Source organism: Carassius auratus, chromosome 44, assembly GCF_003368295.1.
Source record: "Carassius auratus strain Wakin chromosome 44, ASM336829v1, whole genome shotgun sequence".
In the NCBI taxonomy this organism is placed as follows: Eukaryota; Metazoa; Chordata; class Actinopteri; order Cypriniformes; family Cyprinidae; genus Carassius; species Carassius auratus.
Genome location: NC_039286.1, coordinates 9,056,320 through 9,180,046, shown reverse-complemented (window position 1 = coordinate 9,180,046; position 123,727 = coordinate 9,056,320). Strand labels below are relative to the sequence as shown.

The window sequence follows — 123,727 nt, the reverse complement described above, 5'->3', positions numbered from 1 at the left end:
CATATTCAGTCTTTACAAACACATAACTAACTCTAACCTGTCTATCTATGATTGCTGATATGGGCATTTATTTGATGGGAACAAATACATTTTCAGTCTTTTCCTCATAAAACTATCAGATGGCTTCTGATGACTTGAAATATTGTCCGGACCTACTTCCATGGTTTATATATTTCTATAATTAGCCTGTATTGCATACCAAAGAGGTATGCTTCCACTAAAGAAAAATGGCTTAATTGAATAACTCATACTGCAGGGCTATTCAGTTCATTTTGGAGTTGCTTAAACTGGATTGTGGGACTTTGAAGTGCTGCTATTCTGTTTAGTGCATTTGCCTGAGAAGTTTATAATTATTCCTTTATACAGAGCACAGCAATAAATATCATGTTCGTTTATTGCATCTATGAAATGCAACTCTTATTTATAAATATTACTTGTTCAGATAAACTATAAGCCATGATACAGCCTGCTTGCTGACTCTTTGAAACGGTCATTATTGGATATAAAGCTCAATCTGCTTTGAGCTTGTATCAGTTTCAGATCTGTTTGGTTATTAGCTCAGAAAACTATAGACCACACCTCCTGGATACCGAACATCCAATATGGTAAGAATAGCACTGATTTTTTGATGGTAGTGTTGCTGTTTGGTTTACTGGGGAGTTTGTAGTATTTATTGTGATGAATGATTTGTGAAGGATCATATGACTGGAAGACTGGAATAATAATGCATATATTCTGTATATAATATTATCATGCCACACCTTTGTCCAATATTGTGTATTATTCATATGCTGTATATATATATATTAATATTATTAATATATATATAATTAATATCTATATCTTAATTTAGATTTTGATTGAAGAGTTCTTTAAAAATATTAAGAACAACAAACTTTTAAAGTGGTATAACAGTATAATAACTAATATAAGAAACAAGTATAACTGATAATTTAGTTGAAATCTCATTCTTGTGAGTGTGTGTCTGTGTGTGTGTGTTTGTTTGTGCCAGAATCTCTGTTTATTTCTGCAAAGAAAAAATGAAGGTCATTTGGCGATTCCACATCTTGTCTAGAGCTAATGTAACAATCCATCTGTGCCGCATGCTAAATGTTCCGGTAAACACAATTATTCCACGCCTGAGAAAAACAAGGCTCAGTCTGGGCGCTCACACTGACGTCACTGGCTACAAAAAGCCCTCCAGTATCTGCATGGCTGCAAATTACAGGCTGCAGCAACCAACACTCAAGCTGGCAGGGTCTGAAGCCTCCTAAATGAAGCTCTTTTGTGGCAGGGCTTGGCATGACGGATGAGGGCAAGATTCCTCTTTCCCTTTGTGCTGCAGAAGTGCGAGCCAGGAATGAAACCTTTTGCAAGGCGTCCAGCACAGAGGTGCACAGAAGCATGCTATGTTAGTGCACGACAGTCATGCTGGAGTCTCAATATATGTCACAGCAGGCATCTCAAACGATCCGTATCTGATGTCAGCTCCCTTTGAAGTCGTCTTTAAAATATGAACGATTTTCTTTAATGAGACGTGTCCTATGTAGACTGTGCCGCTGTTTCATTTTGTGTGAAGACTGGGAATGATTTTCTGTTAATCTTCTGTGTAGTGCTTTTTTCACAATGTATTCTTTCAAATAAACCAAACTTGAAATGACTATCAAAACAGGTCAGTTACATCTAGAAGTTTTAAAGTGATAGTAGCATATGGATGCTGACTAAAAACAGTAGGCGTTTATCTCGCAATTCTGTTTTTCTGGTTTCACCACAGAATAAAAAAAAATGTATGAGTCACATATCTTTTTTGTTTTCTCCTCAGAATTGCAAGTTATAAACTTGCGACTGCAATTTTGAATTTACATAAATTTGGACATATTTTCTCAGAATTGCAAGTTATATCTGAATCATAAACGGCCAGTCAGAATGAGGTCCGATGTGCTGCTTAAAATAACCTCACAGTCTCACGTCTTCAGCAGGAGGGCATCCCAGGGGTCCGGAGTCATGGTTCTGTCGATTGCTCTCTCTGCCTCTGTTTTTCCTTGTGCTGTTCGATTGCATCCTGTAGGAAGTGCAGAGCTGCAGAGAATCGGTACTTCACGTGATCTAAAAATAAACAATTAACATTCATTCATTTAGCAGACACTTTTATTTAATGTGAATTATGTGTCAAGATATTGCAGGCATACTCTATAAAGTTTTATGCCTGTGCTGGGGTTCCAAAAAGAATTTGGACACATACGTCATGCTCAGAACTATTCCACTTTTTTATAACCACAAAGCGCCACAATTGAGTTTGTATGTTTTTAAGTTAACTTGGTTTGAAATGTTGTGATCTATTCAGTAGTGAGGGGTAAGCAAGGCACAAATACAAATGTACTTTTAGAAATTGTTTTTGAAAAATATGGTGTTATTGTTTTGGCAAGCTTAAATTAAAACTTCTATAAAAACTTGTGTGATATTCCTTTAAAATAATGTTTTGGTATATCTATATTCTATTTTTAAGTATATTTTACTAAGCAATTTCTTACATAATTTCTTTGAGTTAGACCAAACTTTTATTTTGGTGGGTTGTAACCAGAGTTTCTGTGTTTTTTAATTAACTATTATTATTAGCTAATAGGAAGTATAGCATATCAAGTATGCTAATACTTGAAGTATAGTATACTCTACTGTGCAATAGTACTATATTTCTGTTTGAATTTCTTCAAGTTATACCGAAATTTTATTTTGACAGGTTGTCGCAAAGACATTGCCGTTTCTGTCAGTCTGTGTATACGATACGAATGAATGACGATAGTTTTATCAAATGAAATGGTGAAATCCTCTCATAGCGCACTGACTGCACATGTGTAGCATTCATCATGCATCAATATAGTGAAGAGCTGAAAACACCACACGTGCTTCAGTGTGTGTGTGTGTGTGTGTGTGTAGTAGAGCACACATTCCCAGAGACGTGTATAACAACACCTTATTGTTGTGCCCCCCTTCCTCAAATATGATGATGGGGAAAAAAACTACTATGGGGTGAAAAAATAACTTACATCAAATAAAATGTATTTTTATTATTTACAAATCACAATTGTAGCTCTCGACATTTACCTGTGGCTATAACTTTATTATGACTCTAATTTATTTTATAGTCTCAAGCATTCAGAAATCATTCAAAAGGAAACTAAGCAGTTTTACTATGATAAAACCATGGTTTATTTTTGTAAGGGTTGTGATATGCATTTTTTTTTGTTGAAGAAATTATAAAGCCTGTGTCATCTATAGCAAAAAGGTGGCCAAAATTATTATTTTTTTTAGATTAAGTGAATATTTGAATTAATTCAAATTAATTCAGAGCGGGTTCGCGAATCATTTGAGTCAGTAAAGGAGTTCAAAGCGGATTCGCGAATCATTTGAGTCAGTTTGGGTATTGCGAATCATTTGAATCAGTTCGGGAGTTCGTAGCGGGATCGCGAATCATTTGAGTCAGTTCGGGAGTTCGTAGCGCGTTCGCGAATCATTTGAGTCAGTCCGGGAGTTCAAAGCGCGTTCGCGAATCATTTGAGTCAGTTTGGGGATCGCAAATCATTTGAATCAGTTCGGGAGTTCGGAGCGGGATCACGAATCACGAAAGATTTGCGCTCGTGAATTTTAATAATTGGCCATAACCTTTAATTCGTTGCTGCCAACTGGGGTGGCAGCAGGGGTGGCAAGGCTTTCTTTTAGTGTGGCAACTTCAGGTGCTCAGAGAGCTACTCTGAAAACAAGAGCTGCAGCAGAAAACAATTAAAAAAGGCACCTCTAACTCCACAAAAACACGTTCTGTCTGATCAGTGTCTTTAATATTTCACAATATTTCTCTTTTTATTGCATTTTTAATCAAATAAATGCAGCCTTGGAGAGCCTTCTTTCAAAAACTTCCAAAATAAATTAATAAAAAAATAATAATAACAGTGTATGATATACATCCATTTTTATTTGTGTACAAATGGTTTTCCAAGTACAAAAAGTTTTGGATTTAGGATTTGGAAAGTAAAACACATTTCCAAATCCCAATCCAAAGGTTTTTGCATTATGTATTTTAACAGTGTTATTATTAACCAATCATTATTGCCTCATTATTTTTTTTTTTTTATATAATGCATTTAAAGCCATTTTAAAGGCTATTGATGGCTTAGGCCTGTTTTTATAGCAACAACAACAACAACAACAACAAAAAATATTACAGTATATTAATACTTTGTAAATAATTAGAGTTTGGGGATCGCAAATCATTTGAATCAGTTCGGGAGTTCACAGCGGGTTCGCGAATCATTTGAGTCAGTTAAGGAGTTCAAAGCGGATTCGCGAATCATTTGAGTCAGTTTGGGGATTGCGAATCATTTGAATCAGTTCGGGAGTTTGTAGCGGGATCGCGAATCATTTGAGTCAGTTATGGGGATCGCGAATCATTTGAGTCAGATTGGGAGTTCGGAGCGGGATCGCGAATCATTTGAGTTCGGGAGTTTGTAGCGGGATCGCGAATCATTTGAGTCAGTTATGGGGATCGCGAATCATTTGAGTCAGATTGGGAGTTCGGAGCGGGATCGCGAATCATTTGAGTCATTTCGGGAGTTCAAAGCGGGTTCGCGAATCATTTGAGTCAGTTTGGGGATCGCGAATCATTTGAATCAGTTCGGGAGTTCGTAGCGGGTTCGCGAATCATTTGAGTCAGTTCGGGAGTTCAAAGCGGGTTCTCGATTCATTTGAATCAGTTTGGGGATCGCAAATCATTTGAATCAGTTCGGGAGTTCGGAGCGGGATCGCGAATCATTTGAGTCATTTCGGGAGTTCAAAGCGGGTTCGCGAATCATTTGAGTCAGTTATGGGGATCGCGAATCATTTGAGTCAGTTTGGGAGTTCGGAGCGGGATCGCGAATCATTTGAGTCATTTCGGGAGTTCAAAGCGGGTTCGCGAATCATTTGAGTCAGTTCGGAAGTTCAAAGCGGGTTCGCGATTCATTTGAATCAGTTTGGGGATCGCAAATCATTTGAATCAGTTCGGGAGTTCGGAGCGGGATCACGAATCATTTGAATCAGTTCGGGAGTTCGTAGCGCGTTCGCGAATCATTTGAGTCAGTCCGGGAGTTCAAAGCGCGTTCGCGAATCATTTGAGTCAGTTTGGGGATCGCAAATCATTTGAATCAGTTCGGGAGTTCGGAGCGGGATCACGAATCAGAAAGATTTGCGCTCGTAAATTTTCAAATTGGCCATAACCTCATTGCTGCCAACTGGGGTGGCAGCAGGGGTGGCAAGGCTTTCTTTTAGGGTGGCAACTTCAGGTGCTCAGAGAGCTACTCTGAAAACAAGAGCTGCAGCAGAAAACAATTAAAAAAGGCACCTCTAACTCCACAAAAACACGTTCTGTCTGATCAGTGTGTTTAATATTTCACAATATTTCTCTTTTTATTGCATTTTTAATCAAATAAATGCAGCCTTGGAGAGCCTTCTTTCAAAAACTTCCAAAAGAAATTAATAAAAAAAATAAAATAATAATAACAGTGTAACAATGATATACATCAATTTTTATTTGTGTACAAATGGTTTTCCAAGTACAAAAAGTTTTGGATTTAGGATTTGGAAAGTAAAACACATTTCCAAATCCCAATCCAAAGGTTTTTGCACTTGTGTTCAGATCATCAAGATGGATGTGCACGTGTAAAAAAACGATTCATCAGTAAAGCCTCAAATGTACATTGCTGGAACACTGAAATAGAACAGCGCTGTGTGTGTTGGAAAAAGTCATGGTGCGCACTTTGGAACAGTAGCTCTCATTCTGAGCTGATTGATTTAACAGTGATCCTCAGCTTTGAGCTCCGAACTGCTGCTCTGCATACAAAAAAAAAAAAAAAAAAGATCCATTGCTATATTTAAAGTCAGGTATCTCAAAGCAATAGTTCACCAAAAATACACTTCTGTCTTTATTTACTCACCATCATATATATTTTGGATTAAGTCCAAGCTGCTCTTTACTACACAACGAAAATAAATGGATGCCATTAATCTGCCAAAAAAAATCCACTAAATTGATCAAAAGTGACAATAAAGGTATTTACAAAAGTTACAAGAGAATTCTACTTCAAATAAATACTGTTCTTTAGAACTTTCTACTTGTCAAATAATCCTGAAAGATTAGTTTCCACAAAAAAAAATATAAGGCAGCACAACTTTTTTTAACATAATACTAATAAGAAATGTTTCTTAAGCAGCAAATCAGCACATTAGAATGATTTCTGAAGGATCAAAGGATCAGGATGCTGAAAATTCAACTTTGCATCACAGGAATAAATTACATTGGAATTGGAAGCACTCTTTTTTTAAAAACATGAAAAAATATCTTACTGACCCCAAACTTTTTATAGTATTTTAACAAAGCTGTCAGCTATCAAACATTAAACTCATAAACTCTTGGGCATGTGTGTTGGACGGTGTGGCCCATTACTCACTGGCATCTAAAAAGAGTTGAGCCGCCCAATGACTCAGCCCCCGAAATATGAAGGCTTTTAGCAGTCCACCACAGAAGATCACTTACACTCAACTATGTCTCATTTTTGAAGTTTCAGTATGTATTTAGTCATCCTGTAAAAAAAAAAAAAAAAAATTCTAACTACAGTGAATGTGATTAAAAGAGCTTTTTGCCATGTCACTTTGGCTCAGTCAAAGAAAACAACATTGCGAGGTCATTCATCGCCTCCAGACAAACATTTCAAGACAAATTACGCGAGAGGAACTCAAAAAGTATTATTTGTGGCCTTTTACAAGCCATCTTTGGATCTAGCTGTTCCGGAACAATCCACGCGGTGAGGAAGAGGAGGTCCAATGAGCCCTTCTCAAAGCAGAATCATCTGGACTTGGACTGCTTGGGTTTAACCAAACCCTTTCAAGTGGGGTTCTCTGGTTGGTCCGCACCACTGCCAGAGGACATAATGTGCTCTTTCCAAACGGCTGGAGAAAGTAAACACATCAGAACCAAATCCATGTGTGGTTGTTGCCGCTAGACGAGAATCTGATTTAACTTTAGATGTTTAGAAGGTGTCTGCAAATTTGAAGAGCTATTGCTTCACAGCTTGATTGATGAACAGAGACGGATGAGGTGGTTGTTTTATTGGTTTAACAGGAGGAGACAAAAGCAGAGACTTGAATGAAAAAACGATTTTTAAAAAAGAAGAAAGAGTGAATGATTTGCTAACAAGTCTTTGGTTGATTGTTAATTACAGATGCTCATTAAGAGCACTGATTACACCGCGAGACACACACATGAACAAACATGCACACACACACACACACACGCGCGCGCATTCACCACACCAGATGTTTATATCAAATGTGAAACATCTCACCGACACTCCAAACTATTTCATATAAATAAAAAATCATGTATCCACAATTCAGTATTCAGTATCAGCCAAAAACAATTTCATATTTACCATCACTTAAAAAAATTATAATAAAGAAAAAAAGAATTTTGTTTATTTTTTTATAAATTGTTAAATTAACTACACATTTTAAGTGAAAATTGTTTTTACTCCATTTTTATTTCGATTGATTACTTATAAACAAATTACAAAAAAAAAAACACTAATATCACCTGATAAATAAAAATGTTGAGCTTCCCTATTTTTTTTTAATAATCTATACCAATACATTTTTTATATTTTATTACTCTATTTAAAAATATAATTTGAATATAAAAATATTTATTTTTATCTTGTTTCTGTATTTTTTATATTATTTTTATTTTATTAAATTAATATTTATTATTTATTACTTACATGCATATACTGACTAACACACAAATTGCTGTCTAAATGCCTGTGCAGAATGTATTATTTCCTGCCAGTCATCCAAAGTTATATTGCTGTGGAGAAACAGTGGTCATATTTCACATGACATTAGAAGCTTTTGGGAGCAGCTGATTGGAGATAAACTGCAGTTTTCAACTAAAAGAAAATGGAAAAATGTAGGACATCTGCGGCAGTTATTTAATTTTTCCAGTCCTCGCCATCTCCGCTGATGGATGAAGAGCTGGCACTAACATTTTTCACGTTTGGTAGCACCTGCAACAACATCATTATTTAGAACTTCACCGTGCAATAAATCATTCCAACGTGCCAGCAGTACTTTCCATGAACGTCGGAAGATCACACAAAGCTTTCCAAGATTATGTGGTGTCACTCATCCCATCTCTCCATTCATTCAGGAAGGTCAAGAAGAAAATCCAGGCAGGAAAAAGACCTCTTGTCCATGTGTTTGCCGAGTACTGCAGGGCAAGGTGGAGGCCGGCATTCTGCACTGGAGTGTGAATTTCACAGAACGGCATCACATATACGTCTAGACTCACTTTACGAAAGCCAAACCTGCCCTTGAGCTCATTGGAGAGCTCACAGAGAGGCTCCTCATGCACACTAAAGCAACAAAGGTGTCCTGTGTCACCTGCTTTAACGGTCCCGGAGGCCTTATGAACCCTCACAAATGCAGCCTAAAGTCCACATTGTAGAATGGTTCAGAACAACACACTGAAACTAGGCCTTCTGTAGCTCTGCAAAATAACACACAAACGACAAACGCATTCACACACTGACCACCGAGTGTGTTTTTTTTACAAGTACTCACAGTTGTGATGTTATGATACTCTCACATTTTCTATGCCACAGTGATTAAAGATCTGGCTTTGTAGGTGAAAGTTTACAGCTTTAATCAAGATTCAACCTTGACTATCCAGCCATAATGCTGACCAAGGTGCAAGCAGTCAACTGGAAGTTAAAATGAACCCAGTTCACTTTCTTAATATGATGTGATTATGATAATGACACATTAATATAATTTAATATATCATTATTAATATAATAATTGTATAATATAATAAATATTAATATAATATTAAATATTTTATATTAAATATATTATATATTATAATAATTCTATATAAAATAGAATATATAAAATAGAATTACAATTAAAATAAATGGTTTCAAATGATTTTGAAATGAAAATTGTAAATGAAATGGAATTAAAAATTAAATTCTATATTTGCCATTTCTGGAATTTCTCTTTGTGAACTTGTAAAATACACAGTATGAATGCAATAAATTTTCATTACAATTATGTAAAAAATATGTTAAATTTAGTGAGTGTTGTCTAATTTGAAACCTTCTGAATTAATGACCTTTTTTGTATTTTGAACATATATTTATGAATAAATGTCTTCTCTTTGGGCAGTCTGAGAAATTCTTCCTTTTCCATCCACATCCTGATAGATTAGATTACAAAAACACCATGATCTCATGGTCAGGACTCTATTGTAAGATGATTTACAATGTAATACATAAACTGTATTTTCTATAAATCATGGTTTCACAGGAAGCCCCACCAAAAGGACACAGGGGTCTCGTGTGCCACCACATAGATGACGGGAAAATACTTCATTACATCAGTAACAGAGAGAGAAACAGCTAAAATTACAGCTGTGATCACACATTGCTGGTGAAGTCACTCAAACATCACATGGAATGGGATTTGATGGGAAACTAAAAGAGATGTAATTTTTACAAGACTGATTTGTGTAAAGCAGACAGACTGGGGTTAAAGTCCGGTCATGTTTTTTAGCTTAAGTTGTTAGATATAATTGATTTTATTTTATCAGGTATTTGTGGTGTTATTTAAGGATCTTAAAATGTTTCCATCATCTGTAACATGAAGGTAAACTATATTTTCTGGCCTATACATATCCAGAAAAAAAATCTAAAGATCTTTTGGGACCAGGTGTTTCTATCATCTCAGCTGATCTGACAATGTTATATATGTCTTTGTGTTTGTGTGTGTGTGTGTGTGTGTGTGTGTGTGTGTGTGTGTTCAAATGCGAGACACAATCAAGTTTTTCCTTTCAAACTAATGGCATGAGCAGATATCCTGGGCCTGTGTAGACATTATTACACATGATGAACAAAATCCACTCTCACTCCAGGCCATGTGCTGTCACAACACACACCTCTCATAGCACATCAGCATTATTTATGAGGGTCCGAAAACTGCTGTAAGTAAACTGCACATGCAGCTCAAGCCACATTTTCCATATTTACTATATTTGCTTGACAGCTGGAATTAATATTGTACATTGCACAAACTAGGAAAACTATTATTAGTGGAGAACAATAAAAGCGAATGAAACCACTATTTATGGTTATGGTTTCGTGTGGATTACTTGTGGATTATTGTGATGTTTTTATCAGCTCTGACAGCACCCTTTCACTGCAGAAGAGCAAGTGATGAAGAAACAAACTGACGGAGAGCACATTTTTGGGTGAACCATTGCGCTGACACATATTCAATTATATTTGTTATTTTATCATTTCAAAGAATTTTTAAATAGGATTAAATAGATTTCTTAAACTAATCAGTGCAACAAGTTTGTAGACAAAACTTCATTGTGCCAGGTGGCATGATTTCTCCTGGTATATGTGCAACTGACAAACAGCACCTGGCATCGCCCACATTGTACGCTTGATTAGCAGCAGGAAGTTTTGTAGTAAAGCATGGTTGTTTCTCTTTCATCTTTCCTCCCTCCTATTCCTCCTCCTCTTTTCAATCCAAACAAAGCTGAACATGGCTGTTGAGAGTATTCAGTGATTCACCACCTGTGTAAGTGTGTAGATACAGGTCACATATTTAAAGGGCTTTAAAAAGAAAAAGAAGTGGATTTTTTTCTGCTGGCAAGACGTCATCTGCTGTCAGTTTCCAGAAGAGAGACATATTTGTGGTTTGGAGTTAAACAAAGTGGAGCACCCAGTGTCACTCTATCAGACAGATGTGAAATTCCAGCTGTCTGTCAGTCTTGGGCTGCTGTTTTTGCAAGTAACTTCACATCTCAATGTTTTACAAGGTCAGAAAACAAAAATGTAATTAAATGGAAAGAGTGAGTAGAAATTAGTGGATTCACATTCAGCCATTGTGTGCTGTATGATATCACAGGCAGTTTGCACCTTGAATGCAAAAAAACCTGACTGTTTTTTTTTTTTTTAAATAAACCCAATGCCGAAAACAAAACACTATTTTCCGATATTATGCAATAAATGCAAGCTGAAAAGTAATTTTATTCTCCTGTGCTTACAATTAACAAAAGGAGTCAGGATATACATCTTAGCACAGATGGAAAATATACCTGTGGTGTCATGTTGCATTTAAGTCATTTTAAAGATTAAATTCAGTGGTTTTCCGTTCTCCATTCACTAATCTTTGACTGAACGATTATTTTATTCAGTTTGAAAGTTTTTTCCCCTAGCAACCACCCAAACACCCTAGAAACAACCTACCAACCACCCACAACACTCTAGCACCTTGAAAAAGGTTTGGGGTTGTTAAGTATTCACATGTTTTTGAAAGAAGTCTCTGTATTTATTTGATGATTGCTAAATATGATTAACATTTTTAAAAACATTTTTTTTATTTGAATATATTTTAAAATGTATTTTATTCATGTGACACAAAGCTGAATTTTCAGCATCATTACTCCAGTCTTCAGTGTCACATGACCCTTCAGAAATCATTCTAATACTATGCTGATTTGCTCGTCATTTCTTATTATTATCAATGTTATAAACTGTTATATATCAGGATTCTTTGATGAATTGAAAGTTCAGAAGAACAGTATTTATTTGAAAAATAAATCTTTTATAACATTATAAAGGTCTTACTGTCCTTTTTCATTTAATTTAATGCATCCTCGCTGAATAAATGATCATATTCTAACTGACCCCAACTCTTGCATTATAAAAAATTATTCTGTAAACTACTGATTTTCAGAGTCAGGTAACAATCACTTTCCATGTTTTTCAGAAACCAGATTATCTTGCATTATCCCACCAATATCCTAGGACATAGGCTACACATGATTATATACATGTTTATACCAAGCAACTTAAAAGTGTTGACAAAATAACAATAAGGCTGATAGAACAATAGATACAAGATTTTCTTTTAAAAATCTCATAAACATTTACCTTCAGCATGTTTTAACAACACTTAGCTCAGCTGGTTGGTTGAATACAACAATGCCAAGGTCATCGATTTGATTCCCAGACAACATGCAAATTGATAAAGTGTACACATTTAAATGCACTATAATGTCTGCCAGTTTTTTTTTCTTATAAATATGTCAAGCTTTCATTAAGAACAAACAGATTCCAGTCCTTCATCCGAGGCACGCAACACACGCTTTTGTCTGGAAGTGAAAACTCCTTGTGTAATTCCTGAGCAGTTCTGTATTATCCCCACAACACATAATATGTCAGACAAACAGCCATCAGATATATATGGATTATTCACATGGTTTGGAAAGAGTAAAATATTCTCAATTCAAAGTCCTGGGGTTTGGTATGGGACTAAACTGAACTAAACTAAGCAGGACGCCAAAATATGGAAACACTACATTCATCAAACAGGAAATCATTTGTGATGTCTGATAGGTGGTGAAGGGCCTTGAGCAAATCTTGGGGATTCAATTCAAAGAGACCTTGCCTGCCAAACAGAACACGCTGAAAGACCAGAGAGTGTCCGTCACCAGGGAAACCACAGATCCAATCGAACTCGCAGAGAGGGGTGAAGTCAACATGGCCAGTCTGACCCAGATTTCACGTTCCTCACAGACAGTCAGTTTCTTGCTTTTTTTTATCTGTTCTATGAGAGGAGCAGATCCAGACAACAAGGCAACTTTACACATAAGTTTTGTCTATGCTTAATTCTCTATAGGCCTTGAGGAATATCTCGAAAGCAGTCCACGGGGTTATAAACACACACATGCACACACACTGAGAGAGAATAGTCTGAAATGATCTCTGCATGCTGCTTCCTGTGTAATAAAGGAAGTAAAGAAACTTCTTTTGTTTCTGTTGTGTCCTCACTATAGGATGTGACAGTTGTAAATTATAGTTGAATTTAAAGCATTTATTCAAACTTAATATAAAAAATATTAAGTTAAAAATATGTAAAATGTAAAACCATATAAAATACAATGATGTTATATATACAAATAATATTAGTATCAATATTATATAGTATATATGTTTTTAAATGACTGTATTACAGTATATGTTCAGCAGTAGTAAGTAGTTATGGGACAATCATGTGTTTATTGTAGTTGTAGATATTTGGTCACAACTGTTTCCCAGACTGAAGGGAGAGTGAGGACAGCAGAGACGTATTTCACACCACTGACCTGTTTAGATGACCTCTCAGTCCGTCTGGACTCTCTCCAGCATTGCATAACGAGAATATTTCATTCCCAGACAGCTCTATTGTTCTGTTCTTCCCTGCAAATGAAGTTCAGACTACAACAGACAACACAGCAGAAAACACTATAAACAAACAGCGCTGGAATTCACGATGAGCCGCAGCACTACATTATGTCCAGTCCAAGTTTTCCCTGGAGACCAAATATGGATGAGCGTCTCTATTTCCCCCTCGGCAGACATGAATGAACAATGAAATGAGGTTTTATAAATCCACAGCATTCCTCAGAGTGTTTCCATCTGCTGCAGGCAAGCAACACACACACAAGCTTCTATTGATGTGGGACAAACTTTACTATTTCGATTTGAGGGTTATGGTGGAATACACAAATGGCATAATATATCTGCATACTGCCCGGGAAACTGGGTGTCCTTGTAGGCAGGTGAAGGGGCACTGGAACACAGAAGCTCAAATAAGCCGCAAGCAGAGAGCATTCTGGGAATTTCTGTTTGGGTAGTGGGGTAGATGTAGCTCGGGTCCCACTGCAGATTTGCAAACGTCTGTTCTGCTTATGTCTGAACTGTGCTGCTGGAAAACTAAGAATTAATGGAATTCAACTGCAGGTGCCTTTTTTACTGACTTTATGCTTTCTAATCTTGACTTTAACATATGCATTGCATGAATTATGTACAATATTTATTTGCGTGTGAACATCACTCACTATACTAGTGAGAAAATTGAGAATCCTTAAGCAACTCAGCATTACACTAAGGTTTGTCACTGTAACCAAAGAAGAATCTTCTGTAACTGATGTGTTTAAACAAATACTTTTCATTCAGATTTCATTATGTTATCAACTGGATTATTAACAGATTACTTGGCAGCATACAAACGTAGCAATCAAAAGAACATATTAAGCAGCAAATCAGAACATATTAATGTTTAATAAGAAGTCTCTTATGCTCACCGAAGTGACACTTGTTTGATTAGAAATACAGTAAAACAGTATTGTTTTATATTGTGAAATATTACACCTTAAAATAACTGTTTTTTATTTGAATATATGTTAAAGTTTAATTTATTACTGTGATATTAAAGCTGAATTTAAAGGCATCATCACTGCAGTCTTTCATGTCGCATGATCCTTTAGAAATCATTCTAATATGTTCTCAGTTATTATCAGTTATTACTGGTACTCAATTATTAATAATGGTTTTAATTATTTTTAATGTTGGAAACAGGAATCCTGTTATATGTTACAGTACATTTATTTGAAATATAAATCTTTTGTGACATTATACATTTCTTTATAGTCACTTTTGATTAATTTAATGCATCCTTGCAGAGTAAAAGCATTAATAACTTAATAACTTAAACTAAAAAAACTCTAAAGTTTTGGTAGTGTATCGTTCAACCTTGGCAAGCATAAGAGACTTCTTTAAACAACATTTAGAAATGTATTTGAAGTGGGTGGAGCTATGCAAAATAGAAACCAAACAATAGGCAAAATGTCACTTTATAATGGATTGGATAGGGTGTACATGCAGATAGTAGGAGCACAGTGAATACTATCTTTCGTAACTGCAGCCATACTGTTAAAACAGACATGAAAATTGAAATATCTGGCTTTGACACAGTGTAGAATGTAGTGATAATGGCACGTGTTAATGAAAAAGAAACAGATGGGGAATGATTCCACTGTCAAGCCAAAATCATGCACACACTATGAATATGTTTCCCTAATGTCCACATACATTCAATAAAACACGGGATTTGGATGAAAAAAAAATCTTCCAGACATGATTATTTTTTCGTCTGCAGAAAGGTTTTGAATAGTTCTCCTCTCCTTCTGGAAATGTTAAGACAGCTGAATTATGTTTCAGACCGAATCTTGTCTGGGGATGTGTTTTTGCTTATTTTTAGGGCTCAAGCCCAAAGGGCGAGAGGCCTATTGTTTTCCTTAGGATTATTTTTTATTATTATTATTATTATTATTATTATTATTTTTTTCCAACGTCTCGGGGGCTTTTGGGGCCCTTAACGTGCTTAAAAAGTCTTGAAAATTGGCACACAGATTGGAACCTGCGGCCATTAGGGCCGGGCAGAGACTGATACACGGGCGTGGCACAGGGGCTCTGCAGCGCCCCCTGGAATATGGAGGGCCATATATCATACATTCTTTCTCGTAGACGTATGAAACTCGGTACACATATAAATCTCATCAATCCAAACAACTTTTGTATTGCATATCATAGGCTCCGCCCAACAGGAAGTTGGCTATTTAGGGTTTAGTATTCAAATTTTTCGTCAAAGTTGTGGGGGCTTTTGGGGTCCTTAACATACTCAAAAACTCTTGAAAATTTGCGCACACTTTGGAATCTGTGGCCTTTAGGAGCCTGCAGAGGCTGGGACCCGGGCGTGGCACAGGGGCTCTACGGCGCCCCCTGGAACACGGTCAGAAATGTTGATGTATAGCTCACACATACTTGCACATATTCATATGAAACTCAGTACACATATAGATCTCATCGTGCCGAACAACTTTCGTATTGCATGTCATAGGCTCCACCCAACAGGAAGTCAGCTATTTAGAGTTATGTAAAAAGCGCATGCTCTGGAATTTGAAATACTTGTCATAGGTTTTTTTCTCAATTGCCGCCAAACTCGGTCAACATGATCTCAAGACACTGGGGATGAAAAATTGCCAGGGGATTTTTGATATCTCGAACGGTTTGCTTGTGGCGAGGCGTTGAAATTATGGCGAGAAATGAGAAACAGGAAGTGTCTAATACCGTCCACATACATTTCCTGATTTTAATCAAACTGCATCAGATTATTCATTGTATGATGTCGATCGCATATATGTGACTATTAGGAGTCAAAGTTATAGCGCCACCAACTGGCAGAAGGAAGTGTGTCATTTTCAAAATGATTTGAATTCAGCATCTTATTATTACTCGATTTGCTTCAAACTTCATCAGAATAATGTTAAAACACAGCCGATATAAATCTGCAAGGGGGATATTGATATCTAAAAAATTGTTGGCGTGGCAACATGTTAAACTGGAATACTTCTCAGGTGATTTTGAGGCATATAACATACTTAGAATTTCACAAAACTCTGAACACACATCAGTATTTCTGATAGGAACTTAAATTGTGAATTGATTTTGGATAGCTTGAATGGTTTTTCCGTGGTGATTTTTTAAAATGACCTTACAAAGGGAATCATTATTGTATTTTTAAATTGCAGCTTCCAAACACGTCAAATAATTTTTTTATACAGATGAAAAAGTCATTCTGAGGAAATATGCATAGTTTCACGACTTTACAACACTGTATGGATAACAGAAAATTAAAAAACTGTCAGACATCTCATCTCACTCTCTCCATCTGTTTGAGTATATGTGCTTAGACTTCCATTGTCTGAGAGAAATAGCGCCCCTACAGGTTCAATTCCCGGACTTTTACTTTCACTTTTAAATCGGTTAAAAATACAAATAAATACTTAGATTTAATTCACACTGACAAGCTAAACCAACATATCTGATTATTACCGGTTCAGGGCTCATGGATAAATTATTTCTGGCCAGAGATACGTGAGAAATAGGAGAGATGAATCACCGCTGTGATCACGAGAGTCTGGAGTAAAGAGCTCAGAAAAAACTAATTTATTCCTGTTTTAAAGCTTTTAAAAATAAATTATTACAGCGATATCACACAATCAACCAATTAGAACACACCAAGAGCTAAATTCAGATGTTTTTGAACTGTTTGTGTGAAAATGAAATATTTGCGGCTGCCTATCTGAAATCACCGCCTCCGATCAGCGCGTACAGTGTCGAGCTCAAAACAAACGAATTTATTCTTGTTTAAGAGCTTTTTTAAATAAAATATTACCACAAATGCACACAATAAACCCACTGTAACACAACAAGAGGTAAATGCAGGTGTTTGTGACCAGTTTAAGTGTGCAAGACTATTTGAAAGCGCGACTGGCAGAATAACATATATCTCTTGAGCTGCAGGATTCTGGCTTTCGTCGTACGAACGAACACATCACGGACAAGATTATTTTAAAACACATAATAGCTTGGCGACTATAAACGAAAACAGCCACGTGAACATAAACTGGATCTACTGGATTTGAATATTAAAGTGACCACATTTACCACTTGCTTCTGTCTTCAATTTTAATCTATATAAAAAAGGAAACTCATTCGACTTGGCTGCTTTTTTAATGTGTGCGTATTTATTTATTTACCTTTTTATACATTTTGTATAATTTCATAGTTTGTGTATTACAATTATAAAAACAAAAATAAATTTAGCCACTCACATAGAAATAGCTTAGGCCTTAACCTTTTTCTGACAGTTTTAGGGATTTTTAAAAATCCTAAAAAAAACTTATTTGTGCTGCAAATAATAATTTCAAACTCATTTGATACTGACCTATGACATCCTGTGACATTATATTTATTTGAATTTACATAATCTCATGGATGTAACAGTAAATCTGTTCAGCTCACAGATCAATACTAAGCTGTAATGCAAGCAGAACTTTCACAAATGCTTATGAGTCATTTAAGGATTTGATAACACTGTAAAATAATGTCTAATTTGTTAACATTAGCAAATGCATTGATAACACTTTATAATAACTGCACTCATTAGTAAATAGTCAGTTCATGCTTTATAAAGCCTTGTCCCAATATTAATAGTCAGTAGTAAGCAGTTTATAAATACAGCTATAAATAGCTTGTCCTTGGTTTATAAGCACATTTATTAAAAAGGAGAGTAAGTTATCTTCCTATGAAAAATAAAAGATAAAAATAAACAAACAACAACACAGATTGATACAGAACTCAGAAATTTTATTGTGGATTTATGATAAAATCAGCCTGTAAATGAATTCATACTCCTTCTCATACTACTCCATACTCCTTTTTCAACATGATGCCAATATACTGAGATGTTAAATTGTGAATGGGTTTAGGATAGCTTAAATGGTGTTGCCATAGAGATTTATTAAAGTAACATAAAAAATACAATAGTTATTTTACTATATCTTTAAAATTTTTCATTCTAACTCTTCATAATTTTTTATATACGTAGAAGTCCTCATTTGAAGGAAGCACAGTAAGTTTCATAGCTTTATCATTTTCAAGAGCCAGCATAAAATTAAAACTATCATAACTTATAAATCAAGCTTGCAATTCTTAGTACCAATAATGGCCACCAGAGGGAGCTATAGGATTACTTTTAAATAATTATTGTAGAAACGAGTATGATTTAAATAATTTATAGAAATCTTTCAAATAAAATAATATGTATTTTAGGAATTTTACTGATAAAATGACCCTCACTTAATTAGAATAACAAGCTGAAGTATTGTGAACTGTATATTAAGAATAATGTATAGGCTTTATGGACAGATACGTTTTGAGTGACTCTTGAAGGTTCAGCACCACATCCTCTTTTACCACTGTTTAAAGAATTAATCTTACAGAACAGGTGTGAATGAATTTTGGATAGCTTGAATGGTTTTGTCGTGGTGATTTTTTGAAATAACAGTAAAAAAGGAACCAGTAAATGTCTTTTTATTTTTTTAAAGTGCAGCTTCTAAACACTTAAAAAAAAAAATTTACACATAAAAGACAAGTCATTCTGAGGCATATTTCCTCAGAATGACTGGTCTCATGACCATAGTTTCATGACTATACAACACTATATGGATGATAGAAAATTAAAAAACTATCATACATCTGATGTCACTCTGTCCCTCTGTCACTGTGGGTAGTGTGTGTGTGTGTGTGTGTGTGTGCGTGTGTGTGTGTGTGTGTGTTAAGTGAATTAGGTGTGAAACTATCAGGGAGCATTTAGTCTCCAGCGCCAACATTTTACAGAACTGCCACTTTCCTGGAGTCTCCAGAATTACTCGGTGTCAGGTTCTGAGAGATCTAAGATTCCAAAAAATGATTTAATTAGAATACCATGAAGTATTGTGAAATACTATATATTAAGGCTTTATATATAGGCTTTATGAACAGATTAGAGTGACTCGTGAAGGACCAGCACCACCTCCTCTTGTTCGATGGTTTGAGGATTAAGATTTAGGAGCTCATTTTTATTCCACCTCCTTTCCTGAAAACTCTGTCTTGCAGAATTGACTAAAAATTAATCTTCACATTATTTCCTAATTATTTTGCAATTCTTTTTGTCAGTTCTTCTTGACCTGTTTTTCTCTTCCAGCTTTCCTGGACTATTGTATAGCACTCATAAATGATTAAATAAAAAATAATGGTAGTTATTAAGATTGATATGGTTTGGAATTGGTAAAATGTGCTTGGAAAAAAATCACAATAAAACAATGTTTTAATGTTTAAGTTTGGAATATTAACTGACATGAATGAATGCTATATAAATATTGTTCATGTTAACATAATGTTTATAAATGGAATCTTATTGTAAAGTGTTACTAAAGTTATATATATATATATTGTTCTGTGAATGTGATTTTAAAGTCTAGATGATTCGGATTAACCCTTTAACTGCCATATCCTTTAAAACCTCACTGCCAGAGGGATATTGTAAATGCATGTGCCCGCTGGGCACAGTTTACCTGATGCCACCGGGGGTGGCGATGGCACTGGTGGCTTGAGCCCGCCATCGCTGCTTGCAGCTATATTTTAAATGTGGATCTCTATAGATGAATGAATGGTTGTTGGGACAGTCTTATACTGCTGTGAAGATGATTGTACCATACCACTGATAAATGGAGGGGGTCGAAGGAGAGGGTTTGTGAGGTCTTTTTAAGTTTGGAGTGCAGGTCAGGATTGATTTGTTTGCTCAGATGGTTCGAGATGGCAGTCTGGAGTGAGAAACAATAGATCAGCTGGTGTGACAGGTCGGGTCATCCGATTTAACTATACTTGTACTTCAATTAAAAACTTAAGTATTTCTCAATTCTGCAAAAGGTTATTTTATCCACAAACAAATCTGTAATAATTTACACCATGTCATGTTGTTCCAAATTTGTAGACTTAAGCAGAATGTTAAATTAAAGTACTCTGTACACCAGAAGTTTTCAAACTGATGGAAAAGTTCAAAGACAAAATTGTAAAAACAAATATATAAATATATAAACTTATGTTTGGTTGTTGGCTTAAATTTTTAAAGTATAATCAATTTGGCTGTACAAGCCATTTCAACTGATGTAAATTTTAGTTTATTTTGTATAACTTAAAAAATTTAGTTGGAATAGGTTAAAGTCAGTTAAGTAATTTAAAATGAATTAAAGTAACTTTTTTTACACTGTGCATTTACATTACTAAAAGAGTAGAAAATAATATAACATAACAGAAACTGAATATTTTCCAAATAATATTTTACTCATTTATAATATTAATTTTCACAGTATAAATAGGGCATAAAAACATTAAATAATAATAGCTGCCTTCAAAATTTTAGGATGGGGTCCCACACATGAACATCATCCTATTCGGGAGTCCGTGGCATCTAAAATATTGAAAGACCCAGCCCTATATGACTCAAGTGCTATATTTCAGTTTTTCTAAAGTCATATATTGGTAAAGAATTAACAAATTTCCAAACTTTTGCACATTTTTACATAAATTTGTAGTGTAATTAATCTTAAAGAAGACTATAGCCTGGTTTTGTTTTGGGAAATCGTTTTTCCGTGCAAGACATGCTTTGAAAAGGAGACAAAATAGATATAGTGTTATCACTTTATGGCCTTCAGATTTACAAAACAGACAGACAGATAACACGTACTGTCTGTTTCTCAAGCCAGAGTTCAGACTGAGAGCAACTGGACAGAAAAAGACAGATTTCAGCCTGATCTATCTGTGTGTGTGTGTGCGTGTGTGTGTGTGTGTGTGTGCGTTCACTGGGAGGTCACCAGTGAGTGGAAATGTTGAGGTCACCTGTTTGTTTCCAGAGTGTTGATACAGCATTGTGTGTATGTTTCCAAGCAGCAGGAGTGTCATTACAGTGTCCCACCCAGTGACTGAAACATTCTGAACTCCAACACGAACGAGAGGTCTTCAACTAATCTGAGAACGTCCTATGACTTACAGCCTCATTGATAAATAACTAAAATGTCTCTAAGCCTCAAATCAATGAAAAAAGCAACAGGCCTTTTGACCTGGGCTAGTGAACAGCCATCTAGCAATCACTAAGAACTATTTCCAGTGTACTTTGAGGTAACTGGAATGCTGAATGAGAAAAAGTAGCATTGTAAGATCATATACGCCAGTATTTTGGCTCATGTGACTGTTGGGCACATCCGAAAGTGTTTTGATTGAGCAACTTGCAAATCTGTGCTGCTCGAAAACTGGACATCACTCTAGATTATTTGCTTGAGGCTATGGATTACAGGTAATAATGTTGTAAGTAGCATTTTCTTACACCGACTGATCACTTCACTTCATTGGACCTCAATATACCGTCAGGTATTATTTTTGTGTTCCCTCATATTCTATTTTTTAATTTCAAAGTGCTTGTAGCAGCTGACTTGCATTTTGTGAGTCACGAAGGACAATGGTTTCAGCTAAAAATAATCTTTACTGAAGAAATAAAGTAACCTACATCTTGGATGGCCTGAGGGTGAGTGTACTGACAGCAGATTTTCATTTTTGGGTGAACATTTAAAACTTGCACGTACAAAACTGATTCTCGAAGCAGTCACAAGCTCTTTTGCACATTTCTAAACATCAACTCTCTTCGTTTATGCTCATATGGCACTGCAGACTGTTTCAAGGGACACATTGTGTTGCTGTTTTTGATGGGAATTTACTTTGTGTTGAGGCCATACTGGATATCCAGTACCCTGAAAATGGGTAATAACTTCAACCATGTACACGGCTGGTGCCAAATACCCGAAAGTAGGTCAGTGAACAAGCCACAGAACTGTGTGTTTGTCTTCAGATAATATTGGGGCCTTATGAAAGAAAATACATTTTCAGTGTTAAGGAACAGTTTTGTGATGATGTATACAACACAATTTCAGTATCATTAGAAGTATTTTATTACATGGAGGGCTTGGTTCAGGACTTTTAATGTGAGTGTCCTGTAAGTTCAGTGTATACAATGTGCATGTTGTTCATCCTAACACAAACTGAAATATCCACAATGCATTGCTGTCTTTCTTTTATATGCCCCAAAATACACCATCCCCAAAGTAAACCTCAACCAGAGTGCACAAAAGCTCTTTGATGTCACTCAGCAGGTGTTGCATTGCATCGGTCCATGAAAAGCTTAATAAAAAGCACATCCATTTAAAAAAACATGGCTCCGGAAAGTAAAGGAAAACCAGTCTTCTCTTTGCTTATATCAAAATCCTCCGACATTCTTCTTTACAAATCCTCATTTTGTAATTATTAATTAGTGACTGTTGTTTTGTTTTGATCTCTTCTCTGCATTTCTGCCTGTGTCACTTTTGAGCAGCTCTTATTTTTAAAATAACTCTTACTGAATTCTTCTGAAAGAAGAAAGCCATACACACCTAGGGTGACTTCAGGATGAGTCAATTTTTTTAATATAAATGTACATACAAAATAGAACATTATAAATGACAAAATGCAATTCTAAGAAAATGTCTGTGGTTCTATGGGCACAAATTCAGTGTGTGCCTCTCTGTATTATTTTTTTCTTAACAAAAGGTACAGTACCTGAATGCCAAATTTGAGCTGTTGATGCATCAGTCTGACAGTTTTCAAGGTGCTGAACAAACATGGTGTTTTTGCAATGATTTCACTTTGGGGCAGAGGAACAAGTGAAAAAAGTACCAGCGAGGTTTTTGACAAGAACCAAATAGAAAGAGATCAAATCGGCTCAATGCTCATTGTAGAAGGCCAGGTGTAGTGATGAAAGAAAGTCTGAAGAACAGAGTGAAAAAAAGAGGGGGAAAAAGCTGTATTCCAGACATGTAGGGTGTCTCGCACTGGAAATGGAACTGTCAACACCCCACCACGCATCATCACTCACATCACACACACACACACACACACACACACACACACACAAACACACTGTTGTCCTCATTGCAATGCCATTAAACTTCTAGAGAAAACAAAGTGGGACAGAGAGGGGTATGTGCAGCTAAACATTTGCTCTCCAAACATTTAAAGTTCTCTTTTGATTGAGAATATTTAACACTAATATCACAATTATTCATCACAAAAATTATCTCAAGGTCACCAAAAATTGAATTTGTGGTATGTCTGTCTGAAAAACAACTTGATCTGACTTGGTTTTATCCATTGGGGATTGATTGGATCAGAGTAGACGGGCTGAAAAATAAGAGGGATTGGTGACATAAGCTGAAAATGTCAAGGAAATTGTTATTCTGGAAGTGAACTAATCCTTTAAAGCGCTCTATGTAGAATTTCACAAACCTTTATTTCTGTAGCCAGCAAATTGCTCATGTTCTTGCACACATTCTAGTAATGCAAGCGACGGCAAGTGTGATTCACTGACATCATGTTGACTGATGAGGTTCATTGAAATTACACTGTTATGATAGTTTCCTTTGGAATTTTCCAGCAAAACCGAGTCCTTCACATAAAAATTAGTTTTACGCACTGCAGGATGTTCCATACATGTCCACATTAAAGATATGATCTTCAATGGCGACATACTGATTTGCTGACGAGGTCTTACCCTGGTTTTCTGCTGAGGTGATAATTCTTAAGAAGAACCCTTCCATCTATGAACAGCAAAGGTTTTGTAGTTCTTTATTTCATTCCCTTGGCCTTCACATGCCCTGGATTCTGTCACAATGCTCCACAGCTACAGGGTCATCGAAGGTCAGCATGATTATAAAGGACCTGGAGAGACATACAGAGGGAGAATGAGATGCTGTCAAGACTTTGCTGATGCCACAGGAAGCTCAGCTGATTACTGGTGTTGATGGATTAGATGGGCGGTCCCTTCACAGTATCCTGAAGGACCTGAGATATTAACACAATGCTTCCAGGTTCAATCTCAAGTAGAAAAGTAACTGATAACCAAGTTAAATCATCATTGTGCCCTTGAACCAAGCAGTTAGTCTAGATGTGCCCCTGAGAAATGTCTCCAAGTGAACATTTCATTGCTCAGAGGCTGCTCTTTTACTGCATACTTACTGGAATTTTCCATTATGTTTAGGGAGCATATAAAAGAATAAGGATCTCGTACTCTAGGGGGAAAATTATGAAATTCTCATAACTTGTAATGTAAATAAGTGAGATCTTTATAACAGTATAGAAGACAACCTATGCATATGATGAATGAGAGATATCAATTAGATGACAGAAGGTATGTAGCCGATTGCATATATTATGTTTTATTACACGCAACAAAGTTTAGAAATGTGTATATCAAATATGATACATTAGGTCTAATCAAAGAAAAAGAAAAAAGATAGAAATATTGAAGAGCTCTCTTTTTGTGGTTTTTCCTTCCTAAAACCAGTGCACCAGCTGGTGAGCATGAAATACATTTTGTCCAAACATCTTACAAACACAAACACACACACACACACACATCAGAACAATATCACAAACACACCACAGAAAACCACGCTTTTATATTAAATTGTACCAAAATGTTTTGTGATGTAGTTCTTTCAGATTATCCTCTCTAGACACAAATTCCTCTCTCGGTTCAACTCACAAAACCAAGTTCAGTTCACAGTCGAACTCCTCATGGTAGAGGATACATTTGTTACTCACATGGTGGTGTTTCTAGAGTCAAACAGAATGATCCCATTATGCCAAACCACGTGTATTGTGTGTTTTTATTGTCTAGCCCAGCTGTTAAACACAAAAATAGTTCAAGCATCACCAACAGCCAGCAACAACCTAAAACCTTCAGTACAGAACAACCACAAATCTCTCGGCCTTGGAAACCATTGTTATGGCAACAGCTGGTATAGAGCATTGTGCAGCTCAGAGTTTGCTAAAACTAATAACTTTCTTCCTTTCTTATTTCATGTCTTGACTGAAACTGCAAACTAATGACTTTTAGACATACAATTGGAGCTCTCTGGCTAAGAACAGACTATTGATCTAGTCTTATACATTTTCTATGTAAACAACCAAGGTAAAAGTTATAAGACAACAGAATTAAAGGTCCCTCTTCAAAATATGCAAATTACAGTTTTAACAGCAATGTGTCAAAATTAACATTTTATATTTACTAACATAGTTTATGACGAAAATGTGCAGCATTCGCCTATGCAAAAATTACTTCCACAGTGACACAAGGTGAGGAGTTCTCTAAACTTAAAATTTTATAAAGGTAAAAAACATATTTTTAGTGGTATTAATTTGGTATATTGACAACTTCTCTTAATTTGAACAGAATCTGTAAAACTTCAAATAGGCCCCATTTACACTGCATGGTTCAAGTGACCCAATTCCGATTTTTTCCTCTCATGTGGCACAGATCGGATATGACCGGTGAACGTGTAAGTAGGAAAAAACTGCATGGATTCCGATGTTCTCAGATCGGATTCAGGCCTCATTTATATGTGGTAATAAATCGGATAAGAATCGGATACGTGCATTTGCATGTTCCATGTAAGCAGACAAATCAGATATTCCCCAGTAAATGCGAGTGATACATCATTAAGAAAGTTACGTCAACTCAGGTAGACACCACCAACGGAGATCACATGACTTATTATAGGCGTGAAATTCGCCCAGACTGCAACAAGGAGACCAATATTTTGCTGATTTTTTTGTTGACTTTTAAAATATTGTGGAAAGCAAAAGTGTAATGCATTAAACCTTCATAATCATCGGGAAGAAGGAGGCGGGAACCGGCGGACAATCAAACTGAAACTTTAATTACAAAATAAACACAAAACAGCGAACAAAACCAAAACACAATCTAAAATCCAGACCTGGTCCTCTCTCGTCCTTCACTGTCGTCGCTCCTGTTTTATATCCTTCCATCTCCTCCGTGGGACTTGAGACCGGTGGGTCAAGCAGTTGTCGCTCATTTCTCAATCACTCCACCGGCCTTGCCTCCTCCCACGGCTCACGGTCCCACCCCAGTCATCACAAAAACACTGTATAATTTTATTTGCATCTGCATCCATTGTATTTCGTGCTGTTTTACTTCCCTTTTCGGGTCAGAACGTCTATGTTTGGTAGTTTCAGCAGTGTATAGTGTAAATGCAAAAACGGATACGGGACACTTTTAAAAGATGATGTAAGCGGGTTGTCAAAAAAATCGGATGTAGTCAGAAAATTGGATTTAGACATCAAGATCTGCAGTGAAAATGCAGCCATATTGCTATTTTTTTTATGATAAATCTCTGGCAACTACAGCTGCCAAGGTTTTTATTTTTTTTTTTTTTTTTCTACTAGAAATTACACTTTGACTTGTAATACAGTGTATAATATTCAATTTGTTATGAAATAAAGTTTAATACTTTGGATTAAGGGGTTTGTTCAAATCACAAACCCTAATTGTAGGCAACAGTTAAAATGACAATTTCCTTAAACAACACCAAGTAACTACATGAATCCTAAAATAATTAAAGAAAAACCTCTCTGTGGCATTTTAGCTCAGTCTTGTTAAAGTGAGAAAAAATAGGAAATCATTTTAAAGGATGTTTGTGAAGGAAACAAGTGCACAAAAGCTTTCACTGCATGTCACAGAAAGCTCCTTCTAACCCAGGTGCCACAAATGAATGACAAATGCTTGTTTTGAGATGTATGACTGTAGATATGATTGTGGTCCTGAAACAAAGAGCGGGGCTCTGAGTCTACAGGAACTACTCATGAGACCTGTAGAAATGGGAGAGGCAGGCAAACATGAGGGCTGTGCTTGGAATAGCATGCTACTTTTACTACTCCTGCTTTTTTGACATAATATAGTATGTAACTTTTTTTGTAAGCAATGAATATACAGATAAACAACATTTGCCAAAATGTGCAATAAACAACTAATTTCTATTAAGCAATAATCTACATGCAGGGGGCTAACAGGGCTATGCTTACCAACCAAACATCTTGTTTACGCTGAATAACTTACTACTAGGGTGACAATATTTGCCTGGCTGGGCTTTCACTGTGAGAAGTTGATCATATTTGTAGTACAGGTTCAGTAGAGTATCAAACATTCAGCATACACTGACAGGCCTTATGTTCTGCATGTTTTTGAAGCCAGTAATCATAACTGCATTTCTTCAAACCATGTGCATGCATTTGTGGCAAGCTCACTAGGCAGTCACACCCCGGCCTATTGCTAGATCAGGCTATCCAGGGCGTTTCCTCTCACCTCTTTGCCATCATATTTTCATCGCTGTCAAGAGCTCTCTTAAACACACTGACGATCAGCTAGTCCTACTGGTGAGTACATTTTTACAAATTACTGCTTTTTGGATCACCTGTTTTGTGTACAAGGTTGTACGTGAAAGTAGTGAATCCTTTTGGAAGCAGAGCATTTTTCATACATTTGATTTCAAGCACATTTACCAAAAACAGCACATTTCACTCGAGTTAAAAAGGGGGCCTGAATTCAGACATCTCCTTGTTTTCTTAACTAAAGAGGTTTTTACAACCAAAATCAAATTCAGCATAAAAGGGTTGTTTAGACATCCAGAGCTGTAAAATCAGACTTATTACTATTAATATAAATATAAATATTAAAATCAGTAAAATATCCAATGTCATAATTTCCCACAACTACATATGTAATATGTACAGTACGACCATACATATATTTATATTTTATTTTAAATATTTTAAATATATATTGCAACTTATCTTCTGACAAATTAGCAAGCAAACAACCTTGACTGTTCAAGGCTTATGATCAACCTCAATGCGTATTTCACAACAGGAAACCACAGTATGTATGTAGTTCGTAGTCTCTTACATGACATGACAAATTCAAAAGCAGCAAAACCAAAATATTCTTGAGTGAGAATTTAAACAATCCAGTCAAAACAAAAAGATAATCTGGAACAGTGTAAGTGTTTAGGATTGTGATTTAGAATGAGTGGAAAAAATAAACCAAATTCCTTCTTGCATCAGTACTGGCCACATTGAAATCGTCATCCTGAAGCTTATGTAAGACTCATTATTCCAGTGCCTGTGGTGGTGGTACAGTCACCGCTCATGTAATGCCTGCAGTGATGCCGAAAAGGGATGAATTAAAGTTCGACAAATAACCCAGTTGAAACTGTTTGACATCAAGAACTAAAAGATCTTGATCAAAATCCCACATTAAGGTAATCTCAGGCAACAAACTCCCATCCACAACATTAAATCAAGCTATTTTTTACAACTGCATGTATAATCCAAATCAAATCAATCAACAGGGTTCTTACATTCAAGGAAAACCTGAAAATATTAGGAAATTAAACATATTTGTTACAGATTTCCATGGATGGATTGATGAATGAATAAATGAATAAATAAATAAACACTTTTAAAGCTTAGTTTTAAAAAATGACAAATCATGGGATTTCTAATATAAATAGGCTATACATGTTCTTGGTATGATCTGCTCCAAAATATTTCATTGGCCAGAAATTGCTCTTATTCAATCTCTTTTTAACAATCCTTATCCAGAAATCACAAACGACTGGAAAAGTCATGGGAACTTTGATTCAAGACACAGGGGTCTGGAGTTAAACCACTTACCAGGGGGCACAAAATTTGTCATAAATCACAGAAATGTTTATCAAATAAGTAAGACATTCTTTACAAACTGAAAAAGAAAAAGCCAAAATAAGTGTTGGCGTAAGCGTGTATGGCAAGCCGTTTTAGAATTTAAAACTTGGTTTTGACTATTCATACATATAAATTTGGATAGTCACAATTGTAATTTGGTTAGTCATAATTATAATAATTAGTCACAATAACAGTTAGAGATATCTGCAATTATAATTACACTAATAATAAGAAATCGGTTTAGAGATGTCTCTAAATACTTTAAGACTAGTCCAAATTCCATATAAGATATCTGTTATTACTTTATTGATATCTTCAATAGATACGTCATACATCCGCAAATGTATTAGCGATATCTCAAATCTTCACAATTGTGGTTTAAGAATTTCAGAATTCTTTAGAATTCTAATTGCTCCTAGTAGAATTGCTGTTGTGTGACTTCTGAATAAATTTATTCAGCTCCTCCCAGAGCTCCTCCCCACCTACTCTGCTAACTGCTAACAACATAATAAAAGTCTGCTTTTGTTGGCACAGAGAGAAAAGATACTGGATGAAGTGCTTCATGGATTATTAAATAATCTGGATTCAGCCTTATGTGGTAAAAGGTCTCCAGCGTGCCTGTATGTATAGTGTTGTGTTTTAATTTAATCATGTTGCAAAATGGACAAAATGCAGAGTAATTGCAAACTGCTCATGTCCATGAATTTATTTATAATTTAGACATAATGAAAAACAATGGAATTATAAAAAAAAAAGAAAACGTAAAAATTGTACAAATGAATGCATGACGGACAAGAACAATGCTTAAAGGAACAATGTGTCAATCTCATCAAAAGGCACACACACCAGTAATGTTCCTGTGGCTCAGTGGCAAAGCATTGTGTTTGCAGCGCAATAGGTTGTGGGTTCAATTCCCAGGGAACACACATAATGGTAAAAATGTATAGCTCGAATGCACTGTAAATTGCTTTGGATAAAAGCGTCTTGTAATGTAAATGTTAAACGCTGATTTAGCGTTGTTTTTTCATGTTGATTATCAGTATCACAGGTTGGAGCGCGGATAGTGTAAACAAGGCTGGCTTTTTGCACTTGGTGATTGTTTTAACATTATATAAAATGTTGCAACAGCTGACATGAGGCCTGTACATGTGTTCATTTGTAAATAAAGGCTAACAAAATTTTATCAACAACAAACATGTCTCACCATTACAATATAAAACAGGACAAAAGCCTATTTAAGTCCTCTCTGTATAGCCTAACACTTTTACACATGCTCCAGCTAAATTTTTATTTCCATACTTTTGAATTTCTTCTGTTTAAAACTGTTTAAAATCACCCAAAGATGCAGGAGCTTTATTATACACTCTTCGACAAAATTAAATAAACATTAAACATTAAATAAAATGTTAAAGGTGGGGCACAACTAAGGTGTATTTGCATGCACATTGTAGATCTATAAACTTATTTTGACTAGTCAAACTGTTAATTCCAGATATCTACATTGCAATTACACTTAGTTACAAAGCTAAATGCAGATATCTCCAAATATAGTTCTTCCTAGTCAGAAATCTAATTGGGACATCCATAATTAATTTGCAGATATTAATTTCCAGTCATAATTCCAATTCAAGATATCTTTAAATATGATTTGCCTAGTCAAAATTCCAATTCAAGATATCTACAACTGTAATGTGGATATATATATTTAAAAAATCAAATCAAAGATATCTTAAACTGAATTTTGACTAGTCAAAACAAATTTAAAGACATCTTGAATTGAATTATGACTAGTCAAAACTAATTTGAAGATATCTAAAATTATTTTTCAATGGAAGTCAATGGAAGATAATGACTTGTCGTAATAGCATTGTAGATATCTGGAATGTGTATTATGACCATAGACAGTAAAAGAAATGGACACAGCGACCCCATTGGAACTCAATTGAAACAAGTGAAGCCCATTTTTAGCGTTTTTTAGCACTTCCGTTTCTGACGCGCAGACTCAAACGAAGCTTGAAGATGTCAGCAACCTGTCTGACAGATGTACATTTTCTAGTAGCTGTGCGTGCAAACTGCCATCGTTAATCTTGCAGAGACGGCGAGCTTGAGCGGGGAGTTCTTTGGCGTCAGTGAGCAGGATTAAGTATTCTGATTAATTATTTTGTATAGTATTTTAAAATGTAACGCCAGTATGCCATATTAAGTTAATTGCCTGCGAGCTTCTCCTCCTGTCTGTACGGTAATGTGACAGAGAGTCGAGTGGTTATGACGCAATCGTTAGCCTATTTTTTACAAAAACTGTTTATACGGGGCCATAATGTAACATAGAAGGTAATGGAGCCCTTTATACACTGTCGTGTATCTTTAGAAATAAATAATGGACAACTGGAGTCTTTAAACGCCTCAGATGTAAAGTTATTCGCTGTCAAAGTGACGCCAAAATGAATGGGAGTCAATGGGAATGCTAACCCAAGTGAAGTTCTGCTACAAGATGGCAGCTCGCAGCCGACTTCAACTTCTGGTCGACTTCCTTGCCGCCTTATTATGACTAGTCAAAACGACATTGTAGATATCTTCAATGCATATTATGACTAGTCAGAATCTCATTGTAGATATCTTAATTCCAATTACTACGCGTCATAATTGCAATATAGATATCTGGAATTACAATATTGACCTAAATTATATGGTTCGTAAAAACAAAGTTTTAAATGTTAAAACGGCTTGCCATACAGCATCTAGTCCGCTGACTGCGGTGACGTCAAGATTCACGAGGGGAACATCCCCTATACGCTGACCAATGAGCGTGCTTTATGGAAATGAGCTCCCGCAGGTTCGCCTGAGTAGTGCGCGCTCCCCCAGCAGCGCTCAGATTAACTACAGCCCTCGAGCCCGCATAGATAACTGTTACCACCACCTTCCAGCGATACATAGCGAAAATGGGCAAAAGGTACGTCTAGCTTCGTTTAAACGTTAAAAGAAGAATTTCGTCTGACCTGAACTCGGATTTTGTTTCTTACTGGAGTTACTGAAGAGCGGAGTAAGTTACTCGCAAAGATGAAGTACAAAGTAAGTGACTCTTCAGTCTTAATTCAAACGCGCTATTTCCGTAAACTAAAATCGGAAATCAACCATTTACTATAAAATCTGTAAAATTTACATGTTTATTGAACTTGGGATGGAATTTCTATGACTTTTTAAAATGAATGCACAGCTGTTCTTCAACTGTGATAGATAGATACATAGATAGATAGATAGATAGATAGATAGATAGATAGATATAGCCTATAGGCAATAATAATATATACACAGAGGTATAAATTTCAAATTGTGCAATATATACCTTTATATATGTGTATGTTATTATTGTATGAATGTTTATTATACATGGGCCAATTAAGTAAATTCAATGGAGGATGGGCTTCAGGCATCCTTCCCTCTTAGAACCAATGCTATTTCACTAGTTAAATACTGGCTCCAGCTCTGAACAGCAGTAATTCGTGTGTGTAACCAACCATTCATTTATTGGATGGCTGGTATGATCCGAAAGCAAAGTGCAAATCACATAATTTGTTACAACCATGACACAAAAGCACTTGAGCTCTATTGTAGCGAGACTTGTGATAAATGATGTGATTTACACTCTGCATTTTCAACTCAAGTTACCCAGAGCCACTTGAGGATATATGGGGCCATTCATTAGCCCAGTCTCCAGCCCCTTTTCCAATTTGAGCCTCCCTGCGATTATGTAATGTGATGTTTTAAAGCAAACAGCATGCATTTTGTTCAGAGTAACAGGGTTGCTGTTATACTGAGTGTTCCTGGTGGAGACAGAAAATAAAACCACTCCAGGATTTTATGTGCATGTCCATGTTTGATTTGTGCATAGATTGCCCTTTACACTGCTGGGACTGTTTTCTGAGGGTTTGTTTTATAGCTGTCATTCGAAAATGATGAGTAGACTAATTAATGAACTCTTTATACTTGTACTCATATGGTATTTTGATTGTTATTAACATTAAGTGTTAAAGGAATCATTCACCTAGAAAGTTTTTTTTACAATTTTTTTTTTTTTTATAGTTATTTCACAAATTATTGCTTCTCTCATGAACATGACATGAAAGCTGGGGTGAATGTCAAGATATCAGAACACTTGGAATGTAGAGCATGAGTCTTATCACCCCAATTTATACTTTTATGATGCTTATTTCATAATTTTATAGCTTGACAGTCTCAGGTGCCATTCACTTTCATTATATTAAATATTGCATTTTTAAACAAAATTAAGCTACTTTTTGTGTAAAACAGACAATGATTTTAGCTGTCATCCTTTAAAAAGTTTTATCAGCTGATTTTGGGGCACTCGAAAGAATGTCTCAACTTTGGCCAAATCTGTACTTCCAGCCTATGTGCACACAGCGTGGGGCAGCTTTTCATTCAGGAGAAACTTGGCTCTTGTGTGTGAATCCCTCCCATTTGCATAGTCTTTGAGGCTTTCAGCCCTTTGGGATGATTTGCTTCCTACTTTGGAAGGATCGAATGGCTCTTCCTAAATGGAATGCTTTTGTCTGCTTCACACTATCTGGGGAATGTGGAGCACTTGGCAAGACACGGACTGTTAGCGAATATCAGACTGTTTTGATTCCTCTACAGTATCTCTCTCAAATGTACTTCAAAGTATTTCACGCTCAACAAAGCTGCATTTATTTGATTTGCGATAATAAAGTAATAATGTGAAATATAAATAAAAATGAAAATAAATATGTTCCATTTTAATACATTTACAAATTTCAGAAGGCCATTACTTCAGTCATCAGTGTCACATGATCCTTCAGAAATCATTCAGTCAAGCTGATTTGGTGCTCAATAAACTTTTTGCAGATTACATAATATTTAATGAAAATTCAAAAGAACAGAATAATAATAATAATAAAGAAAAAAAAGAATATTTTTGTAACATTGTAAATGCATAATATTTATTTTTAAAGAAATAATTAGTATCGTCATATCTATATATAAAATGTTTTTATTAATTGTTATATGTTAAAATATTTGTATATATTTATTCATACAAATAAAAATAAGTAAATGAATACATTAATAATAAAACACACACACACACACATAGATAGATAGATAGATAGATCATAGATTTTTAATTAATGTTAATATAAAGTCATTATAGAAAAACATTATGCATTTATTCCTTTTGATTTTGGAGAAATATGACCTATTTCACCCCATAACTTCAGAGGTAGTCACATTAAAACAGAGCAGATTTCCATTTATCTCCTATTGACATTGATAGATCCTTTATTTTGCTGGCATTTCTGAAACTTTTAAAGCATCTTTGCCTCAGAGACTGGTTTACTTTGTGGAGTACCTTTACCACAGGGTATTTGAGGGTCAAGGCCACAGGGGCAAACTGATAACGCCGTTGTTGTTTCTGACGCAGAACGACTGATGTACATCACTCTGAGTGCCACACAGGCTGTTCTCGGTTCACGGTCTGATAACTAATCTGTCAAACCTAACAGAGTGGACAGACAGCTGATGTCCAAACTTCCTCGATCTAACCTGAAGATTAGAGATTACTTCCACCAAAAAAGTCTTTAAAAAAAAAACAAGTTTTCTCAAGTGGTTCTTTTTGGGTATCAAGAAAGTCCCTCACACAGTCCATGAGGTGAAGTACTGTTCCTAGTTAAATATTAAGTTCCCACGAGGGCAGTTTTTCCACCTTTGGAGCAATGAAGACACTAAACAGACCTCATCTTTCAGTCACATGGTCCACATCTTGACGTCACTCATCACAAAGGTCAGTCAGAACCCAGGCCTGTCCACGTCAGTTATGTTTTCCAGCAGATGCGCAGGTGTGAGAAGATACATAAAACACAGATAATCCCCAAACAAGCAGACCTATTGACTCTTTTTAGATTTCAGAGCTCATGTAGCATGTTTTTAACAGACACTGAGATCTGGGAACAGTTTTAGACTGTTACGCCATAGATTTTCCTTCGGGAAAACACGAAATGAGAGCCGACCACTCCTAGACGCACTCAAACTCCTGCTTTCTTTTCACTCTTATGTAACTGTGGCACAAATAGCCTGACAAGCACAAAGAACTGATTAGGTGAAGTAAACCTACTGTTTTCTTCTTCTTCTTCTTGTTCTTCTTCTTGTTCTTCTACTTTTTTCTTCTTCTTCTCCTTCTCTCTCTAGGCTGTAATTCAAGTAATACATTGTTCTCAATTTGTCTGAGGATAAAAAGATAGTGGGTTTCCTCACTGAAATGAAAATAAATGTGACATATAAGGTAGAGAAAGGTTAAGCTGTGATTTAGTGGCTTATTTTTGTTTGTTAGAAAGATAAAATTGTAGTTACCATCAGTGATTTCTACAGGACAGGAAAAACAAAGATCTCTCTCATTCCTATAATGGAGACCAAATGAAACATTTAGCATTTTGCAATTCTCCTGATTCTCAGAATTTAGAAGTAGAAAAATGACCCAAGCAATCTCACATATATCTACGGTAGTTTATTTCCACCATGGAATAAAAGAAAAATGAAAAAGGTAAATGCAACTTTTTATTTCTAATTTGTTTTCTTTTTCTCTCACAGTGGAAAGCTTATATCTCCAATTTCCTAATTTTCTTTTTAGAATTGTGACATATCTAGTGTTTTGGAAACATTTGCCAAAATAGTCAATCAAAAGTGAGAGTTCTCGATATGAACTCCAACATTTCTCATCAGATTTGTCCTAATTATACAGAAGACGTAACTATATGGATAACCTAATTATCTAAACCATATTAATTTTATAGCTCTGTACTCGTCTCATTTGCATTATATCTATAGAAGAATTTTAGCCAATGCTGAGACAAGATTGATAATGCAGCTGAGAACTCAATGAAGAGCAATAACGTTTATCTTTAGGCGTGTGGGAAGTTATTTAATGTAAAGGAACTCACCGAAAGGTCTTTCCAGTTTAAAATCACTTCTCGTTTCCATCTATTTGAGAACACTGGCATATGAAGACTTTTGTGTGAGTGAATGTGTGTGTTTGGTTTGTGTGTGTGTGTGTAGACCTCATCGTGGTGGCATTGTGCATAAAGAACACTTCTCAGCAGACATTCCACATTCCCCAGGGTAAGAACAAGGGCTATTCAGAGAGCAGGTCTCAACCAGCGCTCCACAGCACAGCTCTGCCCTGTTTGAAAGACATGGACAAAGAAAAGAGCTGATTCTGAAGGAGCTGAGAGTCCTCCTGCATATACAGACATGGGGGGGTTGCAAAGATGCATCAAATAAGGAACTGTGAACCTTTCAGAACCGTACGTAGATGTTAAGGAGCAGATATCCTGCTAATATTCAGATCAGTGCTCGACCGATATGTGAAATACAAACTTTATTCTTCAAGCTTGGGTTTTGTTGTTATATTCATGCATCAATGCATGCACACAAATCTTTAAAATTCAGATCATAATTTTGGCAAAATACCAGACAAACTAAAAGAAAGCCAACAGTCTGTTTGCCTCGAAGTGTAAACTATTTGAGATTGATCTAAAGGAGGATAGATTGCCTTTTGTGGTGATTTAGAGCGATTATCAGTCAATGGTGGGACGGCAAACTGTCAGATAAGAGGAACTTTGACAGCTGCAAGCAAGGGAAGCAAATAAAGGTGATATGATAGTGTGTTTCCCTTGAACTTTGTGACTTCTCTTTACTTGTAATCATCACTATTTAGACTGACTGCTTCAGCTGTTCACATAATTGGAAAATTCTGTACGAATCTGTCATTAATTTTAAATTTTCAGTCAATTTTTTATTTTAGAAAATAAGAAAAAAAAATGTGTTCTATTTTTGGTCTTTTTATATATTTTCAAAATGTGCATTTTTATATTTAATTTTACCTCAAATAAGATTTATTTTAATTCAAGTAACATTTTTTATTCTTTTTTTTCCTAATCCTTTTTTGTTGTTGTTAACTAATAAATACTGATGTCAAGACCCTGATGTTCTGATGTAAGGAACAAGGTCAAGTCAACAGCTATAGCATTATATTTCTCATATATCAGCTGTATGTTTTGAAACTATTTATTTTTAAATCGATTTAAATTTTTACAGTACTTATTTATCATTTATTTCATTTTGAGATGCCAAGCTGAACACAAGCTTCTGACTGAATTTCTAGTTACAGCAAGGCTTGCAATGACAGAATAAATAAGCAGAATAAGACTGTTTCTTTGATAAGCAATTAAGATGTTAAATTAGGCTTTTATTGCACTGATTAGATGTGTAAATGTCATTACGCCCCACCTACAACAATCTGGGTCTTGTTTTCAGTAATTATGATGAAAGGTTGCCAGTTTTTGGCCACCACAAGTCTTATTATGTCCATGCCTACAGCATTTGAACACCCAAACTCACCACAGAATCGTGCAACAGCTCAGAAAAGGTGTTAAAGGATGATTAAAAAGGTGTCTAAAATGATTAGAGTTTTTGAGGTTGCCATGTTGGCTGGGCTCTGTTTGGTGTGTTTGTTAGGTGGTTGGTGGGTGTTATTTTTCTTTTTTTTTTTGCTGGTGTCATATGTCATGTTGTCGGCTTTAGTTTGGGCAATCACTGATTCACAGTGCTGAGGAAAAGGGAGGGATAACTAATAGTAACATCACGCCATCACTGAAATGAGACAACTCTTTATTTTGTGTCCCCTTATAGCCTTTTATGTATTGGTCAGATGCAAAGTGAAACCACTTTAACCCCCCCGGTGGGAGTTTCCAGAGTGTCAGCGTTCAAACCACCAGATTGAAATCAGATTTTACTCTCATGCACATTCTTGTGAATATTCTGCAACTACAGATCAGTTTGTAGCATTTGTTTTACACTTCTGGTCATTGCATTGTCACGAGCTGCTATTTGCTGAGTTTATTACTGTCATTGAAGTTTCTGTATATTTTTGTGCCAAAATTTTTGTTTATTATCAATTGAATCTCACAGTACCAGTCAATAATATGTTCAGGTCGCATTCACCACATAATCAAAATAAATAAATTAGAAATTATGTTTTTGCTTAATGAAAATGAAATATATTTAGGACATATATTTAAATGTTTTGTATTGTGACATTATTTTCATGACAAACACATTTCGACCCCAATTCTCACTAAAATAATCAATATTTATACATCATGGCACAACAATAGTAATGAAATCACAGTTCATAATAATATGGGGGAAAAACAATTGGAGGTGAAATGTTCTTAAATTATAGAATTTCCCACAAAGAAAATCGTAATGGTCCAAAATAGGTTTGAATATTCATTAAGCACAATGTTATTTAATTGTTATTTATTATAGCTTTTTGGGATGAAATATGACCTGTTTTCATGAGATGTTAGTATTTGCAGAAAAACTGAATTAAATGTATTTTGCTATGGTGGTATCAGCTACATCATGCTATATGACAAATTAAAAATTACTTTAATTCATAATGTGTTACGTAAAATGTTCTGTAAACATCCACAATCTCTTTTAGTTGTTCATGTGTAACTTACTTTACATCAAATTAGAGCATTGATCAAGCACTCTATTGTGTTTTGGCTTGGGGCGTGAAATTATCGATCACGTTTTGCTGCCATTATTGTCACCATCTGTTTGTCAAAGGCGGTTTAATTGCATGTAAACTCACATGCAACTATATTTTCTGCCAAAATATGACGCATTGCATTAAGATGTCAAGACAGACAAACTAGCTCAAGAATTATCTAAAGTAAACATAATCATAACCAATCCCTTGAATGTCCCCTTTGTTCACCAAAGTCTAGTTCACTTAGTGCAACAGCCAAGTTGAGTCATCAGGTCTGTATTAGAGTCATTATGGTAATTATCTTCTATATTTATTTGAGTGAAATGAGGGTAAAAGGTGCTGGTTCACCAGTCCTACCCACTCCACCCTCCCTCCAGGGGAACGTTAAAGTGAGCTGGCCTTAATTCTTACACCACTCCATTTCACTGGAGGAACACACCACTTTTCGCAAGGTAGGGGGTTCGCTTATTGGCCGAGACCATTTAATGATCTTTGTTTACACAGTGTTTTTTTTTTTTTTTTTTGTACCCTGAGGGTTTCGATTTCTGCAGTGTTTTGGTGACTTTGGCAGCATTGTTGGGGGAATTTTTCACTAGTGTTTTGACGTGCTCATTTACTTAGTTTCATAATCAGCCTTGATGATTTTACTGGAGTAATGCCAAAAACCACAAAATGAGAGTGTACTTAAGAAGTAGGGAGGTTCTCCCATACGATAGTAATTTTTGTTGTGTAATGGTTTTAAGTTCTCTGCAGGTTAGCACGTATTACTCAACAGAGGGTTTATTTTACAAGCACAAACTGTCTCGCCACAAAAAAAAAAAAAAAAAAAACGTCTTCATTTAGAACCGAATGAGTCATGAATTTCCCAAAAGTCTCTGAGCGGAGAGCTGATGTAGAGGCATTGCTCCAGGTGTGGATACTAGAAGCTAAAATTAGGCCAAAAGAAATTCAACTCGCACCCCATCCAATTTTAAACTTAGCCATTCCCGAATACATCAGTGTTTGTGAATGTCAATAATATGAAATATCAATAATGATGATATTTAAGAATTGGTTTTTTTTTTTTTTTTTTTTTTTTTTTTGCAAATGTGTGTCACTCTTGCTCATCATTATAATATATAACATTAATTATATCAAATTAAGCATTATTTGTGAATGTAAATAATAACTTTGTCCTGAATCAGTTTTAGTATCACTGAAATACTATTATAGTTTTTATTAATAATTTACAATTTTTTATTTTAATTTTTTAATTTTAGTCGGTTTTAGTAATTTTGGTGTGTTTTGTCCTTTTTATTAGTTTCTTTTGTTCTTTTGTTCTATTGTTTTTATACATTTGTATTTCATATTGTATTTTGTATAGTTATTTTAGTGAATCAGATATCATGGTACTTTTTATTGTAATTTCAGTTAACATTTAAGTACCTTTTTATGATTTTGGTTTTAGTTTGTTAACTATAATAACCCTTATTAATTATATAATACCCTATATGTAGTCAACATTGTAAATTTGAGGTGTTGCACCAATTGGCAACTTCTAGACAGTGAGAATGATTTGCTGGGCAAACCTGGACACATCTGGTTCTTTCCATGTAAAACATCAGTGTTTTATAAAATGGCCAAACGTTTTATGAGAGTCCATAAAATACCCTATAGTGTAGCTTTACAGTTCAGTTACGGATCACTTTTAGGAAGTCTTTTCAACATTGAAGTGTTGGGGTTTCCCAGACCGTCAGGACAGGTAGTGTGTTGCGTGTAGTGGGGCAAGGATGAACCGCTGATTAGATCACTTTATGATGAGGCCAACATCTCTGTTTAGGTCTGTTGCCATGCAGTGAGATTGCAGATTGAGTTATCACAGTCATAAAGGACTGGAATTTATTTTGGATGTAGATGACGCATATTTTCTGCCACAGTCATATCTAAAGTCTAAGGTAGATGATGACTAGTTTAGGGTGGTCTTACAGATCAGGGTTTGCTGTAAGATGCACGTCAACTGTTTTAGAAATGCAGTACTTCTTCTAAAAGTGTTGCACTGTAGTTGTATTGAAGTTAATTTCTTCTTTTTGCATGGAAACTTTGCACAAGAGGAAACACGTATTGCTGTGATACAATAGTGAATGCTTTGAATGAAATATTTCCAGATCAGTTCTGCTTACAGACATCACATTGTGTGTGTGGGTAGATGAGAAGACCAAAAATGTATGTTTGTTATAATAGTATAATAAAAACTAGTTAGTGATGTTAAGTGTTATAACGCAATTTCATGAAATGTAATAAAGCATCAGTTTAAAGTTTGTACACACTACAACTAAACTTGGAAATAAAATTAAGTGGTTAAGTGATTCGACTGATTTTCTCATGCATTGTTTGATTCTCTGCCTTGTTTCCCATTCAGTGAATTCTTTTTTGTATTATTTTTGAGCAAATAAGCCTTAAACAGTATGAATGCTAAAAGTTGAACACAAAACGCTCCTATTAGACAATGGCATTGGTGACCCTTAAAGGTCATGTTCTTAAGCTCACTGTATTAGTGTGCCGTGGTTCTCTCAGCGGGGGATGTTGTCATGCCCTAATGCGGGTGACCGAGGCCATGAATGTTAGACAATAGCCATGCGACCAGACGCCCAATCACAGATAATGATGCTGTTCAAACAGGAAGGTTTGAACGTGGGAACTGGTTTACTTAGCATTGTGGGAAAGCAGACGTAGGCACACAAAGTCTGCTAAGACAGAACCCAAGGAAAAGCTGATAGACACACTGCTCAAAGTGAAGATAATGTTTGTGTTTGGCCCATGGGAGTGTTATTGATAGGCTGATATTTTGGCCAAGATAAAGCCATTTCTGCCAACCACTAAATTACATCCCAACTTACCAAATTAGAACTGAGTTTTTACATTTCCAAATTAAGGCATGTTGTTAGCATTTCAATGTAAGTGGAACTGAAGCTTAAGAATCTCGTTTTTATCAATATATGTCCTAAATGTTTACAGTGGTGCTGTTACCATATTATTATCATAAAGCCTGACATATGAAATAATAATTAATGAATTAATGAAATTTTACGGTTTATTGAACCTTTAGACAAAATATTTTAAAAAGTCTTGTTTTATAGAAAGTATTGTATCAAATATGATACAATACGCTTTTGAGGGTTAAGGCATTATGAAAAATAATGGTGTAATTTAAGAGAAATAAATTCTCTAAATTGCATTTATTTTCTGTATTTTTTTGTTGAATATCTTAATTAATTGTTTGAGTTATAATTAAATATGTTTGTTATATATTTAGAAATGGAAGTGTCATTATTTTAAAATTACTAAATATTATTAGAATTTGAAAAATAAATTGAATGTAAAATAGGTCAAATATATTTCAAAATTCATACACACTAAACCTGTGTAATATTGTTTTATAAAAGTTTAAACTCCAATCTTACATGAGAGAATGTGATATGAAATCTGTAATATCCTGTGGACTGGCACAATATGACCTGAATTCTGCCAGCGCTGTTCTGTTTTTTATTTATTTTATTTTTTTCTCCCTCAAAGTGGTTTTTAAATGATTGACAGAAAAAGGGTTTTCCAGCATGGCCCCTCAAAGAAATATGTTTTGGCTATGGAGTCGTCGAGTGGATTTTATGATTATTTTTTCTAGTCCAATGTAGATCGACTCAGCCAGACGTTCAGTTTGAGTTTCAGTTATTATTGAGAGACAGTGGATGAAATAGCTTCTTTTGAAGGGAACTCCCAGCAGGCCACCAAACTACACAGATAGAGTTACACAGATGTTATTTAGACATCTAATTGTGACATTAGGGAACCGCTTTATATTGCAGCCCACAAGAAGCCACTGAATAAGTCCAAAAATCACTTTATGTAATCATATAATATGCCAAGATCATGCCTCAATGATTGTGATAATACTGAACAAATCATATTATGCTTGAGTTAGGGTGAGAATTTTCTCATGCAAAATCTGGAATGTTAAACGCCTTAATGAGTGCAAACAGACTTATATTATTGTATGTTCATTCTTTACAGAATTTAATGGCTAAAGCGCTATACGACAACGTCCCGGAATCTCCAGAAGAGCTGGCATTCCGGAAGGGGGACATCCTGACTGTCATTGAGCAGAACACGGGCGGTTTGGAGGGATGGTGGCTCTGTTCGCTCCACGGCCGCCAGGGCATCGCACCCGGCAACCGCCTCAAACTGCTTATCGGACCAATGTTTGAAGGACAGACGCCTGCATCCCCCTCCCCCCCACAGGGTCACGCCCTCCAGCAGAGGCCACTCACACCTCAGGGTGTGTACCAGGTGCCACCGTCCCACCAGAGCCCACAGGGACAGGGCATCTACCAGATCCCTCCATCTAAAGACGTGTACCAGGTTCCACAAAGAAGCGCACTGACTGTAGATGGGACTCCCAACAAGGTAAACTGAACTACAGCAAAGATGTTCACTTCTCACTTTATGAGTTAACACTTGTGGTGAACGTGTGACATATGTTGACAAGGTCAAAAGTTCATCTAGTGTAGTGTTTGAATGTGCATGCACTACATGCTTTTGCTCTTGCTTTTTTTTACTCTTACAGAGAATTACTGTGGTGAAGTATTGGTAATACCATGGCCGTTGTTATATGTAGCACTAGTCAAAAGTTAGGGGAACAACTGCTTATTCTTTATCTTGACTATTTTTCACAATTTAAAATAGTTGAAGTCATCAAAATGATGAAATAACACAACTGTTAGTATAAGAATTAAAGCTTTACTCTCTTTGGACATTCAGTTGACTTACTGAGGCACATCTTGGGATGTATAGACCTAATTAATGAATTTATGATTATCATATTCATACATGTGGTACCATTATGAAAAACCATGCAAAAACTAAGGTCCCCTTTCACTTACTGAGTAATAAACATTTATAATTATGCATTTTATCATTTTAAATGTAATTTTATATATTATATAAGAAATAATAATACTAGCTATTTACCGTGACTGGTTGACCCATAAGCCGGTTTTATAATCCAGATTGAAAGCATCTCCATGTCTGGCCAAAACCGGTCTGCATCGAAGCTGTGTTCACACCCTGCCCTGCCCTCCACCACAGCGATGTAGGCTTTATGTTTAAGGGCTTCATAATGTCCTGTCGATCCGGTGCACTCTGAATAGGAAAACCACAGCAGAGATGGAAAAAAATAAATAGAGGAGATCAGGCTACTGAACAAGCTGAGAAAGTGTATCATTCTTAAAAACTGTCAGCTTATTTTCATGTAACACTTAGAGCTGTCTTTCTATGAACCACATATCTGGCAGTTCTCAAGTTCGCCAAAAACAAGTCATATTTTATTATATTTCATTTTAAAGAACTGCAGTATGATTAACTTTACATTTCATATTGCAGATGATAATCAAAAGTGAATATTATTCAGATTCATCTGTTTTTCCAATTTGCCACTTCAATACAGACACTGTGACAGATCTTGTGTTCATAAAGTTTAGATGAAAACATCACTCAGGCAAACTCATAACACTGAGGTCATGTCTGGGATCGTCGCTTTAAAGTAGAGCTTCTGGTTTTGACATGGAGAGTTTAGGGAGCTACTAGTCTCTGAGATCAGGAGTGCTCGGTTGGTCCACCTTAAAAGATCATGGATATAGTCTTGTCTACAGTGAGGTTTGTCTGGCTGGTTTGTTTGGTGGTGGTCAGAGAAATGGCACACCTTGTTTGTTGGTTTCCTGAGAGTGGCATAACAGTTGACCAGCTCTTATAAGAGTGAGGTAAGAGGGTGTTCCCACATCTGTAAATGCAATGTTCAGTTGACGTTCCTCTGACATCAAGTGCAACACGAAGGTGTGGCATAGTGGAAAGTGCAACTAAAGCAACCATTTCCTTCCTGCTCTCACTTCCTGTGCTGAAAGTAAAAGTGATCCCATTTTAGAACTATTGCTGTAAATGGTGACGTGATTTTGGATCAGATTAGTGTGCAGTTTAGATTTTCCACGTTGATTTTTCTTCATTGCTGCATCTGTGCGTGTTTACTGGCAATGCAATCCTGACCTTCAGAGTTCGGCCAATTTAAAGAAGTTCAAAATCTTGTAGAAGTTCAAGAACAAACAAAGCAATTCATGTGACAACTGATAAATTACGTTTAATTTGCATTATGCCTACCTTCACTTTTGTGATTGAATAATATAGTATGACAAGTAAGATGGGGACAACTCCAAAAAAGTGAAAAAAAAAATATCCAAATACTTTTGAGCAGTTCTTATACCCAGGAGTAAGCAGGTTTGAGTTCAGTGTGACAACATTAACTGGCATTTTCGGACAAAATGTAAAAAAAAGGAAGTCATTTCTGATGAGGAGGGTTAATTTACAGAGTATTATTTTCTATCATCAACAAAAAGTTGACCATGGATCCATTTTAGCTTTTTTTAGACTTGCCAAACAAATAATATCTGAGAGCTCTAAGTTGTCGTCTTGTAATTATGGTGATTCTGAAACAACATGTTTCTTACTAAGTCTAATTCTAGAACTTCTTTATGTTTCATTTGAATCCAGAAAGTGTCTATTTGTGCTGTAGTACTGTTATGCCTGTGGTTGAAGTGTTTGTTGCTGGCACAGAACAGGATTTGGGCACATAATGACACACTGAAGGTTTGGTTGCTGAAGTCTGGTTTTTTCAAGGAGGGCGGCTCTGTCCCCGTCTGACCTGAAGAGTACAGTGATCCAAAGCTGCTCACAGCTGCACTATTCATGCCAGCCAGAGCCTGCCTCATGCAAGGGCCATCTCTGAGATTTACACAACCACACAATATCCTTTCCACAGCCGGGCCTTATGGGTAGAGATGAGATCTCTCGTCCCATTGCTGCCCGTGTATTGTTGTCACAACAGATTGATGCTGTTTGTGAAGTAAAGAATTTTTTGTGACTTCATACACACAGTTGTACATCCATATCAATGAAAATTCGGAGCTTCGACATCTGCAGACTCGAGTGGAATGTTTTAGGCATTTTTTAGATTAACGTTTCTTTATGAGTCACATAATAAATCATAATTTTCTGGGCTGAGGCTGTTTGTTATTTCCGCTAACTAGGTTTTGTTCTCTCTCCATCTATATCTCAGACGGTTAGTCCACATGTTTTTGGTTGCATACCTCAGTCTCCAGGAGATATCGTAAAGATTTATTGGAAGTGTAGGCAGATCACATGCCACCACACCCTGGACAAGATCGCAAAGTAGTAGAGCATTATTTGTGTGACTCATACTTTGCAACTAGATTTGTCTTCCTCATTTCTACTATGCATTTTATATATATATATATATATATATATATATATATATATATATATATATATAGAAAATTAATACATGAATAATATGCAAAATCTAAATGTATTTTCTGTAAACATTTATCATTATTTAAAAGATGACTAATATATATCTGTAATATATATTTAAAACATTAGTTTAGTGGTTTATATATATATATATATATATATATATATATATATATATATATATATATATATATAATTGTTTTTATTACATAATATAATAATATTTTTTTTATCATGTAATTTTAAATTGTATACATGTACACATAAAAGTAAAATTATATTTAAAAAAATTTAAATGTTAATATTTAAATATGCATTGTATTCTTTTTAGTTATATATATGAACTATTATTTTATTTTATTGTATATACATGTTATTTTACTTTTTTATATAAAATTTTATATAAAATAAAAGATGTCATTTAAATGTATTTTTATTTAATAACATTGTAATTTTTTATACATATATAAACACACATATGTAAATTTATATAAATTATTTTATATTTACCTTTATTTAAAAATGTATAACATTTAATTGCATATAATATGTAAATAATCAAATAATAATTTTATTTAATAGTTTTATATATTTATTTTCTTTTATATTATATATATGTACACACATACATAAAATTATTCTAAATAAAAAATAATTTTATCATTTTATACATAGATTAAAAGTCTCAATTATTTATTATCTTTATGTAATGTGAATATTCAACATATATTAAGTTATTTGTCACAAGCCCCTGTGATCTGACCCAGAAGAGATGTCATGACCTCTTTAGTGTGAGACACATGGCTGTGTTTTTCCTCCTGCAGAGATAACAGGAAGTGCTCAGGGAGAGGTAACTTATTTCCTCATGCATTTCCCACTAGACTTTTTTTGTTGTTGTTGTTTTTTGCTGCTGCCGCCTACTTAGGCCTACTATTAATCAAAGAGAAACTGCTGGAATGAGGGTCACTGCATAATTGATGCATCTCATTTAAATAATCACCCTCAACCCCTCGTCTCAATGTGCATCTATAAATCACTGGGTGTGTTTGAATGCTTCCATGTGATGTAAAATTAATTATGGCTCATTGCATTATGTTAATACTCCTAAATTAGCAGGAAGTCTTTGTGCTTTTCAGTTTCATGGCCATCATATGGGACATCCCTGAGGGTTTGAAATCTAATTGCCTTCGTTGATGAGTTCAACTTATTAATAGGATGGAGCTTTTTCCGTCACAGGAACAGAACAGATGTAAAGGGACTGGAGAGAGAGAGAGAGAGAGAGACACAGCAGATCAAGTTGGAATATTCAAGATGATTCTAGAGAGTTGTTTCTCATTCTTTCTTCCTAACAATCAACCAAATGGTTTTACAGCTCTTTTTACTTGTCAAACGTGACTCAGAGCTGCTCAGGGAAGTCTTTGTTTACTCGAACAGCTTTCACCTAAACGCTGCATACCGACACTCTTATGTCAGGCAGCGTTTTCAGCGCTGTTATTCTCCAAGGACAAAAAAAGAGGCTCCTACAGCAATTAGGTCGGTCTCAGGTTCAGAAGTGATCCGGTCTTAGTCACTAAAAGCCAGTCAGGGTGTAACAGGATCCGGGGAAGGAGTCACCTGAGCGGCAGAGAATGTTTGCCTAGAGGTCAAAGTTCACACCTCACACTACCACACATTTACTCATTTCCCATTAGACCCTCCAGGTGGCAGAGGTGTAATTTGGGTAATACTTGATGGATTTATTCATTATTTTATCATATTTGCATAAAATGAATAAGCCATATGATATTAAAATTAAAATATCCTTTTTTTCCTACAAGTGTGAAACTGATCAGACCACTGACGTGCCCCATTCTCCATTTATTCCCACTTCATTTTCCCAGGATTCCTAGGAAGCAGTGATTTATTACTGATGGGAACAGGCCGGGAGATCTGGGTAATTGGTGAACTATGCTGAACCTGCAGTTCCATAGTGCTGATTTATGAACAGGGATGCGCACCTAAATTCACAGAGTAAAAATAAAAGTGTGACGGTCCCGCTTATGAAAACCATCTGGACGTTACCATCTCTGGAAGACCGTGTGTCTTTATATGAGTGCGGGTTGTCGTAGAAAGACATTTTTCCAGTTTAAGGCAGCTTGGATAAATAGATAGTGGGTTTAGGAGTTCCCAACCTCACTTATTAAGATACTGCAGTTCATATTTCCTGCATGCCACAATTATTGCAGAGATAGAGAGAGAGAGAGAGAGAGAGAGAGAGAGAGAGAGAATACAAGAACAGAGAAATTCTTCCTCTTAAAGAGGCTTTGTGTTTTGCTTAGTCACGTTCACACATGCATTATTTACACAAAATTATTATTCTAAACAATATTCATTGTTTTATATTATTTTTCTAAATTATATATATGATATAAATGAAAACTCTAAATCTGTTTTTATTGAACATTTATATGATTTAAAAAAAAAATATATATATATATATAGCTTGTAATATTTATAAACAATATATTTTTAGATGATCATATATTATATATGTCTGTTTTTATTTAATATTTATGTTATTTTAAATAAAATAAATATATAATGTAATGAAATATAATGTAATATATAATAATCAAACAGACAATAATGATATAAAATAAACACACAAATATATTATAAATTTTTAATGCTTAAAGTTTTAAGTTGTCCACTTTGCGTGAGAAAAATCATTTCTATGAGTTTCTGCCTATGTAGAGCGTCTCAAATCAATGACCTGAAGTTTCAGTTTGGCTGGAAAGCAGCTGTCTTTGTAGGTGGTAGACTGCAAGGCGACCCACTAGTTTTTGGAACAGATCTAGAGTCTCTCAGGCAGGAAGCAGTATGGTTCCCATTTTCGAGACCTGTAAGTGACCCGTGAGTGTTCTTGTGTGGTGACAGCGGTGTGTGGTGTATTAGCGGAGCATTTAGGACGAGGAGGGGGCAGAGTTTGGAGAAGAACGAATGGAGACCAAGTACATTCCAAAGATGCTTCTGTTTGTCTGCTGCAGAAAATGGATATAGAGCATAAAAGATGTAAAGAAAACTGGAGGAATATAGAGAGAACTGATAGATTAAAAATGTCGAAGATGACACAAATATTAATGTTCGGAACCGAGAAGGCATGTGAGACAGATTACTCCATTAGAGTTTCTCTTTGCAGTTGCATAAATCTAGTCACGTACACAATGCACCATATTTTCACCGTAGCCATTTTGCAATCTGCCGCAGTATATTGTTGCTGAACAGATTTTTGTGATCAAAAAATGAGCTTAAATGAGGCATCATTTTTTACTTTAATAGAAAAGAGTATAATATTCATTCTAAATTCTAGATTTTTTTGCATTAATAAATGTTTTTTTACTTTTTATAAAACTATTTATTATTATTTAATTTGTATTTTTTTGTTTTGCATTACAGGTAAAATTATTAAGTTGTATTAATATGCATATATATATATATATATATATATATATATATATATATATACAACCTAATAATAATCTAATAGTAATATATAAAATAATTTAACATTTCCTTACTGTTTTATATTCCATTATTTATATTTACTTAATTTAACATTAGAGAAATAAAAAACTGATTTAAATATATTATTTATCTCATATATAATTTAAAAATCAATTATACAAATGTACATAAATTGTGTATATGTGTATGTGTATATATTTATACATAGTATATATTTTATTAAGTAAACATTTGAATAATACTAATAGTCATACATAAAGTTAATAATTATTTTTTGTGTGTGTGTGTGTGTGTGTGTGTGTGTGTTTTCAAGCTCAATTTCTCCTACGTCAAGAGACCCTCGACTAATAGCACTTTATATGACATATTCCACCTATAAATAAAACATTTTGGCTCCAGCTTTAACGTATGCATTCTTGTTTCAGGTGGTGACCCCAGTCCGCGTAGGGCAAACATACGCTTACAGTCCTGCGTCAGATTCATCTCATGACCTCTACGATGTTCCTCCTATTCGTCCACAGGGGGTGAGTGTCACTATCAATAACACATGTACTCATATAGATGTCTGCAAACTTGTATTTACGTTTTAAACACCCACACAGGTGTACGATATTCCGGCAAGCAAACAAACTGGACAGCACAACAGATCCCAGGGCCTCTATGACACCCCTCCTTCCCAAGACCTGCGATCAAAAGGACTGTATGACATACCACCAGCATCACAAGGGGTATAAGAATCCTTCCGTTCTTAAGATTCATTATGATGTCAAGAAAAATAGCACATGCAAATTATGAGTTGTTTAAAACGTTAGCATGTAACTTGTACCACATCTTTGGTGCTACACAATCTGGTGGTTAATAAATTTGATTTTGCTTCAAAATAATTGATGCAAACAGTCAAAGGTGTCAAAAAAAATTATTAAAATATATTTATATGCTGCCTAGTATTTATTTATCATTGAGATACTATTATAATTGTATTAATATTTTAAATTAGCTTTAATTTTATAATTTCTATATAGTATATTTCTGTATATTTATGTCTATTAGTTTATTAATTATTATTTAAGTTTTAATTATTTTGGTACTTTTAGTAAAGTTTAGTCTGTTTTTATATAAACTAATTTAGTTAAACTAAATAAAAATGAAAAATACTGCCTTTGAAATTTGTTGGAAAAGTATTTATATTTTGTTTTGGTAAATGTTTATTTTATTTCAAGTAATACATTTTTTTTTATTGCTTTCGTTTTAGTTAAACATAATAATCCTGATGCAGCCCTTGTTCTTTGTCTTGTAACCGAACACTATTATTTCCCAGAAATTGTACAATAAATAAATACTCCGATTTTTAATACTTTCCCCTGGTTAGCAAATTAAAGCCTAGCTTGCCAGCAATGTTGGAGTCAGAGTATTGCTCTTAACTCTGCAAGGAGGTCAAAACAGAAATAATTGTGCTGAAGCCCCTCTTAAGTTTCACCGCTACTCCTGGCGAAATGTGGTGCAGTGCCTTGAGTTAGTTTGAAATAAACTGGATGTATGTGAAAGCCTATTATTAGAGTCGTGTTTAATTAGGGTTTGCAGAAACCTGGACTCACTTCGAAAGATATGCTTGAGAGAAATTACTTACAGGTCGCTGTGTTTATTTACTGACCAGGGTCCTTTTGGTACGCCCCATGTACTCCCATAACGCTGTCAGGTCAATGCCAGGTTTTATCCTTTGGCTGGATAGCAGGATTTTCCATGTCCTATTCAGAACTTCCATGAAATTCAGAACTGGACTTATTAGGCTGTCAACGACTCAAAACATATTGAGTCTTATTATCGTGCTTAATAGTTGTTGTCAAGATATCCAATTTTTGAATTTTCAATTTAGATGCAATACCTTGAAAAATATTAAAATGCAATACTATTATCAATACCACAGGGAAAAGTTACACAACTTTGCATAAAAATGCAGTGCACAAAATAAGCAGTATCTAAGTTAATTTACTAATGACCATAGAAATAATAATGATAATAACAATGTAATTGTAGCAAAATGCATCAGTTGTGAAACTATTCAATTTAATATTGTCATTATACAGCTTAATTTAGTTAATTGTTGATTAAATGTAATTTAACAACAGTACAGATGTTATAAAGTTAATCAATTATGAAACAATTTGATTCAGCTGTAAAGCAGCTCTCCAGAAGACGAATGTGCTCTTCAGTTCAAGTCACTGTTGTTTCAGTTCAGTTCAATAACAGTGCCAATGCTGCACAGTTAATCCGTTTTGAAATGACTTCAAAGTTAGCTCTACAGAAGACAGTGTATAGTGTTTGGCATTATAAACCTGAGCAATGGCATTGTAAAACTGACCCAAACTGAGTAAGCCAAAGACAACAGTAGCGCATAACCAAACATGTAGCAGTTTGTCAGCTGGCATTGGTGTATCAATATTGCAGTAAATGAGTACTTAATCCAAATTCTCGCTCCCACAGGTGTACTCCACACCACCTTGTCATAATAACATTGCGCAAGACGAAGGGAATTATGACTTTCCGCAGCCTTCGAAGCACAAGCAAGAAGGTATATATGATGTTCCACCACAGTCGCTCTCCAAAGCTTCACCATGCTCCAACTACGATTTCCCACCCAGCTCTGAGCCGATGTCCCGAAAGGGGATGAACGGCAGCGCCGGCATTTACGACATTCCAGCCAGCCAACTGGCCACAGGGGGATCTCAGGACTTGTATGATATTCCACGTGGAATGCCACAGAACCGTCACACTTCCACTGAAAGAGACAGAAAAAAGTCAGTTTACGATATTCCACCGGGAGATACTCGGTTGCTCGGTGACGTTACCGAAGGCGTCAACCGCTTGTCGTTTTCCAGCACGGGAAGCACTCGCAGCAGTATGTCAACTTCCTCTTCTTCCGCCGGATCACCTGCCGAGTGTCGTCTAGCTTTGGATCTAGACTCCGCTGTCCAAAGGTTGAGTCGCCTTCAGCATGATCTGGAGTCTTCAGTTTGTGCGCTGCAAACTCTTGCGGCATCGCCTCATTGGCGAACGTACAGCTTCATGGAGCGTCACACTAATGAGGTCCGCATTTCATTGGAGCGGGTCAAGTGTGCGCTCGCAGATTTTCTCACATTTGGCCGTGGAGCGGCTGCGAATGCCACAATGTTGTCCGATCCAGGAATGCACTCTAAGTTGCGACGCCAGTTGCAACGTCTAGAAGATTCCAATCAGATTCTTCAACAAACACATCAAACTTTAGAAAACAATAGCTGGGCACTTAATATCTTGGCAACGAGCGCCAAGCATCAAAACAAGAGTGACGAACTAGAACGTTTTGTAATGGTGTCGCGAACGGTGCCTGATGATGCCAAGCAGTTGGCTTCAACAATAGGGGGCAGCGCGGAGCTGCTTTTCCGAAGAGCACCAATAGAAGGCATCGTCCACCCCTTTACTTGCACCCCAACAGAGGATGATAGTTATGGAGCCCAGACCAAACCCTTCCCTGTATCACACGACAAAGCAGACATGATCAGCGAGAAGTGTGTTAAAAGCTGGATGGAAGATTATGACTATGTCCACCTACAGGTGAGAAGCACATCTATCTATCTATCTATCTATCTATCTATCTATATATCGTTGTATCTATCGTTCCTTCTAGTCTTCTATCTATCATTCTATCTTCATACCTAAAATGCAGATTGTCTCTGAAAAGAAATGAAAAGGGATTTAATGCAGGGATGTATGCTTGTTTTTTGGAGTTAGTTTTTGTTGTTTTTTGTAGTATAATTGTTCCAGTTTGAACTAGCACTACTGTTCTGAACATTGTGTAGTACAGCTGTGGTGTAATTCTGTTGCATAGAACTGAATAAAAATAATATATTGATATTTAATTGTAATTTTTTTCTGTCCAATTTAATTTTTACTTTCAATAAAAGTGTGGTTATTTTATTGGCTTGTATTTTTTTTTATTCAGTATAATTAAAATTATTGAGTTAAATTAAAAAGTCTTACAAAATTGTATTACTTTTTTTTTTTTTTTTGATTACTTAATAAAATAATTTCCATTTTCGGCCAAGTGCATCCAGAATTTTTGGCTTTGGCCCAGAATTTACATTTCTGCGCATCCCTAGAAAGAATAGTAAAAAAAAAAATTTTTTTCATTAACTAAATTTTATCAAATTTTGTTTTACATGCATGCAAAACCATTGCATTGCACAACTATTTGATGTTTTATTAGTGACGTTTACCAAGTCAGTAATCAGTTTTGCTTGTGCCCATGTTTTTCTATTTGTGACTGGACTTTTACGATGTTTGCATAGCAGACAACACAACAAACGAAACCATCATAGTATATTATACTTAAAACTAATTTAAAACTAAAAGCCTGTGAAGGAATCACTGCAAACATATGCTTTAAGACACTTGGGAAATCAAATAAAGGGAATGTAAAAAAAAACAAAATTCAGACTTGCATGCTACAAAATAAGGTCTGAAGCACAAAACAGTTGAAAACAGCCCATGCACTTCAGTCTATTATCTGTTAATCCTAGACGCAGAGATTAGGAAGGAGATCCCTTACATTTGAGCATGTTATAAGTGACATGCTGTTTGGATTAAAATCTGAGCATGTCAATCTAAAACAAAAGGCTAAAAGAGGATAGTTTAGATGCTGCCAGAACAGGGTTTTGAAGAAAATAAAGAAACGACTGCTTATTCAAATTAAGTTCACAACACAAATAAAGACAGTTTCTCATTTGAATTAAAAAGGGCTAAATTTAATACCACCGTGGCCTTTGGCTGTTCACTGGTGCATTTAGACACTAGTATCTGCTTTGAAACAAACAGTTTCAACTTGCTTCTGACTGACCTTTTGTTATCTTCACAGGGAAAAGATGAATTCGAACGACAACAGAAGGAACTTTTAGAGAAGGAGAACATCACCAAACAAAGCAAAGTCCAACTCGGACAAGAGCAGGTAAATGACATGGTCACATAAACGTCATCCGCTTGTGTTTAAGTCAACAAACGACAGGGAAGTAGCTTATGATTAATGCAGAAATGCAGCATGGCAGATGCTTTATCAACCTCAGTATTAATAAGAATAGAAATGGCAGAGGAATATGACTTAACTTGTGAACACATTAGGTGAAAGGACAGGGTGGCGAAACCATTTGTTTTTTCACACATCAGGTGTAAATGGCTCATCACAAGTGAAAGCTTTTTGTTGACCAAGTCAGTTAATAACTGCATCATGTGAGATCTTAGGCTGATGTCCATTTGTTCACCATATATCATTTAATAATAATTAAATAAAATAATAAAAAAAAAAATTTTTTTATTGGTGCATTTTAATCCTTAAAAAATATGGGTGGCATTTAAATATTAGTTATTAATTTAGTTTAGTTTTTTACTGTTTAAAAAGGTGCACCAGTAAAGACATGCACTATTTTTCTGTATTTTTTTTTCTTTATGATAATAATCAGTTTAAATAGTTCCAACTCAGAATTTCTTTCTCACACTTAACAGCTGAACCAGTTCAAACAGCTCGAACAGGAAGTGATCAAACCGGTAGAGAACGACATCACCAAATGGATCTCCCACCAACATTCAACAGGCTCCTCCTCAGACTCCTCCTCCAGTTTCTCCATGGGAGGCGGAGCTCCGATGTGTTTGCGCGATCGCCAGCTGTTGACCTTCTATTCGGACCAATGTGAACAGCACTTTGTGACTCTGCTGAATGCGGTAGATGCTTTTTTCGGCTGTGTAAAGGCTGGGCAACCTCCACGAATCTTCGTTGCGCATGGCAAATTCGTCATTCTCAGCGCCCACAAGCTCGTGTTTATTGGGGACACGCTGTCGAGACAAGCCTCGGCAGCTGAAGTGGCAAATCACATCATGAACTTAAGCAACATGCTGTGCGAGATGCTAAAGACAGTCGTAGGCACCACCAAAATAGCAGCCCTTCACTATCCCAACACGGCCGCTGTACAGGAAATGGTAGATCGTGTGACGGACCTCTCGCACTTGGCGCAACAATTTAAAGTGCAGCTCTCACAGATGGCGGGATTGTGATGTCATCAGCATGATGTCACTAACTTCTGAACAAAAACTCATTCAGAAATATATATTTATACACGTATAGATGCATCACTGAAAGTTGTCTTTTGTAAATATTCATGCTTTCTTCTCTCCCTGTGTAAATATTTGGCTCTATATTTTGTGTAGATTTGTTTATATAATAATAATAATGATAATAATATTAACTGTATGAATAGAAATGATTGAGACTTGCGTCTGTAGAGTGACTGTAAACATTGTTGATTGTTTTGTGTATTAGGCACCTTACAAGTTGTCCTTAACTGCTAATTATTACTGAACAGCAGAACCTACAAAATGGAAATAGTTTGTTTTGTACGTGTGCTGTATTGTGTGACACACACTCTGCCGAGAGAAAACAGTAAGAAACAAAGTAAAAGATTTTTCTGTCTTTGCTATAGAAATGGTTTCCCTTGTTTTTGTTTGAACATTTATGGTAGGTGAAGAATTAAAAACTGTGCTCCTAGTCATATCTTACCCCAAAATCAAAAGGAAATTATATTTTTCTTGATGCCTGTTTTAGAATGATTAATATTTTCTGCATTGTGAACATTTTTTATGATGATTAAACATTTCTCCTCCCAGTATTGTTATTATCATGCAGAAGAAGAAAAAATTCATTACTGTATTGAAAAAATATATATGTTTACATCATGGCAGTATTTGTTATATTACTTTTATGCTTATTAAAAAAGGGGGGGGGGGGGAATCTGAATTATTTTATTAAAGTAAAACATTTTTTTATTAGATTGTCACAATGCATAGCATAGCTAACTAAGTAAACCATGTTAAACGAACATGAAATCTGGCAGAAACAAGGAAGATGTTTTCCCAAGAGCTTTCACCCCTCCAATAATATAACTAAATGTCCCACCGACCCATAATTCCCAAAGAATTATCAGATGATCCAATTTGACAGATATAATCTGATAAAAAAGAAAAGAAAAAAAGACCTCTTTGGACCTCACTGACTAATACTTTCCATTCCAGGCTGTAATGAAATGAGCATGTATCATGGTTCGTGTGGGTTAGCGGCGATGATGAGAGGCCATGCTAAAGGGATCGAAGAGTAAGTCGAGCATGGTCTGGACAGAGTGCCACACCATATCATCATTAACATTAACCTGCTGGAACATTCTGAGATGTGCAGTAGGAACACCACATGTCTGCCCAATCTAATCTGGTAGGATTCTTATTACGCCAACTCATCTTTTTTCACCTAGCAATGTTTTTAACAGATGCACATGATGATTTAGCGAGGGGCCTGCGGTGAGATGAAGGACATTAGCTCATGCAGCAGGTGCTCTGCGGTTCTGTGCAGCTGTGCACCAGTTTCAGCAAACATTACCAGTGGCTAATGGGTACATTTTTTGATGGATCATTCCCTGCACACTGCAGTTACATATAGCAGTGTCAATTTGTTCCATAATTCATTCAACTTTAGGTTTCTATTAAATTAAATAGAGTTCCTGTAGCTCAACTGGTAGAGCACTGCTTTAGCAAACAAGCAAGCGCAAGGTTGGGGGTTCGATTCCCCGGGAACACATGATATGTAAAAGTTGATAGTCTGAATGCACTGTAAGTCGCTTTGGATAAAAGCGTCTGCTAAATGCATACATTTAATTTTAATTTAATTTTAAATGATTTTACAAATGAAGAAATGACTTGTTTGTAAGTTTTAAGAAATGCTTTTACCATTAAACAAACTGCTCCAATCGTTAGGATGTGAAAACAAATGGGAAACTAATTTACAATAATAGACTTCCAATGGAAGCCTAGTAGTCTAATGGGCAGCACCACAAATAAAGTCAGGTCAACAAAAAAAAGTTGTTGTTTTTTCTTCATCAGAACAGATACTGAGAAATTTAGCAATACATAATTTGCTCACCAATGAGTGCAGAGAATAGGTGCCATCAGAATGAGAGTCTAAACACCTGATAAGAGTGAGTACATTTTCAGCAAATGTTCATTTTTGGATGAATACTTCCTTTAAGTTCAGTTGCTGCCTTTAATTCTCAGATTTTTTACATCTATAATGCTTTAAAAAAATATATCCTAACACATAAACACGTGTTTTGAAAAAGGTGTCTGCCAAATGCACACTAATTAAAGTAAATGTCTGTGCAAACATTCAGTTGATAAATTCATGACTAGCTACAAATGCAAAACCGGTTACTTTTACGTGGTATACCTTAAAGAAGGATTGAAGCGATGCAACTCTAAACACTCATAAACAGTTCATTTGCCCAAAAAAACTAGTTTTAGCGTGAGCCGCTTAACAAACGGCGCCCACATATTTATACTTTATAATTCATGTCCATGGAAATCCACAAGGGTTAAAGCTTCATTTTTTATATATTTAATAGGAAAATAATCTGCATTCAGAACTAAAAGACACTGAGATAAATGGCAAAAACACCACATAAATCATCTTGAAACTAAATTTCACATGCTATCGGTCATTCCTTTGTGCTTTTAAGCATGGCAATGAATGCTAACAATATTGGTGGGAACGAAGGAATGCCAACTCACAAATCTCTAAAAGCATCAGCATCCACTGACTGACACTTACACGTAATTAACGATTTAAACATTTTCTGCATTCAGTACTTAAGTTCTCCTCAGGGAGACAAAGAGAAAGCGTTTAGAAAGAAACTTTCAGTAAACATGGTGAGAGAGTGTTAAATTCTCACCATCGCTCTCTCAAGACCCTTTCTTAGTGATTTATCTCCCTCTAATAATAGCATCAAGGGAGTTCTGTGGTCTTGGATGAGTCTCATGTTGGTTCTGCACTGAATCAAAGAGCTTGAGGAGGCAGGGTTGAGTTGTCCAATCACTGCCTCACACTAAATGAGTCAACCAACCAGATTCACTTCTTCATGTGAACTTAATGGAAAAAACACATTTCCCTTTAGTATTCAAGTGCAAAAAAAATACTCAAAGTATGATAATCGTTTGCAACTTGCATAATCCAAAATGGATTTTGAATTCATATAGACTTTGAAAGCATCCTGCTGTGTTGTGGGTCAATTTGAATCACACTCAGTTTTATAAACTATTTAAAATATTGGTTATTCTATTTATCTCTTCTTGAATATTTCTCATTTAGGGTTGTGAATGTGCATGCAAAGTTGACACATAGGTGTGTTTTTTCAAAGCTGTACAAACTTTGTTACAACTTTTGTTAGGGGTCAAAATGTCCCCCACTAGTTTTCATGCAATTTGCCAAAAATCTACATCTGTTCAGCATTAAACCTTTTCCAGATGCTTTCATAAACCTTTAATGACCCCTGATGTTGACAAGCAACAGCAGTAAGGTACTTTGCATTGCTGAGCATGTTTGCTGCATCACAAACAATGACACCACAGGTTTGCAGCCTTGATGTTTGCACCCCTGAGTACCGGAAGGTCTGACCTGTGAATACAGTGGCGACCAGAGCAGCTCTGATGATGTTATTTCCGTGGCTTACCACAACCATTTCCTGTAAAGTATTCTAAGGCCTCAAAATTACAGCTTCTGTACATGGCAAACCTCTCTTGCCTCTTTCATTTCGTAAATGCTGCATATATTTCAATAGGTTTTAAAATGTTGTGGACTAAGAGAGGGATAGGCACTTCTCTTAAAAATTATATAAGCTACTTACAGTGTATGCATAAGTGCTTGAAATCTTGCATTTCTGGTCAAACACTAATGGCCAGGTTTTTCTGAGCTCTTTCATTTGATTTAACCAGCATATATATTTATATTTGAACGTGTTTTAAAATAATATGGATAGAGATAGCGCCATGAACTCTCTTTAGAATTACATTACGGTCGGTTGCTGATTAAAGCAGCTGCAGACACTTACATGTCCACTGCATGCATCTCCACCAGGTGGCGCTCGGGAGTGATTTTTTTTGTTTGTTTTGTCTTTAGGTATTTGGGCACTAAAAGTGTAATTTTTTTAAACGCAATACTTAATTAAATAATTGGTGACTGGCATTAAAAATATTAACTGTCTAAGAGAAAAATCAGGCTCTTCGGTAACTTTGTGGATAATAATTTATACTGAAGTAAGTAATAAAATTTAATAAAAATACATAATGTTAATTTTAAAATACAGGTTTAAACAAGAAAATTCTTATTTTGTCTCAGGGTACCTTACCAATAATGGGCAACTCCCGGGCCTCTGAGCGAAAGGCAAGTGCACAAAAGGTGATTTTGCATTTGTTAATTTTTTTGATTCGATTAGATTCAACTTTATTGTCATTATGCAGAGTACAAGTACAGAGCTAATGAAATACAGTTAGCATCTAACCAGAAGTGCAAGAATATAGTGTTTTATATACATATAAGTGCAGAATGTACAGAATGTACGGTGGAATTGCTATGTATTAAGCAGAGTATGCAAAGAATATAAATAGGAATGCAATGTAGGATTATATATACACATTATGAACAGCAGCAACATAAGGCAGTGGTAATAAATACAGTTGGTTGAGTGTACAATAGTATTGTTACTATTGTATTGTTTTGTCACATTAATGCTAGTTAATGTGACAAAATGGTTTTTTTAACTAAATTATTTTATTACTGTAATTAAATGACATTTAGAAAGTACGTTGTTACATGCTATTGTAATTAATAGGGATTTAATACTAAATGTACATTTTATGTTAGCATATAAATATAGCCAATCAATTTAGCAATTTTTCGCATTTACTGTCACTTGGTGGACATTTTTAGTAGTGAAGCAAAAACACTTTTCATGTATATATTTACTGAAGCAATTATAATTAATAAAGTTTAATTATGCAAATTTATTTTGCAATAACATATGCAGTACTTAATATATGGTCTTTTTTTTCTCTCTAAACGTTTGAGTAAAGCTAATCAATTTGAAGTTCTAGTAGAAGCTTATTTATCAATTTTTAATGTATGATTGTTTGAAAAAGTTCACACCTTCGTGACCTGCTGTATTACATTATGCGCATTTTTAGAAGTGCAGCAAAATTTGCTGACAGAAAAAGTTCTATTTCATCATTTTACTGTCATCTTGTGGCTACTTTTAGTAGTGCTGCAAAATCACTACTGCCATACCTGTTCAAATTTATATGGCCACCAAACTGATTATAAAACACAAAACCATGAGTAAGTACTTATTACATTAAGTACAAAACAATACCTTGGAAAAGAACCATCATTTAAATGACAGTAGTAAGCCACTCAAGACTGTCAGAATTATTTGTTTTAAAAGTATCATTAAAACTAAAGTAGGAGTTCACATACAACTTCACTGTTTTATGAAATACATTTATTGAAGGGAAAACATCTACTGTCATAAAAGGGACCAAAAAAAAGAACATGTAACTAAACGTGACCATTTACATTGGTGATAACGGCATTTCCTCACAAGCTGACCTGTGGACACAGTTTCACACACAGGCAGGGTCAGGCTGACCTGAGGTCAGTGCAGCTTTTCTAGCTCTAATGGGAACAGCAGGCGTATCCGAGATCCATCTGCTCAGACAGGACGGCTTTAAACCAAGCCAGAGCACAAGGATGAAGAGCGGAGGTGACCATCATAAAACTCTGTGCTGTGTTGGTAGCGAAGGAACTTTGACATCATCCTAATGTGCAGATTCTTGACACTAACGGTGTGTGCAGTCCTGTCAAACGTTTGTTTACTTCATGACAAATAAAGAAGCTTTCATTGCACTCGTTAGACAAATGTGTATGGAAGCCCATTTCAGTCACAGAAAAAAAATTCTTACAAATTTACAATTAGAATTGCAAAATATAAACTCACAATTCTGAGAAGAAAAAAAAAAAAATCACAGAACTATGATACATAAACTTTTTTCTTCTCACAATTGTGAATTTACAATTGGTTTTCGTCTCCGCCACAGAATAAAAAAAAAAAAGGTAACTGCAATTTTGATACACAACTGTAGAATTTTGAGATATAAACTCACAATTCAGAGAAGAAAATTCAGAATTACGTAAAAAAAGAGAAAAGTAAAATTTGTGAAATATAAACTCAAAATTCTAAGAAGAAAAGTCAGAATTGTGAGGATAAAAGTTAGAATTGTAAGATACAAATTCAGAATTACAAAGAAAAAGTTATTTTCACAATTACCTTTTAAAACTCAGAATTATGAGAGAGTTATAATTAGCTTTTTTTTTATTTAATTTTTTTTTATTTGTATTATTGTGTTTCCACCATGGAAACTAAATAATAAAAAAGCTAATTATACTAGGCATTGTGAGATGTAAACTCAATTCTGTCAGAATCGTGAGAAACAAAGTCTGAATTGTGAGATAAAAAAATCATAATTACCTTTTTTTTATTTCGGTGGCAGAAACAGGCTTCCATCGATGTCAGAGTCAGTGTGTATAGTAGTGCGGTTAGCTCACAGAAACACTGGAAGTTTGCTCATCGGCCTGCTTTTAGTGAGCTTGTGTCAGTAATAGATTGGTTAAATGATAACAAATACATATCGATATGCTCTCGCATAAATATATGACACATATATCCACGCAGCGTGTTAGTCAGGACATGAATGTGTGGCTGAGCTGGTTCATACAAGAAACCGTGACTTCAGACCCGCCGTGAACAAGTGTAGCCATGATGATTGAGCAGACGTGAAGGAGAGCACAGAGACTGATGCAGAAATAACCTCACGTCCAGCCTAAAACAGCATAACGGTTATGAGCTGAGCTGGAGGAGATCTGCTTTAGGACTCTATGTAGTGCTGTCAGGAGGGACCATCCTTTGGCGAGCGGTTTTGGGTCGGTGGCGGGGTGTCGGGGGCGAGCTGCGTTCCCCCTCGGACTCAGAGGGCTCGGTTTCAGCCTGCGGGGAACCAGTGTCTCCCACCAACTCCCGCAGGAACTTAAACTTAGACAGGAAGAGCTGCCACACCACATACCAGCCTACGAACAGGACACACAGATGATACGGCTTTGCATTCCTAACTTGAATTTGACTCTGGTTCATTTGCATTAACTTTATAATAAAGCACGGATTGAGCTGGCATTTGCACAAATATTTGTGAACTCATGCACTTCAGATGCATGACAAACTTGATTTACATTTCATTTTGCTGAGAAATCTTCGGCAACTTCTGTTAATGAAACCCAAGCTTTTTGTTACAAACATTAAGATTTTGCTTTGTGACCCAACTGTTTTATTAAGTAATGTCAAAAATTCTCATACAAAATAATCTCAAATAATTTGATTGATATTGAAGAAAAATGTGAACTTGGTAACTTAATCTTATGATAATCATAATAAAAAAAGAAAATGTAATTCACCTGAATGGATTATGGCAGTGGTTCCCAAACCTGTCCTGGCGTACCCCCAACACTGCACGTTTTCTTTGTCTCCCTAATTAAACACATCTGATTCAACTCATCAGCTCATTATCACATGGGTTAATGAGCTGATGAGTTGAATCAGATGTGTTTAATTAGGGAGACAAAGAAAACGTGCAGTGTTGGGGGTACGCCAGGACAGGTTTGGGAACCACTGGATTATGGTATTGAGAATTTGGTGGGGAAATGTCAGAACGTTCTCAATATTAACTGTAATTATGCAAAATACAATTTATTCTTTTTTCCCTGTGATGATTGGGTAAAATATGAAAAAGTAAAATAATAATTCTAATGGGAATAAAAATGGAATCAAATATGAAATATATGGAACATTATGGTAATACGACTTTATTCTGAAAATTTATAATAATAATAATAATAATAATAATAATAATAATAATAATAATAATGCCAGTGCAAAATATCCTAAAAAAAAAAAAAAAGTATTTCAGGAACAAATATAAATTCGTAATAAGAATAAAATGTAAAATATCTGGACACATTATGGAAATGAGAATTTAGTGAGAAAATTTTCATGATTAAAATCTTAATTTTCTTTATGCAAAAGATAATTAAAATATCCTAAAAATCCTATAACCTTAATTTATGCAATTATTTGTATCTTTATCTTGGGATAAAACACAAATCTAATAAGAATCATAATAAGAGTCATATGTAAAACCTCTGGATACTTTACAAAAAGATTCCGTTTGTAACAATACTTCTACAGCATTTATTAATATTGGTTAATGTTCATTTAAACATTAACAAATGCAATTTTAAAATAGCAAGTTTTTATATGATTTTCCATTATATATATATATATATATATATATATATATACATATATATATATATATATATATATATATATATATATATATATTTATTTATTTATTTATTTATTTATTTTTATTTTTTTTATGAACGAACAGGGGAAAAATCAATCAACAGTTGAATTTTTATGAACTAATATTAAGAAAGATTAACAAATGCAGCGTGGAAATTGCTCATTGTTTTTCAATGTTAGCTAATGCATTCATGTTGATAGTAAAATATGAACTAGGTTCATTCTTGGTAGAATTTTCATTTTGATTTCAACATATTCAGACATTTTAGTCAATGCAGAAAAAGCTTCTTCTTCATATAGTAACACATAAGTGTTGACATGTTTAGTGCAATGACCTACATAAATCTGATCCAAGCCTGCATCTGACATGAGGACACAACTTCTCTAGTGACATGCTGGACATTGCAAACTTATGTACAGCTGATATGTTTCTACAGTACAGAAAACTTTTAACAGCTCCTGTGCCTTTAACAGAAGTGGGTCAGTCAGACAGACCTCGACTAAAGTCAACACTCAACTCACAGTGAACTCTGGAGATGAGACGTCTGTGTTGTTGACAGTCAGCAAGCCTGCTAAATTACTGCAGTGTTTGTCTGAACCGACCACATTCTCACACATGAGCCCATAATTCACAGCTGTGAAGTCACTGTAGAGAAACTCCTCTAACTGGAGGTGGGACTTTTTCCTCAGAAATGTGACAAGGATCATGACCATCAGATCACAGAGTAAGCATCCACTCAATAGACTTGACAGAATCATACAATTCCTAGAATTTCTAGTTTAAGATAAGCTACAGTGACCCCAAATGTATTCAGACAACACTCATGACACACTTAACATGTGACTGCATTTGCTGAAGGATTGCAGGATCTTTCCTCAGGGTGTTCAGCAGATACTTACCGAAGAGCATGAAGAGGAGGACACATATCAGCGTGGCCACGATCACCAACACGGTCAAACCAACACTCTGCCACATCCTCCTCTCCTAATGAACACAAAGAAAACACACCTCTGATTATATGTGTATTATTGACCATAACAGTAAAAAAGAAGAAGAAAATGGGATTAGAAATATTATTGCTTTTTTTCAATTCAGTACTACATAAAATATTTACAAATATATGCATCAATTATTCAATTTACAGAAATGCATCCACAGGCATAAATTAACGTTTTTTGTAGCATAGATTTTTGGTGTAGTAATTAAAAAAAAAAAAAGATTCATCTTTTTGCAAAGTCTATGTAAATTGCATATCAATCAAATCTTTACATTTTCATATAAATATAAAATCTTGCACATCAGACATATTTTGAATATAAGATATCACAACCTACACACACACACACACACACACACACACACACACACACACACACATACACATACATACATACACGCGCGCGCACATTACAATGTAACATATTATCATGGTATTACGGTTTTAGACACTAACGTTACCATGATAATACCATGTGTACTGTAGTACAGTTATGGCATCAAATGGTAATGGTACTTTAAATATACCATGGTACTGAAAATTATAATGAAGAGTATATGAGGATATCTTATGATAAATCTATTTTTTGCATTTGTGATATCAGTATAAAGTGATTGTACACAGAGAGTGGTGTGGGTCTAATGTGAGTCACGCAGATGACAGTTGAGCAGATTTATGAGCAGACTTACAGACGTTCACGCCTCAGTCTTCACGCCGAATCCCGCGGGACAGAGGCCGGGAGAGCATGACATGGAGAGCCTCAAATATTCCCTTCATCTACATCACTGTGACATGAACCGAGGAGAGACAAGAGCGAGAAAACAGCAAACTCGAGCCTCAACAACACAAGCAATCTGAATCTGAGGATGACCCGGAAGAGCTCATTCCTTCCATTCCGCCGCGTGGTCTTGTGGGAATTGAAGTTTTATCCAAACGTCAAATCACTGAAATTAACTCAATAATAATAATAATAATAATAATGAAACTTAACCCACTCCACAACGTCATTGTATTTTATTAAATTTTTCTTCTTTTAATTTCTTATGAATCTACAGGACAACAAGTAGGCCAATCGAAAATCAGTCTGAATGTACCAAGAACATTGTCTTTACTTTTTTAACCGTTTTTGTATTCCTATATAAAAAACATTATTGAATTAAATTAGAATCATTTACTAAAAACAGTTGGTGAGACCTAAGTTTTTCGGAGTTAAACTGCATTTATCCAGCAACTTACATTGCATTTAATCAGTTTTTGCATTGCTTGGAATCAAACCAATGACTCTGACCTGTGACTGTGAACTTGAAATATAAGAATTACACTCAAAAACATCTTGATTAAACATAACCCAAACAATCAGCTGGCCCTGCACTGGTTTGAAAAACACACAACAATTAATAGAAATGTATGTCTTTATTCAAATGCTGCAATTATGTACATATAAGCAGAGCAGCTTACATTTTACAATCAATTTATTTTATTTTTTTTCTAATCATGTATGAGAGGACATAAATTACCAGACTTTTTCTTATTACCTGAAATGTTATTATAAAAAAAAATAAAATAAAAAAAAAATTCATTCTCAGAATCAGAATGATTTTTATTGCCAGAATATAAAAATAATTTGTTTTAGTGACTGAAGCTTCCACGGCACACACAGATTACAGTGACACGACAGACCGCAGATAATAAAAATAATAATATACATATATACAAAATAGACAATGTACAAAATAGCAAAAACACAATATAAAATATAGACAAAAATGTACAGGTATGATATATGCAATTTTGACATGTAAATAATATTATGTGTGTTAAATAAATAATGTATAATAGTGTTGTGTGTTCCTCGTTTATTGTTAACTGTTCATGAGACAGATTGCCTGAGGAAAGAATCTGTTCTTATGTCTGGCTGTTCTGGTGCTCAGTGCTCTGTAGAGCAGACCAGACAGCAGCAGTTCAAAGAGGGAGTGTCCTGGGTGTGAGGGGTCCTGAGTGATTTTGCCAGCCCTATTGCACACTTTGGATAAATACAGTTCTTGGAGAGAAGAGAGGGTTGTACCAATGATTTGCTCAGAAGTCAGAAAATCAGGTCAGGGGGCAGATTTGGCAGCTGAGCTAAACCAGACAGTTATAGAAGTGCAGAGGACAGATTAAATGATGGTAGAGTAGAACGGTTTCAGCAGCTCCTGTGGCAGGTTGAACTTCCTCAGCTGGTGAAGGAAGTACAACCTCTGCTGGGCCTTTTTCACAGTGAACTCAATTTGATTGTCCCATTGTTCAGATCCTAGGAAATGGTGGTGCCCAGGAACCCAAATGTCTCCACTGTCATTGCAGTGCTGTGCATGATAGTAAGTGGAGGGAGAACAGGGGGTTTTCTCCTGAAATCTACGATCATCTCCACAGTTTTGAGTGTCTTAAGCTACAGGTTGTTAAGACTGCATCAGACAGCCAGCTCTTTAACCTCCTGTCTGTAAGCAGACTCGTCACCTTCCTGAATGAGGCCAATAAGTGTGGTGTCATCTGGAAACTTCAAGAGGTTGACAGAGGGGTCTTTAGAGGTGCAGTCATTGGGTTAGAGAGAAAATAGCAGTGGGGAGAGGACACAACCCTGTGGGGCGCCAGTGCTGATGGGACAGGTGCTGGATGACAATTTTCCTAGCTGCTGCCTGTCTGTCAGGAAGCTGGTGATCCACTGACAGATGGAGATGCACAGAGAGCTGAGTTAATTTGGGCAGGAGGAGGTTTGGGATGATAGTGTTTCTAAAACATATTAAGGGGATACAACTCATTTATTGTAATTGACAGGTGTGATAATCAGTGGGATTGAATTTTTACCTCCATCATTAAAGCATGGGCAAAAAAATGGATAGAGTTTGTCAGCGAAACATTGGCCAGTGAAAGAGTAGATATGAGAGCTGGAATCCACATCATAAAAGGAGACCAGACCCTCTTCATAATCCACAAACACACCGACCCGCTGCGGCTTCACTCTCAGAGATAGAGAAACTGTAGTGTGACCATAGGCCCAATATTCATTCCCATTCCTCAGAACCACGGTCCAGTATCCATTACTGGGATTCAGCTGGATATCTCCTTTCTTGTTAATAGATTCTCTGACTACTCCTAAATTCCATTTAGTCTTTCCCTTCACCTGCACCTCGAAATAAAATCTCCCTGAGGAGAATCCCACCTTTCCCAGGACACTTACAAGGAAATCAAATCTCTTTGGGATGTCTGGGAGTTTCTGTCTAATGTCTCCATGTCTCACTTGTTTTCCATCATCAGACAGGATGAGGTCTGGATGAGCTGTATCAGGATCCAGAGTCACATCCACTGAGAAAACAGATTTCATGGTGATGCTTTTAATCCGACTGTACTGAAGCTTTGAGAATGTAATCTATTGTAACACAGACAGCAAAAAACTGTACCTGCATACTGCTGCATCCATCTCAGCTCTGACACTGTTTCAATAAAACATCATGAGATTTTTAAGATGTTTTAATATGTGGAATTATAGACCATCTTTAAGGTTATATTTAAAAAAAAAGTGTACATCATTATGTTTTTATCTGATCAAAGAGTTGACATACTAGTTTGAATGAGTTTGCTGTTTAGAGTGTCCTGAAGTTGAGTCAGAGCTCTGCTCAGAGTCTCCCGACTCTCCTGAGTCTTCACACTGATCTCAGAGCAGCTCCTGGTGTCTGTAAGGCTGCACAGGGAAGAGTAACTCTACAGCAGGAGACAGGAGAAATCCTTCAGCATGGGGAGTGTTATGGTGTCATGTACTGCATTATCACTGATCAGAGAGATGTTCACTGACCTGTAAGAGAAGGAGGTGATCTTCAGTGTGTGAGAGCTGCTCCAGCTCAGTGTTTCTCATCTTTAGCTCAGTGATCTCCTGCTCCAGCTCTTCAATCAGCTCTTGTTCCTGTTTCTCTGCTGTTTTCTGCCGCTCCTCAATCATCTCCATCACTTCAGTCTGACATCTCTCAATGGAGCGGATGAGATCAGTGAAGAGTTCAGCACGGGCTGCTTTCTCCTCTTCTGTGTTTCTCTGCTCAACCAAGTCAATCAAAAAATTATCAGCAATGTTTGCTAAGGCACAGGGGCGGATATAGAAAAATATTGATAGGGTGGCGCGAAGGGGGCAGGAATTTTTGAGGGGTGGCAACATATGGCAGACGTATATATACTAAATTTAGTCACAGTTATCACAGTTTGATGATAAATATATGTGCACACTACAAAAGGACACAGGCTATCATTTACAAACTTAATCTCATGCAATCAATGTCTTGCATTTGAAACAGTTATAACAAACATTACAAACATATAAGGAATAAGTGGCCATACCCCATAAGCACCACCACACTCACTAATGCATACAGTATGCATCAACGTAATTAAGAGCATTATAAAAGGTTCAGTGTTATCAATATGTCAATTTATCATAAGAAACACAAGATTTTAACAGCCAATGACATTTCCAGCTGGGGAGACTCAACTGATTTTCTACTGTTTAGTGTTAATCACCATTTAACTCAACCAGTCAAGAGCTACATTTAGCCTTAGAAGTTATATGAATATGGTCTCTGAAGCATAGGTTTTATTAGCTGACAATAATAATAAATAAATAAACATTATAGGCACAAATACAAATGTACATTTAGAAATTGTTTTTGAAAAATATGGTGTTATTGTTTTGGCAAGCTTAAATTAAAACGTCTATGAAAACTTGTGTGATATTCCTTTAAAATAATGTTTTAGTATATCTTTTTTTAAGTATATTTTACTAAGCAATTTCTTACATCATTTCTTTGAGTTAGACCAAACTTTTATTTTGGTGGGTTGTAACCAGAGTTTCTGTGTTTTTTAATTAACTATTATTATTAGCTAATAGGAAGTATAGCATATCAAGTATGCTAATACTTGAAGTATAGTATACTCTACTGTGCAATAGTACTATATTTCTGTTTGAATTTCTTCAAGTTATACCGACATTTTATTTTGACAGGTTGTCGTAAAGACATTGCCGTTTCTGTCAGTCTGTGTATACGATACGAATAAATGACGATAGTTTTATTAAATTAAATGGTGAAATCCTCTCATAGCGCACTGACTGCACATGTGTAGCATTCATCATGCATCAATATAGTGAAGAGCTGAAAACACCACGCGTGCTTCAGTGTGTGTGTGTGTGTGTGTGTGTGTGTGTAGTAGAGCACACATTCCCAGAGACGTGTATAACAACACCTTATTGTTGTGCCACCCTTCCTCAAATATGATGATGGAAAAAAACCTACTATAGAGGTGAAAAAATTACTTATATCAAATAAAAATTTATTTTTATTATTTACAAATCACAATTGTAGCTCTCGACATTTACCTGTGGCTATAACTTTATTATGACTCTAGTTTATTTTATAGTCTCAAGCATTCAGAAGTCATGCAAAAGGAAACTAAGCAGTTTTACTATGATAAAACCATGGTTTATTTTTGTAAGGGTTGTGATATGCACGTTTTTTGTTGAAGAAATTATAAAGCCTGTGTCATCTATAGCAAAAAGGTGGCCAAAAATGAAAGATTAAGTGAATATTTGAATGAAATGTTTGGTCAGTAGCCTAAACAAGGATTTGATTGTCCTGTAAGTGTAACAGCAGCAATCACATGGCATTTGTAATAACATGTACATAAATTGTTTATTTTGTATTTGCCTACATTATGTATTTTAACAGTGTTATTATTAACCAATCATTTTTGCCTCATTATTTTTTTATATAATGCATTTTAAGCCATTTTAAAGGCTATCTGTTTTTATAGCAACAACAACAACAACAACAACAAAATATTACAGTATATTAATTCTTTGTATATTATTAGAGTTTGGGGATTGCAAATAATTTTAATCAGTTCGGGAGTTCGGAGCGGGTTCGCGAATCATTTGAGTCATTTCGGGAGTTCAAAGCGGGTTCGCGAATCATTTGAGTCAGTTTGGGGATCGCAAACCATTTGAATCAGTTCAGGAGTTCGGAGTGGGTTCGCGAATCATTTGAGTCAGTTCGGGAGTTCAAAGCGGGTTTGTGAATCATTTGAGTCAGTTTGGGGATCGCGAATCATTTGAATCAGTTCGGGAGTTCGTAGCGGGTTCGCGATTCATTTGAGTCAGTTTGGGGATCGCAAATCATTTGAATCAGTTCGGGAGTTCAGAGCGGGGCATTTGTAATAACGTGTACATAATTTTTTTATTTTGTATTTGCCTACATTATGTATTTTAACAGTGTTATTATTAACCAATCATTATTGCCTCGTTATTTTTTTATATAATGCATTCTAAGCCATTTTAAAGGCTATGGCTTAGGTCTGTTTTTATATCAACAACAAAAAAATATTATTACAGTATATAAATACTTTGTAAATTATTAGAGTTTGGGGATCTCAAATCATTTGAATCAGTTCGGGAGTTCATAGCGGGATCGCGAATCATTTGAGTCAGTTATGGAGATCGCGAATCATTTGAGTCAGTTTGGGAGTTCGGAGCGGGATCGCGAATCATTTGAGTCATTTCGGGAGTTCAAAGCGGGTTCGCGAATCGTTTGAGTCCGTTTGGGGATCGCAAACCATTTGAATCAGTTCGGGAGTTCGTAGCGGGATCGCAAATCATTTGAGTCAGTTATGGAGATCGCGAATCATTTGAGTCAGTTTGGGAGTTCGGAGCGGGATCACGAGTCATTTGAGTCATTTCGGGAGTTCAAAGCGGGTTCGCGAATCGTTTGAGTCAGTTTGGGGATCGCAAACCATTTGAATCAGTTCGGGAGTTCGGAGTAGGTTCGCGAATCATTTGAGTCGGTTCGGGAGTTCAAAGCGGGTTCGCGAATCATTTGAGTCAGTTTGGGGATCGCGAATCATTTGAATCAGTTCGGGAGTTCGTAGGGGGTTCGCGACTCATTCGAGTCAGTTCGGGAGTTAAGCGGGTTCGCGATTCATTTGAGTAATTTTGGGGATCGCAAATAATTTGAATCAGTTTGGGAGTTCGGAGCGGGATCACAAATCATTTGAATCAGTTCGGGAGTTCGTAGCGGATTCGCGAATCATTTGAGTCAGTTCGGGAGTTCAAAGCGGGTTCGCGAATCATTTGAGTCAGTTTGGGGATCGCAAATCATTTGAATCAGTTCGGGAGTTCGGAGCGGGATCACAAATCATTTGAATCAGTTCGGGAGTTCGTAGCGGGTTCGCGAATCATTTGAGTCAGTTCGGGAGTTCAAAGCGGGTTCGCGAATCATTTGAGTCAGTTTGGGGATCGCAAATCATTTGAATCAGTTCGGGAGTTCGGAGCGGGATCAAGAATCATGGAAGATGCGCGCTGGTAAATTTTCAAATTGGCCATAACCTTTAATTAGTTGCTGCCAACTGGGGTGGAAGCAGGGGTGGCAAGGCTTTCTTTTAGGGTGGCCCCTGCTAAGGCAAGAATCAATTATACTCTTCCTCATGCTTCAGTGTTTAAAGGGGTTTTCTAAATTCCTAAACCAAAGTATTAAACTTCATCCTGATGCGTTTACACTGAAAAATTCTTAAAATCATGTGTCATGTTGAGGAGAAGTGATATTACTTTACTTTACTTACATAGTAGGGTTTTTTATATCTCAATTGGGACTTATTGTGAGTTATTATTTCCGAATTGCAAGTAAACCTCTTGCAATTCTGAACTAAAAATATCCAGTTTGTTCCTGAATGAATAGGTGTTTTTGAAAGAGTCGATTAAGTGAATGAATCAAAATCAGTGACTTACAAAGACAGTCACTTGTCTGCAGAAAGAGTCACTGTAAAATCCCCACCATTAATACACAGACCGACTGTGTGGACAAACAAAGAAAGCGGACTGATACAAACAGTGAAGTCCCCTGAACAAAACAATTTATTACAGAATTTTGAACTAACTTTTCTGACTTCTGCTGAGTGTTTGATGTCTTGAATCTTCTTGATTCTGTCCTGAATCATCTGCTGCACGTCTTTCTGTGTCTTCATCAGTTGAGTCTATAGACACAGAACAAAGCAGACATATTTATCATAAAGAAGATTTACTGTCTTGTGACATATAATTTACAATATGTTTTTATTTGTAGTTATTTTATTTGATAAAATCACATGACATGATTACTTTAAAATCAGTTTTGTTAATAAGTCTACCTTCTTCTCTTGACTCTCCTCTTCTACAGAAACAGTGTTGTGGGTCTTGTGTTCTTTCACAGCACACATCAGACACACACACGTCTGATCATCTTTACAGAACATCTCTAGCGGCCTCTCATGTTTCTGACATGTATAGTCCTCCAGATTACTCACAGCACTTTTGAGTTTATAGTGCTCTATGAGCTCTCGGAGTGTGATATTAATCTTGAGATCAGGTCTTTGGTTGAATGTTTCTTTACAGTATGGACAGTTGCAGGTCTGGCTTTTGTCCCAGTACTTATTCAGACAGGTCTTGCAGTAGTTGTGTCCACATGGAGCAGTGACTGGATCAGTGAACACATCCAGACATATGGAGCACTGAAGCTCCTTAGTCATTAGACCACTGAAGGATGACATACCTGGAGAAAAAGAAACCATGAAGATAAATCACCTACAATACTAGTCTATAATTTGGACACACTTGATATAGTGGGTATAAAAAAAGAATCACCCCCTTTAAAATAATCACATTTTGTTACTTTGCAGCTTGAAATGAAGATGGACACAGTTGTTTTATCCAGATGTATTTTACTAAGTGCAACTTATGACATCGAAGTGAAAGATATAACACCAACATCAGAAAAAAAAAAAAATCACTGATGAGTCGGAAGGATCCCCCTCCTCCTAAAAACCACTTGTAAACTTTGTAGCTAATCACCTTCTCAACAGCACACAAAGTCATTTGACTTTCAACTGTGATCAGCTGTGTTCATTTTGATTAGCTCAGCATGAAAAGAGCTTTCCTGGAGCATTTCAGTCCTTGGTAGTGCAACTGAAGCAAACCATCAACTATGGGTGGCAAGACACTCTTGTCACCATCAATAATAACATTCAATGTTAATGTCCAAACAACAGCATTCCTCTATTAAAAGCATGGAGGAGGTAATATTCTGTTCTGCTGTGTTTCTCTGCAGCAGGGACTGGAGCACTTGTCAGGATAGAAGGAAAAATGAATGGGGCAAAATACTTCTTGAGGAAAATCTGCTGGCCTCTGCCAGAAAGTTGTGAATGGGAAGAAGGTTTAGAGCCTAGAATTAAACCCCATTGAAAATCTATGGAATGACTTGAAGACTGCAGTCAACCAACAATCACCATCAAATTTATTTATATTAAGTCTAGATGTGCAGTTAGCAGAAACAGAGGCTGCGTTTTGACTTTTATCCGGATGTTGTCCACATACACCCTGAAAAGACAAGTGTAAACACGTTTCTGATTGGAATGTTATCCGATCAGCGTGTCCTGGATCAGAGGTAGTCGAGGAAGCACTGTGATTGGATTTCTGTAATCGTGTCTGCATTCGAAGGTGGACAGGTAACACACACTTGTCTTTGATTTGTTAAATATCCTGCAACAGAAAATGCTTTTCAACAGAAAACCCAATATTTCAGGTCTGCAGACTTATTTAAATATTGCGCAAAAAGACAGATCTGATCGGTTATCCAGATGAAGTCAGCTGATGTTGCCAAGTGTAAACGTGCTGTGTTCTGATTGACTAATGATCCGATCTGTTTGTTTCGGATCACGGTGATCGCATGTTAATGCCAAGTGTAAACTGACCACATATCCCAACAGACTACGTACGGGCTGTAATTAAAGCATAATGAGGTTCAATAAAATACTTACACAAGGGGCTGATCCTTTTTCCAACTTAGTGATTATGTTTTTTTAGTAGTGAATTTAAGTAAAGGGGTGCAGAGCCAGTGGTAGATAAGCAGAGTCCATTCAGTCGTGTGAGCAACTCTACACTGCTATTTTACTCTAAAAGAGAGTAATTTAAAAGTTCTCTAAAGATTTTCTTTCTCTTTTTCAAACTTAATATCAAATCAGATCATGAACATTTAATCATTATTTATATTAAAATGTTAAAATTGTATTGATAGTCCAAGAAACAGTCACTCATTGTTAAACACACATGAACTCACTGAGCAGTCTAGACTTGCTTTTGAGATAAGAAACAAAGTACAAAATATAAATAATACCTGACTATAAATAAACATCTCTCCACAAAATAAACTGATACATGGTCTGATCAAGTGTAATTAAATATGATTTTCAGCTGCAGTGTAGGTGTGTGTTCAGTCTGTCAGCCCACGTTTTCTTCCTGTTTCTTAAGTCTTTATGTTGGGTGACAAAATGAATAATCTTGACCACTTCCATTAGAAATTTGTTCAGGACAATCTCTCTGATATTTCCATCACTTACCTGTGAGTATCAGATCCACAAGGATGGTTGAATCATCAGATTTTAAAAGTTGATTGTTTCATCTGTTGTTTCAATGGTATATTGTTGATCAAGTTAGTTTCACTTTCTCTGAATCTCTCACTGAACTCCAGTGATGTCAGAGCTCCTCCTGTATTTATACATATAAATGTGTCTCTGTATTTGGTGTGTTAGATTCATGTGTGTTTGTTTGTATTTGGATGAATGTTTATTTTAGTTAATGAAGGTATCAGCAGAATTTTTTTTTCTGAAATCAGATCAGATCACACAATCCAAATCTTGGTTTTAATCTGGATCTACAGTAACAACCAAGTATCTGTTCTTCAAAATGTTTGGCAGGATTCCAGCAGAAGTGTGGATTCAGGTTGGATTAAGTAAATAAAGTGCACATTAGGCTACCTATTAAGCCTTTCAGTACAGTAAAGTAAAAAAAATTGCCCCATAATATAATTCCCCAAACAACTGTCGACCTGTAACCGGCAAGTTTGGAAAAAATTAACAACCAATGAGTAGTTTACACTTTAGATTATGGGAAGAAGAAAGCTTTGTAAATGTAAATGATTTATTCATGGGTTTACACAACAGGTTTTGAATACTTTGTAATGTGTAATGCAATGTAAGGGCTGACTGGTGAGATGTCTTCTCTGACACATGGAGTACTTGGTTCTGTTCAGCTTATTCCAATTTAACATAAACACAACTAAACCAGACCATTAGAAAGTGAAAGTGACAGTGAAAGTGACCTGACATTCAGCCAAGTATGGTGACCCATACTCAGAATTTGTGCTCTGCATTTAACCCATCCGAAGTGCACACACACAGAGCAGTGAACACACACACACACTGTGAACACACACCCGGAGCAGTGGGCAGCCATTTATGCTGTGGCGCCCGGGGAGCAGTTGGTGGTTCGATGCCTTGCTCAAGGGCACCTAAGTCATGGTATTAGAAATCTGTTCTCTCTCAAATTTCTATCACTTACCTGGGAGTTTTAGATGTGTCCACAAGGGTCTTTGAAATACTGTGCTGTTTAAAAAGGGTAAATAGTTTCAGGTATCCATGCTGTTAATACAAGCCGTTTTACTTCCTCTGAAAGCTCTCACTGAACAACAGTGAGGTCAGAGTCCAATGTATATATATTATCACTTATCTATTTTCACTATTATCACAAGTCCATAAAAGAAATGTAAGTGAAAAGTCATCTGCTGGAGGGAAATAGACTGACATATCCTGGCCTCTTATGTAACACAGAAATAACCTTAGTAGTTATTCTTCTAGACCTGGACTTTTTAAAGTTTACGTCAGTGGGCATTCCCTCTGAAAAAAAATTAATAATTTTTTTTTTTTAATTAATTCCATAATTAATTAACGTGACATTGCCTTCAAAGTAACTATAGATTCATAAACACAATATGGACAAGGAACAGTCATTTTCATAAGTCTCCAGTAGAGGTCGCCATTCCTCCACAACACGTGCAAGATGTGACGTCACAATGGTCTTGTGGTTGTTTTTTTTATTTATTTTTTTGTGCTAGTTTCTTGCTTTTTTAAAAGTGGTTATTGTTGTTATTACTTCTAGGAGACACAGAGTTTAGTGGCATACGGTTAAATATCCTAGTAATATCTCGCTTTAATAACATTTGTCAACACCTGTGAGATGTTCATGAATGTTTTTGTACACAGCAGATATGACAGGAGATTTGTTGATTCAGTTTAATCCCTCATCTTTCACGTCTCTTTGCACCTGATAATGCCTGAATGACTCTTATTGTTGTCTTATCTACGCCAGTATCTGCATGAAGTTTATTTGCTATATTTGTCAGCAGATTTGGATGAAATCAAGTGCAAGATAAAATCTAGAAGCCACATAAACGCCAGTGTTGTTTTCTGAAGACGTGATCGAGCTCAGACTCGTGTCTGTGTGCAGAAAAGTAAGTCTTGAGCAGTGTCTCTCTTCCCCGCTAGGTTTCTAGGATCTACAGCAGGTGCATCCGGGACTTTAGTTATAGGCTATGAGTAATACTTTACAGTGATAGCGATGCTTGAAATTTCTTTTGACTTTGACAATTGCAAAATTACATCCTGTGAAAGTAAATGACAGAGATGAAAAGATGAAATAGCAAGGGAAAGAGCATCTGCACTGATTACAGAAAATTACTGTGATTAGGATCACAATTGTCAGCAAAGGAAACGTCGGTACATCCCCTTCATAATAAGCGCAGGAACAGAAAAAAGATGATGTCTGATAAAACAAGCAGGTGATAATGGCTCAGCAGATTTTTCTGCTATTAAAATGAATAAACAGGCTAAATAAAAAACATATAGCCTACATACATATATAGCCCACACAAAATATAATATAATAGTATATATAGCCTAATATAATAGTATATATAGCCTATTAAATTACCTATTTCATTTAATTTACTTTATCAGTTTTTTTTATTAACTGTCACCCCATCCTGTATAAGGGACGCCTACATTTACTTCACTATATTACAATTAAATCTAATCTAATTTTGACAAACTATATATCGTTGGGAAGGTCTAAGACTCCCAAATATATATTTTACCAATGTTTTTTGTTAAAAATTATGTACTAAACTGAAAACTTCAATCATGAACTATAAAAATGTAAGTTTATGTTCAAAAATGTGAGTGACAGTGAAATAATCAAGTAATCAACTGAACTAAAAGGTAGCCATACATCACAAAATAATACTGAACTCACCCAATGAATAAAAAAATTACAAAAATAGCATTGGTACGAGGTCATCCTGCAAAAATTTGATCACACACACACCACACACACACATATATAACTTCATGTCATGTCTTTGGTTTGATCAATTAATAAAAAAATAGATCTGAATTAAAAGTCAAAAATATGTAACTAACTGAATATGCTACACTCTCAGAATATAAAGTAAATAATTGTACCTTTAGTGGTACAATGGCTTGTCACTGGGGCTGTACCTTCAAAGCATAGGCTTGGGAACATGCTGTATATGTACTTTGTTGACCCTTAATAAGGTACAAATATGTACCTTGAGGTCCAATAATAAGCCCTAAGGATACGTTAGTGTAGATTGTACCTTGGGACAGAAATGGACTCCTTCTGTACCCCTATTTCTGACGGTGTATATAGCCCTAAGTAAACTAAAATATATGAAATTTGGTTAAAAAGTTGATCACCTGAAAGGCACTATCATTTTCACAAGACACCAGTTTAGTTACCACCAGTTAGTTAAAGTTTGGGACATTTGTAAGTCAGTAGGGTAGTCCAGTGGAAGTGAAACAGACAGTAAAGTGTGCTCTACACCACTGTGGTGTTTTCACTGTATTTTAGAGTTCCATCTTTCAGCGTATGACCCTAATAGCAGACGGGGAAAGAGAGTCAAGATTACAGATGGATTCATAGTTTTGGGGAAATCCGCTGAGCATGCGCGCTGGAGACATGATCTCAATCATGACGCATCTGAACCACTGAAAGTGCAGAAAGATGCTGTATCAGACATGCTATCATCACTCCTGATATGTGCAGGGGGATGTTGTAACAGCTAAGGACGGCCCTGGTTACATGATAATAATAATAAAAAAGAGAAATAGTCTGAAAAATAACTCACATATGCTGTTTTCACTCCCAGAAGACCTCTAGTTCCTCTGAAATCTTCACACCCACAGGCCACTTCCTCCGGTTACACTGATCTATTAAGAACATCTACAGCTCTTCCGGTATCTAGACTTTCTTTTCTGATGCCTGTGCTGCTGCTGTTTGGTATGGCTTGTATTTTTCCATTTCAAATTTATAATGACAAATATTCAAGGAGCCCCAAACAAAAAGCATTATTCTGTAACATAATAATGCATTTTCCCCATAATTTCTTATATGACATTTACAGTGTCATTTTATTTTATTTTTTGTAGTATTACTTAATTGAAGTTTACAATATTATTGCATAGTTTTAAAAGTATGCAAAAATTAGTAAATAATATAAATATTTTAATATGACTATTTGTCCCTTTAATTCATGTCACTGGTTTTATCAATCTTAAAAACTTTCAGTCTTCGGCTGTCTTTGGTCATAGTTCTGAAGATGATTTTCATATGTGCATTAGTCTTCTATCTTTTAATCATAAATCTTTTAATATCTTTTAATCAGTTAAATGGATCGTTCATCCAAAAATGAATGTGTGATTATGTAAATGAACCCTTTGAGTATACAAAGATTATTTATTGTTCATCTGAATCATCTGTATAAAAATGAAATGGATTTAACGTCTGATCAACAATGCTTGTTTTGAGGTGCCTTCTACACCATCTTTCACCAATTTGTCACTGGAGTTGCAAACATAACCTGAGTTATGAAATATAATATAATAAAGAACAAAAGTCGAGAGCAAGAACAAAAGACAATAACTAAATAATAAAAAAAGACCTGTATTTCATGTCACTGGCTTTATCAGTTCATTAAAAAAAAACAATAGAACTTTTGTTTTTGAAATTTCTCAACAACCATCATTTGAGTTTGAGTGAAATAAAACAAGGAACAAAAGTAAAGTTGCCCTTTATGACTAATGTTGGTTGAATAATGTCAAGATGTTGAGAAATACTATCAGCTTTTCCTGGAGTAGAAACATTTGCTCTTTCAGTATGAACTCTAATTCCATGCAACTCGGAAAAATCAAGAAGATCAGATGTTGGTGGATTAGATCTCTACTATCAGTGAGTCAGTATGTCGGTCATGCGGTTTCTTTGCTAAGGTGGAGTGAAACCGCATGTAAAGCAAATACATTAGGTGGTTTCTAGAAGGGAACATTGATTTTTGAGGAATGCATCTTTCACAAAAGAGGTCGTTGCCTGCAGCACGAATGCTTCTAAAGGTCAGGTCTGCTCTTGCTTGTCATAAACATATGTTTAGGAACAACACAAGCAAGTCAAATAAAAGTCAAAGACTGATATGGGTACATAAATATGGCATTTTATTTTCATAACATGAGATACAGCATAAAAAAGAAAATGGCATATTTAAATGAGCAAAGAACATACAGCTGAATATAACAAAAAAATGGCAAAAAAATTGCCTACTCAGTAATTTTTTTTTTTTAATCTAAAACAGCCTCAATACAAACTAACAGAGGCAGCAAAAGATCCACGTCAATTGGCAATTACCTTTGAGAACTTTGAGAAATTATGTTAAGTTACACTGGTGAACATTGCATCCTTTAGGATATTTTTTAAGTTAGCACTTAATAAAATGGAAAAATACACCAAAGCGTGCATACTCTTCTACCTTAGTGGTAGTTCTACTTAACAAATGTCTGTTACAGCACACGGTGCCAACACATTCAACATACTCGGTACCACAAATAATGCAGAACCACAAATAGTAACACTTTAAACACATTTAAAAAAAAAATTTCCACAAATAAATCTAACGAAAAGCCTACGTGCTCGAAACGTCACTAAATATGCTATGCGATAGCTTTTTAATAATACATTATTTTTTATACTTTTGGAGCTTTGGTGTTGCCAACTTTGCATTTAAATATTTTTCCACAAATAAATCTCAATTTTTTTTTATTCCATGATCAAATATGAACTCTTTTTTTTTTTAAACAATGGAAAGAAACGATATTAAACTCTTGCCAACAACAGCAAGATGGAAAAAGAACCCTGTTGGTTAATAAAACCAACAGAAATAAAAACTTCTGAATAGCTTGTATTGAGTCAAAGATTAAACATCTATTAAATTACTTTTTAAAATTGTGTAGACATTAATATGTCTAATTTCAAATTGTGTCCTGATTAGGAATGTCAATTCTTTTTATAGTCAAGTCTCAATTTTTCTGTCCTTGCTAAAAGCAAAACTGCCTATGACTTGACAAAAAACAGCCAATAAGAACATCAAATTTTATGTAAAGCGGAACTGTGGACCAATGAGATTTCACTATGGGTGGAGCTACATCGCATTATGCAAAAGATTACAACAACAACAAAAAATTCTGTCCTCGCTGAAAGAAATGTGCTGAATGACTCAACAGTCAATCAGAACATATCTGATATGAAGCGGGACACTGGACCAATGAGGTTTCATTGTGGGCAAAGCCACACCTAATTACGTGACTGTTTCATTTTCTGTCCCTACTGAAAAGCAAAACAATGCATGACAAAAGACATCTATGATTGTAGAACGAAGACATTTCACTGTGGGTGGAGTTACACTGATTTACGCAATAGACTCCAGTGCAATCACATCTTGTGGTTGTGGCTGAGAACTTGTTGTAACACCTTTGGTGCCAGAATCTTAGTCTAATCACCTAGTCCTTCAACTACGATAAATTAAAAAGCCCCATCCTGAGACTGAAGGGTCAAAATCTCTGCGGCCAGTCTTTGTGGGTCCAGGAGAAATGGGAATCTGTCCATGGCTCGGTCCACCAAACGTACATTGAAAATTGCAAGTAATTTCTTCCTCACTTGCTCCCGTTCGGACCACTGAGGACTGTGATTGGAAGGCGTCCAGTGTCCATGTCCTCTCTCTGGCTGCATGGGAGTGTGGGACGCTGGAGGATATCCACCGTAATGGTCAGACCAGTAGCCCTGTTGGGGAGGAGGCCCTCTGCTGTGTGGAAATGAATACTGGGACAAGTTAACAGGTGGGTAAACTGGACCTCCTCCATAGGAGTGATACTGGGGTTGAGCATAAGTTGGGTTTGGTGAGCTGGGCAGGCCCATGCTATGTTGTTGACTGGCTCCACTGGTGCTTAAGGATTGGTAGGAACAGCAACTGCAGGGTTGGCTATTGGCCAGAACGTAACGATGCCGCCCACTGTTGGATGGTTTGGACTTCCTGTGGTCACAATGGGAAGTTTCAGAAGAATGGCATTCGTAGGAACCCAAGCCAGAATCCAAACGCTCCTGAGATCCATTGGGAAAGGAATCTAGATTTGTTGGCGAATGACGTCGTTCTTTCTTCAAAGGAAACTTTCTTTGAGTTGGCTGGGGGGCTGCTTTAATGTCAAGGACATTTTCACTGGCGTGACACTTCTTGAGAGAGCCAGCGTCCAGGGACAGTTTCTGTTCCATGACTTCCTCCAGAGACGGACTCTGACTGGAAACTGGTTGAGGTTTGTGCGGTGTGGATGAAATTTTGGCTTTGTCTCGGAGTTCATCGGCCAGGGCACGCTGGGATTGCTTGGTTCGCTCTGGATGATGAAACTTGCACTTGATTCCATAAGTGCACTTCTTTCCTGCATTGAAACAGGAGATTTTAATTCTTGTTCACATAGTATGTGCTATCCTTGTGTGGTCAGAAAAGAGATGGAATATTCTACCGTTCAAAGTTTGGGTGTATATGATTTAAAAGTTTCCCTGTCAATCTAAAGTGACAGTAAAGAAATGTATAATGTTACAAAAGAGCTATTTTTCAAATAAATGCCATTCTTTTATATATCTTGGTTTCCACAAATGTATTAAGTTGCACAACTGTATTAAACATGGATAATAATAAGAACTATTTCCTTAGAAGCAAATCAGCATATTAGAATGATTTCTGAAGGATTGCGTGACACTGAAGACTGGAGTAATGATGCAGAAAATTCAGCCTTCTTGCATTATAGGAATAAATTACGTTTTACATTATATTAACAAAGAAAACCAACCCAACACTTTTGAACGCCAGTGTATATTGCTTATCAATTCCTTGTATTTGGATTTTCTCTTTAATATGGGCCATGGCAATTAAAAATGTTATGCAACACACTAATAATTACACCAACATGTGACTGCAAGACCAATGCGTCATTAATTAATGGAGAAAAAAATACATAAATATTTTCTTACCATAAGGACAGGGCTGTTTCTTTGGAATACGTGGAGTCTTCCTGAGAAAGTTGTCTAGGGTGGGTCCATATCTTCCCAAAGGGTCATCCGGAGGCATAAACCTACACAAAAGCAACGTGAATTTATTCAAATTGGAATTAATTAGCAGCAGGGCTGTCAAACAACTTGACCCACGCTGAAAAAAGACCAAAATGCAATGGTGCTTACTTGTCATTGACGAACGAATACATTAGAAGCCTCTCCTCTATAAAACGCTTCCACTCGGGACGTTCTCCTTGCAGATCTCGGTAAGTGTCATTGGATACAATAATGCCATCAGATTCGTACGCCAGCTTCACAATAAAACGGTCATCGTAGCAAACCACACGTTTTCCTGCCACTCTTCTGGATGGCGTGAACACCAAGAGCTTCCTCCGCTCTAACTCACGCAGAATGTGCTGATCTGAGAAAAATATTCATGACATTTAAAATCTGTTGGTGCGTTTTACAGGTATGCCTGTTAGAATTTTGTTGCTTAATGTAAATTATTAAAGATTTTATCCATAATGAAACTAACATATTTTAGTTAAACTTAGGGTAACCCCTTAATGCATCTTTGCACTTCTAGAAATAAACATTTTAAGACTAGCTTTTCATACTACTTAACTTAAAAAAAAAACAGCTCTTATGGTGCAATATGCTGACGAAAACAAACGTTAAGCAATGCAATGGCAAAAGATGTCTGACTGATACATATATACAAAGACAAGGTATTAGAAAAATATCTGTTATTTTAGTGCAAACCTTTGACAGATTGAAAAACTAGAGATTTATGAGGTTTACGTTCATGATATGAAAATAAAGGAAGCAATATACTGACTTCTAAAGGCACTTTTTGGCAACATCAAAATTAAATGTATTGTCTTCCACTATTATATAATGATCTTCAAGGTAGTTTCTTAGCAAATACTGATTAGCATATGCAGTTAACATCATATCATTCAATTTATTTGATATCACAAATGATTGACGTTCCATGTTGGAACACAGTGTCTGTTGTGTTGAAACTAAACAAGCTTTAGTTGGTATTACCAGCTGTAATGAACCGCCCAAGGTGTAAAAGATTTATGGCATTTTAATTCGCTTGTGATTTTTATTGGACAAGTGCCTATTAACACATACCCAGTTTATTTCAGGAGAAGCAGGAATTCAAACATATTTACACATGTTCGCATAGTTAAATATCCACTGTTGCGACAGCATCCCAATTATTTTTTGGATGCAGAGTATTATCACCACAACCACACAGCGTTATATTATTTTACTCTAATTATTGCAAACATGTTGATCAAACAGTCTGGTATATCTTAACAACCAAAAGCAGTGGTTTTATTATTTCACAGCGCCCTTTATTATGTTATAAGGAAGTTACAGCGGTTTTTAAAAAACCCAGGTATTTGCCAATATATCTTATGACATGCTTCATTCAAACAGCTACGAAATAAAATCAGTGTGGGTTTTTCCCTTACTTCCAGTTCTATTTGAGACCAAAGTTGGAAACCAGTGATAAAAACCAGAACTGTTTTCCATTTGGACTTTAGTTGAACCTGGCTGCTAGTATAATAGGTCTGCAAGTCTCTTTTTAGCCATTTGGTTGCTTAGAGGAAAAACAGGACTTTGTTTATAGGAATGTGAATTCTTCTGGAAAGCAGGAATCGTTCCTGATACAAGGTGCATTCCCTTTTCCTCACCTGTAATGGGTACATCAGCTCGCGGCTGCTCTTTTCTCCAGGAAGGCACAAACACCGTGATGTCGACGTGACCTCGCTCCAGGAAGAAGTTCACTGCCAACTGAATTCCCAGACAGGAAAAAACTTCCTTGTTCCCGTGGCTAAAGCAAAACAAAACAGAAGAAAGTCAAGTTTACTTGTGAATATCAATTAGTTTGTATTTTGCATAATAAAATAATATGGCATGTGCAGACATTAATTCAGCAGATGCTTTAATCCAAATACAGAATATCAAAAGAATCTGATCAAATTAACCTGGTTTTAACATTTAGAAAAAAACTGTTTTAGAGTGAATCAAGATACATCGGTGGCATAGGATTATAGACATAGATTAGGAGATCTTTCTTCAGGGTTTTCATTAAGATATCAGGTTATTTCCTGTTAAAAATGTTTATTACAGTGAAAGTTAATATTATCCTCCTTTCCTGGTCAACAATGTGAAATCAAAAAATGCATCTAAATATACAGCATCTGTAAAATGCATCTGAATGTTTTAATAGATATTTTATAAAGTTGTGCCAGATTTATTTGTTTAACCCCTCACATTGTGTTCAACTTGACATTTGAATTTTGATTATAAAAGTATATAAAAAAAAAAAAAAAATTCAACTAATTTTTCTCCACCTTGTTAGTTGTTATGGTGTTCCCGGTCAAAAATGACAGATCTACAACCTGAGTTGTAGAGAATTGCTTATAATTGCTTATAATTTCCTTGTTATGCTATATTATTGCCAAATATCGTTTTCAATCTTTTTATTAACTCGTTTTCTTTCAATTAACCCAGTTTTTGTATTTCTTTTTGCTTATGCATCTCTGTTTTGAAGTGAACATTTTATTTAATTTTTTTAACTCAAAAGATTTGGTGCATAAGCTCAAATCATTGCGGCCTATGATCAAGTTAACAAAAAGACTGAATCGAAGATTTGTTGAAAGGTAGCGTAATGAGAGATTTATGAACAATTTTTAAAAGGCTGGTCATTTTTGACAGGGAACACGAAATGAGGTAAAGGTTTTTCAGCATAGCACAGCAGTTAAAAATCAATAGAATTAGATGAACAAGTCTATTTTAGTTCAAATCCAAGCCAGAATCTATTAATACTCCCTCCTGAAATAAACAGAAATTATGTCATTAAAAAGTGTCAGATTTATAGGAACAAAAATAGCAAAGGTGAGTTATCCAATCAGACACTGTTGAAATGCTGCCGGGCCTGTTCTGTTACAAAGTGTTCTTTTCACAGACACATTCTCCTGCAGGATAATAAAAGGGAAGGGAGGGGACGGGAAACGACACTGATTTGCATATAAGATTATTTGCATACTGGGGTGATGACAGATACAGGAGCCTGCAGGGGCAAATCTGGACTCCACTTGCAAATGCAGGTGAAAATACAAAGGGAGGGATTTAAAAGCTTATTAAGCACGTAGGTGCTGTGAAATTCATCCAAAAAAATATTAATATAGTTTGTTTTGAAAACATATGATCTAACTACTCCAAAAAATTCCTGTTTTTCTGGTCTGACATTTGGAATTAATAACTCAAAAAAGAAAAGTGTGTAATAGGCAAAAAGATAAAGAATAATATAATAACAAAAGTTGAGTGTCATCCAGTCCACCCAATGCACAGGCATTTACATTCATCCATTTTTTGTTTTTTTATTAACATGAAAACCAAGGTATTCTGTCAAGTCGTACACCCTTTCATAAACACAAATCCATCTCTGTTTTCAGTAGAGAGAAAAAAAGAGAAGGAAATAGACCTGACTTGCGCATTTTCTTGAAATGTATGAGGAAATACTGGGTTTTATCTGCCCTCAACTATGACACAATTACTAAAAGCTTTCTAAAATCTTGTATGTTCAAAAGGTTAAACGTTTGGCGATGCTATTTCTCAAACATAGAAAGTCTCAATTCTAAAACTCTATTCATCTAGCTCACAGTAAACAAACATATTTAGCCAATATGATTTTTATTATCAAAATTATTTGCTACTATAACTACAGTCAAATATAATTTTAGGCAAAAAGAGTTAAACACATTTAAACATTGCTTAAAAACATTAGCCCAACACAGCAACAGACTGCTCAACCGTTTTTGATATTCCATTTGGTGATGCTTATAGCACAAAATTGCTCACTTCAGGTTTAATATAGATAAAGATAAAAAGTGTCTTATTAAATGGAATTGTAACTTTTTTGTAAAATGTTTTTGAAAGAAGGCTTTTACCAAACCTGCATTTTATCAGAATAAAAAAACAGGAAAAATTTTAATTTTGTGAAATATTTATGCTGTTTTAAATATCGTTTTTCTATTTTAATGTTTTAAAACCATTTATTCATGCAAGTTTAATTTTCAGCTGCATCAGAGATTTCTTTATAAAACATTTTTAAAATCCTAATAATTCCAAATTAAATGTTTATTTTAATTATGACTTGTATAAAAAGTGTTATCTTTTGACTTAAACTGTCCTGTTAAACATTTGACACATACGGAAAGGTCAACATAAATATAATATCGCCTCTAAATTGAATGCAAATCACTTGAATAGCACTATCAAAGTGATAGAAGAGAAAGGTAAATGTGACTGTAGACACTAGCTTATTGCATGTCATGTTTACAGTAAACTCACCTCATGGCTACGTTAGACCCATCAATAACTATTGGTTTGAGTGCATCCTCGTCCTCTACCAGCTCTTCTGAAGTGCTTGACACTGCCGGAGCATTCCGGGTGCTTCGAACCTTAGAGGAAGCATCCCCACGTGAAACCAGCACCGGGGAAGCTGTCGGTTCCTCTCTCTCTTCTGATTCCCCAGCAGCCTGTATCAGCTCACCCAAAACCCTGTTGGTGTCTGCGTTGAGGCCGAGTTTAAGGAAAGCGGCACGGACCTGCGTTTGAGAAAACCCCAGCTTGAGGAACAGGTCGAGCTGGGTCTGAAACTCAGAACTTAGTTCGGAGGACTCATCTGGAGTCGGACTGGACTGGGCCGGGTCCATTCTAACGCTGCTGGAAACGGGTGCGTTGTACAAAGATGTGGGTGCTGTTACCCATGCGTTGGTGGCGTTTATGTCAGAGCTGTGGGACCCTACACTGGATGACCAAAAGGAATCCAAATACAAGTGTAACGAGGGGATGGTGCTGATTTCAGCACTCATCTCTTCTTCTGGAAAAACGTCCTCGTCAGTCACACCTGTGTAGTGAATGTGTAATAATAGATAAGATAAAGCATTCATTGCTAATTAAGATATTTATTTATAACCTCTGATAACATTAGCTACAACATTATCTAAATACCACATGGTAATGAAGTTAAAATCTGGTAAATATTTGAAACAATTATGAATTTAATTATTAATTTAAAAACAATTAAAATGACTATAACTAATTACTATCCAATAAATGTTTTTTTCCTCCAAGAAATAATTGAATTTAATCTTTAAAAATATATAACTTAAACATGAGTTTGCATTTATATTAAAAACTTATAAAATATAGAATTACATAAAAATGATCATGTAGGCTAATGAATCATGTATAAACAAACAAGCTATCAAATCTACAGCACAGGAAAAGTATTTTTCATACGTGAAACTTCAGGCTTCACTGCGTAATTTTATAATAAGCAGGACTCATTACTCATTTATCATTTTAAGTTGTGAAATTCAGACATTATAACAGCGACATCACATTATTTCCATTCTCTTTATTTGCGGCGCGTACCCGAATTCCAGCACATGGACGCGCTCACCGCTTTGTTTACAAATATTTTAAAGTTTATTTCTACATAAGATCACTATTTTAGTAGATATTAAATAGTTTACTATCACACATGTCTATGTCAACTATTAGAAATGTCAATATACGGAAACCATCGCATAGTGTATTTATATGTAGCCTACAAATATAGAAGTGGGAAAAGTTACAAGCAAAATAAAAGTTTTACGTACCTTTACTTGATCTGTTCTCTTTGTGTTTCGAGCTGCTGTCTTGTAAAAAAAAAAAAAAAGTTAATAAGTACGTAAGTTTCGTTCCGCTTGAACCTAAAACAGCAAAATACCGGGGAGAGAATCGACACACCTTTATCTTAGAAACGCAGAACCAGGAAGTAAGTCGTGTGCTGACGTCACGGGGGCCCTCGGCTCTTACCATACAGTAGACTCCATTTATTTTCCTTCTTCCTCTATTAAAATAATAAGCTATAATAAAAGACTTTGTTTGAAAAAGCAGAAGTTATCTAAAAAGAAATTAACTTAAAAAATAAGAAGTTGTAAAACTGGTGTAATATTTGTAAAAAAAAAAAAATGTTTTTATTTAGCTTCACTTTATTTCCATAGAAACTTTTGTCTTTTTTCTCTTTGTTTCGTTTATTGTAATGTACCCATTGGCTGCATTTGTAAATTGGAAAAGAATGCTGTTAACACTACAGTAGGCTACATTATTATTATTTATATATTTTTTACAATTCTCAACTCATTCGTTAAAAAATACATTTTCCATTAGAATCAATTGTTTTACACATCATATGAGAACTGAGGTCATATGAGTACTTTAAGTTCCACTTTTTATTTCCTAGAAAATCCAGAACGCACAAGCAACAACTGATCTGGAGAAACTATACCCTAATGGAACATCGAGAAATACTTTGATTTATTTTAGTAATAGTTCTTTATTAGAAGTTAAAGGTCTTTGATTAACTTAGGATCATACAAACCTGATTCCAAAAAAGTTGGGATACTCTACAAATTGTGAGTAAAAAAGGAATGGAATAATTTAAAAATCCCATAAATTTATATTTTATTCCCAATAGAATATCAAATTTTGAAAGTGAGACATTGTTTTGAAATGTCATGCCAAATATTGGCTCATTTTGGATTTCATGAGAGCTACACATTCCAAAAAAGTTGTGACAGGTAGCAATAAGAGGTCGGAAAAGTTAAATGTACAGATAAGGAACAGCTGGAGGACCAATTTGCAACCTAATGTCAATTGGCAACATGACTGGGTATAAAAAGAGTCTCTCAGAGTGGCAGTGTTTCTCAGAAGTCAAGATGGGCAGAGGATCACCAATTCCCCCAATACTGCAGCGAAAATGAGTGGAGCAATATCAGAAAGGAGTTTCTCAGAGAAACATTGCAAAGAGTTTGAAGTTATCATCATCTACAGTGCATAATATTCTCCAAAGATTCAGAGAATCTGGAACAGTCTCTGTGCGTAAGGGTCAAGGCCGGAAAACCATCCTGGATGCCCATGATCTTCGGGCCCTTAGATGCACTGCATCACATACAGGAATGTTACTGTAATGGAAATCACAACATGGGCACAGGAATACTTCCAGAAAACATTGTCAGTGAACACAATCTACCGTGCCGTTCCCTGTTGACGGCTAAAACTCTATAGGTCAAAAAAGAAGCCATATCTAAACATCATCCAGAAGCACAGTAGTTTTCTCTGGGCCAAGGCTCATTTAAAATGGACTCTGGCGAAGTGGAAAACTGTTCAGTGGTCAGACGAATCAAACTTTGAAGTTCTTTTTGGAAAACTAGGACACCATGTCATCCGGACTAAAGACGACAAGGACAACCCAAGTTGTTATCAGCGCTCCCACCTTTTTTGAGATGTGTTGATGCCATGAAATTTAAAATCAACTTATTTTTCCCTTAAAATTATAAATTTTCTCAGTTTAAACATTTCATATGTCATCTATGTTGTATTCTGAATAAAATCTTGAAATTTGAAACTTCACATCATTGCATTCTGTTTTTATTCACAATTTGCCCCAACTTTTTTGGAATCGGGTCTGTACAAAGAAGTGACCAAGTATGTTGTCTGTGATTTTATTAACACAATTTAACTGTTTATTATTTTTTTATATGTGTGATACTGTTAAATTCATAACAACATCAACAATTACCTTATTTATAAATGTATTGCTTTTATACAAATTGGTCTAAGAATTAGTTTAATAGGTAAAGTAAAATAGGCCAAAAGTTATTGAGTAGGCATTAATTCACATGTTCTACATTTGTAAATTTCACTTCCCCTAAACAGCATATGACAGTGAGAAGTGACGGTGTAATCCTGGTGCTTTTTTTAATTTCTCACTATTACTCCAGTTTATTAGTTCCTCAAAGACAGCAACATATTTTCACACTCTCACATTTGATTGATGTTATCTTGGGATAAAGAAATGCAAATGTCAAGACAACAACGACAGACTCATCAACATTTTGGTATATGTCAAAAGTAATTTGTTTTGTGGTTTGTAAAAAAGGGAAACCCCTAAGAGAAACTTAAGTCAGACCACAGTTTTTTTGTATAGATTGCAACTAGACCTCTCACCTGTTTTCTTGATTGAATATTTTTCTAATTGACATGCAAATAATGAATGACAAAACACTGTTATGTATTGTATGTTTGTATATTTTATTTGACTGACAGAATGTGCTTGAGTGCTGCTTATACAATTGTTGTAATTCATAGAGATTAAAATGTAAATCTATTTTAATTGTAAGTGGTATCTTTATTCTCTTAAAGAGACTCTAATGTTAATGTTTCCATATTCAAAGTAAAGGAGATGATCGGGGTCTTCTGTGAACTTTGTGGCAATTTACCTTTTTAATAAACTTTTTTTTGGGATGTTGGTCTACTTGGGCATGATGTTCTTCATGCGAAGTGTGAGATTCTTCTTCTGTTGAACTTTCTTCACCTTCTGCCTGACGGTCCTTGTCCGCAGCGCCAGTTTCTCCTCCTGCTGCACTTTCTCCACCTTCTGCCTGATGGTCCTCGTCCGCAGCGCCAGTTTCTCCTCCTGCTGCACTTTCTCCACCTTCTGCCTGACGGTCCTCGTCCGCAGCGCCAGTTTCTCCTCCTGCTGAACTTTCTCCACCTTCTGCCTGGTGGTCCTCGTCCGCAGCGCCAGTTTCTCCTCCTGCTGAACTTTCTCCACCTTCTGCCTGGTGGTCCTCGTCCGCAGCGCCAGTTTCTCCTCCTGCTGAACTTTCTCCACCTTCTGCCTGGTGGTCCTCGTCCCCAGTGCCAGTTTCTCCTCCTGCTGAACTTTCTCCACCTTCTGCCTGGTGGTCCTCTTCCGCAGCGCCAGTTTCTCCTCCTGCTGAACTTTCTCCACCTTCTACCTGGTGGTCCTCGTCCCCAGTGCCAGTTTCTCCTCCTGCTGAACTTTCTCCACCTTCTGCCTGGTGGTCCTCTTCCGCAGCGCCAATTTCTCCTCCTGCTGCACTTTCTCCACCTTCTGCCTGGTGGTCCTTGTCCGCAGCGCCAGTTTCTCCTCCTGCTGCACTTTCTCCACCTTCTGCCTGATGGTCCTCGTCCGCAGCGCCAGTTTCTCCTCCTGCTGCACTTTCTCCACCTTCTGCCTGACGGTCCTCGTCCGCAGCGCCAGTTTCTCCTCCTGCTGAACTTTCTCCACCTTCTGCCTGGTGGTCCTCGTCCGCAGCGCCAGTTTCTCCTCCTGCTGAACTTTCTCCACCTTCTGCCTGGTGGTCCTCGTCCGCAGCGCCAGTTTCTCCTCCTGCTGAACTTTCTCCACCTTCTGCCTGGTGGTCCTCGTCCCCAGTGCCAGTTTCTCCTCCTGCTGAACTTTCTCCACCTTCTGCCTGGTGGTCCTCTTCCGCAGCGCCAGTTTCTCCTCCTGCTGAACTTTCTCCACCTTCTACCTGGTGGTCCTCGTCCCCAGTGCCAGTTTCTCCTCCTGCTGAACTTTCTCCACCTTCTGCCTGGTGGTCCTCTTCCGCAGCGCCAATTTCTCCTCCTGCTGCACTTTCTCCACCTTCTGCCTGGTGGTCCTCGTCCGCAGCGCCAGTTTCTCCTCCTGTTGCACTTTCTCCACCTTCTGCCTGGTGGTCCTCTTCCGCAGCGCCAGTTTCTCCTCCTGCTGCACTTTCTCCACCTTCTGCCTGGTGGTCCTCTTCCGCAGCGCCAGTTTCTCCTCCTGCTGCACTTTCTCCACCTTCTGCCTGGTGGTCCTCGTCCGCAGCGCCAGTTTCTCCTCCTGTTGCACTTTCTCCACCTTCTGCCTGGTGGTCCTCTTCCGCAGCGCCAGTTTCTCCTCCTGCTGAACTTTCTCCACCTTCTGCCTGGTGGTCCTCTTCCGCAGCGCCAGTTTCTCCTCCTGCTGAACTTTCTCCACCTTCTGCCTGGTGGTCCTCGTCCCCAGTGCCAGTTTCTCCTCCTGCTGAACTTTCTCCACCTTCTGCCTGGTGGTCCTCGTCCGCAGCGCCAGTTTCTCCTCCTGCTGAACTTTCTCCACCTTCTGCCTGGTGGTCCTCGTCCGCAGCGCCAGTTTCTCCTCCTGTTGCACTTTCTCCACCTTCTGCCTGGTGGTCCTCTTCCGCAGCGCCAGTTTCTCCTCCTGCTGCACTTTCTCCACCTTCTGCCTGGTGGTCCTCTTCCGCAGCGCCAGTTTCTCCTCCTGCTGCACTTTCTCCACCTTCTGCCTGGTGGTCCTCGTCCGCAGCGCCAGTTTCTCCTCCTGCTGCACTTTCTCCACCTTCTGCCTGGTGGTCCTCTTCCGCAGCGCCAGTTTCTCCTCCTGCTGCACTTTCTCCACCTTCTGCCTGGTGGTCCTCGTCCGCAGCGCCAGTTTCTCCTCCTGCTGCACTTTCTCCACCTTCTGCCTGGTGGTCCTCTTCCGCAGCGCCAGTTTCTCCTCCTGCTGCACTTTCTCCACCTTCTGCCTGGTGGTCCTCGTCCGCAGCGCCAGTTTCTCCTCCTGCTGCACTTTCTCCACCTTCTGCCTGGTGGTCCTCGTCCGCAGCGCCAGTTTCTCCTCCTGCTGAACTTTCTCCACCTTCTGCCTGGTGGTCCTCTTCCGCAGCGCCAGTTTCTCCTCCTGCTGCACTTTCTCCACCTTCTGCCTGGTGGTCCTCTTCCGCAGCGCCAGTTTCTCCTCCTGCTGCACTTTCTCCACCTTCTGCCTGGTGGTCCTCGTCCGCAGCGCCAGTTTCTCCTCCTGCTGAACTTTCTCCACCTTCTGCCTGGTGGTCCTCTTCCGCAGCGCCAGTTTCTCCTCCTGCTGCACTTTCTCCAGCTTCTGCCTGATGGTCCTCGTCCGCAGCGCCAGTTTCTCCTTCTGCTGAAGATTCTCCACCTTTAACTTCCTTGTCATTTTCAAAAATGTCAGAATCAGGCAAGGCAACATCTTCATTGCTACCTGAGTCAGCTACAATCCCCTTCCCTAATTTGCCATTAAAGTTGATGATTGTTTGGATGACTTTTGGACCAGGGAAGTCCATAGCAATTATACCTACACAATGTGGTCTTTTTTCGTCTCCTTTAAGATTGAGAAGATAATCATCAACTTGTTTATTTAGTGTTTTTGCGATTTTTAGTGGCCCTGATTCTCCGTTGGCCTCAGTGTATGTGAGCATCATCTCCTGCTCACACTTTTGTGAAGCTTTCTTGATATTTTCTCTCATTTGTGTTTCTTTTGTATCCATGTCTGCGTTCAGTTCAGTGACTTGAACAGAAAGTCCTAATTCTAATGTTGGACTCTGAATCAAGACTATCTTGCCTCTCACCTGGCCCAAAGTTGGAATATCTTTGTCTCTCCACAAAGGCCAATCTTGACTTAAAAACTCTGTGACTTGAGCAACAGCACCCTCATCTGGAGTTACTCTAAGCAACAGTGTCTCTTTTTTCTGTTTCACAAGGAACGTCTGCATAGTAATCAAAAAATAATTAAGGGTCTTCTGTTCCTGGTCGGAGGACACGTGCAAGTCAAAAAAACGCACGCCTGCATCTAGTTGGTTGTGCAGTCCCCATGCTTGGAACATTGGACTGGACTTTTTAGAGTATCTGTTGCTTTGGTGTGTTCCAGGGATTGATATAGCTGATAGAAGCATGTCATTTTCTATCTTCTTCATCCATTTGTGTCTGACATACTTATAATTGAGAGTTTTAGAGGCGCCAACATGTTCTTCACACTCACACATAAGGACAGCCAACCTGCAAGAAATTTTTTTAAATAAATTTAAGTGTGTATCTATATAAAATGGCACTAATATCCTTTTCTTACAGAATCAATCAGTCTAAATGTTTTCATGTTTGCCATGCATACTCACCACAATAGAACTTACAATATAAACACGGAAAGGTACTGAAGGTTTCCCATGATTTTTTACTTCCTTCTGCAACAGCACTTCTGAAAAATTTATAATCGATATAGATGAATAGAGTTAATCATATATAAAGCTTATAATCGTCTAGCCTGTAATTTGATCTTGAACATCACAGTCTATGAATATTTCTAAAGAGCTAAAATCACTGTTAACATTATTGAATATGGCTATTGTAAAACATTTTTAAAAAAGCAATCATTAACAGCTGGTTTCATGCTCTTGACAGCAAATAACAACTTTAAAACCTTGAGTAATCCAAACTTCAGCTCTACATGTTTAAAGTGCAAGAGTTCTCAGTAAAATTAATTTGCATTTTGCCATCATGCCAAAATAAACACATTAAACATTATTTCATATTTGGGAATGTGTTACATCATGATTTTCAAACAACAACAACAAAAATTATTTAAAAATAATTATACTTACTAGAGCAATCATGTGTTGAAGATAAAGAATATTTTTTGAAGTAGTTTGCCCTGAATATTTTTGACCTTGGCATCAGACAGTTCAAGTAAAAAAACAGTGATGTTTGCAGTCTTTCCTTCTGTCATATACTTTACATCTTTAACTGAGGCAGTTATCCAGAATTTGACTACATTTGCCTAAACAGTATCCATTCCTTCACTGTGTACAGATAGCATATGAAAATCATCTTTTATAAAGTTTTTAAGAGCAATAACGAAGGAACATCTTACATGAATAGAATTTTGGCACCTTTTAAATAATGACACGACATTGTATATATGTGAGGAAGGTAGATATTAACTTAAAGGGTACGTGCTTTCAGGAAAAGGATATTTTACAAGTCAGCTTGGGGCATATATATGTTATATATATTTATTTATATATTTAGTTAGCCAAAACAAATTTGATTTGAAATATTTTAATGCTATTCTTTTACAGTTTCATAACTGGAAAAAAAAATCAATAAACTGGAAATAAATGCATCAAAAAATCAATAAACTACTTTTAACTAGAATAAAAAGTGTGACAAATACACCAGCTGTCTCCAAAACTAATTGATCAATTGTTAACTGAAATTTTGTTTGAATGAATGAATGAATAGAATGGAACATGTATTCAGTACTAATAATCCATCTACCGCGCGCGTCTGTAATGACAGGTGTGTGTGTGTGTGTGTGTGAGCGCGCGCGCGCGCAGGAGCAGCAGGTCAGCGTGGCATTACGTGACGTCATAATGCCCCGCTAGAAGCAGAGTAAAACAAAAACCCAATAAAGGCGTACAATAACACTTTTCAACATGTCTCAAAGAACTCTTCCTTTGCTCATCATAAACCTCGGCGGAGAAATGATCTACATTCTGGACCAGCGCCTCCGAGCGCAGGATGAGAACGATGATAAAACTCAGAGAGGTAACCAACAGTAGTTTCAACCCCCCCATATAGACACAATAGCTGCCTAACTAACGAAATCACGCTTTAGTAAGCTGCCAACAAACTAGTGCGTCAAAATGGCCTTACCTTACCGTGTTTTTCTTTGTTTTATGAATGTATAACGAAAATAAAATCTGTCTATCTATTTATCTATCTATCTGTCTATCTTTAAATATAATTTAAAAATATGTATAATGCAAATATAATGAAAAAAAAAATTATAATTGTTTACATGCTTGATGTGATCTCAGCTGCTGTCAGAAGGTAACTGACAGTGACAAGATTCATGTACCATGCCTAATTTTCAATTACCCTACACTAAACTACATCCTGTCGTAAGACTCGGTGGAGGGGAACTGCTTGAACTTCTTCAGATGTAACAGAAATGTGTCCTTAATGCAGGTTATTTGCAATTTTGCAGGCCGTTGGACAGATGATGACAGGAAAAGAGGTACATTATAATTTTATATTTTTTTAATGGCAATACCCAAATAAAAGTCATTCAAAAAAATCACACTTCATATAATGTCTTTATTTCATAATCAAACCCATAATTAACTATTGTACAAAAATCATGATGCAAACAGCAGCTTCTTTTGTTTTCTTTCTTCTTTCTGTGATATTTAAGATTTGACTCCTGCCTCAATGTTGGTTTGTTTTCTCACTTATCTTTCTCATGTTCTTTCTATAGTAATGAATGATATAGTGGGCACTATGTTCAATAAGGCTTTTCTAGGGGAGCTCTTGCGGCCGCAGGATCTGTACTCCCACCGAGCCCTGCGGACAGTTTTGACACGGATAGCACATGCCTCTATTATGCGTCTAAACCCGGCCAGCATGGATAAGGTATGAACTCATCCTCTCCCCAGGCAAAACAATTGTGAATCACATTCTTTTTTCTTTTTGCATTGAGTTTTCCTATAGTGTCAGTGTAATTAAATACATTATTAGCTAAAGATTTAACTTAATACCTCAAAGTGATTTAGAGAAATAGCATACCAATAGCATTTGACAATGTATAATGTAACTATAAAACGGTGCTATTTCTACTTGTTCCAGCCCAGATAAAAGTTAGTTCATTAATATTAAATAATATTTCTTACTTGGATAAAACCAGTTAAATTAGACCACACATAGCACATTGTTTTAGCTCATTTGGCACAAAAATGTTCACAATTTATGACCAATGTCCGGTTTACATTAGTGTTGTTATCTTTAATGTAGCTGTACGATTTGATGACTATGGCCTTTAAGTATCAGATCGTTCTGTGTCCACGTCCACAAGATTTACTGCTTATCACCTTCAACCACACGGACACCATCAAGGAACTGGTTAAGGATAATCCCAGCCTAATTAACCAGATCAGTGAAGCCCAGAGACAGCTTATTGAGGTAAAATTCCCGTCGCTTACCAAGAACTAGATAGCTCCTAGTTTCTAAATGTGGTGTAAATCTTCTGTAATAATATATAATTATATCTCCCTAAGAACTTATCTCTATTGAGAATCTATCACACATCAAGTTGCTTTTCTTCACACTTGACGAATTTAAAAAAAGCACCTCTTTCTAAGGTATACACACCCTTATCCGATGGTGAGTTTCAACTCCTCCGACATACGCTGCTGGTTCTCTTTCAAGATATGCAAATCAGGGTGAGCAGTTTGTTTATGACAGCTTATTGCCATAGTGTTTGAACTGGATCACTGCCAGATCATACAGTTGTATGCAAATCAGTCATGGCATTTATTTTGTAAGATCATTCAAGCGTAGCCATTTGTCATGCAGTCGTAGTGACACTTACTGATTTCATGAGACTTTGTGATATGTTCTTTCATCAGGTCTCGATTTTCTTGAACGAAAAGATCCAGAACCCAAATGGCCATTTTGTGCTGCAGACCTCAGGGCCGGTGCCTTACGGATCTGAGGCTCCTGGTTTAATCAGGTGATGCAGATGAAGTAACTTTTCACTGGGAAACAAAGAGGCTTTGTGGAAATAAGATCACATTGTTACAGTCATACAATTCATATGCACTTCCTTCAGAATTTCTTTAAACAGTCTCGTCTCACAGGTGGTTTAATGCTAAAGGCCGAGAGGTGAGGAGAACTAGGTTTCCCAGTGGAGGAAGCTACACAAGTGCTACACACCAGGGTTCATTTGACCTCTCTGGGGACAGGGTCACACTTTTGGGCACCAACATGTAAATATCAAAATTAATAGTTAGGAATTTCAACTGCTTTTTTTCCAATATTGTAAACTTATGTCAATAGAATGTATTAAATATATTGTATTATATATTATACATTTTAGAATATTTCAAATGCAATATAAAAATAAATTAACCATGTTATTTAAAGAGATACTTATTTAATATAAAAATATAGTTATATTCAGCAAGGATGCATTTAAATAATCAAGTTACAGTAAAGAATTTTACATTGTTACAAAAAAATATTTTCCAAAGTTCCAAACTTTTTACTCAAAGAATTATGAAATATCTACATCATATATATATCACGGTTTCCACAAAAATATTAAGCAGCATAAATTACATTTTAAAATATATTAAAATGGAGAACTATTATTTGAAGTTTTTATAATATTTAAGAATATTACTGTTTTACTGTATTTTTACTGACTTCTTTCTAAAACATTATAAAACCACAAACGTATGAGAGATTGTGTGTGTGTGTGTGTGTGTGTATGAATCTCTGCTGACATCTGTACAGGTACAACACACCCTCACATGAAGACATGGATCCATCAAGCACCTCTAACAGAACAAATAAACCAAAGCAGGTACACCCTTAATGCAGGCATCATGCCAGATTCCAGAAGTATTGGTTATGTTGAGGAAAAACTATTAGTCTAATAATAATATTATACTATATAATATAATACTATTATATTGGTAACATGTAGATTTATTGAAATGTTTATCTTGGATAAAATCTCTGGGTGTCATTGTGTGTTTGTGTGAAAATCGGAACATGATGTGGACAGGCAGACACTGCGCCCAATCCTCTGGCCACAGAGGAGCTCAACCTGCTCGCTAAACTGATGGGTGGAATGGAGGTGCAGAAACTCTCAAATGTGGATCCTGGTTTCAAAGTGAACCTGTTAACCTTAGACCAGGAGGATGAGGGCATGTAAGCATTACTAATCCAGACATAATCCTGCCAGGAGCCACACACATCCCCGAATGTGTGCTTCATTTTCTTATGTAGGCTTATACTGAAATATATAAATGTCAAATTTAAAATATATTACAAACTATTAAACATATATTATAAAACACCATATATGATATAAAATATGATATAAAATAGTAGCTCTCTCTCTATATATTTTTTTATTATAGTTAACTAAATCCAAATAGTTGTTATAGTTTTTATATTACTACTATTATATTATAGTTTATATATATATATATATATATATATATATATATATATATATATATTATATCATAGTTAAATAGAGAGAGAGAGAGAGAAAGAGAGAGAGAGTTATTATAGTTATGTAAATCCAAAATGTAACTTAAATGTTAAAATTTTTTTTTACTTTTATTTCAGCAATTAAGTTGTTTTTTTCCCAGCTGTTTAGAATCAAAACTAGTGATGCCTGATTCATAAAGGTCTGAAATTGTTTGCAATTCAGAAGGCATGATTGAAAATCACAGGTAAAAATATTTATTACTGTAATAAATAACCAAATCTCTCAAAATGTTTTTCAGTGGAATTTCAGTAGGAATGGAGCATCAATCATCTGGAGTCATAAGCATACAAGCCACACAGGTGCCGTCTCATGCAATTTACAAATCTGCTCATGTCCTTGTCATGTCCCTTCTTTATTTTGTTGCCCAGGGCTGGGAATGCCCTATGCTATTAGTAAAACTATGATTTACTAAGAAACACAAGCATTGCTCCAGGGTGAGCTTAACTTGAGAGCTTTTTGGCAATGATTTTATTTTTTGATTCAAATGTGAGTTACTAGGAAGTTAACACCAAAAGAAGCAACCACACACTTGTTTCTGTTAATTCAGGATTGTTTTATGAGTTTGCACTTATCTCTTAGTGTCAAGTGCCCTAAAAAAATTTAATACGTGCATACAGTGTTTGTGGTAATCCCAAACCACATCATTAAATTTTTTTGTCATTAGTGACTCAGTCATAAGTTTACTCCTTATGTATTAATACCAAACTCTAAGTTTCAGTAAATGGCTCAATATAAATCACTTTTTTTTTTAAATGTTTACCTTGGTATTCTCAGGATCAGCTGGCCAGCACTGAGCTGGCACGTATAGCGGGAGAATTTGATGAAGGGGGAAGCCCAACAGAGGAACCCGGGAACAAGGGGGAGGACTTGCTGGCCATGATGGATGAGCTGTAAAGGTCACTCTCTGTAGATTGTGAGTCAGGAAACATTTGGTAGGTCTGAACTGTAACAGAAAAAAATGGTAGGTTTGGAAATGCCTGACATTCATACAAAAACTTTAAAGCAGTTGAAAAATAAAACATCTGAGTTTGTCTTCATAAAAAACTCACAGTGTCTATAATGTCAGTTTAATATGTCTGATTGACATGCAATGACTGATTTAGCTTTGAAAATGAAAGCATTTTGAATTCACTGGAAGAGAAGGCGTTTCTTTCTGTTGACAGAAAACCAACATACATTTAGACAAGTGTCAACAGTATAACCTTCAATATAATTTATACATGTTGGTGCAAGTTCACATGGGTTAGATTTATTTTTCAATTGTTTTATTTTTTTTTTCTTTCTTTATTCACTGACATTCTCTATATTGTTTTCAAAATTGTCAAATTTTTAACAAGGTACTTTTTTATGTATAGATACTGTGTACAAAATAGTTTTAACTAACATAAAAATCAAAAAATGTAAGTGTGTAAGGGAACAAAAAAACATTTTATACAAATGATTAGGGAGTTAAAGCTCAAGAGAAGTTTGGGATTTTTGAATGTTTAACATTTTTACTGTTTTATTGTTTCGTAATTGTTTTAATGCTCAGATTTAGCACTAAAACACATTACATACCATGTTAGAAATAGATATTATGCTTTTTTTCAGACAGTTTTTCACATATCAAACAAAGCTATTCTCAAATTAACTGCAGATGGCCAGCAATAAACCTGTTTTTTTTTCTCCTTGAACTACAGGAATAAACCTGAAATGAGAACTGAGAAATAGCCACTGGAAAAAAAATTACGACAACTAACTAGGCTACTTTTAGCACCTGAAATGGGGAACAAATGGAACCCCGTCAAAAACAAAAACAAGTAAAGTCCTAAAAAACGCGATCTGTACAGGAGGAACCCTCGAAACGCGACTACCGTAAGTAAGTTTTGGGCTAGTTTTAATGAACAATTAAACGGGTTTTGATGTGAAAACCTGGCAACTCTGCTACGATACTGTTTATCCGAGACATCACAATGGTCACCACTCGCTACTCGCTTTCTTTTACTGTCTATGCTCGCTAGAGGGAGCGCGCGCGACATTAATCCGGGACGTCTTGATGACGTCACTTTCCTCTGCGACGAACTTGACGAAGCGCGGCGCTAGAAACTAGAATGTAAACATGATGTTTTGGACATGTTAGACAACACAAAGGAAGGTAATAAATGAATGTTTTTACTGCAGGTGGCATATGTGATTCAATAAGGACGCCAGGAAAGTTTAATTTTTCTAGACGTCTGTATAGTTTTCAGTGATCACTAGTGACTATTCGTTAAATAGTAACGTTACTTAATTTGATACTAATACAATAATACATTCAAGGTAGTTAAATTAGTCTTTGCAACAAGCTACTATTTCAGTACTTTAGCCAAACTATGATTGTGACTGGAAACATATCATCACACAACACACATTTATATATATTTTTTTAAAACAAAAATAATATTCTGTTGTAATAAAATACCCTGTATATATGAAATGTAATATGTTTGTGTTACTTATGTTTTCGTGCTTTAAAATGTCTTTAAATACTTTGTTTGATATTTTGTTATATAAGATTTTAAAGTCAACTAACTTTTGTTTGACTAAAAGTTAATTTTTACTGACATTATTTACTTTTCATTCTGGATTTCTCTTTGTTAGACAATAAAAAACCTTATTTGCATATTTTACATGCAATGTGTGGTTTGTCTGTCAGCAGAGCCTCTCAAAAATATGCACGTATGCACATGCTCAGAAACATTTAAATAAAAATTCTGAGCATGTAGCTCAAGTTGTAATACAAATCATATATTTGTACAGGGCTACCTTTTTACAATTAATTGGCAGAGAATCATTGTTATAATTTTCATAATGTTTCTCTTTTTGGTGCCATAAAAATAAATAAATACAAAGAAACTGATTCTTAAATTATTCACACTGCGAGACAAATGACTTTGATTGTTAGTGATTCTCTGTGCACAGGTGAACATGGACGTCGTGAGCCATTCCATTCGTGAGCGCACCATCGCCGAGAACAGTCTGGTGATTCTCCTGCAGGGTCTGCATGGCCAGGTGACCACCACTGACCTGCGAGATGAGAGCACAGCGAGGGGATGCATTATTAACGTCGATGCTTTCATGAACATCCGGCTGGAGAAGGTTCTGTACAGGGACAGACGTGGATTCATGTCCAGTATGGACGACTTGTTCATCACTGGCAGAAATGTGCGTTACGTCCACATCCCAGACCACATGAACATCATAGAGACCCAGCTCGCAAAAATACACCGTGTGCGAAACTTTGGAGCATGCAGTGGACGCAAAGAATACTCTAAGAACAAATAGATTTTCTGATAAACTAATGTTTGTCAAATAGATGGTTTTGTAATGCACAGTTTTATTTTTCATTAAGCAATGCAATCATGGAGCGAAAAAGGAATATATAGTTAAAATGTTACTAGTTGGTGATCGAAAAAGCTCTGAATAGTGTCTCTAGGACAAGTGTGGGCAAAGTTATTTCTGTTTATTTTGTTTTGCTCTAGTGGTTTGAAAAAACAATAAACAGTGAAATAACCATGATCGACATGTTGATGCTTGTGCTTGTTTAAAACGTAACTTTTAATATTTGTTTTGTCTCTTAATTGTGATGTCAGTATTTCTTAACCACAATAATTGTTTAAATGCAAATATTGGTATTTTACGGCCTTTATTTGTGCAATTCAAAAACATTGTTTGCTGTGTAATTACTGTTTCTGTTAATGTTTTATACTGCAAAATAAGATCAGAATTGGTGATTATTTCATATGATCATATAAATATTTAACAGAACAGTCCTGGATTGGACGGGAATCTTCTAACATGACAAGCTTGTTTGTGGGCAATGTGGCAAGAGACATCTTATTTTGGAACAATATTATTTAGCTTCCAGAATGCTGTGTATATTTTGGCATTGCATATGAGGTCGCAGGATTTTCTGTGACCACATAATCATCATCTTTGCAATGACTCAAACCTCATTCCTGTCTGGACACTGGAATATTCTGGTAAACAAATAAACAAACATTACACAATATGAAATTACCACATGCTGCATATGAATAAACTTTTAATTCTTTTAAATCTGGGACATTTGGGGGCATGCTCAACTCAGTGTTCAAGGTGTTCAATCTCACTGGGCTTTCCACATCCTAAATTTCCCCAGCATGCACCTGCTCAAATGAGTATGTTGCCCACATTATGGTCTTTCATCTCCATCAGACTCAACTCATCTGAAGAGCATGGTTCACTGTACTGTTAAAGATAAAAGGTTGTCACTGGCTGTTGCTGTTGCTTGGGATACCATACAGTTAAGAGTCGCTTCATGTGTTTAAATCCTTGTCAGATGGGAGCACAAAGAGCTCTTTAAATCCAGCTGCAGCCCAAAGCAGCAGGCGCTGTGACCACTGCAGACATTTCCTGTTCCACCCCACAGGGTTAACCTTCAACAGACAAGAGAGCTTTCTGGCATGCTTTACGTGGCCCGTCCCGGAGGGTGGGCGGTCGGCCTTATTCAAGCCTGCACATGCAGAAAGAAACATGATTTAGGGGAGTGCTTGAATGTTTAAAGTGAAGACAAACAGAAACAGAACATTTGCAAATAAGTAGCTATGCAGTTGCTAGGTTTTTGTGGGTGGTTGATAGGGTTTTAATATGTGGTTACTAGGGTCAGAAGTGTCCAACCTTAAGTTTCTGTGATATTCTGATTTTCATATGATTAACAGTATATGGTGATATTTTTATATGGTTTATATGTTGATATTTTTATTTTTACTTTGATGGTGATATTGAGATTTTGTGGTTGATGTGATCTTTTAAGTCCACTTAAAATCATAATCTTTTAGGGTACTTGGGAAATCATCATCTTTTAGGGAAATTTTAAAAAATATTTCTGAGGCCACTATATAATGTATAAACAATGTTAGACCAGCTTAAAGAAAATGAGGTGTATGTTTCTCTGTGGTTTACACACCCACACAACACACTCAGATATACATGTGTGTACCTGAAGAAGAGGTTTACACTGATCGGGTGACCAGCAGGCGTGAAATGTGGCCTGGATTGCACTGCCATCCCGTGGGTGTAAATTCTAGTCTCATGTTGTTTGCCCCTCCTCTACTCTATTTTCCCCTCGGACAGGAAACACCTCCCTCTGCCCAAACTGCTCTCCAATGCTCTGGTCCCAGTGAGAGAGAGCCACTGTGTAAGTGTGAGCACAGAGGTCTGCTTCTGCTCCTTCTCCTGATGTCAGGCACAGACACGTTTGAGTAGACAGACAGAGAGAGAGAAAGAAAGAAAGAAAGAGTGTGTGTTTGGAGTTTAAGCACCTCACTTCATCTGCCAGTGTATGAGGTCACTGCGCCTCTGGATACGGGACTCATCTTTCCTCCACCAGGACGATCTGGGTAGAAACTATGGTTCGTTAGAAAAGGTAAGAAATGATATACTTCAATTTTACTAAAAGGATAAAACATCATTTTTATTAAATGGATAAAACATCAAAACTATCTTTGGCTTGTGAAATTGTTCAGATATCAGATAAAAGTGTAATATGACTGGATTAGTTTACCTAAGAGCTTGCTGTTACTTTTAACCAGTTAGAGATTTTTGTCTACAAAAAAAAACATATACTTGGTTGATAAATCCCACAGATTTATACTGAAGGAGTGACTCTAGTCACATCAAACACCATATAAAAAAGCAAATATCAACATATAAACCATATAAAAATATCACCATATACTGTTAATCATAAGAAAAACTGAATATCACAGACTTAAGGTTGGACTCTTCTGCCTATACAGTTACTAGGGACTCTTCTGACCCTAGTAACCACATATTAAAGACCTGTCAACCACCCACAAAGCAACTGTGTAGAAACAAACTAGCAACTACAACAGAAATTGTACAGCAACACATTAACAATTGCATAGCAATGTCCTAGCAACAACCCATAGCACCCTAGCAACTGCATAGCAATGCCCTAGCAACTACCAACAACACCGGGAAGAGACAACCTAGCAATCACTCATATCAACCTAGAAATTGCATAGCAACTCATTAGCAGCTGCACAGCAATATTGCAGATGTTTGTTAGTGCATTGCAGTATAGTTGCATGAAAACAACCTAGAAAACACTGCAATGTTATAAAAAGGTGGCAACTCTTTGCAAACCAAAAATCTTACATTTTGTAAATGACTGTATACTTATACCTCTTGGAACAACATACTATGAACAAAAACACTTAAAACATGTATTATAATATTGAAAATAATGTTACTATATAATACTTCTTGAAAAAAAAGATGCTCATAAAGTTTGGATTTTAGAGATGATAGGAGAATGTGCAGAATAGCCTGCGCTCAGCGGGTTCTGCTGCTACATGCCCTTCTGCAGGTTTGCTCTTCTGGGAAAGGCTCTGACAGGTGCCTGATGGTATGTTTGAGATGTTTTGTCCTGTGTCGAACTGCCGATGACTCACGGCTGTGGGGCAGAACGCAGGGCATTTGGTCTGTCTGCTCTGCTGTGTCACTAACAGGAATATTTTTTTTGGAACATTTGGTGTACGTCCCACACTAATTGGTACTTGGAGCGGGACTTGACAATGTTTACAAGCTTCCGGTGTAATCTCATAGTCCTGGTATCCTAGTTCCTGTTTGCCATTTGTTTGTGTGATAGAATGTAGTTTGTGTTTGCTAAACCACACACGGGAGGGGCTTCACAGGACCGCAGAGCACAACACAAAACTGAGACGCCACAACACAAGAACACCTGCTTGCATTTAAACATTCAATTCCAAAAAGTATTTTATTGCTTAAATTTACTCGTATGCTAATAATGTTTATATAAAGTATAATAATTTACAGTGGGTCTATAAAATAACCCCCTTTAAAATAATGACTTTTTTCCCCTTTCTTTTTTGCAGCCTGAAATGAAGATGGGTTTTGTTTTATCCAGTTGTATTTACATATTTTACATATTTTGATATTTTTGTCTAATGGGATTTCTGATGCAAAGAGAACAGATGTACATTATCTTAATTGTGTGTATTTATTATTATTGACATCTGAAATGATAACTGAAATCATTAAGTTAATGAGCTATGAGAGATCAGCAACCTCTGAACTGCAAAATATTACTTCAGGCATCTGTGAGGGAATTAGTAGACATTTTGACCACTGAATGTTGCATAAATAGCTACAGCCACAGTCAACAGAACATAATGTGCTTCACTCCAGTGCACTTAAATGTGTGCCCTCGTTCTGCCAAGAGCATGGCAGATAGGGATCAGGGCGGCTGAGACTTTGGGACTTGATGGCGTAGATTAAAGTTCGCTGTAATTACAGGCCCCAAGAGGAAACAAACAGGAAGACAAAACATGGCACCTCTTCCGTCATCTCGGCATGGTCTCAGCGTCTGCGGCTTTTACGGTGTGGACGCACACAGGGAGTCACCGCATTTATAGTCTCATGCTTTTATTGTTTCCTCACTTGGGCCGGAGGAGATTCCCGCCAAGGAAACAGCCAGGACTCGTCCGGCTCCAGCTTGGGGAATCCAGATGTTCAGCTTTAATTCTCCCCCTCCTCTTTTCCATCTCGGAGAGAGAGTGACACAAGCTGGATCCTTCCCAGTTTCCCAGGGAAGATTCCCACGCAGACCCTGAGCAGCATGTGGATGTCTTCACAGTATCTCGGTTCCTGTGAGAAAAATGGGAGAATCGGTCTGGGAGCAAAGAGGGAGATCTGGGTCAATGCAATAAACAACAGCAGTTACAAATGGCCTGTGTGGAAAGAGACTGATATAATGCTGCTTAATGGCACAGTTAGCGCAATTTCAGCCTCAGTGTCCAAAATAAATAAGTTAGAGCCTATGTGTCTAGTTATGCATAGAAGGGCATGTTGTTTTACCTGTTCTTGCAATGCTAAAGCAAGCATCACTGTTGTTTTTTTTGTTTTTCAAAAGCCCTAACATTAAGTATTAATCTTTGCGTTGTTTGTGTAATGAACATGAATGATAGTCTACCTATAGTCAGGGGCAAGTTGCATAAACGTAAAATATACTATAAATATAATGTCTCTGAACTATATGTATTTTGTTCTAACACAGGGGTCAAGCTGAAGGTCAAGGTGAGAAAGTAGAGAAGAAAGCAAAAACCACGATAAAGCCAACATGAACCCCATACGCAAAGACATGGAGCTGCTGAGTAACAGCATGGCTACGTACGCTCACATAACAGGTGAATAAGAGCATTCAACACAAACAACTCATTACTGCCCAGGGTAAGAAATCAAGCAGTGGAAGGCAGATGGCTAAGCACTTTATATAGATTTGGTTTGGCTTTGTGTGCCCAGAACATTGTGCACTTCTGACCCCAAGAACAAAATAACTACCCAGTGTGTTCAGTTTGATTTGGCTTCACACAACTGACTTCATGAGTAATGGCTTAAATGTTCCTAAAATACTTTTCTCTGGGGTTTAAGATTTTTCTTTAGTGTCAAATCAGTCTAGAAAACGTAATGTTTGAAGTTTACTTGAAATCGCAACTTCAATTTACTAGAAATTATGAAGTGTGTGCGTGTGTATTCACTTGATCAAATGTGACAGTAAAAACATCTGTACTGCTACAAAATATTTCTATTTCAAATAAATGTAATGGTTTAAGGAAATATTCAATTGCACTGTTTTCAACATTGACAGTGTTAATGTTTTCTGAGCACCAGATCAGCTAAACAGAATGTTTTGTGAAGGATAATTAGAACAGAAAACATATATTTTAGATTAAAATAATATTAATAACATTAGTATTAAATTAATAAATACAGTTTTTACTGTATTTTATTGATGTAATGTTATATATATTTATTAATATTGTTATAAAATATGACTTGGTCATGCTCTTGACAGTTTTCCTTTCCTTTGAACACAGAGAACATGGAGAGCTTCGCGCTGTACTTCATGTTGGGTGTGAGTTCAGGTCTTCTGCTGGCTCTGGTCCTCCTCATACTGGGCATCGCCTGCCGACCGCGTTCAAAAACAAAAACAAAAACACCCTCCTCACCCGACAAGAGACGACTGAAAGAATCCAGCGAGGAGGACGAAGACAAGGAAGAGGACCAAAGTGAGGAAGGAGATGACGAGGACCTACAAGTCCCAGTGGTTGCAGTGAGTCCCACGAGCGATCAGACCCTGCTGAACGGAAGCATTAAGAGTGTGAATGTGTTCGCTTCAGCGGACGAGCTGGAGAGAGCCAGGAGACTGGAGGAGAGAGAACGGATCGTCAGGGAGATCTGGAGGAACGGACAGCCGGATATACTTGTCACCGGCACAGGCACACTCGGACGAGTTCACTATCTCTAGCAGTGTTTTGTCTTCTGGACGCAGTGGGTTCATGTAGCTATGGAATGCACCTGAACATTTATCTGTGCAATAGATTTGGGTGTAACGTACCTTTAAACTGGTAAGAATTGAGGACGCTTTTAAAAATAAGGCTGATTTTAAGAACATTTAAGTAGTGCAATGGAAAGTTTCCATGGATGTTAAAGGTTGTTCACTGAGCAACTAATGCCAGTAAAGAACCTTTATTTTTAAGTTTAATTTTATCTGCATTATCTGTTTTGAAGTTGTTTTCACAATACCCTTGCTTGTCTTCTAAATAAGTTTTGATGATTCGATTTTGTTGTTGCATTTTTATATCTATAAATATTTTAGCACTTAATGTTTGTATATATAATGTATTTTCTACATGAAAATAAAACCAAAGATTTTCACCTAATTTAGTGCATCATAAATGAGAAAGTGAGTTGTGTCGAGGAGATACATTCCAAAGGAAGAGGCGGCCTTCGCCTTCCATTAATGCCTGCTCACATATTAGGGTCCACACCAAACTCACAGTAAAATTGCTTTTAATAAGCTGTTCATGGTCGTCAGAATTGACGTTGGCGCAATGGATAAGACACATGCCTTTGGTGTGAGAGACCCGGTTTCGAATCCACTGTGAGACACCAATGTGTCCCTGAGCTAGATTCTTAACCCCTAGTTGCTCCAGAGGTGTACAACCTCTGAAATAGCAATTGTAAGTCACTTTGAATAAAAGCATCAGCTAAATCAGTGGTTCCCAAACCTGTCCTGGCGTACCCCCAACACTGCACGTTTTCTTTGTCTCCCTAATTAAACACATCTGATTCAACTCATCAGCTCATTAACCCATGTGATAATGAGCTGATCAGTTGAATCAGATGTGTTTAATTAGGGAGACAAAGAAAACGTGCAGTGTTGGGGGTACGCCAGGACAGGTTTGGGAACCACTGAGCTAAATGAATACATTTAAATGTAAAAACATTGTGAATTTAATCCTTAAACAGCTCACATCACATTGTGAAACCTGTATACCTCTTCATAAAAATCACTAAAAGACTGCAGCTGTTCCAATGATGTGTCTTACAAGGCCAAAATGAAGACGGGTTTTATTTCAAATTCACCATGGAGACTGAAAGCACAGTTAATGGATTATAAATGTTAACAGAACATTAAGTCACAGCATTACAATAATGTCACAAAGCAGAAAAGAGCGCAGCCGAGTCCCCCAGTTACATCCTTACAGCCCAGCGTACAGAGATCAGTGGAAGAAAAATCTAAACATGCAGCATGAACTATTTTACTATTTGTTTGATAAACACAATAATGCAATAAATGCATCATGAAAAGCTTCATCTTGCATGTTCTATTATCATCTACCGTTTAAAATCTGATCAATAATGAGCTTTTTTTGTTGCTCAAAATAAAAATAAAAAAAGTTTTATGCTTCACAAAGTGGACTTTTTTTTGTCATTAGTGGCATAATTTAAGGGAAGAAAATGAATTAAATTGGATGAGAATCAACGAGTTAGGAAGAATGAATCTGTACAATTTTAACAATTTTCTGGAGAATATCGGCCCAGGACACAGTGCATTGGTCCACAAGGGATATGCTCCAATGAGACTGAACCATACACCAAAAGGGAAGAAATATAAAAGATTTCAGCATGTATACATTAAACTTACATGCAATTCCAAAAAAAAAAAAAAAGAGGGAAAAATCTACTTGTAAAATAAAAAAAGTAAAAAACGAATCATAAAACTACAGTTAAATCTAAGGCACAAGTGCACAGATTTATTGCACTTTTTAAATGAAAATTAATTTGGTGAATGGCTGAATTTATATTTTCAAACACACCCAACAAACCCCGAAAACAAACAGGAAAAAATATATGATTGAATGAAATGTATGTTTCTATAAATGACATGGCTCTACCATTTGGGGCTTTTCTGTCCAACATCTGAACACACAAGGATGCTTTGCTCACAAGGGCTCTCTATGAGCTAGAGACAGAAGAACAGACACAAATGATGCGGATCAGTCTATGGCTTGGATGCAGTATTTTCCCCAGACTTGTCGTCGTCTTTGTCTGCGCCTCCATCTCCCATGTCTCCCTCTTCAGCATTGCCCTGGAACATGTCGTGGGTCCACTTGGGGCTGCCGCTGCTCTTGCGAATCATGAAGGTGCCCCTGCCGCGTGGGTAATTCCCTCTGCCGCGCCCCCGAGTATCCACCCACTTCATTTCCCCTTCCTTGTCCCGGTCATCATGCTGCAGTTGAATGAGAGAGACGTATATTTAAACTCTCCTAGTGGCCACTATGCAGCTTATACTGTCCCAAAATTGCTCATTTAAAGTGACATACGAATCAACCAACCACCAGTTTTTGTTTTGAATGTGTCATTTACGGGGGCACGTGCGTTTCTAAGATCATTTTTGGCACACCTGGAAGTATTTCCGACTCTTGGGGGTGTATTCGGGGTCCCTCTCCTCCTCTGGGGGCCGTGAGGGGCCGCCCATATTGGGAGGGTTATTGGTGTTGTTGCCTGGGTAATTTCCCCGGTTCCATCCTCTTCCTCTCATTCTCGGCTGCAAAGAACAAATACAAGGAAAAAGCATATAAACTAATAATAGAGGAGAAACACCTGAGATATGAGACCGAATTCAGGACACAAATATAAAAATGGACGGAATGGTGGAAAGAGTAAAAAAAAATAAAAAATTTACTTTACAATGTGGAATATCATGGAACTTGTCAAAATTTGGACGAATAAACAATCCAATATTTCACTTAATTTTACCATTTCACTTTAAAAAAAAAAAAACGATCGCCAGATACCCACTGAAACTGAAAAGTCTTTACTTTCAATCCCAAAAGTAACAATTTGAATAAAACAAAATAAAAAATAATTATAATTATATATACTACAATTGAGAATACATTTGTATTAAATCATGAAACTATATACTTTTCCTTGCTATAATTTATTAAATAATTCAATTAAATAATTTAAAACTTAAACCATTGACACAGAATTTGTGAGAAAACCAAACCCTAATAAGCAGCATACCGAGGTTTCTTTGAAGTTTGACATTAATCCATGATAAATACATCAAGAAACAAATTCCATCTGTATCTCATCAATGATCAATAGGTCAATGTCACAGAGAATTATAGGATACTTACAACAAATCCCCGATCGTATCCCCCATGACCTCTGTCATATCCTCCTCGGTCGTACCCTCCTCTGCCCCTCTCATAACCCCGGTCCATGTGGCCCTCATAGTCCCGGGGGCCACGATCCATGGGCCCTGGGTAGTCCCTTGACCCCAGACGGGCCTTGTTAAAACTCCCTCCTCCCTCCATGTGCTCCTCCGGATGGTACTCCTTCACTCTGTACACACGAGGGGAGGGAGAGGAGGAGGAAGATGAGGAGGAGGAGGGAGAGCGGTCTCGCTTCTTTTTGCTTTTCCTTTAGAAAAAGGGAGAAGAGTTAAAGGTTAAAGTTAGGTTAAGGTTTTAGGCTGGACTTAAATTCTACATCAGAGCCACTTTGCCATCTGTGGGAGCTGTAGGAGAATAAATCCACAATCGAACACCATCTTTGCACTATTAAGTTAATCAGATTTTGAACAGTGAGCTTCATATTAAGAAAAAACAACCTGCATTTGTACAAAGTTGTAAAAAATAAATAGACCACATAAGAATGAAATTATCTACAAAATTTAAAGCGAGTATGTAAATTTGGCTGAATCAGAATTTCAACATTATAATAATAAAATTACAGGAATTTGAATTATGCAACATTTAAAATATAATATAAAACATTTTAATATAAGCTTCCTCCCAGATACGAACTACATAAAGTCTTTAATGAATGAAAACTGTTAAGTTAAATCAACATTCAATCATCAAATCATTATAGTCTAGAAAATGAGCACAAGATTAAAACAACTTGACCCAGACTTTTTTTGAGCACCATTCAAACATTACTGATGAACATACTTTGATTTCTTGTGTTTGGAGGATCTGTCAGGGGAGAGTTCATGGCTGGGTGTGCGTGAGCCAGCTGAACTCTTGCCCCCCTCTCGTTTAGGGTTCTTTTTACGGCGCTCAATATCCAACCGGAGGTCCAATGAATCGCCTTCATGCCTTTTACCATGATCCTGTAGAGACACAATAATACCCAAAATAATTAACACATTTTCTTGAATTATTAATGTAAACAACAAAAAATAAGTGATTTCAACTAAATTTCAAGCTTAAAAGGATAGTTCATCCAAACAAGAATTTTAACTCATCATCTGCCTCATGTGTTTACAAACCTGTATGACTTTCTTATTTTTCATAAAAGATGAGGTTTAGCAGAATTTCCCCTCAATAATCTGTTTTCCAATCAATGAAAGTTAAGTCTGACTATTTTTTGGACTTCTTTCTATTGTTTTCTGTAGCTCGACTGCCGTTATCCTCATTCATTTTCTCATTTCTCATTCTTTCACAAAAGCAACATGAGAGATTCTTAAAGTTACACAAACTTGAAAACTTCACTTTTGTGTGAACTAACCCTTTAATATGATTTAAATATGAATTTACTATTAATGTAGGGTTAAACTAGGCACAAGAAGAAAATACCACAGACTGAAATGGCAGATGCGTATTGTAATGAAAGTTAACAACCAGCAGAAAAACTAATTGTTAGCAATCTTTAGGAATGACTTCAATTCAATCCTCTTTTTTTTTGTCACCCTCTATGACTTTACAGTGTTGGCTGATGTTGGCCAAGTTTTCATGAAACCAATGAAATGTGTGCAATTTTAAGTACGAATGTGTTCACCCACTGAAAATGTGACAGACGGCTATTAAAAAGTGAGACTTTGACAAAAAAAAAAAACCTGAACCAAAACAAAAAAAACGCACAGTTCTTATGAGAAAGCAGCATGCTCCATGCTTTCCCAATACTGATTAGTACTGAGCCTCACTTTTTTTGGTTTTATAAACACATTTGCGAGGAGATATACTTACTATTGCATTGGTTAGTGGTCCAGTGAAAGTCTTGGACACAGGATCAATTGTCACTTCCTTTTGATTAGCCATTTTGTATGGTCAAGTATGTACCCACGATTAATCATATGACAAACGCTGGAGAATGAGAGCGTAATGCTCAGTAATACAAGACTGAGTTTGGGGTTCTTGTGCATTAGCATTATACATCTCATAGCACATTTCTGCTGTTTCAGCTGGTACACATTTGGGCAGGAATTTCAGATTTGAAAACTCTCTCTGTCACCTTGTAGCCGCTTTCTTCGAAATCCTCAACAGATGAGAGTGCTTCTTAAAAGCACTGGGAGACACATCGATTCGCCTGTGGAAGAGCATGCAAAAAAATAGAGTAAGAGAGGAACGAGGCATCTTATCCATAATAATCCACAAAAGCATTTGAAGATACATGAGTGGAATGCAGACCAGAACACAAAAACACCTACCGGTGGATCTCAGGACTCTTCTTCGGCTTCATCATTTCCTTCTCTGCAGCTTTTCGTTGGTATAATCCAAATCGCTCATTCAGAGTCAATCCAGATGACTGGAAATGTTGAGCTGCATTCAGAAGACAGAACAACAGGTCATTTCTTGCATGCCACCATTCTCAAATGTTCAAATATGAAGCCAAATTATTTGAAGTTCACCCCCCCCCCAAAAAAAAGTCCTAGGTCTGCATCTTGAAGCACCTCAAAGCACATAGTGGACAATTAAAATGAAGCATTGCACAACCGGTTTAGTCTGGAATTACCTTTAATATGATGTACTATGGTGACTATATGTTGAGCAAATAGCTCTGATGGGCTCCTGCGAAGCTGAGCAGACTGAACATGCTGGAAAATCGAGCGAAACTCCTCATGATCTTTTTTACCAGGGGGCACAAGATCCTGTGACAAACGTCTTTCTTTAGCTAATGCACCTGATGAGCTGAGGGAAAGCAGTGAGAGTCACAAATTACATAAAAAAAAATGATAATAAAATAAATAAATTGAAAACATCTTTACATGTAAATTCAAATACATACCTTTCTCCATCATCAGTGAATGCCTTTATACTAAAATTAAACTTGGGGTCTTTCTTCACTGAGGATTTAGCTGGAGGAGAGGCCTCTCTTGCAGCTGGAAACAGTGGCCTGCCTCTATTCTCCGATACTCTCGATGGTGATGGAGAAGATGGGCTGATCCTGCTTTTTTTCTTTTCTTTCTTCTTGGAGGCCTTCTCTTCTTTTCTAGAAGCATGCTTGCGACTGCGATAAAGTTCCTCGTCCAGTTCCTCCTCAACATCTTCATCCCTTCTTGATGAATCTTTGTTGGACAGATAGATGGAGTCATCCCATTTCCCGAAGCGCTCTTCAGTCAAGTCCCGCATTGTGACAATGGTTTTGTCCTTATACTTGGATTCCTCCTCAGTCTTCCTGTCTTTCATTTCCTGGCGATACTCCTCTTCCTTGGCATCCAGAAACGGAAGTCCTTTGTCAGTCTTTGAGCCATCATAGCCGGATTCGGATGCGTCGAAAACCATTCTCAACTTACTGCCACTCTTCTCACTGTCAGCGTCTCCCAAGCTTAAAGTCTCGCCCCTGCTATTATCCCTGTCTGATAAGGGCTTTTTCTTTTCTGCCAAAAACCTGAGGTGAACGATCACAAGTTAATCATACTTTCTTACAACAAGGAGCAGATTGTATTAAAAAACATTTACATTTTCCAACCAGCATAACCTTTAACAGCAAGATAAGAAAGGTTACTTACAACAAACAACAGTTAAGACATGCGCAAACTTATGGCTCAACTTTTCAGCAATGCAGACACGACTGACCAGGATGGGTTTTTATTCCATACTTACATCATTATAACTTTATCTCCTAAATTATGGGATTGCAAACAACCTCATAGCACAGGTAAACGCCCATTTGTGACATTTGAGTTTGAAATTGGTTTCCATTATAAGCTCTATTCTTCCAAGGATCTTTGTCGCTGTACAAGGACTAAACACATTTGAGAGAATGATGATTGATTAAAAACTGCCTGGAGGACAAAAGAAAGAGGGAAAACATAAAAATCGAACGCAAAAAAACATACTTTTTGAAAGCGGTAGAGATGGAGGCTGATTTGTCTTCGGTTTTCACCTCTTCCTTTGTGAAGAACCCGAAGCCAGGAGAGGTTGACGTCTTTGTCAGTGAACTTTTACTGGCAGGGCCGATGCTTCGCCACATTGGTGCACCATTGCCGGAACCTCCAGAAATGGACACTTTGACCTCTGTCTGACCACCAGCAGATGGGGCATTGCGTTTGGGGCTGGTCTCGTATTCAGCTAGGCTTTCCCACTTGCTACTGGATTCCTCTGGGGGGCTTCCTGTATGCTTGGATGACTCTTTGCTGGCTCTCTTGCTCTCCCCTGGTGAACCCCTCTCTTTGTGATCTTTAGAATGGGGTCGTCCAGCGCTAGAGTTGCGGCAATGTGGGGACGAGGAGCGTGAGGAAGAGCTTGAGCGCCTGGAACGCACAGAGGATGATCTATCGGAATGGCGTGAGCGGCTTCGGCTTGCTGATCGTTTCCGTGGCGTGTGGGAACGTGAGCACCCCCTCCTAGGGCTGTGTGAGTGGTCGTATGGCTGCTGCTGGTCTCTATTGCCGTGCCAGTTGTTGGAACGGTAACCATAGTTGTTGCCACCTCTATAATAGTTACCTCGTGGGTAATAGCCACGCCCTCTGGCCCGGTACTGAAAGGGTCTCCGGTAGCCACGGAAACCCCGGTTATACCCACGATTGTTTTGGTAATCTCTGGAAGGATAGTTCCTCTCCCTGCTGTGCGATCGGGATCTTGATCTAGAGCTAAAGGATGAGATGGAAATTCAAAGTACAGAGAGAGGAATACAGGAGGATAAGAGAGAGAAAAAGAGAGGAAGATTGCAGTTATGATTCATGACCACTTGCTGGCGCTACAGAATCAATAATCACACAAAATGAGCAAGTTCTTCCCTTGACAAAGTGTTAAATCATTTCCTGTAAATCTTGCAACGGATGCGATTCTTACAACCCTTTTACCACTGACTAAAATATTACACTGCCTAAAATTATGTCTTAATCACAAACTTCTGAAACTACAAATATAGAGATTTCACATTAAAAAGAAAATCCAACTTGAATTCATTACCTAAACCTGGTGATGCATAAAGTTAGACATATTTAGAGCTTAACTACAAGCTCCATGGTCCAAATTTACCAAACTAAACCAAACATTTGCTAGCATGAAATGTCTTACCGTTTGTGCTTTTTCATTGGAAAACTGATTAAGAATATATTTTACCGAGAAGCATAACGACATGCTAAGCCACATGCAGTGGAAAGAGGTAGTCAAAACTAAGAAAAGAAAACCGTTTCTAGCCTAGCGCACAAAGGAGACGTAAAAAAAAAGGGCGTGGGTTGTTAGAAAAGAAGAGAAAAACTTCGAGGAGGAGCAACCATCAGGAAACGATGGTATCTTATATTAGTGCTATTCTAATATTCATTGACTTTGAGTCAAGGATAGAACAAAGCACTCAGAGGCAGCTGTTTCTAAACTGCACTATAACATTATAGCAGTTTAAAATAACCAGATTTCCTGTTTTAAAAGCTATTTTAACTAACACTTTGTTGCAAAGGAAGAGGCTGGAATCTGTTCTATCTGTCTACCTGTAGCGACGCTTTCTGGACCTCGAACGGGAATGACTCCTCGAGTGAGACCGTGTGTAGGACCGTGATCTAGACCTGGACCGGGACCGGGAAGCAGAATTCGGGGGCTTGGACATCTTTATATTCACAGGATCTGAAAAGAGAAAAATTGCATGAACACAAGGCTGTCACTCTTATACAGGAATACAGAAATGTGGAGAAAAGTCCCCTTAAAATAAAAATTAAACCTTTATGAAAAAAAAAAAAGTCTAGCTAAAAAAAACATGTAATTTGCCTGTTTGTTATTTGCAAAACAGAATCACCAATATTTATTTTTATGTTTAAATGTATTGTTCGCACAAAAATGAATATTTTGTCATAATATACTCACCCTTATGCTGTTCTTAACCTGCATGAATTTCTGTCTTCTGTAGAACAAAGAAATTCTCACAGGTTTAGAACAACATGAGGGTGAGTAAATGATGACAAAATATTAATTTTGGGGTGAAATACCTCTTTACATGACCAATAACTGATATGAAGAACTGGAATAAATGGTGGATGGTGCAAAGTGCTGTTTTGTTTACACAAGTGCAGAGGACGCTCGCAGTAGCCTGTCGTCTCCCTGATGATATGAATACACTAATTTCATCCCCAGCTACTCTGAGAGTCACTTCATTAGCATTTTATTAAACTACCATCATACCACATACACAGCAGCTGCAAGTTCCTCATGGCAAACCATCAAAAAAAAAATGTAAATGTGAAGAAACTGTCAAAATTTTTTACTATTTAGCAGTCTTAAGATTCAATGTAACAATGCTACTACTACAAATAAATATTAACAATTATTTATTTTCTTTTTAACAGGAAACCTCTGTTGCCAAAAAAGGACATTTCATTTGATCAGGATTAACTGAATTGTTTTATACCTTCCTCTGATTACCAGAAATTAAAAAGAACATTTTATATGGCCCTATTATAGTTTAAAAAAAGGTCATTATACAAAAAAAAAAAGCTTAAAGTACAGGCCTTAATTTCTGTAAACTGCTGTTTATTGTTCATTTTTTAGAAATTTAAATAGAATTTGTCTAAAAACTATATTCACTGAAATTATATATATAAAAAAAATTATATAAAAAAAAATTGCATTAAAAAAATTGAGAATCGAATCGAGAGCTTATGAATCGAAATCGAATCGTGACATCCGAATCAATACCCAACCCTAATGAAGAACCAACAAACTTTTAATTGCCGTTATGCTACTACTTGTTTTTGTTTTGTTTTTTCCCCTTACCTTGTGAAACACATTTCTTCAAAATAAATAAATAAATAAAATAGGTAATATTTCATTAAATCTTTTATAAAAATCATTTTATATAAAATGAATATATAATATGAGAATCTGTCCTGTCCTTAATATTTAAAGAAAAATAAGACTTTAATGACATTACAGATTACTATAAATTGCTCTAAATGGTTGCATTTTGTTTTGTTTACATGTTTGTTTTGGGCATAATATACTTTTTATATGTTTTACAACATAGTAGCTACTATTTATAGATTACTGTTATCCCTCCAATAAACTACAGCAGTACTCATCACGGTCTCCTGAACTAACTAACTCCTTTACTGTAACTGATGCAACTCCAATACATTATTTTTTCTTGAAACATACGTGCTTGGTTTCCTACACGATAAACAAGGTTTTTACCTTGACCCACTATGGATGAATTCGGTGTACAGTGTTGACCAGATAAATCAAACATTAACAGAAAACAACTCTGAAATCATGCAACAAACACACACACAAAAAAAAACTGACCCAATGGGCCAGAAAGCAAAGGGTGAAACGGTTTCAGACTCATAAACATGCAAAACCATCACACTTCCTTATAATATTGTGCATATTTTGCAGAAGTCCTTTGCAATAACCAAATGATGCATTAAGACACTTTATTTGTAATATATACAATAGACTCTTGTTTTCATTTCTGAAGAATATATAGCTCAGATTCGGAATTGCTTACACTGGCTGGTTAACTATTGAGATTTTAACAACTCCAGGTCCTTCTTTTCCAGTGCGTTGCATTTATCTAGTAACATTAGATGCCCATGTTAATTGATATGAAGTATTTTTCAGTGTGGGATAGAGATCAGGGTGTGCCATGCAGCATGAAAGACTTGTATACATAATGTCTATGCACTTGGCAGTCAAATCAGGAACAGGAACAACTGCAAAGCAATTTTCACCCAGTCATTTGGGGTAAGAAACAGTCCGACCCAACCGGTTTCTAATCTATTCAGGAAATACTAGGGGGGTAATGTGCATTGATCAAATCATCAGTACAGAGGACACTCAGTGACGGTGTCTCAAAACCTAGTGAGCCGTCTATGTGGACGGCATTTTAGATGAGAAGTTCAATAGCCAATTTACTAGGGTTTGAGACACACAAAATACCGTCTAGGTATTGTTTTGCTGTCCAGCTCACTAGACTGAGACAATATTCTTGAGAAGGTAAACTCTCAATGCAAAGGCCAAGAAACAGCCATTTTATGACACATTCAAAAACACGTTCGTTTTCACTTCTTTCATGGTAAAGGTGGAAATAAAAAACGAGTTCAGTACAATAGTCCCATCACAACTGTTACTTCGATTTGATCTAACGTTAGTCATTCGCATTAAGGATTGTTTTATGGTTATAACTAACGATATTATAAATAATATTTATCCACCTTAATGAGGTCAGAATAAGACATACAAACCTGGCTGAGCAATTATATCGTTATTTACAACATAAAAATGAAAAATTAATTATTATGCTACCAAAATACACAATGTTATCGTAAATCCAAATAAATTGCTGCTGTTAGCCACTATGCTAACACTAGCCTCGTTAGCTCATTTGAAACGACTTGTAATGCACAGAAGCGGACACAATGACAACAAAATAACACGAAAGAACATTTTAAGGGGAAAGACCAACAGAAAACAACATTAAAGTGTTCAAATGTATTAAAAATAAATAGACTCACCAGAGAAGCTAGTCAGATGTGATTAGCACGCGCTCACTTAGGCGCTGCGCACACGCGACGGAGGAATAGCGTGTATTATACGCCAAACGATGATCGAAATACGTCTGATTTTAATTATACTGATCTATTTCGCAAATATAACCTGTGTGAGTTCAGTTATGTAAGGTTTCTGAGTAATGAAACCGAGAAGTGGCCATTTGGGGGCCTCAGGAAACGCAATATGCTTTCGAAGTAGTTCAGACCCAGAGCTTCCTTCCTGATCAACACATGCGCGCGCACGCAGAGCGTTAAACACGCCCCCTACTACTATTCTTCTTCTTGCTGTTTTCTTGTTCTCTTGAATGTTAAGGAACCAAAACTATTAATGTTTATTTTCAACTTGAAAACTGCCTTATATACACTAAACCCATTCCTCAGTCCCTTTAGAATTACTTACATTTAAAAATATAAACACAATATTTTCTCTTCCCCTTTCATTAATTTTCAACAATGTGCTGGATATTAATACAATATGTGGCCATTTTTATTTCTAAGTTCTGCTGCAGCATCTACACATGGTAAAACAGATGCAGCGCCTCCATTTCAGACACCTGTTGAAAGCGTCTCAGAGTGACAGCTGTAATCACAGAGAAATCTGTCTAACACCAGGCACTATTACACACAGAGATGAAACACTACACAGTCTGCATAAACCAGTCACTCTCAGATATGTCTGCAAAAATCTTATTAAAAGACAGAGATAAACTGGCTGGTATTAAGAGTGCTGGCAGCTGCTAATGCAAAAAAGAAAACAACAGGGCCAGAAAAAAGATTCTGGTGCAGATCTGCAATCTGTACATCAGAACTAAATCACCAATCATATCTTTGAAATAAGTAATTATTTTACACACACACACACAAACATACAAACACACACACACACACACACACACACACACACACACACAAACACATCTATCTAATATTATCAGTATGTATAATATTCTAAATGGCACAATCCAAACTGAATGAAAGCACAGCATGACTCTTGCAATCCTGTCTGTCACATTGGCAAACTGTTTGCATTCCCAAACCGATGTGGAGGTGGAGGCAGGGGGGTGGGCAGTTTAATGTTAACATTGAGACAGTGTAGTGTTAGCTTAATTCATGTCCAGTTAAGTCTTTATTGCTGATGAAGATTAAAATAGATGAAAAGTTATTTTGCATCTCATCTGCCTGGATACTCATACATAAACACATGCAAAACACTGAGCTAGTATAGACAGAAAGAAAAGTAGCTTTTGCATCACAACCAAATTCAATATGAGCTCATGCCATGCTATTTTTTAATAGATTAACAAATGTTCGGTAGAAATTATTTTTCGATTAAAAAATCAAGGATGTGCTGTTTCAGTATCTTTATATAATATCTTTTAAAGGCATGTTTTCTTTTCCGTTTTTTATTTTTATTTTTGCCATGCATTTGGTCTTGATATTGATGAAAGAGGCATGTTTGCCATTGTAGGTTTGAGTACAAAAGGGTGTTAAATGTGTCAATTTCTAAGCCTTTACAGTTTTAGTGATGCCACAGCTCAAAAATTATCACATTAAATCCCTCTCAAAACTATTCTGAAACATGCACAGGAGAAATATGAGAAAAGCAGGAAAAAGGCAAGCCTGCTGTAAGTAAAATAAATTCAGCATTTAACAAATAACAACACAATTTGACAACAACACAAATAACTTCCTGTGTTTAAGTGATAGAGTTACAACCTAGGCCATGTCTCTTCTCAATGAATTACACTTTCAGTTTATGCACAGCACATGTGAAAACAACTTCAGACTGTCACTTCAGATTAGATCTACTCCACCCCTAGTCATTACTAAAAACTCACTTCATTTAATAGCTTTCAATGTTCACTACATTTTGTAGTATACTGCTAGCATTCAGCTAGCAATGGCCAAAAAATGAATTGAATGAATTCCTAATGACACACAGTAAACTGGAAACAAATAATCTCGATTAAAACATACAAGATTTGATTAATGTTTTTTTCAAAGTTGTAAAAAGTCCATTCTAAAACCCCAAGGAGGAGCTGCAATGGAGACTTTATATATCTCTCCTTTCTGGAAATAACATATGGTGCAGCTGCAAGCAGCTATATAAAGCCATTAAACAAAGCAACTCGGTGTGAAGCAAATAGAAAGGTTGCAAATAAATGCAGTGAGCACATTTATCCACACTCAAATACACACTTATCATCAGCTACCAAAACAGCCCCACAACAAACAACTAGAACATTCTCATTTGCCTTCACACCTTGCAGTGACTCATGGGAAACTGTCCAGTGAGGACAAATATTGTCTTGTGCGCCAAGGGTTTATGACAGAGCATACTGTTTAACAGGCCTTTAAAGGTCAAAGGTTAGTGGCAAATATGAACTTTGGATCCAAGGCTCCTTTAGCCGTCTTAGCTAATTCAGACTTTGCAATGCAAAATTGTGTTGTGCGATTAAATTACAAGCAGTGTGCAAGCACTATTTATATATTCGTCTTAGCTTTTATTTGTACATTTTCAATTTTTCATTTGAATTTTAGTTTGTTTTGCCATGTGCTTTTGTCTTTTTATTAGTTTATTTTTCCTATTTAGCTTTAATTTTATTTCAGCTTTAGTTTCAGTCGTTTTCAGTTAATAAATAAGATGTTTTCACTATGCTCAAATATGCCAAGATACCCTAACCCGGATATTTCAGTATGAACTCAAAATTCTCCGAGTAAATGATCCATTTTAAATATAATTTTCTGTCTATTTTTATTTCACCCCAATAAATGATTTGAAAAGTCTCCTGAGCAACCTTGGAGAAACCCATTATTTTCCTAGGGGTTATTCAAATCAAA

The 123,727-nt window shown here is 36.4% G+C and overlaps 7 protein-coding genes and 1 pseudogene across 9 annotated transcripts; 4 read left to right on the top strand and 4 right to left on the bottom strand.

Moving 5' to 3' along the window:
* The first annotated feature begins 31,798 nt into the window (after window positions 1–31,798).
* Window positions 31,799–56,016, top strand: LOC113062403 (enhancer of filamentation 1-like). Its single transcript, XM_026232233.1, has 7 exons — window positions 31,799–32,018; window positions 42,580–42,972; window positions 49,815–49,913; window positions 49,992–50,117; window positions 51,871–52,977; window positions 54,278–54,367; window positions 54,919–56,016. The coding sequence occupies exons 1-7, from the start codon at window positions 32,007–32,009 to the stop codon at window positions 55,462–55,464; spliced, it is 2,373 nt and encodes a 790-aa protein (XP_026088018.1). The 5' UTR covers window positions 31,799–32,006; the 3' UTR covers window positions 55,465–56,016.
* Window positions 56,017–60,764: 4,748 nt separating this feature from the next.
* On the bottom strand, window positions 60,765–65,558 carry LOC113062402 (small integral membrane protein 13-like). Of its 2 annotated transcripts, none has more exons than XM_026232230.1 (3): window positions 65,383–65,558; window positions 64,596–64,680; window positions 60,765–62,404 (listed from the first exon to the last, which is right to left on the bottom strand). In XM_026232230.1, the coding sequence occupies exons 2-3, from the start codon at window positions 64,669–64,671 to the stop codon at window positions 62,214–62,216; spliced, it is 267 nt and encodes an 88-aa protein (XP_026088015.1). In that variant the 5' UTR covers window positions 64,672–64,680; window positions 65,383–65,558; the 3' UTR covers window positions 60,765–62,213. The 2 variants fall into 2 exon arrangements, with proteins under 2 accessions (XP_026088015.1, XP_026088017.1); XM_026232232.1 differs by having other exon boundaries at window positions 64,596–64,677; window positions 65,383–65,536.
* A 1,881-nt stretch (window positions 65,559–67,439) lies between these two features.
* On the bottom strand, window positions 67,440–73,276 carry LOC113061995 (zinc-binding protein A33-like). Its single transcript, XM_026231495.1, has 6 exons — window positions 73,043–73,276; window positions 72,635–72,715; window positions 68,520–68,753; window positions 68,290–68,428; window positions 68,128–68,154; window positions 67,440–68,032 (listed from the first exon to the last, which is right to left on the bottom strand). The coding sequence occupies exons 1-6, from the start codon at window positions 73,259–73,261 to the stop codon at window positions 67,485–67,487; spliced, it is 1,248 nt and encodes a 415-aa protein (XP_026087280.1). The 5' UTR covers window positions 73,262–73,276; the 3' UTR covers window positions 67,440–67,484.
* A 6,900-nt stretch (window positions 73,277–80,176) lies between these two features.
* On the bottom strand, window positions 80,177–88,839 carry LOC113062401 (ribonuclease ZC3H12A-like). Its single transcript, XM_026232229.1, has 6 exons — window positions 88,700–88,839; window positions 87,384–87,942; window positions 84,719–84,858; window positions 83,196–83,430; window positions 82,989–83,089; window positions 80,177–82,396 (listed from the first exon to the last, which is right to left on the bottom strand). The coding sequence occupies exons 2-6, from the start codon at window positions 87,905–87,907 to the stop codon at window positions 81,489–81,491; spliced, it is 1,908 nt and encodes a 635-aa protein (XP_026088014.1). The 5' UTR covers window positions 87,908–87,942; window positions 88,700–88,839; the 3' UTR covers window positions 80,177–81,488.
* A 7,242-nt stretch (window positions 88,840–96,081) lies between these two features.
* On the top strand, window positions 96,082–102,760 carry LOC113062397 (protein OSCP1-like). The gene is made up of 12 exons (XM_026232225.1): window positions 96,082–96,260; window positions 96,703–96,732; window positions 96,973–97,127; window positions 97,506–97,673; window positions 97,853–97,933; window positions 98,120–98,223; window positions 98,351–98,479; window positions 99,009–99,078; window positions 99,283–99,428; window positions 100,016–100,076; window positions 100,552–100,690; window positions 102,718–102,760. Exons 1-11 carry the CDS (start codon window positions 96,149–96,151, stop codon window positions 100,669–100,671), a joined length of 1,176 nt encoding a protein of 391 aa, XP_026088010.1. The 5' UTR covers window positions 96,082–96,148; the 3' UTR covers window positions 100,672–100,690; window positions 102,718–102,760.
* On the top strand, window positions 101,716–103,309 carry LOC113062400 (U7 snRNA-associated Sm-like protein LSm10). Its single transcript, XM_026232228.1, has 2 exons — window positions 101,716–101,911; window positions 102,701–103,309. Exons 1-2 carry the CDS (start codon window positions 101,890–101,892, stop codon window positions 103,078–103,080), a joined length of 402 nt encoding a protein of 133 aa, XP_026088013.1. The 5' UTR covers window positions 101,716–101,889; the 3' UTR covers window positions 103,081–103,309.
* A 1,659-nt stretch (window positions 103,310–104,968) lies between these two features.
* Window positions 104,969–109,498, top strand: LOC113062398 (protein eva-1 homolog B-like). 2 transcript variants are annotated; one of them, XM_026232226.1, is made up of 3 exons: window positions 104,969–105,202; window positions 107,879–108,008; window positions 108,699–109,498. In XM_026232226.1, exons 2-3 carry the CDS (start codon window positions 107,942–107,944, stop codon window positions 109,127–109,129), a joined length of 498 nt encoding a protein of 165 aa, XP_026088011.1. In that variant the 5' UTR covers window positions 104,969–105,202; window positions 107,879–107,941; the 3' UTR covers window positions 109,130–109,498. The 2 variants fall into 2 exon arrangements, with proteins under 2 accessions (XP_026088011.1, XP_026088012.1); XM_026232227.1 differs by lacking the exon at window positions 107,879–108,008.
* A 720-nt stretch (window positions 109,499–110,218) lies between these two features.
* LOC113062396 (thyroid hormone receptor-associated protein 3-like) lies at window positions 110,219–121,135 on the bottom strand (annotated as a pseudogene).
* Window positions 121,136–123,727: the final 2,592 nt, after the last annotated feature.

What these genes read in the sequence shown, in the direction of transcription:
- LOC113062403 (XM_026232233.1), top strand. An exon ending in TAGATGGGACTCCCAACAAG is followed by an intron (nt 42,973 to 49,814) that starts GTAAACTGAACT and finishes TTCTTGTTTCAG; the next exon opens with GTGGTGACCCCAGTCCGCGT. An exon ending in ATGACTATGTCCACCTACAG is followed by an intron (nt 52,978 to 54,277) that starts GTGAGAAGCACA and finishes TTATCTTCACAG; the next exon opens with GGAAAAGATGAATTCGAACG.
- LOC113062402 (XM_026232230.1), bottom strand. Translation starts at nt 64,671, where the DNA reads ATGTGGCAGAGTGTTGGTTTGACCGTGTTGGTGATCGTGGCCACGCTG. An exon ending in CCTCCTCTTCATGCTCTTCG is followed by an intron (nt 62,405 to 64,595) that starts GTAAGTATCTGC and finishes TCCTGTTCGTAG; the next exon opens with GCTGGTATGTGGTGTGGCAG.
- LOC113061995 (XM_026231495.1), bottom strand. Translation starts at nt 73,261, where the DNA reads ATGACTAAGGAGCTTCAGTGCTCCATATGTCTGGATGTGTTCACTGAT. An exon ending in ATCACCTCCTTCTCTTACAG is followed by an intron (nt 68,429 to 68,519) that starts GTCAGTGAACAT and finishes CTCCTGCTGTAG; the next exon opens with AGTTACTCTTCCCTGTGCAG. An exon ending in CAGCAAACTCATTCAAACTA is followed by an intron (nt 68,155 to 68,289) that starts GTATGTCAACTC and finishes AAACAGTGTCAG; the next exon opens with AGCTGAGATGGATGCAGCAG.
- LOC113062401 (XM_026232229.1), bottom strand. Translation starts at nt 87,907, where the DNA reads ATGAGTGCTGAAATCAGCACCATCCCCTCGTTACACTTGTATTTGGAT. An exon ending in AGCTGATGTACCCATTACAG is followed by an intron (nt 83,431 to 84,718) that starts GTGAGGAAAAGG and finishes TATTTTTCTCAG; the next exon opens with ATCAGCACATTCTGCGTGAG. An exon ending in GAAACAGCCCTGTCCTTATG is followed by an intron (nt 82,397 to 82,988) that starts GTAAGAAAATAT and finishes GTTTCAATGCAG; the next exon opens with GAAAGAAGTGCACTTATGGA.
- LOC113062397 (XM_026232225.1), top strand. Translation starts at nt 96,149, where the DNA reads ATGTCTCAAAGAACTCTTCCTTTGCTCATCATAAACCTCGGCGGAGAA. An exon ending in CGATGATAAAACTCAGAGAG is followed by an intron (nt 96,261 to 96,702) that starts GTAACCAACAGT and finishes GCAATTTTGCAG; the next exon opens with GCCGTTGGACAGATGATGAC. An exon ending in TAAGCATACAAGCCACACAG is followed by an intron (nt 100,077 to 100,551) that starts GTGCCGTCTCAT and finishes TGGTATTCTCAG; the next exon opens with GATCAGCTGGCCAGCACTGA.
- LOC113062400 (XM_026232228.1), top strand. Translation starts at nt 101,890, where the DNA reads ATGTTAGACAACACAAAGGAAG. An exon ending in GTTAGACAACACAAAGGAAG is followed by an intron (nt 101,912 to 102,700) that starts GTAATAAATGAA and finishes TTTGATTGTTAG; the next exon opens with TGATTCTCTGTGCACAGGTG.
- LOC113062398 (XM_026232226.1), top strand. Translation starts at nt 107,942, where the DNA reads ATGAACCCCATACGCAAAGACATGGAGCTGCTGAGTAACAGCATGGCT. An exon ending in TACGTACGCTCACATAACAG is followed by an intron (nt 108,009 to 108,698) that starts GTGAATAAGAGC and finishes CTTTGAACACAG; the next exon opens with AGAACATGGAGAGCTTCGCG.